Source organism: Perca fluviatilis, chromosome 11 (assembly GCF_010015445.1).
Source record: "Perca fluviatilis chromosome 11, GENO_Pfluv_1.0, whole genome shotgun sequence".
Classification (NCBI taxonomy): Eukaryota; Metazoa; Chordata; class Actinopteri; order Perciformes; family Percidae; genus Perca; species Perca fluviatilis.
The window spans coordinates 35,374,066-35,518,244 of NC_053122.1; the positions used below are offsets into that span (position 1 = coordinate 35,374,066).

The following is a 144,179-nucleotide window of genomic DNA, read 5'->3' on the forward strand; positions in this document are numbered from 1 at the left end:
TAAAGGTTGGCATAAAAATACCACTTATATATGTCAATTCGAGAGTAAGCTAATTCCAGGCACATGTGCTAAAATGTTGATATCTAAATCAATTTATGGGATAACCTGTGGAGATGTAAATTGATGATTCTTTTGAGTAAAATGACGTAGAAGGTAAGGTACATTATTTAATTTTGAAAGCTGACTGTCACATCATTGGAGTTGATTATCAATAATAAGCACTTCCACAGTTCTGGAATTTCATGAAAGTCAACGTTTATCTGTTTATGTTTTTATCTTTTATTCTGGTCAACAATGAAACATGTTAAGAAAATAATTGCCAACTGACAAAAAGAAAAGGGGAATATAAAATGTGAATGCAACCAAATTATTTGCTAGTTCACCTAATTGAAAAAGTTATGTGCACCAGTGTAACAATGTAAACATTGGCCTGGAGCACTGTACTTCCTTTCAAGATCTTGTGCCCGTACATGACAGCGATGTGTAATAAAAGTTGTCTCTTTAAAAATCTAAAAACACTATAAAAACTGTTGTACTGTTAATTCTACAATCTTAATAAGTAATCATGACTGATTAATATTATTTTTGTGCAAGTTGTAGAATCTAGATTTCTGTCTCACTGGTTCTGTAATTGCTCAATGACTGCTTATTATTTAAAGTTTATTTATTTGTGAAGACATTCAGAGTGGATACGGAGAAATGGAAGGAACGGCAACAGAAAAAGAGGGGGAGATATGTAACTCCAATCCGCAAGCCATTCACCTTCCAAAAATCAAAGGAGAAGGTATAGTAAATGTACCATTGTAACTAAATTATGGCTTATGGATAAACAAAGAATTACATATCGGTGTATATTAAAAATTCTCAAAAAGGTAGAATGCAAGACTTCTAGAAGACAAATTATTTATATAACCTGATACATAACATGTTTACAGATTGATAGAGAGGTAACTGCCGTCGCAGACAGTGACATTATGGTGGAAGATGCATCAACACCACCAACACCCCTGCAGTCTCCAAGACAAAAACCAGCTCCGGTTCTGAAGATGTCAGAATTGGAAGAAAAGCAGGTAGGAGTCATCTTCATGACTGATAGCAGTATTCTTAAACTGTATTTCAATATTCAACAGAAATTACTTTCATTGCCCTATGAGCATATTATTCTTGCATATATTTTGAATATATATTTAATGATAGGTTCATTACCTGAGGATGTACCATTTTACAGTTATTTTGTATTGCTGCTTTTTCGACTGGTTTTACTTTGACATGGCTCATTTATTTACAGAAGTTAATGGAATTTAACTTACAGTATTTAAGATTGATTATATATTTTTGTTTAATTTATCATTAATATGATGGATATTATTGGGACTTTATAAGTATTAAAAATTTATGAATTTTATTTTGAAGCTAAAGTCACTGTGGAAGAGGAAGAGCACAGAAGCAGTAGTTGCTGTGATCCCGGCACTCACACAGCCAGGTCACAGTTTTGTGATCCACCACAGCGAACTGTGCTCGCTGAGACCTCACCAGTGGCTGACAGGCGAGGTATTTGGTTGTTCTGACATTACCCACAATACAATAAAATAACCAAAATACATTTGTTATGTTGACTTTATTGAAAAATTATTCCAAATTGTGAAATAAAAGAATAACTTTCCATACCAATAGGATTGTATTTTTAAATTTTTTATTTAAACCTGTCATTATTGTGTAATCCTCTCTATTTCTTTTGTCTTCTTCTGTCTTTATCTGTGTTTTTTAATTTAGTTATGGAGGGCCTCTTCCATCTCTATGCCAACCAGTGTAAAAATGGAAGGAGTATTTACAATCTGAACCATTACACAGCAGGTGTAATACTCTTTGGCAAACGAGACAGAATGCGAGAACGCAGCTTGCCAAGGGTAATGCTTGTTTTCAGTCCCCTGTCCGGATCTAAAAAAAAACAATTTTTATAAAGAACAGATCGATTTGCATTTCAAAATTTTGATTATTTAATATGACAGCATGAAGGTTTTCTTTTATCGAATTTAAGGATTTGAATACATGACATTCATTCATTGCTTTTTTTTAAAGAAGGAATTTTATTAATGATAAGAGAAAACATAAACTTCAACTGAAAATGATATACATATTTTTCATTACAGACTGACTTCAGCCCGTACAAAGCAATAATATCCTTTGTGAATGTTGGCGGAGTACATTGGAAATTACTGGTCAGTGAAATCCATTTTTGTTACTGTATGTGATGTTTTAAATAACAATTCTTTTTTTAGTACATAGTTCCCGCCACATGTACAGTCTTTTTGGTGGATCCTATGGCAAATAAATCTGAGCAAGCGGATTACACAAATGCAGCAAAAAGAATACGGTAGGTCATAAACTAGTTCAAAAGGTTTTATTTTACATTTTTTTTAGATTTAAAATGTTTCATTTAACAGAGTAAGACAGAGGTCCTAAAAAGCTGTCAATTAAAGCAGCTATTTGGCTTTGTGGTCATAGAGCTTTACCCGACATTGACATTGTTATTGCATGTGGTTTAATACCATGTACCATGTGTTTTTACCAAGGGAATACCTCAAGATGAGAATGATCTGCCATTCAAAGAATGACTGGGGGACTATAAAGTGGAGAGGAGCAATCATGCCCCATCCTGTTCTACAGGACAGCAATAGTTGTGGGGTCATCGTCACCATGGTAATGAACATGTGTGATCTCAATTATAATCCCTATATATGTCTATCAAAGTCAGTAGGAAAAACATAGTTTATCTGAAAAGGGCTAAATAACAATTATCACCAGGAATGAAACACAGATGGAAATGTTAAAGGGGTGATAGAATGCAAAACCGATTTTACCCAGTCATAGTTGAATAACAACAGTTCGGTGGGTAAATAGGACATACATAGAAGCTCAAAGTCCCACTGACACCCCTTTACTATGAAAATCTCATATTTTGAAACTGGAAACGGGCGAATCCCAACAAAGCTGAGTTGCTTACGCAAGCGTCTCAAAATCCGGAACCTTAAGAGAACAGTCACGCCCCAATATTTACATAGGCTTACATATTTACATACACAACTGACCTGAGATCAGGTAGTCTTCTGAATCTAGCTAGGTCACGAAGATCTCTGCTATTCCATTACAAAATTCACTTCTGAAACTTTTTTATGCGAGAAATCAACCATATAAAGCTCAAATATGGGCCGCTTTTACGAAAAGGATGGCTAATTGCAAATTTTCTCCGACTGTGTGTCGGAGTTTCGGTGTCGGTGGTGCTGCCTGGGTTGCTACATCGCCACCCTGACCGCAGTGTCAGCGAGCTTGTTACGCCCGCAATCTTTTACCGCAGCCCGCAGGTTCCAGTTAATCTTATAATGGGTATGTGTGTTGAGTTATTTAAACAAACAATCGGGGAAATAAAGCCTCTTGTCCGCGAGTCTCATTGATAGAGCCGCGGTGAGATGGAGTCCATCAATGAGAGCTAGCTAGCCTCCTCCTAACTCTGACATTCACAAAAATACATTCAATTGATATCCGAAATCGGACAAGTGTTAGCTAAGCTTTGTAAGACCTTGAGGAACCTGTAATATTCATGCCGTGATGAAATTCAAACTGTAAATATACTTTAGTTATGCGAAAGTGAGCAAGCTGCGATATTTCCCCATTGTAATGAATGGGACATATAGCAAGCAGCTGCTGGTCCTACAAAGACTTACGCGGTTCATAAAAATGCCTTAAAATCAAATCGGACACAACGGTTAGCTTTATAAGACATTGGGGAATGATGTTGTATATAAGTGGCGTGACGAATTCAAACTGTAAATATAATTTAGTTATGGCGACAGTGTGCTAGCTAGCTCGCGGTATTTCCCCATTGTAATGAATGGGACATATAGCAAGCAGCTGCTCGTCCTACAAAGACGCCTCGCATTCATAAAAATGCCTTAAAATCAAAGTGGCGTGACGAAATTCAAACCGTAAATATATTATAGTTATGCCGGCAGCTGGCCGCGGAGCCCCGTAGTGCAGGGTGACTTTGCCCTGGGTATGGAGCCCAGCAGGCTGCCACTTTCTCGTCAGACTGTGTGGAGCTCCTAAAGTCCGACACGTCTTACCAAATTTGCAATTAGCCATCAAATTTTGTAAAACGGCTCATATTTCAGCTTTATATAGTTGATTTCTCGCTTAAAAAAGTCTCAGAAGTGAATTTGGTAATGAAACATTGCAGTGTCTGGAATATGAGATTCTGTCGCTTCTCTAATGTATGTGTATTGGGGATTCGCTCAACCAATCAGCGTGCGTCTCTAATATGTGCGTATGGCAAGTCGCTCAACCAATCAGCGCGCAGCTCATCTAAATATTCATGACCATACCATATTTGGAAGAAAAGCTCTTGTTTCAAATAGGGCCAAAACACAGGGATGCATAAGGGCCAATAAAATATCAACCAGGCCATTTTCAGCCCAACCAATGTTACATACCCCATTAGGAGACCATAAGGAACAGTGTGAAATACCCTATATAATCATTCTATCACCCCTTTAAGTCTTTCGAAGTATTGGCTAAAATGGTAAAGCAATTTCAATATTTTTTATATATTCAATGGATAAAGTCACTAGGGCATGTCCTAATGGATGAATGATACATAATACCAGTTTATCTAAAAAAGACGATTGTTGCTCTACTGAGATGGTGATTGACAGGACGTCCATCATTTTAACATGGTTTCCATGGGGGATATGAACAATGCTGCATTGTTCTTTCACTGCATGTCCAAAATTACGTTGTGTTTAATACCTTTCATATCAGATATTCAGTGGGGCAGGCAGTGTCTTCATTCAATTTAAAAAAAAAATATGACTGAATAACTATGCAGCAAACATTTAAAGGTACAATATGTAACATTTCTGCTTTAAAATGTCTAAAAACGACCATACCTATGTTATATATTTTTATGAGTTGTGTTCTTACACTATCCCAAATGTTTCCACCAAATGTCAAACCCAGAGAAATCAGTTATTTTATTTTCAGACACGGCAAGTTTCCTTTAGTCGCCCGTCAGTGGCGTCATATAACCTTTCACTGTGTAGTTACTCTAACTTCCGTCAGAACACTGGCACCAAGATGATACGTTCAGGAGTAATTGTAAATCATACAATGTCACAGAAAAAAAATACTTGTAAGCGTAATACTGCTTTTTATAGCACACCCCGGTCTGTCTGCCTCACTCCCCCGGCGCAGAGAGACTCAGTCGGGATGACAGCTGACAACAGCCCCGGGACATATAGCTAGCTAGCTAGTTACCGTTAGCCCCCAGTCAGCTATCAGCCAGCTACTTTCATTACAGCAACCCCCGGCCAGAACTTATCTCCAGTGCCTGGTGCTTACGACGCTAACGGCAGTTTAATTAAATGTCGGGAAACGGACCATATCAGACCCAGCACCGAGTCACAACAGCAGCCATCCATAGCGTTAGCTACATCTCCGTAGCGCTACCGGTGTATGTGCCAAAAATCTCCTCCCTGCCGAATTTCTCCCCCCCTCGCGTTTAGCGGTCTTTGCGGTTAGCTAAATTAACCCGACAAAAGGTGGGTTAAGCACCAAAACGAAAAGTTAAGATTACTGAAAAGTGAAGGGGAGATAATTCCGGGCAGCTGGGAGATGTTCTGCTGCTGCACAACAGGCATCGAACGTCCTCGCCATCGCAAAGATTTCCCCGACAATCCCCACCCACACCCGTCTCTCAGCCTCGTTTAGTAGCTAGCTAGCGTTACAACACACCCCGTCCGCCCCGGTGTTGAAACCATCCAAAAGGTGACACTGATATGTGAAATATTTTGTGTTTTAGCTGCTGACTACGGTTAGCTTGCTGGCTCACTAACTAGCTAACTGGTCAGCTACAAACAAAAATCTAATCGAGAAAACGTAATTATGTTGGGGAAACAGGTATTTTATTACAATAACATGAATAGACATTACTAAACGTAACCTGAATAAACTTTAATGGGTAAACTCGTCCATGAACTGTCTATGATTATAACCGGCAGCGAAGGTGTTTAACACTAAAAACTCCCATAATTCCACGCAACTTCCCAACGTCATCAAAAGTCCAGTTTTACCGTCCATTGTTTTGGTTGAGAGACCCCTAGCAGCAGAAAGTTACATATTGTACGTTTAAATATATACAGTACATAATTTAAATTCAACTAAGATGATGAATATATCATAAATTACATGACAGACAACAATTGTGGTGCACGATAAAAAATATAAGAACTCATCAATGTCCAAATAGTGAATTCACACTAAAAGTTATTTTTTTATGACTGATGTTAATGTGATTGAAGTGAGGGAAGATTTTTGACAAAACCCATGTATTATATAAGGCTATTAGTATTCATTGCATTTTTGTTCAAAAACAATGTTTCAAAGATTACAAGCTTCATTCTGTATGTTGGTGTAGATGGTGAAGGCAGTGATGGAAGCATTTCCTGCATTGCTACTCATGTCCTTTGGGACATCCAAGAAAGAAATGGCTAATGAAAGGACTAAGTTTGCACTTGCACTACTCAATGGTTCAGGTTTGTTAGTCATTTTTCTCTTTTCTTTATATGAGGTTGTTAATTTTGTTATGTAGTTAAATGCAATCAAACCCATTCAAGTAAACTAGAGCCTCTAAAAGTGAATTTTGTAGTACAAAGCATCAATCATTTTATGAACAAATTCACCATCAAATATCACACACATATCTCATATTAACTCATAATCCAATCACATAAACACAGGACTCATTATCAATTAACAGAACAATGAATAGAACTAAGAAAACCTCAATACAGTCAGCTGTTACTAAAACACAAACCAGACTCCAAACACTAAAGTTATACCAAAGAAAAGAAACTATTCAGAACTACGCAAAACTAATCAACAAAAGACACATTCCAAACACATAAAAGTTACAATGATGCATCAAAAGTGTCATTCTACATGACGGATTCGTCCCTTGAAACTAATTCAATATCTGTTAAGTTGATGACAATTCATAATCGAGTTGAGAAGCTTCATATAAATTGATCCCAGCTGCCAACAAACTGGAATGTGTTAATATTAAGTGTGTGTAATACAAGAAATTTGTTTTCTTTCAGTGTTTGACATAGACAACCACTGTGCGATGTGCTCTGCCTCAAAGCCCCCAGGATCAGGGGCATCCAATTACTGATTTTCATTTTTTTCTTGAACAATTGTGATTTGGGGTTTATTGTATAAAATGATAAAATATATTGTTTGAGAAGTTTTTCAGACAAAGGAAAACCGTAAAAAAACTTTGCGGACCACCTAGATTCCCTACATTCCTTAAAACAATTGTCCTAAATGGCCTCTTATTCCTGACAAGATGAAAAAGATATTGTCTTTGCTTATTTCATTTTACAGATAATGTGTGACACATGCCAAAGGTGGTACCATGAGCTGTGTCTGGGGATGGGTAAAGACCAACTCCTACAAGCAAGGGCAAGTAAGTGGGATTGCGTCCTTTGCAATTAGGACCAAATTTTATTTGCTGGAGATGGAGTACCACACTTCAACAAGTAAAAGTATTTACAGAAAAAAATGTGTGTATGTTGAAAAAGCTAACGCTAAACTGGATAATTGAAAATGTATCTTTATTGTATTTATTTTTTAAGTATTTATTATTTTCACTTTTTCATATTCTCAAATTTTAAATACGTAGTTATGCCAATATGCTTACAGCTGTTTTTATTTTATTTTATTTCAAAATGTAAAGCTTATAGTTATAAAGTTAAATGTTTGTTGTGAATGTACAAAACAAAAACACTAAAAAATGTTTAAAAAAAATATGTTGAGTATTTAACAGACACATGTATGTATGACAGTATGTGTGACAGTATGTATAAGAGTATGAAAAAATAAAAATGTACAAAGTTAATTGAATAAAAAAGTATTGCAGTATCCATCGAAGTAGAACAATCAAGTAGTAAACCAAAGTTAATGGATGAAGACCCTATACCACTGCCTAGAGGTTCAATGTTGGAACTCCTGGTGGGGTGAAATGGTTTCTGCAAAGATGGGGCTGGACTGTAGAGTAATGGAGCTAGGGCGACCCAGAACTTTGTGTTAGTCATGAAAATTAGGATTCCTATACTTCCAAGACCGTATTATTCTCCTCCACTGTGATCATACAAAGAGAAAAGAATAACTTTCAATGTAAAGAAAAAATGTTGATGGTTAGAATATTTAAACCAGGAGACATGTGAATAGCAATGACACCCACTTGCTAGAGTAATAGGGCCAAAAGGAAAAATGTGTAATCAAACAGGAGTAACTACTTGTAATGATTTTAACCCAGTGATAGAATTTTAAAATAACTTTTAAAGGCATGCAAAAGATAACTTATAATTCATGTCACAACTAGAACTCTTAATAATATATATAACGCATTGTACATAAAAAATCTTTACATGGATAGAATATGATATATACAGCTACATCTATATACATCTATCAGAATGTCTTGATACTTAATGGGTCACACCATGGGGTCGTCTACTATAACCCTGAAGTGGAATTATCATTTGATAACAGGGTGTTTCCTTTTAAATTAAATTCAAAATCATATGTAACATGCTTCATATTTGACACTTTGTTGGGCTTTTATTTTTAAACTACACGTCAGAATGTCTTGATACTTAATGGGTCACACCATGGGGTCGTCTACTATAACCCTGAAGTGGAATTATCATTTGATAACAGGGCGTTTCCTTTTAAATTAAATTCAAAATCATATGTAATTAGTCTCATATTTTACACTTTGACGAGCTTTTATTTTGAAACTACACACCAGAATGACTTGAAACTTCCTGGGTGGCAATATGAGGCGGTGTACATCTACTATTACCCTCAAGTGAAATTAGTGTGGGGAAATTCCAATAAAAAACTATTGGCTTAAGCATACATTTTTGGCAATTATTTGAGCTTTTATTTTGAAAGTAGATATCACAGTCAGTACATTTCCTTTGACGTATTTGCTTTCGTTGACTGTCTTTGGCTATGTACCCGACGAATGCTTTTATTTTGAAACCAGTTCTAAGACGCTATTACCGTAAAGCTACTATAATCACGTACAGCAAAAAACTGGGTCGGCTGGCTTGACCGTCGTTCACGATGCGTTGGCTGGCTTGACCGCAGTGTTAGAATCAGTGTGCAAAATAGAGGTGTTTGTGGGGCTCTGGAATCCCTTAAATAACAGCTTTGACTCCATTAAAAATGTCAAAAAAGAAAGGAGGATCTACGAAAGGTTTAATTTTACATAACTACCACTCACTCTTAATAACACAATTAACACATATTGCATCTTAAGCTTTTGTTGCATTTGAATGCAATTTGCTCTGCTTCTGCCTATTTAAACGTCTAAAAATATGTGAACTGTGAAGATGAGCTAATTGATACAAACAAAAGTCCTTTATCTCCAAGAGCAAAAAGTCTTTAAACAGCCCTTAAATCACAGAGCAAATAAATAAGTTACAGCTTGTTTTTGTGTGTCACACTATATTTCACACACTGTTTGGCCAAAAATATAACATTAGCTCTATTGAACACACACATCTGCAAACAAACACCCTCAGTCTTCAGTCCAGAAAACAGCGTTTCATATTTCATGGCGGTATTAGTTAAAAATATAAAACTGGCCCTAAATCAGTTGATCAGGTGTCATCATTGATTGATAGCATTTCTCTTGTTTCTTGTGTTGACGAACTTGACCAACTACCTATCAGATCTGGGGTGGCCGGGGCCCCAGGCTACCCCCCAGAATCGCCATTGTATCTAACCAAACAAACTGGGTCAACTTTTAAGTTCTTTTCAAGTAGTTAACACAATATTGTCCACAAACATTCACAGACATGTTACCTTGTTGTAAATCCTCCGTTGCTGTGAAGAATTTCCCATAATGCTGCGCTACAACTACTCGAAGCAGGTACGGCTTTTAACAGTAGATGGTGTAGTTGTGCCAATTTAGTAGAATTTAACCTATACCCATTCAACTATGTTACAGAGGCAACAACATTTGAGTTGAGGACAAAGGAAAGCCATGACCATTTGTGTACTGACATTGAAACTGGCGTGTGTGATGGAGGATTATGGTGTAAAGGCCAATAATTGTTTTGCACAGCATCTAGAGTACTTTCATGCCACAAGTGGATTTCCTCCAGACATCCTCCATGACTTTTTAGAAGGTGTGGTACCAATGGAGCAATGGAGTTAGCTCTGTGTTTATAAGAGCTAATAAGAAAAAAAATATTTCTCCCAGGAACAGTTGAATTAAGCCATCTTGCAGTTTCCTTTTAAGAATGCAGCCTATTCCCAAAAACTTCCCCAGAAGGAAAACCATTGGGGGTAATGATCATGAAAATTTGGCACTGATACGGCTTCTTCCCACCATTATTGACACTGTGGTTCCTGCAGAGGACAAAGTTTGGCAGATCTTGATGGATTTAAAGGACTTGGTGGAATTTGTTTTATTTCCAGTTTTTACAGAGGATGTGTTACAGTACTTGTTGATGAAGACTTTTGACCATCGACAGTTATTCCAGAAGGTGTTTCCAAATGTCAGATTACGCCCAAAACACCATAACATTGAGCACTATCCACAGATGATTCGCTGTTTTGGCCCTCTTGTGCATTTTTGGACCATTAGATTTGAGGGGAAACACAAAGTGTTTAAGAAAATAGTACATGATGCTCAGAACTTCAAAAACATCCCTAAAACACTTGCTTAGAAGCATCAGCAGCTGATGGCCTATTATTTGTCATTACCCAATTTCTTCAAGCCTTCAGTGGAAACCTTTATTGTGAAAAATGTGTTGAAGAAAAAATTATGTTAACACACTAACTGCCAACATGAAAAATAGACAATTCCTTATCACCATCATGCGCTTCATTCTTCTGGACTAAATGCAGGTGGCACTAGGTGAACATGAAGTTACAAAATGTAATTTAGCCATTAGAATTATGTTTTAATTTAACTAGGTGGTTTTCAAAGTCATAACAGAACGCTATATGGGTGAAATTAGAAAATAACCTCATTACCAAAGTCTAAATGCGCAACCCACACAGACAAAGAAACAATTACAACCCTATACTCTTTTCACCAGTTGTAGGACCATGGCAGAACCAGAGACATTTTGTCTACGTGTCATCCTACCAGAGGGTGGAATTGAAAGAGTCACATTTGAACGTCGTCCGGATTCTGTCCCTAAGCTGACATGTTTGCTGCGCCACAAACTGGACATCCCATTCAATTTTATGGTCCAATTTGAAGATCCTGACTTTAATAACCAGCTGGTAAATCTAAGCAGGATTGAGGAAATTCCAAACATGGGTACAGCCAAATTGGTGTAGACATTAGAGCATGACATTAGCTCAACATCAAGCTGGGCTAGTGATAGTGGGGAAAGTTCAAGCAGCCAAAGAACCTCTGCATGGCCACAAGTATTTTCTGTTCCGACGTTCTCACACGATATTGAGTTTCTATTAAAGGTGCCCAAAGTGATGGGATGCATTTTCTAGGCTACAACATTTTTCGTCACATATAGCAAACATCTCCCCACTATCCGCTAGCTGCCTGTCCCCTGAACATACTGTAAAAAAAGCGGTCTCTGAAGACAGCCTAGGCTCCACAAACGGCAACAAACAAACCGCGCCAACCTGCCCCATGAACCATAACAAACGGTGTTCCAGCCAATAACCAACAAGAAGGAGCTGGTTGAGTCATCACTGCAGCAGCGTTAGCACGTAGTGTACTTCCTCAATGCATATTCAGTGTGTTCAGGGGACAGGCAGCTAGCGGATAGTGAGGAGATGTTTGCTGTATGTGACAAAAAATGTTGTAGTCTAAAAAACACATCCCATCACTTAGAGCAGTGATTCTCAAATGGGGGTATGCGTACCCCTAGGGGTACGTTGCGGTACTGTAGGGGGTACGTGAGATTTATAAAAAAAAAAAAAAGATTAATTCATTTAAATTATTAGTTAATTTAATTTAAAAGATATACAAAATCATCCATGATTACTAAAAATATCATACAAAAATAGGTTTAATAAAATGTTTATGTAAACCACATTCTTATATAAAATGTTTCTATTTTAAATTTGATTGAAAACTACCTAAATCAGAGAAGAAGAATTTGAATCACGCCGCGTGGGAAGCCAGTTGCTTTACTGGAAACAAACAGACATTTAAATGAAATCCTGGTTAAAACGTAGCAATACTATAGCGGAGAACGGGGAGGATGAAGAAAAAAAGAAAGCCAAAGTGGAGCCAACAAAATACCGTCAATATCAGGAGGGGTATGTTTTGATGGGATTCACGGCACCAAACGGCAACCCTCCTCAGGCGTTGTGTTTTTTCTGTGGGGAGAAACTAGCTAACAGCTCGATGAAACCGGTGCACCTCCAGAGACATCTCAGCACCAAACATCAGTGTCATGTTGGAAAACCACCAGACTTTTTCAAGAGAAAACTTGCTGAGTTTAGATCATCGCAGGAAACAATGCGAAAAAGTCCCCACAACATCAACCAAAGCACTACAGGAGTCATATGCGGTGTCCCTGCTCGTGGCTAAAGCAAAAAAGTCGTTCACGATCGCTGAGGACCTGTTACTCCCAGCCGCTGTTGTATTAGCTGAGACAATGCTGGACAAAAATGCTGCGGATAAATTAAAAACGGTGCCTTTGTCTAATGACACTTTCCCGCAGAATAGAAAGAACGGGAGCGGATATTGTTGAACAAGTTGTGGGAAAACTTGGCGAAGCATTTTCACTCCAGCTTGATGAGTCGGCCGATGTCAGTGGCAAGGCACAGCTCATTGCTTTTGTGAGGTATGTGGATATCGACGACATTTATGAAAATGTATTGAGGGGAAAACAACAGGAGAGGACTTTTTTAATGTTGTGGATAATTTCTTCATTGAAAAGGAGCTGGACTGGAGAAACTGCAAGAGTGTCTGCACTGACGGAGCTGCGTCAATCACAGGCCGTGTTAAAGGGCTCATGGCGCGTATTAGAAATAAACATCCAGAAGTGCAGTGGAATCACTGTGTCATACACAGGGAAGCACTGGCATCCAAAAATATAAGTCCCGTGTTGCATGACGTGTTGAATGACAGCATTAAAGTGATTAACTTCATTAAGTCAAGGCCACTCAATGCACGACTGTTTCACCGCCTTTGTGAGGACATGGGAGCTGAACACACACAACTGCTGCTACACACAGAAGTGCGCTGGCTATCTCGAGGGAGGATACTGAACAGGCTGTTGGAACTACGGGTGGAGGTGCACATCTTTTTGTCAGAGCAAAGATCTCCATATGCCACCCTGTTTGAAGATAAAGATTGGCTTGCAAAGCTGTGCTATCTGGCAGATATTTTCAGTAAATTGAATGAGCTGAATGTGTGTCTGCAGGGCAAGGACACCCACGTTCTGAACCTGAACGGAAAAACTCTTGGATGTGTCATCTGACTATGGCCTACGGATGAAATATGAAAACTCCACTCTAACGCAGTTTTGGGTGTGTGTAAAAAAGGAGTACCCTGAGCTGGGAAAAAAAGCTTTGCAGCAGCTACTGCCCTTTGGATCCACATATTTGTGTGAGGCCTCATTCTCTGCAATGACTGTGATCAAGACAAAGCAGAGAAACAGATTGGGCCTGGAAAAAATTCTGATCATTGCTGTGTCCTCCCTGCCACCGAGGATGACCAAGATCCTCAGTGAAGCACATGTTTCACACTAAATTATAAGTGAAACTAGAGCTGGGCAATATATCAATATTATATCGATATCGTGATATGAGACTAGATATTGTCTTAGATTTTGGACATCGTAATATCGTAATATGGCATGTAGTGTTGTCTTTTCCTGGTTTTAAAGGCTGCGTTACAGTAAAGTGATGTCATTTTATTAACTCACCATACTGTTGTAACTGTTCTATTATTTGCCTTTTCCCCATTTAGTCATTATATCCACATTACTAGTGATTATTGATCAAAAATCTCATTGTGTAAATATTTTGTGAAATAACCAACAGTCAACACTACAATATCGTTGTGCTATCGATATCGAGGTATTTGGTCCAAAATATTGTGATATTTGATTTTCTCCATATTGCCCATTATTACAAGTGTTTTTGAGCTAAAATGTTATACACATCATATATGTTTCATTTATGTGTCAATCTTGTTGACACACCTGAGAAAAAATTTGATAGGGGGTACGTTATTGAAAAAAGATTGAGAAGCACTGACTTAGAGCACCTTTAAGTAAAGTAAATACTGAAAAACAACAGCATGGAAGGCACCTAACTTTAACAAAAGAGCAAGATCCTTGATGGAATGGCTTATGCAATCTACGAGTACAAAGATTAGCAAAGTGGCAGCAAAATCTTTAAAGGGAAACTTCACTGATTTAGCATTAAGCTTTGTATCAGTAGAAACCCGGTAGTATTTTTGAATGACCGTGCTTCCCTCCCTCATGTCCCCCTGAGAGGGGAGATATCTGTATTGTGGGTCTGGAAAAAAGCCTCAGATGACGCAAAATGAGGATTTTTGCATCATCTGAGGCTTTTTTGCCCAGAGGCAAAAGACTACAGCCTGTATTAGGAGCAACTTCCGCATAGCCCATAGGGGGTTGGACTGTCTGCCTTTTCCGGAGATTGCCGAGGAAAAAACGAGTGTCAGCCATCTTGAATCCTCGCTTAGCTCCTCAGCAGGAGAAGAAACTGTTCATCCCGACAGAAATTTTAGAACAACAATTATGTGCATTCAAACTTGGGCACACGTGTACCACCAGGATACATTAGTACAGATCGGAGAATATGCAGGACACTTTATTACAGACGCAATACTCCACACACTACGCAAGCTTCGCCTGCATGGAGACCAGCGGTGGTTCTTGATGCCTCTGGCCGGTAAAGAGACCTCATCAGCAGGGAGCGTTGAACGAGTGTGCCGGTGGAAAGCTAACGCTAGCCGGCCACCTGTTCCACCAATACTGCTTGCAACTGTGGACAATCCAGCCTGCTGCTCTGTCACCGGGTAAGACTACTAGTGGAGGTGGGCTGTGTCAACACGCACTGCCTGTTGCAGAAATGGGGTGATTTGTATCCAACTAACTGCTAATTGCTGGTGGAGTTTGTGACTGTAAAATGCCGACCATTCTAGCTACATCCCACGCATATTTACGGCTGTGTTTATACTCGGTTTATACCACAGCCCACCAAGAGCTAATGCTAGTAGCTATGTGTTAGCCTTCTTTCATGGCTTGGTTGAATTCTAATGTAGAATGTGGTCGGTTATGTAAGGGTTAATGCCCGACGAGGTGTCCATTGTCAGGTATTAATGGACGACGGCGAGGCGTGAACCGTCATGACGTCCGTGCCTCCGCCGAAGTCATTTAAAACATTAGTTCATATTTTAATTAGTTTTACAATCGAAATCTAAAGTTTATCCAAATAATAACTCCGTTTCCCTGGTTACGCCTGACGGTTTGACTAATACCTGGAACAATCATTCCCATCCATCAGGTTCTTATGCAATGCAAACGTTGTTCTCTCCACCAGGAATTAGGAAGAACCTTAGATACGACTTGCCTCCCTTAGCAACCGGAGATATTTATATAGTCCGCTCAGCTGATACAACCCTTCAGTTTAGCTACGAGCCAGAAAGCTAACGCTATGCTAGCAAGATCCAAAGTCAATAACATTGTGTACAGTTGGCAATCAGTAAAGATTATTTGACAGTATGTTGAACAACAAGACAAGCTAGCTATCCAGCACTGTCATTGTCCCCAAAACAAATATTTTCAGGAACAATCTTCGGCTACCGACGGTCGAAGCCTTAGCTAAATAGCAAGCGAAACTGCAAACTGGAGGAGACATGATCGCTGATAGAAAGTAAATAAACCCTTGTGTTAGATTTGCCATAAAGCTGATGCCAATGACAATAACATTAAGTCTAACCTATTGCTCCATTTGATCATACCATTGTTCAAACCGTACGCTGAATGTGAATGTAAGCTATGTAGGTTATCTTATTTTTTTCCATGTAGGCTAGGCTAGCCATGGGCATCATACATGCAGGCAGAGGCATAGTTATTTTTTTTTTTATTACATAGAAAACAATTAATCAAACCACAACAACAACAAATTAATTCTGCTCCAGCGATTCGCGCTTATAGATATGGGGAAATAAATTAATCAGGTCGAACAGAGGGGCATTTGCCTACATGCTAGCTTTTTTTATTTACAATTAAATACGTTTCCATTTATAGTGCAATTTGACATTATTTGACGGCTCTCCAGGCCGGCATCGGAGAGTCGACCTACAGCGGTGCTTCGGAGGCTGTGGTTGGTGTATACCTTCGAAAGACCCACCTGAAAGGTATCCCCGGCGGATCCCCGGGCCTGGCAAACATAAAACCTCTAAGGTTTTCCTTGTCTGGGTCATTCGAGTCTTTGTGGTTTTTGGTGTCCGGATTGTAAGCCAGGCCGACAAACTCAACCCCATCCTCGTCTCTCCGGAGGATGAAAGATTGCATGCAGAGCTCCCGGTTGCCCTCCCTGCCACGCCGAGCCAAACACAGCTGGATGTCAAACCAGACTTTTCTGACCAGGCCGAGGGGCGTATCGGGAGACAGTACAGCTGAATTTCTCATCATTTCAAGATCAGACTCAGAAATACGGGGATGGTGAACGCTGGTATCTTTGCCGCTTTTTCGGTAACGCTTAATTATTGCTTTAAAAACCGCATTACTGGTCATGAATCTGGTGTCAGTTAAAATATTGAATTCCGTTAAATGACGGTTGATACCGGCTCTCAGACTCCTTAGGCTTGAAACGCTGTACTCTCCCCCTGCCTTGGTTGACTGGACAGCGGCATAAAACTCCCGCAGGGTCTCATTCAGAGCATCGGCGCTGTACTTCTCAAAGCTGGAGTCCATTTCTTTTTGAACAATAAAGTCTCTGCGTGTAGTTACTGCCCATTTTGTATTTTTTTTTGTATTGATCTCATCTTTTTCGTCTTCTATAGGATTCAATTCTCCCGGTGTTATCTCCTTGTGCCGTTTCTCTGTTTTATTTACAATTTCTTTCTTCAGCAGCATCCCAGTCATCAAAGTTGTCAAATTCTCCAAAAAAGGTTAAAAGAAATAATGAAGTCGCTCATTGTTGTAGCTATTAGCCTAGTATACGCTAAGATGTAAGTTTGTTACAATAAATTGTAAACGGATACTTTGGCTGCCTGTTGCTATGATTACTCACAGCTGATGCAGCCAGCGCATTTATTTATTAATTTCGAACAGTCAGTTTCACCGGAACTCCTTTAGTAGGTGTCCTACATCACTTTTTAATGGACACCCTGCAGCCAATCAGAATCGAGTATTCACCCAGACCATGGTATAATTCTTGATAACAGACTGCTGCTAAGGATAACACGCCGTTGCCATGCATAGCAGAGCGTTGCCATGGACACAGTTCTGTTCCCTCTGGAGCTATCAATCCGCTGAAAGAAGTCCGGATAATGTATCAGCTGTGGCAAAAAAGTATATATTTTAAATGTGTAACACCACTTGAGCCACGGTGAAATGTTTTCTCGTGTATATGGTTGAAATGACAATAAAACACACTTGTTGAGTTGATCGTCTCACTGTCTGTCTGTGAAGGGTAGGCGTGGTTGGAAGTAGACGCTGAAGCAGTGAAGCAAGTGCATTCTGGGATTTGGTGTCTTTCATCCACATGAGCCAAAAACACATTTTCTGGCTTTTCTCGGCCTAGAAGCAACCGATTTCTAAAAAAGTTTCACATTTCTACTACATAAGTGACCCAATTTAAATATATATTCATCTTTCCAATGGTGAAATATTCCTTTAAGGCTGAAGAGGCTTTGGTGCTCCATTAGACGAAAAAATGGTTGGGATGGCTGGAAGTACAGCTGGTCAAACAAAATGAACAATTACTGACACAAGTTGTGCAAATCTGGATGCCCAGAGGTCAAAGTTAACCAGGAGTCAGCCGGACCATCAACAAAACACAGGGGGGCAGGAATCGGCCGGACCAGCTCTGGCTCGCCTTACCGCACGGGCTCGGGGCCGCTGGACAGCACGGGCTCTGGTCTGCTGGTCAGCATAGGCTCTGGGTTGAAGAGAGGTTGACGCAGGGTATGTCGTTGTGAGCCATGTTGTCTTTTTTTCCTCGTCTACAGCCTCAACGGGTCCCAGGGAATATGGCAAAGGAGTGCTTGTAGTCGGGGGTGCCTGCAGAACAGGTAGCCGTTGAGCTAACAGACAGGAGGGGAACTGCTAGTTGATGTACTGGACCTTTTCCTTCCAGTTTGAAGGCTGGCTACTTCGGCCTCCTCTTTTTAGTCTTTCTAGCAGACATGGCAAAATACTGGAACAATATCATGTGAGTCTCTGGCTCTCCTGCAGGTAGAGAAACATGACAAGGCGAAGCAGGCCGGGTCTAAAACAAAGAACCTGTAGCCAAAATGCTAGCAGGCAGAGCAACAGGCAGGCTGGTGGGTGCTAGCTGGCACTGAGGTAGGCTGGGAATCTGAAGAGGAGCATAGGTGGAGCCAACAGACTTGGAAGAACATAACCCCTTAGCAGATGAATTTCCTGGAGTGGAAATTAAGTGTTTAGCCCAGTCAGGATTAGAGTCCTTAAACCAGGGCTTTTCTGACACCTTGTCACGAGCAAACGACAAAATTTCCTCCTTCTGGCAATCACTGTCAGTCTCCTTCCACATGGTCTTCAGCTCTATCAGGTCACACATAACTCCAAAACAGAAATAATGACCTGACAACAGACAAGGGAAACACAGAGACTAAATACAAGAGGTAACGAGCAAACAAGGGACAGGTGATACAATATGTGAGACACATCAGGGCGGGGCAGAACAATCAAACAGGCGGGAAAACACAAGAAAGGAAGTAAGACAAGACTAGGGAGGAAAACGGAGACTTCAAAATAAAACAGGAAACCCTAACAACAGCAACTCACAATCGTGACACTACCGCAGCTTCCTTAGGGGAAAACACTGGAGACTTTGGAAATGCTCAGAGTTGTCATGTTGATCGAAATGGAGAACGCTGATAAAGAAAGCATAGATTGTATACAAAAGTACTACGCAACATAAAGCTGGACTGATTATATAAATAGCTGAACTCAAATTGTGTAGTCATGGTCAAACTATACCACTATAAACTCGCCCTCTTAATCAAGGTTAAATACTTTTATTCTTGAAAAGTTGGGATTTCCAAATATTTTTTTCCACTAAAATATAATAAGACTTAATACCGTTCACATCAATGTGGATTTCATCCAGACTCTTCCCTTTTGTATTCTGCTAGCCGTCCCTGTTCCAATGCAATGAGAACCTTGCTTATCTTAGCCAGCTGGAGGGTGCCCTCTGGAAGGCGGTAGGGCTTTCTGTGGACTTCTATGTTATGCCCAAGGAAATCTGCCAACTGGTCAAGTTCTGTAGTCTTAAGATTCAGAACAGTTGAGAGGGTAGCAATGTGTTTCCTGAGTTTCGTTGAGGTTAGCGCTTTGGGATTTTTGACAACACCACATTCATGCACAAACTGACTTATGCAGTCTGAACCCCTGAGGTAATGGACAGAATGCGGCAACGCAAACAAGAATCCATTGTCATTCAGCACCCCACATTCTCCTCGCTTCTCAATCAGTGTATCGAGCAATTCCCTCATGAGTTAGGAGAACAGGAACTTTCCTTCCTCTCTTCCCTACTATGGTAATCCGTGCGAAATGTTCGTAAAGCTCCTGCTCTAGTGCTGTAAGGGCCAAGTTAACATCTTCATGTGTTTCAGATGTGTCCCTTGATAAGTACGCAGACAAGGGCATTCTGGAAACCTCTCCTTCTCTCCGGCGGTTGAGGAGGATAACTTGTGTCAAGGTCACTTTAGCAAGATCTTTCCAGTTTGAGGGCGAAATCTCCTCTTTGAGGGCATTCAAGTGTTGCTGCTGTTTCTCAGAAGCAATAGATTTCGGACATCCTGGGCGAATGGTAGGAGTTGAGGAGAATTCCACTTGGACTGTTTAAGTTGAGTCAGCGCTTGGCTTGCTGTGTCAAATTTCCAACTTTCTTGGTATAGCTGTGCGAATTCCTCAGCATCTCGGGCAGTTTGTTTATCTTTTATCTTCAATTCTTCAGACTTAATAAACATGGCCAAAGAATGCAAGCTATGTCCAACTTTGCAAGCGAGAGATGGACGTTGATATTTGCCAGTTTCATCACTGAATTGATCTAGGCATCTTGCAGCAGTGACAACATGACCATACATTTCAGGTTTTATGAGTTCTTTGATGGTCTTCACAGGTGTACATTTTTTTTTCTGTCCGTATCAGTCCGCCAAGCTCTCTTAGTTTTTGTCGAATATATTGGTGTTGGCTGATTACCCTCTGATTCTTTTTGAACAGTCTGTTAACATATGCAGCGGTCTTGCTTAACAGCAATTGCAATTTTGTCTTGAATCATATCACTTAAGAACTTCCAGTATTCATCACTAAATCCAGCTGGAGGATGTTAAGCAAAAGGAAACAATGCTTGGACTCTTGTTTTACCTGGTTTAGATGTCTTACCCTGAGGCTTGAATTTGCAGACCTGAAAATGTCGCCACATCACCCTTCTTGTGAACAGTCCATAGCAATACACACAATGCATACATTTGTGTCCTTCTGTTTTTGTCTTTGATTGCTTGCATGGGATGAGTTTTCCTTTCTGGTTTTCCAAAATATCAATGTTATGTTCAAAGTTCCCCTTGTTTCGGATATACCCTAATTGCAGATGCCTTTCTTTTGAGTTCTTTGGGAAACTAAAAGCTTTTGCAACATCAACCTTATCGTTGTGTTTACAAAACTACCTGTCCACAATACAAGCAATGACGCTTGTTATATCTTCTTGAACCATCCTTCATCTTCAAAACTAGATTGACATAGACAGATGCCTCTTCAAGGAGCACTGGAACACTTGCCTCCCGGTTAGTATGCATTTGCGCCATTTTCTCTTCATTCACCTCAGCTCTGTCATTAGGAAACCTTTTGTGTGGAGGCATTACTTGTTTCAAAGCTTCTGCTCTGACTGGACTCGCATTGACTCTGACTGGAAGGCTTGAAGCTGGTCTGACTTGAAGGCTTGAAGTTGGTCTGACTGGAAGACTTTCATCTGCTCTGCTCTGACTGGAAGACTTGCATCTGCTCTGACTAGTTGATAGAATTTTGTTCTTTTTATTTTCTGGGGTCACTGTCAAGCCGCAGTAACTGTGCTTTCCTCCTTGGGATTTGGAATATACTCCTAAACTATCTACACTTGAGTCATCTGATCCTACAAGACTCATTTTAATCTTTAGAAGGAAAAAAAGATGTTAACTCAACCTCCAAATTATTGTGGTAAGTATCAGCAAAACTGACTATACTCTCAACCGTCAACTGCAAGTTGAGATGATGTACATTTTATAGGGGGTGAAATTCAGAGTACTTTCAGTCCAAGTCAATTTACAAATTGGAAAGATGCAAGATTAGAGGGAGTAAACACATTGAAAACAAGTGGAATGTATCAAATGTAGAGTAAAGCATAAAAGGCACACCCAAATCTACTAATATATTTGGAACATTACTGAAAACAAAAAAGATACTTGGTACTTAAAAGTCTAACACCCTTTTAAGTAAGCAAGTAAGTTAAGTAAGTGAGTTAAAAAAAAAAGCTTACAGAATGGAAACAGTCTCTCCTTAGCCTTTGGGAAGCCATTTCAGACTTAGAAGTGGAAGGGCCCTCTGTATTGTCATCACTTGAATCGTAGATCTCGGTCTGATCTAGATTTCGAAAAATCTGGAAATCTGTTAATCTACAAAAAGGGAGTTGTCAAGGTATGGTTATCCGTTTTGTTGCTATTCTATTAAAATCAATAACAAGGGAAATATTTTGGGGGAAAGGCCATTCAACTAGATATTGGTATTTAAAGTGTCAGAGGCATACCAGAATGCTTTTCGTCCTTCTCTTGTTTCTGATTTGACCACTGACTCATTCCTGCTTGCCTTTAAAAGGTTTATTGCTAGATGCAGTATCTGCAGTCATTTATTCTGATAATGCAAAGATCTTTAAGAAAGCTGAAAAGGATTTGAAATTCCTGTGGGCATTGATAAACAAGAAAGAAATACAGGAATTGTTTGCAAACAAGAGGATTACATGGAAGTATATCATGGAGCACGCCGCCTGGTGGGGTGGCACGTGGGAGCGTTTGGTGAGATCAGTTAAGACGTGCTTACGTAAAGTACTGGGGAGGTCTTATCTCAAGTTTGAGGAACTCCAAACCCTGATCTGTGAAGTGGAGGCTGTGATAAATTCCCACCCTCTTTCCTACCTGCACACGGACAGCAGTGAACCTTGGCCCCTCACACCTGCTCATTTCCTGACTGGACAAAGGATTACTACCCTTCCTTCTTATCCGTTACATGATTCCAGTTTAGGGAAAAAGACTACTACCCAGCTCAACAAGAGACTACAGCATCGGCAGAGGCTGAGTACTCATTTCTGGAACCGATGGAAGAAAGAGTACTTGATGGAACTGCGTTCTGCACACCATGTGGGTAACCCTTTTAATCAATCTATACCATTCAAAGTTGGAGATGTTGTATTTATCCATGATTATGAACAACCCAAGCATATGTGGAAGATGGGACGGATTGATGAGACATTCATGGGAAGAGACGGTAAAATTAGATCATGTGCTGTCCGATTGCCGTCTAGATTTGTGTTTAGGAGACCTGTACAATTACTCTACCCGCTGGAAGTGGATGAACATTGACCAACGACAAGTTAATCGGGCCGGAGTATGTTGTGGCTATATTGCATGTCCCTAATGATTGTCGTTGCAGCTTATTTAGCTCTACAAATGGAGACGTCCCCCCTGCAGTAAGGAGTTAATTCTAAAGTGTGACGCATGTTTCCATATATGGACATACCCTATCGAAGTGGTTGTGGTCCATTGGGGTTCCCCAGGATAAAGGAACCGTGGGAGCGCACAAAGAGACTCCATATTGCCTTTGTTCTCATTCCCCGTGCTTATTAGAATTGTAAATAGAGAATAACGCGGAAAGGAACTCCGGGTGAAAGTCCTGTGTTGTTTGACCCATCCATCCCTGACCAACCTTCCTGCGTGGACTTTCGCCATTTCAATACTACTCGCTACCGTAATCGTTCTGTGATCACGAAATATGCTTCCCATTGAAATACATTACTTTAAAATTCGTAATCACCACACGAAAAAAACGTCATTATCGTGTCCTGTCCATGAATCAATAGATTTAATAACGTGACCATATCACGAACTGCCATGAGACTGGGCTGAAACGTGTGTGTGTGTGTGTGTGTGTAAGAGCACAACTGGATCCTATGTGCCTTATCTTGCACCCAGCGCAATTGACTTAGTAGACCTACGCATGTATCATTCCTATTTTGCACCCAACACACAACGGAATTTTCCCTCCACAGACGCACTGTGGTAAATTAGGGAATGAACTTGCGCTCTCAGGGGCGGTTCAGCGAAAAGAGGAGGCGTGTTCAGGTGCAAACGTTCCCTGGTGCTATTTTGCCATTTCAGAAAACAATTACACAATCACCGCCTACTGCCCAATCAATACTCGATTGATAACGGCGTCACCATTCTTAGAAGATCAGGTGGAGAGAGAGAGAGAGAGAGAGAGAGAGAGAGATACGCTCATAAAAGTTCAAACATTTAGAGACCGACAACCCAGTTTGACATTCCCTGATGGGTATTTTTATGAAAGATATAGATTTTCATTGGAGTGAATTATGTATAGGCTATTTGTCGGCTTGTTGAGCCGTGTGTTGCCAATGCGCACATCGGTTTGAATTATGTTTTTATATTTTTTATTTGCTCTCATGTTCGCTTACCACTGCCAGGGTTGCAACTGATTATATAATAGGCTAAAGCAACAACAGTTTATGGAAAGCACAAATGTAATTATGGTCAGATCTTGTGCCTGACTGATGGGGAAGTGATATTGATAAGCATTGTGATTTACGTATCTACAGCGTCGGCTATTTTTCTGCCAGCTTCCCTTCATGTTTTAGGAAGCAGCGACTGTATTAATAATGTAGCGTGTGCACAACCCGCATACACTTTGCTTCTCTCATCTACATGGACCATTTTTGCAAACCATACATAATTACAAGGAAAAATATTACTGAAAATGCATTTCAGGTGTTTGGATAGGCCAGGAGGCACTTTACAGTACAGTCCTCAAAAATTCGCAGCATTAATACTAAAATATGAAGAAAAACTACCCATTAACCTTATTACTAATAAATATCAAATTTTATTTTTTTTCTATTTCAAGTGTATACATCTTCACATCCTTTTTAAAATACAAAAACGTCAGCTGTAACTGTATGATCTGTGATGGGAGAAATGCCTGATCCAGATAAAGCTCTTTTCATTATCTTAAACTGTCAAGACTTGTGATAATTAAAAGTTACGAACCAAAAATGATTCACTGGAATTCACTGTTGCAATCCACCTTCCATGTGTAATTAAAATATTTGTCCTGCTTTCATTCATCCATAAACTATTCAAGCCTTTGTTTCAGGTCTTCAATTAGAATTTCCCTGATCTCTACAAAACATGCGTTTTTACATGCTTACCACCAGTGACGTTTCTGCCATTGAAACTCCTACAGGAATGTACTCTATTGTCTTGACTGGCAATCTTCCTTTGATAGCAGCTCAGCCCTGTACTCCAAGACAAAAGCCCACTGTTCAATGGGCTGACTCTCAAACACTCTTCCTGTGAGGACACATAATTAAATATAAATTTGATTAGAAGAAACATTGAGGAATTTCAACCATTCTGTATGTGTATGTAAATGAATAGTAGTGAGAAATGCACTTGTGTAATAGGCTGCCCCTGAAAGGACATCCTCGTACCTTCGTTACTATCAATAAATTGTTTCTTTGAACAAAGGCTTGTCCCTTGAAGACAAAATATATGACACTGCGTCATCAGCATGCCGTATCCTCTTCCTCCTTTTTAACATTATGGCTCTGTGAAAATAATTTTAAAATAATTAACATTTTACAATCACAGGCTATTAAACGTGTTTTCTTAATAGAGATAGTGGCATTTGGATGTAGGTTGCGGCCGACCAGCAGCAATTTGAGATGGAATGGAGCACATCCATGGCAGACAACCTATTCTAACCATGATTTGATCAAAACTGACATAATAAAATGTACTTCTCAAAATTGAAGGATAATAATTAAAACGGATATCCTTAACATAAACCCGTCATCATGGACACTTTCATATTTTCTCTAAAACGTTAGAAACAAAAGCTTAACAAGTGACAGTAAAGAATACTTCTGGGTGGAAGTACGTCATGCAAGCTAGGTGGTTTCAGCTAAAGCAGCGTCCATAGAAACCACTTGAAAAAAACAATTGTCTTCAATAAATTTTTTCAAGTGTGCTAGCTGTTATGTACTCGCGTTTCTGTATTTCTTTTTTTATCTTATGTTTTTTTCTTTCTTTGCTTGTAGCTTAACTTCTTTCTAACTTGTTGATGTATCAATGTTTGTACTTTTGATATATTCTTTTGATACTGAATGTCATGCTGCAAATTTGAAAAATTATTTATAAATTATAAATAAATAAATTGTAGTCTTTCAACTGTATGCCCATGTTTTCACAAGTTTACTATTCCTCTGACAAACCCTCTTTTCAATATCGATTTTGCAAAATACCTACTAGTGACAATACTACAAGAAAATTCTAACAGTCTGAGCAGTAGGACTGTGGAATTATGTTATGTAAGACATCAAATCATACTGTGACCCTGGATATTGAATAGGTGAGCCAATAATGAAACTGAGAAATAGTCTACTTTTTATTTACAACATGTGTACTCAATTCAGTAAAATAGAACTTTAATGTTGGTCAACTTTTGACCTGCACCAGAGTTCGGATGAGCTTTCACATGAACCGGAATTTCTGACCAAATGCTCCAGGGTTCGTTTTAAACGGAGTGTGTGTGTTTGTAGGGATGCGGTGGGGGCCATCAACACAGCAGAAAAACCATCAAACTTGTTTGAAAGTAGTTTTATTCATGCAGAAAACTCAGATTGGAGAGATAATCTAGCTAGCTGTCGGGATTTACCCTGCAGAGATCTGAGGAGCAGTTAACCATAGTCCTCATAAATCCACCAGAGTTTAAAATTCCAACACAAAGAAAGTGGAAGGGGACAGACATCAGCCGAGGGACATCCGGTGGAATTATTGGTGGCAACGGACCTAGATATAGACTAGTAGAAATCAGGGTGTTTGCATGGTGTGTTGACCCTGGCAATGAAGGCACATGGTTCTTGTAAAACCACAGGCAGTGCTCAGTGATTGGCACACTGAGCACTGAGACCATGAATCCCACTTTGTAGCGTTCTTCTTCTTGTCATCAAAATGGATGCAGCAGACACAGCCCAAACTGCCTCCATCTAGCAAAAGAAAAAGAAAAATATTTTGGAAGTGAAGCCAGTTAGTTGAAATCATCAAAACACACACACACACACACACACACACACACACACACACACACACACACACACACACACACACACATATATATATATATAACAATGTCTCTAAGGCAGCCATTTCATTTATACTTTTTGCCAAATGAAAATCTCCGTGATTTTTAATGGTTAAACACCAAGCAAAGTTAAATAACTATAAAATAAGTCAGAAAAGACTGTGGAGCCCAGTTGAAATTTAAATTGAGCTGGTTTGGCAAACAGAGGGGGCTGAGGGGATGGGAAATAAAAAAATTATTTCTGAAAATTAGTGAGTTAATTTAAGTAATTATTTAGTGACACATTTTTATCAGGTCACCTGCCCCTCAGTTTATTACAGCACAACAGTTACCATGGTCAAAAAACACAAAACTGCCATTTTTTTCCCCCACAGATAACAGGCCTGGCCTTTTTAGTATATTAAGTGTTGTACTGGAAATATCCCTAGTTTTCATTTCAGAACCTTTATTTTCAGTTGTTTCAACTTCCGTTTTTTCGATTAAATGAAATAATCACATTTTCACCACCACTTTTCACCTGTAATAGCATAATTGTGATTACATATTGCAGTATTGTAATCTGTTGAAACTACTTGTTTTTTATCTTTGCTGCTTGAAAAAGGCGTTATTAGAATCAATGGGACTTCCTGGTTAAATATAAATAACCACAGTTTGGACAGATACCTTCATCTGCAGTCATCACGATGGCTACATTAGTGGCTGTTTCTAAGGACTCTCCTTCCATCTGCTGTGCACTTAAAGAACATAAAAGAAAACACAATAACATCTTAATAAATACAAATTTGGAATCTTAATTAAAATTTGTAATGCAATTTGGCAGCATTTATACTGTCAATGGTTATAGTAAACCTCTAAATCTCAACAGCCAATTCAAAGTGTAAAATGATCAGGATACCAAACTTATAGAAGCTGTTTATTGTCACTTGGATAAATATTATATCTATATATTGTAATTTTCAAACAAGTGAGCTTTTCTCTGTCAAATGTCAATGGCAGACCTCTCAGAACAGAAGTTTTATTTAAGCTTGAATTTAAGTAATACCAAAAACAGTTTTGTAGCAATTGGCTTTCAAAATGTATTAAGATTGCAAGAAATACCATTTCCACACATGTGCTCAGAGATCTGTTCCACTGACTTCTTCTGGATACAAACTGATGTGTCTGTTGATTTAAAGCTTTTTTTATTGATCTCTAGCAGTTGGGGGAGTTCGGTGCCTTGCTAAAGATCACCTTGGCAGTGCCCAGGAGGTGAACTGCCACCTCTCCAGATTCCAGTTGTATGATATATTTTGTCAATAATATGTGTAGAGTCTTTAAAATCATAACTGGCTATTGTTGTTTGCTCTTTCTGACTGTTTGTGAGAAAAGCCATCTGACCTGATCAATTTGAAAAGGGAGTTGCTCTTCCTGAGTATCAATGAGAGGACAATCTGACCTATATGAAAGGGACCACCGGGCTGGGAAAATAATTGAGCTGATTAAAAAGACTCTCAGATCGGGAGGAGCAGAGAATAAAGCCACTGTGTGAGATGTATTTTGCAATAACTAAAAGGTAAGATTCAGGTAGGATAGGATGATTTTGGCTCTCATTGCTCCTAGTTCAGGAGAAAAGGTAAGACACACAGATGTTTAATCATAAAAACATTTTAAAGATCCAATTTGTAGATCCCAGACAGTAACAAACTGTTTGGCCTTGGAATGGGGAGAGTCAGTGTGTTTCATGCATGGCGTGACATCGCGGAAGAGGCTGAAGGACCGGATAGCAGAGCCAAGATGACCTGGGGCAGAAAAAATTTATAAAAGTATGAGGGTCTGAGTAGCGGGCACGAGTTCCTGTCTGTTGGTAGGGCGAGGGAGATGGTCTTGAAGGAGAACTGCGTCCATATGCATATGTATTTACTTTGCAATATCATTTCACTAAAGCTTGTTATATTTTAACTAAGCGAATTTATTTCTGATCTACCAGTAAACAAGCACTTATAGCAGGGTGTAGTGACTTTAGAATTGGAGTCAGATCAGGTCTGGCGATGGCCCAGCACTATACAAAGACTCACATGAAGGCCTGTATTATTCTTTAGTTAACTTATTTTCCCCACTTTGCATAGAGCCAAATGGTCTGCAGGAACACAAGTGAAGAAAGACATCAGCCACTGTTAATATCGCTTACTTATTTCACATCAGATTTGCTCAGCAGCTGCCAAAATGGCCTCTAAATGGTTTCTTCCATAAAAGGAGGGCTTCTTGATGTCAAGTCCAATGGGCAGCCCATCGTTGCACTGTTATTCACAAGGGACTGGTAGGGGAGCCTTCCATTACCTCCGGCCTCCTCTGAAAGATACGCATGCACATATTACACAATGTTACATAGTTGGACAATTCTGATTTCCCTCCTGTTGGAAGCTAGTTTTGTTAAAGTGTCATAATCTTATGTTTGATGGTTAGGTACATTAGGTACATTATTTATTAATTTGATAATGCCATTGATTCTTGAAGGTATATTAGGTTATCAAGATATAACTTTAAGGCATTTCATTACATAGGTCTAAAAAAGTGTTTGAACGTATGCTTACTATATCTTTGGTTGAAAAGATCTTTTTTTCTTTTTCAAAAGCACAATGATGGGATCTTTAGTAGGGGGTGTTGTGGCTGAGGAGCTGGCTGCAGATGTGAAAACAGGCAACAATTAATTCCATAAAAATGTTTAATGTATATTTGCACTATTATGGGGCTGAGTCCATTTCTGTGGACTTTCATAAAACCAATATTACCTTTGAAATGCAGTGCAAAATTATTCACTGTGTCTGTTGAATCAAGGAACACAGTGGCTTCCTTGCTACTCATTTCAAAGACCTCTAAGTTGGCCTTTTGACTTTCAAAGGACAAAATGGCCATCTCCACACCCAAAGCCTCAAGCTTGGACACCTTTACAATTTTTAGGGAAACAAGCAAACCACAAAAATAGTAAATAATTGATTAAAAAAACAAAATGGACAAAATAAAAAAAATTTAAATCCAACATACACTTTCAAGGAACAACTCTAAACAGGGCGAGGCAATCTCCATGAAAAGTGTTGTCATAGGTGAGAAATAAACTATGACAAAAAATAAACTATACATTAGCTCTATATACATGGAGTCTAATGGACTCATAGCCATATGTGACTACTAATGTTTCAATTGACCACCTTGATCTGAATAGACTAGCCCAACCAGTAGGAATTTAGTTTGAGAGGGGTGGTATAAGCCTTCGGACAATCCTTTTAATGTAAGACTATTTGATGCCGATAGCCTTGTAAACACTTGACCCAACTACTTTGTTGTACAGATTAATTGTGGTCTTACAGTGCTTATTCTTTTATGTAGGGCATGGCTTAATTTGAGCCGGAACACGCCGGAACATGTCCGGAACCTTTTTTATTGGCTCCAGCACCTCCTGTGTCACCATAAAAAATTAATTGCCTAAATCATGTGTCAAACTCAAGGCCCGCGGGCCAAATCCGGCCCCTTGCAGATTTAGATCCGTCCCGTATATCAATTTGGGTTCACAGTAAATTTTGGCCCGCCTAGTTTGGCGCCAAAGCAAAAACACAGGAACGTGTTTTTTAAACTTAAATTACCTGACAGTCAAAGCATAATTTGACTAAAAAAAAAAAGCAGAGAGAGTTTTCATATTTAGGCTGTCAAACAAAAATGTAATCTGTTGTGGTGTTGAGTGTTTCTGTTTCCATGTTTTTGATGATTATTATGGTTGTTTATATTTCTGTTTCCTGTATTTCCCTGTTGATTGCGTATGTTTCTGTGAGGATTGTTTGTGTTTCGGTTTATCCTGTTTTGACTGTGTATTATTCTGAGTAGTGTATGTTTCTGTTTCCCGTGTTATTTTTTGTAGTCTGGTTTTCTGTCTTGTCTTGTCTAGTTTTACTTCCTGTGTTTTCCCGCCTGTCTGATTGTCCTGCCCCGCCCTGATGTGTTTCACCTGCTGTGTCACATGTCCCTTGTTTGCTCATTACTTTGTGTATTTAACCTCTGTGCTTCCTTTGTCTCATGTCAGATTGTTTTGTTTGTGTGTTGGCCTGTGCCTTTCGTTTCTCCCAGTGTCAGATATAGATAGATAGATAGATAGATAGATAGATTATCTATCTATAATATATCCTAGGCTATTTATTTTAGATAACTTTCATTTACATGTGTTGCAGCTGTATATTTTTAAACTGGTAAAGGAAACCCTATCTTTGCATTTTATTTTAATCACAATCTGTTTTAATAAAAGAGCTTGTGAAAAGTGGCTTTGACTTAAAACTGAACATTTAGCCCACTTTGTAAAAAAATATAGAGCTATATATCGTGTATCGCGATTCAGCGTTAACGGCGATGCGAGGAAAAATTTGGGTGCACCTAAATTTTGTGCTGGTGCACCTAAATTTTGTGCTGGTGCACCTAAATAAAAAAGTTACCGGGGATTTCCACTGGATGCGTAACAGCTGCGGACCGGCTCCGCTGCGTGTCTGCTGCGTGCTCCGCCGTCCGTCAATACCCACCGGGTCCGGATTTGTTGCGGAACGGCTGCGGCCGTAACTGACAGCTGTACTCACGAGGACCCACAAGTTCTCGCGAATTCAGGTAGAATAGAACCACAAAACCAACAACAGTTTGTTTTTTGTTTCAGAGGACTAGAGGGGAAACGACTCTGAGCTGTGTTTTCAAGGTGTAGTTCAGGGAAATATGATCTGCCGTGAGCACGGTGTATTTTATTTTGAAAATTAACCGGATATTTATTTTGTTTCTGTGCTCGACTTCCTGTCCCGCACTATCTGCCGTGTGCTGAATTGCTGCGGAGCTCTCCGTCGTCCGTCAAAAATAGAAGCTCTGCGTATCTGCTGCGGAGGGCTGCGGACTGACGGAACTGGGACGGAGTCGGGACGCAGACGTTCCGCAGTCTGTGGAAATACACAGATTGACTTTAATGGAAACCTAATGACTCCATCGACGTTCCGGAGACGTTCCGCAGACGTTCCGCATCCAGTGGAAATTGCCGGTTAGGCGCACCAGTGCAACCAAGGCAAAAAGTTAGTCTGGAGCCCTGTAGCTAGCCCTGATGTTAGCAACTAGCTAGCTAGCCGATAGCCCCGCCAGTTTGGGAAACGCTAATGACGTTACATCCACATAACAGGCTTTACAACATACATACATCCCTCGGATGTATCATAACTTCATAAGATAATACCATGGACGTATTAATAGAACACGTGAATTACAACCATTAGCTATATCCATTATTACAGCTAGCTACATGAGCTCAGTAGAACAGTCATGTGAGCGTGCGTGCGCAGTCCCGTGGGTCTGCTCACGCATTATGCGGGTTCATCATTCCAAATTTAATAATTCATTATTCGCTAAGCCCATGGTGGCTTTTAGAAATGGTGCAGTTCCTGGGGGCTTGGTCCCTTGGTGTGATTCTCTCTTTTCAGTGTGGCCCTCTGGGGAAAATGAGTTTGACGCCCCTGGCCTAAATGAAAAAAATAAATTACTGTTTGTGTAGTGTTCAATATTGTTATCTGTCTTGTTAGTCTATATACCCGATTGAATTTCCACAAGAATCTTGTGTTTTTTGTCTTGCATTTTCGATGTGTTTTGAGGTGAATTTTTAGGGTAAGACAGAGGGGGGGGAGGTACTTCAACAGTGCGGCGCTGCACTTAAAGTGACACAAGCGCTTGTGCTGGTTAAGATTGCTGTTATTGCCTCATTTCAGTCAGGGGAAAAATGTCAAAAAGACACAAAAAGTCGTTTACCCGAGCAAAGAATTCTGCCAACTCCGCTAACATGGCGTCGGCTAGCGAGGTTTCGGATGCTAACCGTGGATTTCCCCCAGATGCGTAAAGGCTGCGGTTCTATTCTACCTGAATAACTGATAACTACCTGAGAACTTGTGGGTCCTCATACACGGGTAGGAAATGTAGCTACTAGGATCCCAAATGACAAAAAAGCTGATCCTAGAGAACATCAAACCCCATTCCCTACACAGTAGACTATGTCAGATAATCTTCTTCAGCCTTGATTGTCTCACCCCCATGTTTTTAATATTTATTTATTATAGCTATAGCATATTTATTATAGCTATAGCATATACACGCCCATGTTATTTATATCCATATGACATACACAAATCACCCACACCAGTATCTTATCTTTATAGTGTATGACAGAGCAAGCAGCAGACAGGATCAGCAAGTCCATTGGCGTTCTAAAGGACTTGATGGACACCACCGACAAAGAGCTGGAGGTATCAAAGTCCAGTGGCATCCACCATGCTGCTCGCCAGAGTCAGGACATCCTGATCCTGGTTGAGGTGATCAGAGAGGCTGAGCTGTTCAAAGACCAATCGGGCAGCAAGTTCACAGCCTTCCCAAAGTTCAACAGAGACCTTCTCTCAAAACTGAATTCAGGGATGCAAACGCATGTATGGTCAAAAAAGAGAGGTCATCAAAGCCCTCGTCCCGCGGCAAATATCCAGACACTTACATTGCCACCAACCTCTGCCATCCCCGGCCCACCCCTATAGGCGCATAGAGTAAAATGAAATTCTGAAAATCAAAATACACCGACACTAATTTGGAAATAGAGAAAGAAAATACACGAATTACTCATTTAGTGATTAATTTTAACCCTTGTGTTGTCCTTCGGGTCACGGGGACCGGTTCGCGATGTATTTCGAGTGGAGTGGAGTGGAGTACCTACCTACCCACCCGCCTACTTCCAACTACTCTCTCGTCGTCCTTTCCAACGCGTGGGGTCGCGTAGGCCCCCCCAGCCGCCCGCGCCTACGTTCGAGTCACTAGTCCGTCTCGTGGAGTGGAGTACCTACCCACCTACCCACCTACCTACATACCTACCTACCTACTTCCAACTACTCTCGCCTGGCGCTTTCCAAAAAGCTCCGTGGGGTCGCGGAGACCCCCACCGCCGCAGCCGCCCGCCCGAGCATACGTTCGAGGCAGCCGGTCCGTCTCCGAACCGCTTGTCTCTCTCGCCTGGCGCTTTCCAAAAAGCTCTGTGGGGTCGCGGAGACCCCCACCGCCGCAGCCGCCTGCGCGTACGTTCGAGGCAGCCGGTCCGCCGCTGCTCCGACGGGGCCCGGCAAGTGGAAGAGGTGTCAGCGCTGTCCCAGGAGCAAGGACCGCAAAACCAGCACTGTGTGCTGCGGCTGCGAGAGATACATCTGCGGGAGCTGCGTGAGGGCCTACTGCCCGGAATGCGTGGACCCGTAGCTAACCTTGCTTGCCTGCCTGCCTCACCTCACCTCGTCTTGTCCTTTCGTTTTCCTTCCATTACACGGTCAAAAGCCCTAGCCCTCGTCCTTTCGGCGGTGTCCCCCGGACCCCTTCCGCCATTCGATCGTATTCTTTCTCTCTCTCTCTCTCTCTCTCTTTCTCTCTCTCCGCTACCCTCGCTCTCGTCCTTTCGGCAGGGGTCCCCCGGACCCCGCCTCGGTTACGATCGTATTTTCGCCGCTGCCCGAGCCCTCCTCCCGTGGAGCCCCTCGGCCGTGTGATTGTGTTACACCCACACGCACCTCACTATCGCAAGGGGTAAAGGACAACACAAGGGTTAAACTGTGTTCACCTCCATTTGCTTTGTCCTCATTATGTACTCATTTCCACAAAAATGATTTTTGTTTAACCAGTCTTCAAAACACACACACACACACACCTCCGTTAGCAATGCAATTACACAGACACTGGAAGCTTAACACTTTCCCTGATCTTTTCTGCTGCTGAGGCCTGGTTCTGAGTAGCTGGTAAAGAGTTGTGTGGATGTCTGACAGTGTGCAAATGGGGCATGCACCCCTCTGCTACTGTAGTTAATTTCCTTCATGCAGAGAGTGCATTTAGCACAACCCTTTTTTTTATTTTCTTAAGACAGTATTAATGTGTGTTTGACTGTATGGACCTTGATTGTAGTTTCAAGTTTCAGAAGAAAATTTTAAATATTCCATATTTTAAAGCATCAATCTGATGCATTTTGAGATGCATTTTTTGCCAACCAACAGTGTAATATTTCAATATGCACTCATTACAGTTAAAGTCCTTCTGACATTAACACAATAATAAAAGTCATAATTTTTAAAGACTAAAAAGTTTTGGATAAATTCTTTATTTAATATAATCCTACAATGAATCGTGAAAACTAAAATTTACTACTTTGGCCAGGTCATCATCAAATAAGAGAATTAGTACATTCATGATTTTGTCCATGTTAATATTAGCTGCTTTATTTACATTTATTAAAAACGTTGCATGGTTTATCTTTTCATATAGCTAGACGTCTAAACTCTGGGACAAGGCCGTTATGTTTAAATACCTGCCATGCTGAGTCCAAACAGACAGCTTTGTCAAGGTTGTTTGGGCTTCAGATAGCTTTTACAAATCATGTTCCGCTATGAATGTGCACACACGTATTGTCTGTATCACGGTCGGTCAGTAAAGGAACAGTCGCAGTCTTAACGGTAGCGGTCGCTGCCGGTAACGGGCTTGTATGACAGAGTGCACGGACCGAAGCTTTGTGACTAGCATCTAATGACTAGCAAGCCCTGTCTTACCGCCGCTGCCGTCCAAAACATGCGCTGCAGAAGCAAGCACCCGGCTCCCTCAATTTGAGGCACCAAGTGCTAAACGGCTTCCCGTCTCCACCCTTTTCCTCTTGTCCTCTATTCATGGCCAGCACCATTTGTTTTAACTCCTTTTGTCAACTAAAGCTGCCTGTATCTACATGCTCCAAGTTTGATAAACTTTGCCTCCATTTTTTTTTAGCCACGTTACCACGGAGACCACACCGGCACCGCACTGACATTTCGACAATCCCATTTGGACTTTTTAATTTATTTACTTTTCTAAAATAGTCATACGCCAGAAATCGGGCACCAAGCCCGAGTACTTACACACCCCCCTCTCCCCCCTTAAACATTTTCTCATCGAATCTACACGATTCACGTAGGTCACCTATTTTGGTTTCAAAACGGCGAATTTCGCCGAAAGGTGAGTGATTTTCATGTCTGAATATTGTAGCGAAACTGTATCACAACGGAGTGCAAATAGTTCACTCTGCCCCTTTCCACAATGTCTTGTTTATATGCTGTAATATTTCTCGCCCACTCTAGGGATGCCATAAAATGTTTATGGGTCCGTCAGTGCCCTGCGCTACTTAAAAATCATCTTCAGCAGTCTATTTGCGTCGATTTACATGATAAAAGAGGACGTCCTTAAAAATAGCAAAACGGCTGTTGATCAGCTAAGCCCACTCACCAGTTTCTCGCCTTTCATAGCTTAAAATATGGTTACGTGGGATTGCGTTAACAAAACGTTACTATGAGAAAATCGAGGATATGGAGAAAAAAGTTATGAGAAGTTATGCTTGACGCAATGCTAGCTAACCAACAGCAAGTAAAGTCAAGGGCAATATTTCTAGACGTTAACCATAGTAATGGGCATGCACCATTTGAAAATAACAGTTTGTCACTCACTTTCGTTTAAATGCTTCGTTGGTGTTTCTGGTCGCTGCCATCTCGCCAGTCAAAGAGTGTCGACAACAGTGTCAAGACAGTAAAAGATACGCAGCAAGAAGAAACACTAGTGGTTCACACTTGCGCGCATACTGCTGTTTTGCCGCGCAGTGTTCTGGTTGCATTTCCTATTTACTTGTTTGGTGGAGGCAATCCAGAATAACTGTTGGAAAATTATAAGCAGAAACCCTCCCCCTTAAAAAAAAAAACTCTTTATCTGCACGATTCACACAAGTCACCCAAACTGACGTGAAAAAAGCGGGAGGCGCCGAAAAGTGCGCCGTTTGCATCCCTGTGAATTACAGTGAGTTGCGGGGATGGATGAGGTCCAAATTGAAAGAGTGGAGGAACCTACCCATTTGAAAACATTACTTTTTAAATAAGACTGTAAATATTTGTGTTTAATTGCACTTGACTACCTCTGTCACTTCTGAAACTTAGATTAAAAGAGAAATAAAGGTACCATGTGTCATTGTTTTATCACATAGTAACAAATTGCAAACTTTGTTTCACAATGATTCAAGTATCATTAATCAATCTACAGGTGAAAATAAACAGTTTTGAGCAACAGTGACACTCAGCTTTAATCAAATGCATTGGTTCAAGAAACTGTACATGCCAAAGTAATTTAAAATCTTAACAAAATACAAGAACACAGCTTAGGTTGAGTTCAGGTTGAGTAATATTCTGAGTTGTTGTTGTAAGATACACTAATGGCCCGCACCTGAATGGTGGGGATAGTCTGAGTCTGTGCTGCTGTGTTGGGTTCCCATCTCATCATCATGAGTCCTCATCATCAAAATAACCTGTGTAATTAATGTCTGGCTCTGTGAAGCTGTCCTTGTGGGAAGTATGATCTATATCCAACTCAATATCACCAAAAACCTCACTTATTACTAGTAGAATTTCTCTTGCATGTCGTGCTCTGAATACTGGAAGGTTGCTAATAATGTAAGCCAAGTCAAATATGTGTTCGCTGTATCAGAGTTTACTCCCCGGAGTCCTTATGCTTTTTTCCCCCAGCGTATTTCCTTGGAGAACGTTGGCACCAAGATCCTGGTCGCAGCTGTCGCCGTGGTCCTGCTGCACTCCCTGCTGAACTCAGCGATGCCCTGCAATGTCATGCTGCGTCCTGCTGAACCCTGCAGCTTCCCGCTACATCCAGTCACTGTTCCATTATTAATGTGACTACTATCTCCACTGTTCATCACACCCCCAACCAGCTCGTCAGACACCGCCTACCAAGAGCCTGGGTCTGTCCGAGGTTTCTTCCCAAGAGGGAGTTTTTCCTCGCCACTGTCGCACTGCTTGCTCTTGAGGGAATTACTGGAACTGTTGGAATTGTTGGGGCTTTGTAAATTATAGAGTGTGGTCTAGACCTACTCTATCTGTGTAAACTCTGATACTTTGATACTATAAATAAAATTGAATTGAAATTGAAAATTGAAATTCTACCACTGCCTCAATAAGTTCAGTGCTAAATCCTGTACAAGCTGTTCTATCATCATCTGTTACCGCTCTACATTTCAGATCAATGCAAACATCTGGTTCTAACGACTCGTGTTTAGGAATAGGCTCTCCACAAACATCAGATGCACATGAACGTACGGAGTGGCAATAGGTTCAGCACAGATGTCCTGGCTCAACACTTGTAGTGTGCTCCTCAAAATGGCTGAATAAAGCTTTTCTAAAGCAGCTGTGTGTGCCTGTGCCAATCACTCCTTTAACTACTTTATCAACCTTGACAGACTGTTTGATAACATACAAAATTGCATATGATTGCAACCCATTTCTGCCAGCCCGTCTAACCTGTTGAACAATATCCTTTACATCGTCTGGTTACCCATACATGACATATTCAAGCCGTCCACTGCAGAGTTGCTACAACAACTCTGCAGCTCCCCTCTCCATTAAACAATGCCAGCACTCGGTGTTTATGCTGTGTGAGTGTCTTACTACGAAACATTCCTATCAGAAGGTTTTCAGCCTTATGATCCTGGTCCCTGTCAATCCAAGCATCTTCACCAAGTTCTGCTTTAAGATAGCTGAACACCTTCCCTACTGACTTCAGTGATTTGCAATAAATAATGATGGGGGACATTGACAGTGCTTTATCTTTGACCTCCTTCACTACCCAGTCCATGCAGCTGAAGTCATTGGAAGGAACCTGTGTCAGTCCAAGCCTGATGTTTGTCCTGTTGGGGCTCACAGTCACTTCAGTTGCATTCTCCATATGCAGCAGCTTGGTCACCCGGCGTCTGTTCTTGGTATCAGCAGATGCTGTCAGCACTAACACAGGTGTACCTGAAAGACAAAAAGGCAAACATATAATAAGAAAAGGTAGAAACACGATGGACGACTACAGAGCTTCACTGCTTTGGCCCCCAATAACCATTTTAACTAGCTCACGTTCTTTGGCAATGGAACACAGTTCTCCCAGCCTGGCAAAGCTCTCCCTGAAGGCAGCCTCCCCTTTTGCACCCTCTCCCCTGGTTGACAGAAAACGAGATCCAACAATGAGTCTTATTGAGTAAAGACAACATGCATAGGAGCATTTACAGCAAGGGCAATGTTAAGTTAGCTAACGCTAGCTACCTTATCACTCTGGATAGGTTGTTTGGCGTTGACATACAACATAAATATAGACGTTAATGTAACATACAAAAACATTTAAAGCTTTTGTGACTGTAAGCCAACATTGCTCATGAACAAATTGCTAGTGCTTGTTGTTAGCTAGCTAAGTTAGTTTAGCTAGCTAAGTTAGTGTAGCTAGCGTTAGTTTGGCTTCAAGGGCCTTGCGGTTCTTCTAATGCCATCGTTTAACATACAATTAAGTTAGGTAACGTAGCTAACGTTAACGTTTTTAAACTTACCATTTGTATGTGACATAAACCTCATCAACGACAATCCCCACCAAGTTTTCACAGTACACTTCTGAAGAAAGCATATTCCTCCATTTCTCGTTCAGTAAGACCAAGATTCAGGGCTACCAAACACCAACTGGAATCGGCCGTGGAGGATGTGTCTGTGTTATTCATTCCTCCCAGCTGCATGGCAGAGACTCCTAGCTTCCCAGCCTCTTTGATTTGATCTTCCATCAGGGCAACCAACGGAGACACCAGGGATGGAAATTAAATTTTTTGTCCACCGGCCACTGTGGCTGGTGGATTTCAAAATCTACCAGCCACTCAATGTTTTTACCAGCCACTTTCTTGTTTTTAACTGACAATGTGTAACTGCATGTGAAAATTAATACTACAAGATCTACAATACTTAAGCAGTTTATTTAATCTCAAGTCTCAATGAAACACTGGCACTTTCTCTTTCTCTCTTATACATACACAAACCATGAACTGATTAGGGCTGTCCTCGACTAAAGAAATTCTTAGTCGACTAACACTTATACGATTTTGTCGACTAATCGATTAGTTGATTTAATTGACAGAGCTGTGCGCTTTGAGACTAGCACATGAATTTAATTACCAGAATCTATACTGACTAATTAATACTCTGTTTACACGATGACGTCTCGGGTGAAAACGAAAAAATATTTTATCGGATGTGCCGTTCGTTTATATCGTGCGACGGCGTTTTTGGGGCTTAAAAACGCAAAAGGGAAACCACCCTCCAGAGTGGAAATCTTAAAAACGCTCCACCGCTCGCTTACCGTCTTAAAGGGGGAAACGCAAAAGTTTGAAGACAGAGTGGGTAGAGAGAGCGAGAAAAAGGCGTCTGTTGTTACGGAGTAGGCTACAGAAATTATAGGCTCCTGTTAGAATTTCAATGTAATGGCTCAATATTTAAATAATTTCAACAATGTGGATAAGGTTGTTATAGTTCGATGACGATATGTAGGCTATTCATTTGAGCCAGAGCAGGCGACAACGTTACGGATGAAGAGAGAGAGAGAGAGCGAGCGAGTGGCAGCGGTCAGCGGGCAGAGGTCAGCCGTCAGCGGGCAGAGGAGGGTCTGCTTTAGCCTCCTCTGCCCGCTGCCTCTCGCTCTCAAGCAGCGGCTGAAGGGCCGCGAGGCTCAGGGTATTGGTAGTGCTCCCGTGGGTGCTGTGTTGTGGCTTATCATGTTCAACTGTGCCGGTCATCATCAGACAAACATGCAACTCCACCTCCTCGTCTCTCCAGACGAGCTTTTGTTGTTCGCTTCGGCATGTTTTGGTTTCGCGCTCCTAAGGAGAGAAGTAGAATGAATGTTCTACGCAGGTGGGTGCCTTGGTGATGTTGTGTGGCAGTGCCACCTAGTCACCTGGAGTGCATACTACATCGAATTTCACACACTTTTGCGTCACCATATGCACGCAGATTTCCCCTCCATAACGCTCGTCTAAACGCAGAATAAAAAGTGATAACGCAACGCCACTTTTGCATTTTCTCTTCAGATTGTTTCCGTGTAAACATAGCCATTAAATGAGTAGGGCAGATTAAACAAAAAACTAACATTCCTCCACCCATCCTCCCCACTCCCAGTACAATTTACTCCTGCTCATCAGAATCAGATTCTGAACTTTCAGAGGCGCTTTCCTGAGCGTTCTTCTTCCCCTCCATGAACTCTAGCATTCTAGCCTGATGCCAGAGCTGGATAGCAGGGGTGGGGTCATAATTCTCAATAGACTGGATAGCTGGACAGTCAGTAGGTCACAGAGGCTTCTTGATGTAAGACGGGACCTCCAGTCATTTTTCACTAACTTCATTTGATTGAAGCCTCTTTCACAGTCTGCAGTAGAGGCTGGTACGGTGAGAATGAGGTCAACCAGGCTGAGGATGTCGGGGCACTGCGGTTGCAAAGACCTGTTGATTTCTGGCCAGGTCTTCATGTGGAGACTCTCTCCCGTCTCATGCAGTCTGGTCTTGAGTATGGTCCACTGATCTGGGATGAGCTCAACAGCGACCCCCGAGGATGTCAGGATGCTCTGGAAGTGTGTAGTTAATTCCTCCACTTCTGATTCACCAAATTCTGAAAAAGAGACGGACATAATGAAACAACATTGAGTTATATGCTTTCATGACTTTCTGGATGAAATGTTATGTATGAACCTAAACCACATACATACCTTTTAGAGCGATCTGCGTCAGGCCAACTGTTCAGATTCACTAACTTTGTAGCTTGGAGAATCCCTATGGTCATGTCGGTGAAGCGACTTTGCATACTCTGGCAGAGTTTGTCGAGCAGCTCAAACTTGGCCTTCATGACACGGTTTAGGATGCTGTCGTCATTCTCGTGCTCCTTCATAAAGGCTTTCAGCTTGGGCCCAGGTCTGTGGTACATTTATATTAGTAAGTTTATTTAAGATATTCAGCTAAGCAGCAAACACATTAACACAACTTTTCAATTCTCTGACACTCACCTGGTTTTGTATTTTGTGAGCACTGTTTGGGTGGCTGTCAGGCAGCTGTGTACTTCAGCCACTGTGATAGCTGAGGTTTGAAGAGTCAGAGAGAGGCTGCTGAGGTGAGTCAGGCAATCATGCATGAAGTTGCAAAACATGAAAAATGCTGGATCCCGGCAGGTTTGGAAGTAGTGGCGTGCTTTGCTCTTCTGCACTGCATTCACCCCTTCAGCATCTGGTGACTGAATCTTTATACAAAAATCAGTCAAATCAATAAAGAAAAGTCATTAGTCAATTTAAAATTTTTATATAAGTGTTTTATAAGTGTAAGTTAGTTAGATTTATTAAATTACACTGAACAAATTCCTGACAGTAAACAGACCTAACCTTTTAACTTAACATTCGAGTTCTCTACACTTTTATTTAGCCTACCTGGTCTAGGTGCTGGGTAAGTCCCTGGTAACCCCTCAAAAAATGGTCAATGGCCCTGAAGAGGTGAGAAACCCACCTGGTGCCTCCAACCCCAGTTGGTGCAAGGGGATTCTGGCCCAGAATCTTGAAGCTGTGCTTTAGGTTTGCCCTGTTGAGCGCACTTTTACAATAGAATGTATGCAGCCCTGACAGCACATCTTCAATCTGTTTTGCCATAGAGCAGCTCTTAATGGCATCCTTGAAAGCTAGTTCCAGGCGGTGTGCCATACAGTGAATACCCAGGACGTGCAGGTTACTTCCTCTCAGCCTGCTCACTACTCCTTTACGTGTCCCTGTCATCACCGACGCACCGTCGTAATCTATAAAATGAAAATGAAAAAATAAACAATGAAAAGTACAGTTAGAAGTAAATATCGTACCATAGCACTAACGCATATGCATATAAACTAGCCTAGCTACTGACATTAGTTACATGGGCACTATATTCTTCTGACCGTATTCAGCAATTAATCTACAATTCAACATTTCATAGACAAAAAAAAAAAAAAAAAACACTAACTTGCATTGCCATTCGTAATCTTGAAATTGCCTTCCTTTTTTCGCGATTGCGTGGGCGTTCCTAAACAGTATTTTCATCTTATCCAACTGGGCCGTCTTCAGGCTGGTAAGTGCCTTCATGGCAGCCGTATTCTCGGGGCTGCTTTTCCCTGTGCTCTCTTTTTTACCTGGATGTGGCATTTGGACGATTCGTGGTCTTTTATGGCTTCCAGTTTTAGGTTTTAATCCCAACAATGAAACTATTAGTTTTGGCATCTTCTGAAGTGTGTGTTGACTAAAACAGAGCAGTACATTATCAGATTATCGTCATCTAAACAATAAGTATGCTATTTTTATTTACCCGCCACGGTGGCCGGTAGGTGAAGCGAGTTTACCCGCCACAACACAAAATCACCCGCATCCCTGGGAGACACTACCACTATTATGGGATTCTTCACCTTTCCCATTTTCTTCACGACTAGCGGAGCCAGTTGATATATCAAACTCTTGCCGAAACCAGTCGGGAGAAGGGCAAAAAAATCTTTTCCTTCGAGAAAAGCCTCCAGTGCCGTTTTTTGCTCTTCTTTCAATGAAGGAATACTTTCTAATTCGGATAAAACTTGCGCGATAGCTACGCTCATCTCATCCGTGGAAGCCGCCACGTTGTTTAGACTAACAGTCGCTTCTCGTTGCGTCACACCTAAACCCGCCTCAAAACCAACGCTGATTGGTCGGTCGCTTGGCGAACGGCTCCAAATTTTCTCTATCTCAAGATGCCAGACTGATCTGAGAGTGGAAAACTGGAGCTCAGGACGGTCTCACGAGGCTAGTTCTTTTGGGCAGGTTTGAATGCAACAATCCCACTCAGACGCCCAGGAGTATGAACGCTAATAAAACACCTAGTTTTGTTTTTGTTCTGGAGTTTTCAACATGTCATTATTGTCTCTTATACTGTCCTTGTAATGAGTTACTTCTTCAAAACTCGACAAGTTAGCTAACAGTGTAAAGTTCTCCAAAAAAACACAAGGCATAACTTTTCTTGGGTTTCAATGAAGAAACTTTACTTTCCTTACTGTACTGTAAAACTGTAACAAAGAGCAAAAGACAAACAGAAATGAGATGAAACTAATGGATACCCAAATATAGTGCAAACCGACAACTTATAGCAACAGAAAATGCTGAGTCACAACTAATAGCCATGCTAACTATCAATTTAGTGTTTTGACATTATAAAACTCCAATAAACCAAAGATATGCCAAGTACAGTTACTTTTAACATTTTTTAGTAACATATACAGTACTTACGGACAAATAGTATCCAAGGCAACAATGTAAGAACAAAAAATGCAGCAGGAGAAAACAGCACTGGCACCCTGCTCTGCAGCACACTCAATTAACATCTGATGGAAATTTACAACTGAAGTGAAACTTAAACTAAAGCTACTACTGCTGGTTAGCCACAAGGGGGCGCTGCTGTACACACAATTATGTTAAAAAACAAACTCTTTCTTAATTTACTTTAGAGAGGTCAGAACATCTCTTGTCATTTCACATCAGTGTGAAAAATCGATAAAAAGACACAATATTACATTGTGAATGTTTATTATGTCACTTCACAACAAATCACTATGCTGTGTAAAATGAAATGACAATTCTGATCTCTTTGTAATAAAACTGATTTAAAATTGCAACCCATGACACTTTACATAATTTGTGTAACTTTAACTTTCTCTGTCCTATGATTACATATTTCTCTGGAAATGTGACTGCAATGATCTGATGAAATGTAGATAACCCTGTCTTTTCAAATCTATTTTTTTACTTCTCGCAACGGGACTTCATAGTGCTTTAAATAATTCTGTCATAAAGACAAGAAATGTTATACAGGGATCACATATGAATGACACTAAACTGAAATGATTAGAACAACTTTGTAAAGGGGCAAAGATACAGTGCCTTGCGAAAGTATTCGGCGCCCTTGAACGTTTCGACCTTTTGCCACATTTCAGGCCTCAAACATAAAGATATAAAACTGTAATTTTTTGTGAAGAATCAACAACAAGTTGGTCCCAATTATGAAGTGGAACGAAATTCATTGGCTATTTCAAACTTTTTTAACAAATAAAAAACTGAAAAAGTGGGCGTGCAAAATTATTCAGCCCCTTTACTTTCAGTGCAGCAAACTCTCTCCAGAAGTTCAGTGAGGATCTCTGAATGATCCAATGTTGACCTAAATGACTAATGATGATAAATAGAATCCAGCTGTGTGTAATCAAGTCTCCGTATAAATGCACATGCTCTGTGATAGTCTCAGAGGTCCGTGTAAAGCGCAGAGAGCATCATGAAGAACAAGGAACACACCAGGCAGGTCCGAGATACTGTTGTGGAGAAGTTTAAAGCCGGATTTGGATACAAAAAGATTTCCCAAGCTTTAAACATCCCAAGGAGCACTGTGCAAGCGATAATATTGAAATGGAAGGAGTATCAGACCACTACAAATCTACGAAGACCCGGCCGTCCCTCTAAACGTTCAGCTCATACAATGAGAAGACTGATCAGAGATGCAGCCAAGAGGCCCATGATCACTCTGGATGAACTGCAGAGATCTACAGCTGAGGGTGGGAGACTCTGTCCATAGGACAACAATCAGTCGTATACTGCACAAATCTGGCCTTTATGGAAGAGTGGCAAGAAGAAAGCCATTTCTTAAAGATATCCATAAAAAGTGTTGTTTAAAGTTTGCCAAAAGCCACCTGGGAGACACACCAAACATGTGGAAGAAGGTGCTGTGGTCAGATGAAACCAAAATCGAACTTTTTGGCAACAATGCAAAACGTTATGTTTGGCGTAAAAGCAACACAGCTCATCACCCTGAACACACCATCCCCACTGTCAAACATGGTGGTGGCAGCATCATGGTTTGGGCCTGCTTTTCCTTCAGCAGGGACAGGGAAGATGGTTAAAATTGATGGGAAGATGGATGGAGCCAAATACAGGACCATTCTGGAAGAAAACCTGATGGAGTCTGCAAAAGACCTGAGACTGGGACGGAGATTTGTCTTCCAACAAGACAATGATCCAAAACATAAAGCAAAATCTACAATGGAATGGTTCACAAATAAACATATCCAGGTGTTAGAATGGCCAAGTAAAATTCCAGACCTGAATCCATCCGAGAATCTGTGGAAAGAACTGAAAACTGCTGTTCACAAACGCTCTCCATCCAACCTCACTGAGCTTGAGCTGTTTTGCAAGGAGGAATGGGCAAAATGTCAGTCTCTCGATGTGCAAAACTGATAGAGACATACCCACGCGACTTACAGCTGTAACCGCAGCAAAAGGTGGCGCTACAAAGTATTAACTTAAGGGGGCTGAATAATTTTGCACGCCCAATATTTCAGTTTTTTATTTGTTTAAAAGGTTTGAAATATCCAATAAATTTCATTCCACATCATGATTGTGTCCCACTTGTTGTTGATTCTTCACAAAAAATTACAGTTTTATATCTTTATGTTTGAGGCCTGAAATGTGGCAAAAGGTCGAAAAGTTCAAGGGGGCCGAATACTTTCGCAAGGCACTGTAATTTTGTAGTGATAGTGTTATGTGAAACACAACTACAGTTCACAGGTGATGTTTTTCTCTCCTTGATGGGAAAGTGTGACTGTTCAGGGGCATCTTTTTGTCTCAGTGAAACAGGAGCACTGCAGGCCTGTGATTTCTGTTTGCTACTTAATGGACACAAATTACTCGGATGATGCTTTCACCAAACATTAGTAACATTAATATAAAGCTTTAGTAGCTATTTTGTTGTGTTGGGTTGAAATGTTTCCTATCACAAAAGAAAAAAAGGTTTATACGTGTCGTACATGTGTAATTATGTGATTACTTAAAAACAGTATAGGTGCTTATGACTCATTCTTTAAATGCAGCAGCATCAGTGAGGACAAATACACAACAAGATAAAGCTGAAGCACAGACCTTTCAATTGTTGCTCATGAACAGTTTAGACTTTTAGACAGGAAAGCATCTTCACGTTCTGAATATGATAATAATCATTGAACAAAAGGAAAACATTCATTCCTTTTAATCCGTAGACTGAGTCTGATCTCAGTCCCTCCGCAGCCTCTCTACAGCATGTTGGTCTCAGAGGAGCCAGGCTGCAGTATCTGAAGAGTTACAATGAGTTTAACTGCTTTTCTAAACCAGGGGTAAAACAAGGCATAGATCACAGGGTTTAGACAAGAGTTTAAATAGAACAGATAGATTATAAAGGATGCAGATAAGTCACTGAGCAAGTTGTCTCCTGCAATAAAGAAACAGTAATATGGGCAGAAACATATTAGAAACACAAGTACAAGAACACCAAGAGTCCTGGCTGCTTTCAGCTCTGATTTCTTTGCCTTTGGAGTCACTGAAAGCTGGAGTGTGACAGCTGTAATGTGAGAGCGCATGGCACGAGCCTGAGACACAGCCACGGCAAATACTCTCAGATACAGAGCTATGATGACAGTAACTGGAAGAAAAAAGGTCAAAACAAGATCAAAAGTAACTGAGATATTGTCAATGAAAAACACACATGCTCCGTAGCAAGATTTATACCTCCCTGGTTGAGTCGGGAGATCTTTTAAATAGAGAAAGCTGTAGGAAACAGAATAGAGCCAACACAAATAAACACAGAGTTTAACTCTTGTCCCGGTGACTTTAATGGTGTAATGCAGAGGGTCACAAATAGCCACATAACGGTCAAATGATATGAGCACTATGTCACCTATTGAGGCAGAGGTAATGATGACTGAAAGAAGAGTATAGGTAGCACACACAAAGTCACCAAGAAACCAGCAGGATGTTTTTCGGAGAACTTCTACAGGCATCAGCACGAGGCCCACTAGAAGGTCTGAGACAGCCAGAGAGAGGAGGAGGATGTTGGTGGGTGTGTGGAGCTGCCTGGAGGGAAAGAGAAAAGCACGATTTAACCAACAAGAGTGACAAAACAACCAAAACCAGTATTCAAAATGAAAATGAAAATCCATATGAGTTTGTATATTTTCCATTCCACCACATCAGTAGTTACCATATGTTTAAGTGTAGACAGTTAAAATGTCTTTGTTGAGGTCACAGTGGACAGAAAGTTATGCTTAGTATTGGTTAGAGAGTGGACATGAACAACAGTCTCTGGCATCAAAGTCAGACATTTGGAGCAACATTATTCAGTACTAGCTCAAAGACAATTCTTCTAAATATACAGCAGCTGTTCACATTTTTAAGTTACAAATCCTGTAGAGAGAAGCTGAGAAGTTAATATCTGCCTGAAGTGGGAGATTGAGATGATGATGAGCAGGTTGAGAGTCACAGTGATCAGAGAGATGGAGTAGAACACAATGGTAAGTGATTCGGGCCAAGGAGACAAGGGCTTTATGCAGGAGGTGTTTGGGAACTGTGGAAAGCAGAGCTCGGCTCCGTCCTCAACCTCCATCTGCAGAGATCTGCAGATAGCTGCAGCTCTGGCAGCTTTCTGAACTAACCTGAGTCATGTAACTGATTTATCTCGCTCACATTCTCTTCATCCACTCCTCTCTCTCAGCACCTGTTTGATGCCCCTCCTTCCTCACTCTGCTCATCCCATGCATCATAGATTGTTCATAATATTTTGTATAATTAAAGGGATACTCCACCGATTTAGCATTAAGCTTTGTATCAGTAGAAACACGGTAGTATTTTTGAATGACCGTGCTTCCCTCCCTCATGTCCCCCTGAGATGAGAGATCTCTGTAATTGTGGGTCTGGAAAATATCTTCCGATGACGGAAAACAACGATTTTTACGTCATCGTAAGATTTTTTTGCCCAGAGGCAATGGACTACAGCCAGTAGTAGGAGCTTCTTCCGCATGTTTTCAACCCGCCCATAGGGGGCTAGACTGTCGTCTTTACCTGAAGCTTGCCGAAGCTAAACGAGTGTCAGCCAGCTTGAAGCTTTGCTAAACGGGCTCAGTCTTTTCAGCAGAAAGCTTTTACAACAATTATGTGCATTCAAACTACCGCACATGTGTACCACCGGGATACATTGGTACAGATCGGAGAATATGCAGGAATTACAGACGGAATACTCGACATGCTACGCAGGCTTCGCCTGCTACGGAGACCAGCACCTCAGCCTGTGGTCTCGCTCTATGCCGCAGCCGGTAAGGGGACATCCTCAGCGGTGAAATGCGGAACGAGGGCTAGCTAGGTGGAAAGCTAACGCTAGCCGGCCACCTGTTCCATCAATCCTGCTTGCAAGTGTCCGCTCATTAGACAACAAACTGGACTACATCCAACTTCAACAAAACTCCCAACGCAAGTTCAGAGACTGCTCTGTTTTTGTTGTTGTGGAAACACGGCTGAACAGCAGTTTACCGGACTATCCAGCCACCAGGCCTGCCGGGTAAGACTAGTGGAGGTGGGCTGTGTTAACACGGACTGGTGCAGAGATGGGGGGCTTGTAACCAACTAACTGCTAACTGCTGGTGGAGTTTGTGACTGTTAAATGCCGACCATTCTACATTCTACATCAAATTTACGGCTGTGTTTATACTCTGTGTTTACAGCCCACAAAGCACTAATGCTAGTATGTGTTAGCTGAACTTTAGGAGCCTATAATGTGTGTGCACTAAATGTAGCCTGTTTCGTATGTTGTTTATTTATAAATATATATTTTAAATGTGTAACACCACTTGAGCCACAGTGAAACGTTGTTTTGTGTATATGGTTGAAACAATCTTCCATTAAAATGAGCTGTTGCAGGTTAACATCCTCCTGTGAGATTAAAAGCAATCACTGCCTTAAAAAAATGGTTTAAAATCCACATTTAAAAGATGCCATAAAAAGTTTGTAAAAAAACTAAAAAGTAGTGCTCTCTACATTTCACCATGTAATGGCTTCAAGTTCATTGGAATTGTGTGTGTGTGTGTGTGTGTGTGTGTGTGTGTGTGTGTGTGTGTGTGTGTGTGTGTGTGTGTGTGTGTGTGTGTGTGTGAGAAATATGAGACTTGCTGTATCATCTCCAATGTATTGTGTATGTGGTTCCTCAGAGGGCAGCTCATCTAAATATTCATGAGCATACCATATTTGGAAGAAAAGCTGTTGTTCCAAATAGAGCCATTACACAGGGATGCATAAGGGCAAAAACAAAATAGCACATGGGACATTTTCAGCCAATGTTACATACCCGATTAGGAGACCTTAAGGAACAGTGTGAAATACCCCATATAATCATTCTATCACCCCTTTAAATCAATGTCTCTTTTCAGTGCCATTTTAGCTGCTTTATCTGCAATCTCATCCCCATCTACCCAAAAAATTCCTTCTCGATCTTATACACCAGATCACTTCCATAACAAGGTCTGGCCTGGAGAGAATAAATGCCACCATCACACCCCCAACCGGCACCGGACTAAGATGCGAGGAATGGATGCAATTTAACGACCTGAGATGTTACCATAGTGTGCTAGTTAGTGAAAACAGGTGTGCATCATTAGCACTTTGAGCAGCGAGTGTGTGGACTCTGACAAGAGGAGGGAGGAATCTATAAACTGCTCTGCAGTAGATTCCAAACTAAATATCTGATATTCATGGAAAAAAAATCACAACATTCAAAGATCACTGTAGATTTGGTTTGCAAAATTTCAGAATTGTATCTAAAAAAAAGTGAATTTAAATTTTTTTTTTGAAGTGTGTCCTCATCTGCGCATTGCAGTCAACGCAAAATAAAGCATCTTTAAACATCAGTTTGGCATTTATTGATCTATTTGTAAATACATTTCAGGCATCTCTATGTTGTCTTAACCAAGTACACACATCAGAATTTTCTAATATGAAATAATTTTTTTTACAGCAGCTTAAAATTCTGCATTTTGAAGCAAGCCTGCTCCTTGTATATTAGGTGTTGTGATGCCCCTTGTGACATCACCCAGATAATAGCTCCCTGAGATCAGAACCAGCCTACAGCCTCAATGGTTCCTAGTTTGAGCACCTGGTGTTGCAAGATGATCGTACAGGTATCTAATAAGGCATTGTGCTGTGGACAACCGCCCTGCATATTTTAAAGGTCCCATGGCATGAACATTTCACTTTGAGTTTTTTTAACATTAATATGCGTTCCTCCCCCATTTGTATGCCTGTTTGTTTATCTCATCTTTTAATCTCTATACTTGAATAAGTAAAAGAATAAGTGTATGGTTTGTCATAGAATCTGAAAAATTGAAATGGGTGTGTATGTGAGATTCTGAACACTGATAAAATACAAAAGAAAAAAAATTAATAATATGCGTTCTCCCAGCCTGCCTATGGTCCCCCAATGGCTAGAAATGGCGATGGGTGTAAACCGAGCCCTGGGTATCCCGTTCGCCTTTGAGAAAATGAAAGCTCAGATGGGCCGATCTGGAGGTCATAAGGGGAAAGGTTACCTCCCCTTTCTCTGCTTTGCCCGACCAGAGAATTTGGCCCACCCATGAGAGAGAGAGATCATGGCTTGAAAACAAGCAAAGTGGCAGTTGGTCAAGGCCACACCCCCACTCTCCACCTTGCCCCCCCTCCTCAATACGCACAACTGGCGCAACGTCATAGAATGTCTCTGAACAGATTCACGCCCACTTTTAGGGGAAACAATCCTGCGTTCCCCATAGACAACAACAGCGTAAAACGACAGACGAAATGTAAATCGCTTCAAATTTTTATTTTAAACAAACCGTTTGGATTTAATAACTATGCCAAAACGTTGCTGAGTAGTTTGTTGCACCAACAATACATCCAAAAACCCTGGTCTTTGATTTGTCCTCTTGCCATGTCCTGAAATAGATCCTGATAGATGGGCTTTGGCTCCAGACTATAGACCAGACCAGCATCACCGAGGCTCCCTATGAGAGGGAAGAATCGTGCTGTTACATCAGGAGAGAAACAGCTGTTGTGTAGCAGGTTAATCGAGACTTTCACATGATATATGATATGATATATGAAGCTCATAAGAAACGTGAATATTGTCAGTCAGTGTGGTAAATGATGCTGGTGACAGTTACTACTGATAGCTAACGTTAGCTTAAGTGGGAAGCTGCTAACAGTTTAGCAGCATCAGACTCGTCGTCTCCAACTAAATCTCAGCTCATAGATCGATATAATAACAGGTTGATTAATTACAGACGACACTCAGCCTAACAATAGTGATTTCATCAGATATGTAGCAGTATGCGGCCACCGTGTTGGGTCATTGATCTACTGATACGGGGGAAGACTAACTCCGGATTTCCACTGAATGCAGAACGTCTGCGGACCGGCTCCGCTGTGTGCTCCACCATCCGTCAATACCCACCAGGTCCGGATTTGTTGCGCGGCACGGCTGCGGCCATGACTGACAGCTGTAGTCACGAGGATCCACAAGTTCTCGCGAATTCACGTAGAATAGAACCACAAAACCAACAACCGTTAGTTTCCATCCAGAGGAGTAGAGGGGAAACAACTCTGTGCTGTGTTTTCAAGGTGTAGTGCAGGGAAATATGATCCGCCGTGAGCACGGTGTATTTTATGATCCAAACACACGTCAAATTGCATTGACTTCTATGGGACGGTCTGTTTTCTGTCCCCCCAAAAGGGGACTTCGCGGCCTTGAGTTTTAGCGAAGTACCCGTATGCGCCGGTTGTGCGTATAGCATTTAAAGCTACAGACACAGAAATGGCACATCCTAAGTAAAGCTCATTGTGGGACTGGCTCTAGTGGCTGTAATTCTGCACCAAGGCTGAATTTCGTGAAAGAGACTTCAGATACAGTATTAGGGGACCACTAAGGCCTATATAAAAGAGACTTCAGATACAGTATTAGGGGACCACTAAGGTCTATATAAAAGAGACTTCAGATACAGTATTAGGGGACCACTAAGGTCTATATAAAAGCATCCAAAGGACCTTTAGATGTGTGTCTGCATTAACTCTCCTGATTAACAATCAGTCCAGTTCCAGTTAAGGAAAGTCATGTTATTGAGTCAACTCAGGCTGACTCAATAAAATATAGCCAAATAGCTAGAGGAGTCAGCAACTGGACAATAGCTCACTGAGATCAAACGGTCACAATGTCACATCTTATACATGATCAGCCATTGTTCTTTGGAAACCTTCCCTGCATGTTTGAGATGTTTCAGAGCATCAACACACCTGTCTGAAATGATCAGCTCATTAGTTTGTGTCCTAGGTTAATATGCCTATGTGTGCTTTGGCATTTCAATCAGGACAGACTTCGTTTGCAGATATGCAAAGATATTTATTGTACAACTGTATGATATTGAATGTACAAAGTCTTTTGGAGATTGGACTCCATCGACGAAATCTTCTTAAAGGGGTAGGGAATAGGAACATAACCCCCCAATGGAGTCCAGACACTGGTGGCGGCGGTGAAAAGACCAGAAGCCGGACCGGAGAGGAACGGAGCAGCCAGCCGGGAGAAACATGACGACTGGAGGCGGCAGGGGAGGAGGAGGGTCGAGCGCTTTGCCTGAAACGACAGCTGACAGCACAAGGAGAGAACAGATTTAAAGCAGAGTTGTAAGGCTGTGATTGGCCCTTGAATCTCGTGGCCGAGTCTGATTGGTTTAACTGACAGCGTCACTTCTTGAACAGCTGATTTGATTTAAGAATGAGTAGTGATTGGGTTAATGACGTCTTCCTGAAAGAATTTGCGCTGAGCTTCATTATGCTTATGTGGGGATTGGAGACACAAAATCAAAGATATTTTAATTTAGAAGATTTAAATAATTAACAGTTTGTATGGTTATGATTATAGACCATGTATTTATAATTTTACACCTCTTCCTGCTTAAAAACCCTTTCTGCACACAAGTCCATTGCTTCATTTGGCTTAGCATAGTTTGACCTACTTTACTTAACTATCTTATAAGTGTTTGCTGTTTACTTCACCTCTTTTAGCTTGTGAGTGAGCTACAAAACAGGCCAGCCTGTTCAATATTGATGTTACTCTTTCATCTTGGTCTTTAGTTTTCATAGTGGATTTTGGAGTGTCAGTTTGATCCATTCACACCTATTAAAGATTATGTCATCCTAATGTCTGATGCTACTATTGTGCTCTCATCCTTGTGGTGTATGTTACCCACATACATATTATCAAAATTTTGCTAAATAGACTACATTTTTGGTCCTTCGATGAAGTGCAAAAAAACATTGTTTCCATGGTAGCTGTTTTTTCAGTGAATAACCCCATTGGAGTGTCTTGCACTTTCACTTACTTTTGGGTGTACTATATTTCTCAGCTCTGGGATGAGTGCGGTTGGCCACATTTCATATACCTTACATACCCGAGGACATCTCCAATGAATCCCTTGATGATAATTAGGGGCCGAGCAATGAAGCTGCGTGGACCCTATTGTTTTTGCCTGTATTATTAGGGGCCACAGACACAATGTCACTGAGCACTTTGTACTGTGGATTCTTCAAGACAAGTGATACAATTCAAAAATGGGAAGGTTGGTATTTTTTAGGGACACCTGTGTTTTTAGTGACACCTGTGACACCTGTCTATAGCCTCATTTGATCCTACAGTGTTGTTACACTGTACTTGCTTTTGGATCATTACAAAAAATAATGCAAATTGATTATCTTAAAATAAAAGATATAGTGTCTCCTGCATCACATACATTATGAACAAGTATCTAAGTGGTCTTGAAGAGGATTCTATTTTTCTGTCTCTCATTTGGACTTTGGTCTGGACTAGTGCTGGTCTTGGACTTGACAAAGGTTGACTTGACTACAACACTATTTACCTTGTCATCTCAACTACTTTAGTTCATTTCTATCCTGCAAAATACAAGTCAACAGCTCCATCTTCTGGCATGTCAGCAGAGCATTTCATGAATAACTGTGGCAGTAATGTAGCTCTACACTGAACAATAATTGTTGCATGGCACAGGCTGCTATACTAAGGGTGTTTTTGCAGGCATCTGTCATCCAAGTGGAGCCAAAAGTGGACCACCAAAAACGGACTCAGGCTTTAACACCTGCCTCATTTAGTTTGGTTGAATCACACTAGGGTTGGTTTCCCCCCTTTGTGCGGTTCTTTTGGGCAGGTTTGAATGCAACAATCCCACTCAGATGCCCAGGACTATGAAGGCTAATAAAACTCCTAGTTTTGTTTTTTGTTCTGGAGTTTTCAACATGTCATTATTGTCTCTTGTCATTTCACATCAGTGTCAAAAATCAATAAAAAGACACAATATTACATTATGAATATGTCTGTTTATTATCATATGTCACTTCACAACAAATCACTATGTTATGTAAAATTAAATAAATGACAATAATTAGGATCATTTTCTAATAAAACTGATTTAAAATTGCAGCCTATTACACTTTACATCATTTGTGAAACTTTAACTTTCTCTGTCCTATGATTACATGTTTCTCTGGAAATGTGACTGCAATGATCTGATGAACTGTAGATAATCCTGTCTTTTTAAATAATCTATTTTTTAACTTCTCACAACATGACTTCATAGTGCTTTAAATAATTCTGTCATAAAGACAAGAAATGTTATACAGGGATCACATATGAATGACACTAAACTGAAATGATTAAAACAACTTTGTAAAGGGGCAAAGATCTTTTTGTAGTGACAGTGTTATGTGAAACACAACTACAGTTCACAGCTGATGTTGACTGTTCAGGGGCATCTTTTTTCTGTGAAACAGAAGCCCAGCAGGCCTGTCATTTCTGTTTGCAAAAATGGAATGGACACAAATCACAGAGATGATGCTTTTACCAAACATAGATACATAAATACAAAGCTTTAGTAGCTCTTTAGTTGTGTTGGGTTGAAATGTTTCCTATCACAAAGAAACAAAGGTTCCCTAGGAAAAAAAAGACATGTGTCATACATGTGTGAATTTAAAGCTTGCATTAAACTGGGTGATTATCTAGAAATAGTATATGGTGCTTATGACTCGTTCTTTAAATGCAGCAGCATCAGAGAGACAAAATACACAACAAGATAAAGTTAAAACACAGGCCTTTCAATTGTTGTTCATACACAATTTGGACGTTAAGACAGGAAAGCAGATTTTCACCTTCTGTATTTGATCATTCACTCACTGAACAGCAGGAACATTTTCATTAATTTGTCCTTAGACTGAGTCTGATCTCAGTCCCTCCACAGCTTCTCTACAGCATGTTGGTCTCAGAGGAGCCAGGCTGCAGTATCTGAAGAGTTAAAATGAGTTTAACTGATTTTCTAAACCAGGGGTAAAAAAAGGCATAAATCACAGGGTTTAGACAAGAGTTACAATACAACATAAAGAGAACATAGGATGCAGATGAAGCATTGACCAAGCTGTCACCTGCAAGAGAGACAGAGTAATATGGGCAGAAACACATTAGAAACACAACTACAAGAACACCAAGAGTCCTGGCTGCTTTCAGCTCTGATTTCATTGCCTTTGGAGTCACTGAAAGCTGGAGTGTGACAGCTGTAACGTGAGAGCGCATGGCATGAGCCTGAGACACAGCCACGGCAAATACTCTCAGATAAAGAGCTATGATGACAGTAACTGGAACAATAAAGCTCAAAACAACATCTACAGCTCCTAAGACATTGTCAACGACAAACACACATTCTCCGTAGCAGGAATTATACCTCCCTGGTTGAGTCAGGTCATCCTTTACAAAGAGAAAGCTGTAGGAAACAGAACAGAGCCAACATAGACAAACACAGAGTTTAACTCTGTTGACAGTGATTCTGTTGTTGTAATGCAGAGGGTCACAAATAGCAACGTAACGGTCAACTGATATGAGCACGATGTCACCTATTGAGGATACGGAAATGATGCTTGAAACATAATTATACAGAGTACACACAAAGTCACCAAGAAACCAGCAAGATGTTTTTCTGAGTATTTCTCCCGGCATCACCACGAGGCCCAGTAGAAAGTCTGAGACAGCCAGAGAGAGGAGGAGGATGTTGGTGGGTGTGTGGAGCTGCCTGGAGGGAAAGACAAAAGTATTATTAAATCAAGTCCTCATATCGTAATGACAAACAAACATTTTATATTAGTTCTTTCATAGAAACAGGCTTTATTCTGAGCAGACAGTTTGATTATCATAGTATGAAAAGAACAGGTGTTACATTACTAATAACATCATCAATAGCTCCTTCAAATATCCCACTAAGCCATGACATTGAGACATCAAGCCAGCATACACAATACCAGGACCCTGAAACTGATACACAGTGTTCATATATCTAAAACTTCAATTGTTGAGACAATAATCTTAACCTGAAGTGGGAGACTGAGAGGATGACGAGCAGGTTGAGAGCTACAGTGAGCAGAGAGATGGAGTAGAGCAAACTGTGAATGAGCATCACTTCAAACCAAGGAGATGTCAGCTTCCTGCAGGAGGTGTTGAAGAGTTGTGGAAAGCAGAGCTCTGCTCCGTCCTGTGTCTCCATCATCAGTGGGAGGATGAGAGAGGCCTCAGCTCTCTGCTCTCCTACACTTTCTCTGTTAGTCCACAATCCTTTCAATAATCATTTTTCTTTTCAATCCTCCAGTGTTCTGCCTTTCTGTCAATCTTCTGTCACGCCCAGATTCCAGATTTCCAGATCTCGACCCAGCTGAACACGTGCAACAGCATGGCCTGGAGCAGGTATAAGCACTTTTATCTTTAGACAATTGGGCAGCAGGTCAGTGATTCAGTTTGTTTCAAGCTTACCAAACCCTTAAGTCTTCAACAGCTTCCTAGTAAAAGCTCCATGCATTTTCTTTTATGGCGTCAGGTTTATGTCATATCTCCCGATAAAACATGCTCATGAAGAAATTATATAATTTCAACAAGCGAGAGTTGTAAAGGCAGCTGCGAGCGTGAAACAAAACACAGGGAGAGGGAAAGAATGGCATCTTTGCGTGTAAAACCAAGCATCACGCACACAGAGCAGCCACCATGTGCCCGTGACTGTCTGATTTGCGTGATCTTGAGGGCAGAAACTCTCTCGCAGGTAAACTCTCCTCTCAAAGTTGATTTCTGCTCGCTCAAATGAAACAGACTTTTGACATTGTGGAGGAGGATACCGAGGGAGACACTGGCCCTGACGGTAATAAATACCTGGTATACATACGAATTACAGTAGGTTACTTTTCGTAGCTATATGTACGTATGGTTTATGAGAACAGCCAGTCTGGTTTAATCTTGTTAGGCCATCTCAGTGTCTCGTCGGCTGCCTCAGCAGTTTATTCTGCTCAGTCAGGCCCTCTGTTCCTGCCACTACCCCCAGGCCCATGCACTTCTAAGGAACTCTCCAGAGTTGCCACCAGATGCCCTGACACTTTCCCATCGGTCTCCTATCCACCTGTGCACTACTTCCTGAAGCTCCCCACTGCCATCTGTGAGCGGGTGCCAGAGTTTGGCCAACAAGTGGCATTCTTCAGGTGAAGGTTCTGCTCCAGAACCTGGCTCTCTTTAGCCTGTTCCAGTCCCCTCTTAATCTTCCAAATTCTGCTCCCAGACCTCCAGTGCCTTCATGGGCCCTCTAGCACCTCTCTGGAGTCAAGCAGGTTGACCGCTAGCCCCCTGCTTGATTTCTTGCCGACTTATAACTTTATAGATTCTCGGCCTGCGAGCATATCCTAACAGTCAGCAAGCCTCGGGCCTTCCCACCTCCCATCTATCCTCTCCATTGCAGTCTGATTGAATTTGGCTGGCGCTGTCTTGTTGTTAAGCACTAAATAAATAACACCATTGCATGTTTGTATTGGATGAAGTAGAACCAGTAGGATAATAAAGGGTCCAACAAGTCTTCCAAACCATATGACAATACAGTTTTCTTATTCCTACCCTCTAATACGACCCATAGGAGCAATATATGAATTAACGTCCTATTGTTGGCAAGAAAATACGCCCCACTACTTTTATTTTCAAACAGGACACGGTCCCCGATCTCCTGGCTGAAAGTCCAGTGTTTGTTTGACCCATCCACCACCCTAACCTGCTTTCTTACACAGAATTTGGCACTCTTATACTTCTACTTACTTCCTTATTTAATGCTTTGCTCAATTGGCCCCTTCCGTACATTTTGGTGTACTCCGGCAGCACTACAACCCTCTTTACCTGCTAAATCCGCCACTTTATTCACCAGCTGGTCTCTAACTGTCTATTTGCTGCTGAGCTACACCAAACTCTTTGGTACAGTGGGTTTTAGAGTCCTGAAATGGACTCTGATGAGAGGTGAGCGTCTGGCATCGTAAGGCATATTGGTGGTGGTAGAGTGCGGTCCCCCCGAAGCGCTTTGAGTGTCTATGATAGAGCGCTATATAAATGTATGGAATTATTATTATTGTAAGAGCTGTGAGAGTGAACAAAAACAGTAAAGATTTGGGCCTGAAAACATGAAAACAGTGAGTTAAAAACAGTCTGTAGAGGTGAGAGGAGCTGCACAGTTGGGAGATAATTCTCTGTGGATTTGTGACTGGCAGCAACCCCTCTCACATTACACATGTTAATTGAATCCCTTTTTATGTTAAAAAAAATCAAAACAATTCCACTTGATTAAATTATTGCATTGTCAGACACAATATCAACTGAAAAAACATCACTGTTCAGTAATGATTACATCATATGTTGATGGGTTCATGCTGATGCTTGTTTGTCTTCACACCTCTGCTGGCAGTGACACCTCATTGGTCGAGATGTCATCATCTGACTAACCCATGCAGGTGTGAACAAACTTCCTGTCCAGAGGGGTTCAGCACACCGCCTTTAGGAGCCACTAATGGGCTGCAAAACATTGTTCACAGAGAGGCAAATTAAATCTCACAGGACCTGACTGTTTGTGTGTCTGATGATGCCCACTATACACAACAAAGTAAATGGTCATTTAGCCCATCAAACACTGATCTATTGGGAGATGAGTTTGGCACTTCAGTTTTAGCTCTGCTAATTAAGACACCATACTGTAGCATTCACATGAACTTTGTCTCTTTAAACTTGCTGAAGACTACATTGTTTGAATGAACCATATGGTTGTAAGCAGGGCCTGAAGTTAACTTTTTTGGACACACAGGCTTTTTACCAGCCAAGGTTTGCCTCAAAGGAAGCACCAGCATTGTTCTTGAACTACACATTTAAGAGTTGTCAAGTTATTACGATTAACTGCTGCTGTTAATCAGCCACGAACCTCGCCATTGTCGCCAACTGTCCACTTGGTAATGAAAACGTCTTCTTTTACTTTTCTTTGAATAATCCTCATCTTTTTGTTGGTTGATTGTTTTAGACAGCCTCTTAACCCCAATGATGTGCTGCCACATTTTTTAGCTCAATGCAAGGAAATCACAGACTTTGGTTGAAATGTGAAAAGAAGTGGCAAAAAAGAACTGAGTCACACAATTTTTACCCACCAATTGCAAAATTCCCCTCCATTTTGCCACCCTTTTGCCTCTATCAGTCCTATATTTTGCATAGCTCCTTCAGTGTATTGCAAGCCTGGTAACCGACCAGGCCTAAGTCACTGGGAATTGTTTATGTATTTTTAAGACATTTTTAAACTACTTTGACGTTGGGTTGGGTTGGAAACTTAGACGTAGTCATACTTTCAAATCTCTAGTTAGATTCTGACCCTAATCATAAACCCTGATCTCCAGTTAGATTGTAACCCTAACCCCTAACCCTAAATCCCCAGTTAGACTCCAACCGGGGATTTCCACTGGATGCGTAACAGCTGCGGACCGGCTCCGCTGCGTGTCTGCTGCGTGCTCCGCCGTCCGTCAATACCCACCGGGTCCGGATTTCTTGCGGAACGGCTGCGGCCGTAACTGACAGCTGTAGTCACGAGGACCCACAAGTTTTCGCGAATTCAGGTAGAATAGAACCACAAAACCAACAACCGTTTGTTTCCATCCAGAGGAGTAGAGGGGAAACAACTGTGTTTTCAAGGTGTAGTTCAGGGAAATATGATCCGCCGTGAGCACGGTGTATTCTATTTTGAAAATTAACCGGATATTTATTTTGTTTCTGTGCTCGACTTCCTGTCCCGCACTATCTGCCGTGTGCTGAATTGCTGCGGAGCTCTCCGTCGTCCGTCAAAAATAGAAGCTCTGCGTATCTGCTGCGGAGGGCTGCGGACTGACGGAACTGGGATGGAGTCGGGACGCAGACGTTCCGCAGTCTGTGGAAATACACAGATTGACTTTAATGGAAACCTAATGACTCCGTCGACGTTCCGGAGACGTTCCGCAGACGTTCCGCATCCAGTGGAAATTGCCGGTAGTCCAGAGGCAATGGACTACAGCCAGTAGTAGGAGCTACTTCCGCATGTTTTCAACCAGCCCATAGCGGGTTGGACTGTCGTCTTTCTCTGAAGATTCCCGAACTAAAACAAGCGTCAGCCATCTTGAATCTTCGCTAGTGGCTTCTCGGCAGAAAACTTTTAGATAGATAGATAGATAGATAGATAGATAGATAGATAGATTTATTCATCCCGAAGGAAATTTTAGAACAACAATTATGTGCATTCAAACTACCGCAAACGTGGTACAGATCGGAGAATATGCAGGACACTTTATTACAGACGGAATACTCAACACAGCTTCTCCCGCCTGCTATGGAGACCAGCGGTGTTGCTCAATGCCTCTGGCCGGTAAAGGGACATCATCAGCGGGGAACGTTGAACGAGTGTGCCGGTGGAAAGCTAACGCTAGCTGGCCACCTGTTCCATCAATCCTGCTTGCAAGTGTCCGCTCATTAAACAACAAACTGGACTACATCTAACTTCAACGAAACTCCCAACACGAGTTCAGAGACGGCTGTGTTTTTGTTGTTGTGGAGACATTGCTGAATAGGGTTGTGCCGATGGACGATATCATCGTCCATCGTGATGGCTGGCCGACATCACGATGGAAAGCCACCATCGTGATGCCCCCCCCACCCTGTCAAACACACTAATCCTAGTCGCGGGCGCTGGATGGGAAATTGACAAGTGCGTCGGTCTTAAACTAGCAAAGACACAAAGACAAGATAGGGCTCCTTAAGTGGAAGCTACTTTTTCCCCCTTTACGTGCAGCCTATTTGTGAAAAAGACCATCGCTTTGAGCAGACTGGATTGGCTGTAGTGATACATTCTCTCTCTCCCTGTCAGTTGTAGCTCACTCTACCCTCTAGTAACGTTGGACACAGCGGTCTCGAGTGAGAGAGAAAAAAGCGTTAAAAGTGGAACGCTATCACACTTTCCTTAAGTTTGTGGACACTACTCTGTGCGTGTAAGGTTAATTGGAAATTACAAAATAAACATTTTCAAATTTTACCTCATGCATGGACTAAAGCTGCATTGCTTTTATTTTGAAGTTGTTGTTTTTATTCACGTACATAATGACGCAATACGTATATCAAGACGTGCGCATTATTGGATCGTTGTCACGAGCAAGTCACAAGAGGACTTTAGCGCTCAAAAATGTCCGCTAATGCTAAAAAAAGAAAGGTAGATGCCGAATGCAGGATTTTCAACAAAAATTGGACTGCTAAGTATTTATTTACTGAAGTCAGAGGTAAAGCAGTGTGTTTAGTTTGCAGGGAGCGGATTGCCGTGTTTAAGTACTACAATTTGAGTCGGCATTACGAGACAACACACGCGGAGAAATACAAAAACTTGTCTGATGCTGAAAGGGCACGAACATCGGAAGCTTTGCTAGCTAAGCTGCAAAAGCAGCAAGGCTTCTTTACCAAGCTTCACACATCCAGGGATGCAGCAACTAAGACCAGCTTTGTGATATCCCACAAAATCGCTAAAAACAGTAAGCCATTCTCGGGGGGGGAGTTTGTCAAAGAGTGCTTGGTGGACTCTGCAGCACTAATATGCCCTGAAAAAAAAGGAGCATTTGAGCAAGTCCCGCTGTCCAGGCGAACCGTGACGAGAAGGATCGAGGAAATTGCGGGAAATCTGGAGCTTCAACTGCAACGTGAAGTGGCAAGTTTTGACTTTTTATCCTTGGCTTTGGACGAGAGCTGTGATGTCCGCGACACAGCCCAGCTACTCGTATTTGTCCGTGGGATTACGGACTTCAAGATTACGGAGGAGCTGGCAGCAATGCGGTCGATGAAAGGGACAACGACAGGGAGCAATCTGTTTACGGAGGTAAATGCGTGCATGGACACCCTGGGATTGAAATGGGACAGACTGGCAGGTGTCACAACGGACGGCTGTCCCAATCTTACAGGGAAAAATGTCGGACTTTTGAAACGTATGCAAGATAAAGTGACTGAAATCAATGCAGATCAGAAATTGGTGTTTTTGCATTGTATTATACACCAACATGTGTTGTGCAAGTCAGTGCTAAAAATTAACCATGTTGTTGATGTTGTTACTAAAACCGTAAACTTCATCAGGGCACGGGCATTGAATCACAGACAGTTTGTCGCACTTTTGGAGGAGCATGAGACTGAGCAGAGTGACATCGGCTACCACACAGCTGTCAGATGGCTCAGCCTGGGCAAAGTGCTAAAAAGAGTTTGGGACCTGAAAGCAGAGATCCGAGAGTTTTGTGAGAAGAAAGGCAAAGACATCCCAGAGCTCTCAGATGAGGACTGGATGGCAGATTTTGCATTTGCTGTTGATGTGACTGCAATAATGAATGAACTGAACACCAAACTGCAAGGCAAGGGCCTTTTTGTTCATGAAATGCACAGCCTGGTGAAGGCTTTCATGAGAAAGATGCAGTTTCTTTCAAGCCAACTGGAGAGCAACACTCTCACTCACATGCAAACCCTGAAAGAAGTCCCACCATCAGCTGATCACCTCCGCAGGTACTCATCCATGTTAGGAGCATTGCATGATGAGTTTTCAAGGCGGTTTGAAGATCTCAGAACAATCGAGGATGAAATGCACATGATTTCCTCTCCCTTTACCTGCAGTGTGGATAATGCACCCAGTGATGTTCAGCTGGAACTCATTGACCTGCAGTCTGATGCAGTACTGGCAGAGCACTTTAAGTCAGGATCTCTGCTGGATTTCTACTCTTCTCTTAAAGGGATACTTCACCGATTTAGCATTCAGCTTTGTATCAGTAGAAACCCAATAGTATTTCTGAATGACCGTGCCTCCCTCCCTCATGTCCCCCTGAGACGAGAGATTTCTGCATTTGGGGCCTGGAAAAAATCTTCCGATGACGTAAATGACGATTTTTGCGTCATTGGAAGATTTTTGGGCCAGAGGCAAAGGACTACAGCCAGTAGTAGGATCTACTTCCTTATGTTTTCAACACGCCCACGGGGGTTGGACTGCCGAGTCTGGCCGAGGTATTCCGAATGAAAACGACTGTCAGCCATCTTGAATCTTCGCTAAACAGGCTTTCGGTTTTCAGCAGAAAACATTTACAACAATTATCTGCATTCAAACTACCGGACGTGTGTACCACCGGGATACATCGGTACAGATCGGAGAATATGGAGGAAACGTTATTACAGACGCAATACTCGGCACACTACGTGAGCTTCGCCTGCACGGAGACCAGCGGTGTCGCTCAATGCCGCTAGCCGGCTAGGGGACATCCTCATCGGCTAGGTGGAAAGCTAACGCTAGCTGTCCACCTGTCCCAGCCATCCTGCTTGCAAGTGTCTGCTCATTAAACAACAAGCTGGACTACATCCTCCTTCAACAAAACTCCTGCTGTGTTTTTGTTGTTGTGGAAACATGCCTGAACAACAGTGACCGGAACCGGGACTATCCAGCTACCAGGCTGCTCGCCGCCCGTGGAGGTGGACTGTGTTAAACGGACTGGTGTAGAAATAAAATCCAACTAGCTACTGCTAACTGCTGGTGGAGCTTGTGACTGTTAAATGCCGACCATTCGACATTCCACGCTAATTCACGGCTGTGTTTATACTCTGTGTTTAGCTACACCAATGCTAGTATGCGTTAGCTGAACTTTACGGATCCTGCTTGCAAGTGTCCGCTCATTTAGACCACAAACTGGACTACATCCAACTTCAACGACACTCCAAACGTGAGTTCAGAGACTGCCGTGTTTTTGTTGTTGTGGAAACCTGCCTGAATAGTGTACCGGACTGTCCAGCTACCAGGCCTGCTAGCCCTCCGAGCTAGAGATGCTCTGTCGCCAGGTAAAAGAGGTGGGCTGTGTTAACACCGAGTGGCGCAGAAATGTGGTGATTTGTATCCATTTAACTGCTAACTGCTGGTGGAGTTTGTGACTAGGAACAGTATTTGAAACTCAAAATGTGTTTTGGAGTGAATGTGACAGAAAATGTTCACTAATATAAGTCAAAATGGTAAAAAAAGTGTTCACATTTTGTTTACCATTGCTTTGGGAAATTTAATTGAATAAATTAAATTTTTTGTAAGGCGACCTCACTTTTTCATTGCTTAATTATAAACATATAGCCTACTCTCACCAGCTTGTCAAAACAATGTTATTTACTGCTTTTTATAAAGAAATACAATTAATATTATGCAGAATTGAGTTCAGCCTTTTGGCCCGGCCCTCCACAATATTTTCTGTTTCTCATGTGGCCCCGTGGCACCTATAGGTACGGGACGATGTTATGCAGGATTTATGAATGTACGTTAGCAACAGTAGGCTAATTCACGAGGGTGCTATTTTATGTGCGAGCTAATATTGCGTTTCTGTTTATTGAATGCGTTATTCAGTGCAAACATAACCGAGAATGTAGTTTAAACTCAGTAATGATGGTATATTAGGTTATTACTGTCGCTCTGTTGAAGGCAGACGCCCCACTGTACTGTCGTTACGCAGATCACGGACATCTGATTGATTTTACTGCACCGTACTTAAGTGAAAGTAGGTCAAGTTGTAAAACCTACTAGCAGGGCACCATACACAGGGCATTTAAATGTATATCTAATAATTTCTATGTTAACTGTTTGCCGATAGTAGTAGAACAAAATATTTATGTAAAGCTACAAATCCCCGGCCCGGACGACGATATCATCGTCCATCACGATGTTTTACTTTAAACATCGTCAACTGCCAATTTAGGGGACATCGCCCAACCCTATTGCTGAACAACAGTGTACCGGACTATCCAGCTACCAGGCCGGCTGCTCTGTCGCCGGGTAAGACTAGTGGAGGTGGGCTGTGTTAACACGGACTGGTGCAGAAATGGGGTGCTTGTATCCAACTATCTGCTAACTGCTGGTGGAGTTTGTGACTGTTAAATGCCGACCATTCTACATTCCTTATTTACGGCTGTGTTTATACTCAGTGTTTACAGCCCACCAATCACAAATGCTAGTAGCTATGTGTTAGCTGAACTTTACGGAGCATATAATGTGCGTGCACTAAATGTAGCCTGTTTCGTATGTCGTTTTTATGTAATGTCGTTTTTATATATTTTAATTGTGTAATCACTTGAGCCACGGTGAAACGTTTCGTGTATATGGTTGAAATGACAATAAAACACACTTGAGTTGAGTTGACTGTCTCACTGTCTGTCTGTAAACGGTAGCCGTGGATTTGACGTCTTTCATCCACATGAGCCAAAAACATATTTTCTGGCTTTTCTCGGCCTAGAAGCCACCAATTTCTAAAAAAGGTTCACATTTCTACTACATAATTGACCCAATTTAAACATATATTCATCTTTCCAACGGTGAAATATCCCTTTAAATTGCGTGGGGATTGCGTCCCACGCCACACAATCCCGGCTCTCCTGGGTGAAAGTCCTCTGTTTTACCCATCTGTGGACTTCCGTCCTTTCATACTACTCGCTACGCCGATAATTCACACGTAATGTAAGTCAATGGAGGCCAAACGGCGTCTTGATAACGCGCCAAAATGGCATACGGATTGGCGTGTCATACATATGCCACTTAATGAGATCAGTCTGTTGCGCTGAAATCTGGCGCTCTTATACTTCGTCACCTTACTTCCTGCTTTGCTCCCATCATTATGGTTCCATACAACGTACATTCATGCATCCGTGTTCATTTTTGGGCAATTTTGTTGAAAGAAATGTTCTGCCATTCTGCTGATGTCTTTGGTGTCATCATAGCCCTTACATATGGTTACTGTTACATAAAAGATTGATACACTTAATGTCCATGAATTCTCTGTCGTTTATCACGGCCGATTGTGGCAAGCTCTAATGCAACCATCAATTTTTTTCCCATCATGCTCTGGCAGCCACTTCTTTATGTCTTTTTAACCAATGGAAGGCTGGTCCGTCATACATTAGGCCAGCAATACGTCATTCGAGGGACGAAACAAAGATTCCGAGGGCAGAATAGTTAGATATGACCAAAGATCGTCTATACATAACCGTTCTAAACCGTTCTATAGAGAAGAATGGCATTACTGTTTTGAGTTTTGGCATAAGTTTGGGCCTTTCTGTGAAGAAATGTAAATAGTTTGTCCATTATATAAGTTTTCTGATGTTCATTAGGGGCCGAGAAGCAGCAATATTTTATTTGCCTGTATTACATTCTTCTTCTTCTTCTTCTTCCAAAGAAATCCATGTTCCCATGCATGAAAACTCACCAAACTTTGCACATAAGTCCAGTCCTATGCCAAATGCAATCAGTGCGATTTGTATGCTAATAGTCCTGATGGTGGCGCTACAACAGCCATTTAAAATTCTAAACTTTAAAAATTCATAACAAATCAGCCGTACGTGCTACATGAAATCTTCGTTTGCACATTTGCATGTAAACTGAGACAAACGGAGGTTTAGGCAGCCGAGGAAGTGAGAAAGAGAAGAGAGAGGAAGTGATTTGTTGCTGTTGTTGCTATTTTCGGGATTCTGATTTGCTAAGAGCTTGGATTGGCTTGAGCTTCTCGTTACTCTGCCACCTACAGGTTTGGCATGCTCTTGACAGCATTGGCAGCATATATACACGGGTACATGTAAACAAACACTTTTCTGAAAACACAACAGCGTTGTTATTTTTTTTATTTTTTATTTTTTTTTGTTTATGAAAATAGCCGGCTACGTGTAAACGTAGCATGAGATCAGAACCTTCGTTCGGCCTCAAAGGTTCTGAGTTCGAGGCCATGGTGTTGCAAGAAAATTATACATGTATCTAATAAGGCTTTGTGCTGTGGACAACTGCCCTGCATATTTTAAATGTGTGTCTGCATTAACACACCTGATTCTGATTAACAATCAGTCCAGTTCCAGTTAAAGAAAGTCATGTTATTGAGTCAACTCAGGCTGACTCAATAAAATATAGCCAAATATCTAGTGGAGTCATCACCTGGACAATAGCTCACTGAGATCAGTGTTTGCCTTTGGACCTGAAGATTGAAAGTTCAAACGGTCACAATGTCACATCTTCTACATGATCAGCCATTGTTCTTTGGAAAACTTCCCTGCATGTTTGAGATGTTTCAGAGCATCAACACACCTGTCTGAAATGATCAGCTCATTAGTTTGTGTCCTAGGTTAACATGCCACTGTGTACTCTGGCATTATGCTTATGTGGGGATTGGAGACACAAAATCAAAGATATTTTAATTTAGAAGATTTAAATAATTAACAGTTTGTATGGTTATGATTATAGACCATGTAATTATAATTTTACACCTCTTCCTGCTTAAAACCCCTTTCTGCACACGAGTCCACAGCTTCATTTGGCTTAGCATAGTTTGACTTATTTTACTTTAACTATTACTTACTACAAAGTATTTGCTGTTTTCTTCACCTCTTTTAGCTTGATTTGTTCAAGTGAGCTACAAAACAGGCCAGCCTGTTCAATATTGATGTTACTCTTTCATCTTGGTCTTTAGTTTTCATAGTGGATTTTGGATTGTCAGTTTGATCCATTCACACTTCTTAAAGATTATGCCATCATTATGTCTGATGCTACTATTGTGCTCTCATCCTTGTGGTGTATGTTACGTGTACCCACATTCATCTTATCACAGTTTTGCTAAATAGACTACATTTTTGGTGCTTTGATGAAGTGCAAAAAAACATTTTCAACGTTTCCATGGTAGCTGTTTTTTCAGTGAATAACTCCATTGGAGTGTCTTGCTCTTTCACTTACTTTTGGGTGTACTATATTTCTCAGCTCTGGGATGAGTGCGGTTGGCCACATTTCATATACCTTACATACCCGAGGACATTTCCAATAAATCCCTTGATGATAATTAGGGGCCGAGCAGTGAAGCCGCGTGGACCCTATTGTTTTTGCCTTTATTATTAGGGGCCACAGACACAATGTCACTGAGCACTTTGTACCGTTGATTCTTCAAGACAAGTGATAAGTTTAAAAAATGGGAACATTTGTGTTTTTAGTGACACCTGTGACACCTGTCTATAGCCTCATTTGATTTGTTACACTGTACTTGCTTTTGGATCATTACAAAAAATAATGCAAAATTATTATCTTAAAATAAAAGATATAGTGTCTCTTGCATCACATACATTATGAACAAGTATCTAAGTGGTCTTGAAGAGGATTCTCTTTTTCTGTCTCTCATTTGGACTCGGCCTTGACTAGTGCTGGTCTTGGACTTGACAAAGGTTGACTTGACTACACCACTATTCACCTTGTCATCTCAACTACTTTACTTCACTTCTATCCTGCAAAATACAAGTCAACAGCTCCATCTTCTGGCAAGTCAGCAGAGCATTTCATGAATAAGTGTGGCAGTTTAAGTGTTCAGATAATGTAGCTCTACACTGAACAATAATTGTTGCATGGCACAGGCTGCTATACTAAGGGTGTTTGTTGCAGGCATCTGTCATCCAAATGGACCGAAAAGTGGACCAACAAAAAAAGGACTCAGGCTTTAACAACTGTCTCATTTAGTTTGGTTGAATCACACTAGAGTTGGTTTTCCCCCTTGGTGCGGTTCGTTTGGACCATGGAGCCATAGTTTCTCTCTGACTTTAATTAATCCCTCCTTTCCTGACCCTATTTACAGACACAACACCTTATTAGATGACGTCCCATTACCTGCCAGCAAAAGTTGTACCACTGCTCTTTTTTTATTTAACAAAGCCCTACTGCCTCAGCAGAGTGGCCCTATTTACATGAATAAAAGGCCTGTGTTTCTTCACACAATGTTGTCTAAATGCAGCTTTATACGTCTGAAATGCCTATCACTTAGTGAGAATTAGGAACGATTGGAAAACGGCCAGTAAGAGTATCTGGTTCTCTCTGTTTAACTGATTAATGCCCTGCAGGCTTGCAACCCCTGGTGACCCGTGTTCTTAGAGACACGGTAAACAGATTCTCAGTCGTTTTTCTTGACCAGTCAAGGACATGGAGTTACATTATGAATATGTCTTGTTTATTATATTTCATGCAACTTGAGAAAAAAAATCACAATGCTATGTACAATTGAATAGTAAAAATGATTTTAAATGGCAACCCATCGCATTCACATAATTTGTCTAAAATAAGTTAAATGTAACTGAAATTTAAATTTATAGTGCTTTACATAGAAACAACAAATGTGATACAGGTGTCACAACCTGGCTCAAGGGCCATGACAAAAGAGGATCAAACATGAATGGCCCTAAACTGAAAAAACTACTTTTCTCATTTGTTAACTCACTCACTGAACAGCAGTAACATATTCACTCATTCATCCTTATCTGATCTCAGACCCTCCACAGTCTCTCTACAGCATGTTGGTCTCAGAGGAGCCAGGCTGCAGTATCTGAAGAGTTACAATGAGTTTAACTGCTTTTCTAAACCAGGGGTACAAGAAGGCATATATCACAGGGTTTAGACAAGAGTTAAAAAAATACAGAATGAGTATAAACTGTCCAATTAAAGTTCTAACCCAGTTTTCATCTACCCATGCTACAACAAAATATGGGCAGAAACAAATTAGGAACACCAGTACAAGAACACCAAGATTCCTGGCTGCTTTCAGCTCTGATTTCTTTGCCTTTGGAGTCACTGAATGCTGGAGTGTGACAGCTGTAATGTGAGAGCGCATGGCACGAGCCTGAGACACAGCCACGGCAAATATTCTCAGATACAGAGCTATGATGACAGTAACTGGAACAATAAAGGTAACACAAAGATCAAAAAGCATTGAGATGTCATCAGTGTTCAACAAACATTCTCCGTAGCAGGATTTATAACTCCCTGGTTGACTCGGAAGATCCTTTACAAAGTGAAGGCTGTAGGAAACAGAACAGAGCCAACACAGACAAACACTGAGTTTAACTATTCTCCCGGTGACTTTAGTAGTGTAATGCAGTGGGTCACAAATAGCCACATAACGGTCAACTGATATGAGCACTATGTCACCTATTGAGGCTGAGGGAATGTTGACTGAAAGAAGAGTAAACGTAGAACACACAAATTCACCAAGAAACCAGCAGGATGTTTTTCGGAGAACTTCTACAGGCATCAGCACGAGGCCCACTAGAAGGTCTGAGACAGCCAGAGAGAGGAGGAGGATGTTGGTGGGTGTGTGGAGCTGCCTGGAGGGAAAGAGAAAAGCACCATTTAACCAACAAGAGTGACAAAACAACCAAAACCAGTATTCAAAATGAATATAAAAATCCATATCAGTTTGAACATTTTCCATTCCACCACATCAGTAGTTACCATATGTTTAAGTGTAGACAGTTAATATGACTTGGTTGAGGTCACAGTGGACAGAAACAATGCTTAGTATTGGTTAGAGAGTGGACATGAACAACAGTCTCTGGCATCAAAGTCAGACATTTGGAGCAACATTATTCAGTACTAGCTCAAAGACAATTCTTCTAAATGTACAGCAGCTGTTCACATTATTAAGTTACAGTTCCTGTAGAGAGAAGCTGAGAAGTTAATATCTGCCTGAAGTGGGAGATTGAGATGATGATGAGCAGGTTGAGAGTCACAGTGATCGGAGAGATGGAGTAGAACACAATGGTAACTGTTTGGGGCCAAGGAGACAAGGGCTTTATGCAGGAGGTGTTTGGGAACTGTGGAAAGCAGAGCTCGGCTCGGTCCTCAACCTCCATCTGCAGAGATCTGCAGATAGCTGCAGCTCTGGCAGCTTTCTGAACTAACCTGAGTCATGTAACTGATTTATCTCTCTCACATTCTCTTCATCCACTCCTCTCTCTCAGTCCCTGTTTGACTCTGATAACCCTCCTCCCTCACTCTGCACATCCCACCATCATCTTCATCGCTTTCTCTGCAACCCTGCCTTTCTCACTGTCTCTCTATCCAATCTCTCTTTTGTCATTTTCTACCCTTGTTTCCTTTCCTTTCTCCTATTATTGTCCTACGGATAACTTTTCAAATTTCAATAATAGAAGTCTTGCATTGCCTGCTCTATCTCTACAGCCCTGTGGAGTAAGGTCTGGTGCTAAATCCACTATATTTACAATCTATGGTTTGCTGTCCAAGCCACCAAGGCCCAGCCAATCAGCCTCATGTGCAGAGATACTGGCAGCTAAGGCATAGTTTTGGTATGTGTGCTGGGCCACTGTTCGTTTAAAACAACAACGGGCGATCCTAAAAAGGTTAGCTTAGCTACATCATAGATGCATCAGTCAGTGTTTGCTCAGCTCCCAAGTTAGTCTCAAGTCCAAAAGACGTTAGCTTAGAGGAACTATTGCTGTACTATTGCAGCACCTGTCATTCAGTATTCCGACATTTATGCCGGAAACAGTGAATGGAGTCATTTAACCAGGGGGATGAGTTGACAGAGGGAACAACTCTCATTTTACTTGGAACCACTTCACCCAAACGGAGGAGTATATGTGTTGAAGGAGTGGACTAGACAGTTATTGTCAGAGTGAGAAAACAACACTGCGCTTTGGTCAAAAACTGTAAAAACTTTTCGGCTGAAAAGCGATTAAAAATTCAAGAGCAGCTTACACGTTTACTGGGCAGGAAATCTTAATTAAAAGGCAGGTTAAACATAATGTAATGAGCTGTGTTCACTAATTCTCTATATAGTGTTCAAATAGTGAACTACATAGGAATAGACTAAACGAGATTTTGGACACTCTGAACACATTGTTGGGTCAGTAGATGCGCAGGGTATTCGCGTGATGAAGGCGGGCGCGCTCTGCATCATGTAAACAAACAGAAAGAAAAGAACTTCTAATACGTCCCTGAAACAAACTCAGCAGGATAGTAAAAGGTAGATTTTTCCTTTTCAGTTTTGGCGGGTGCTTCTGCTTCTTCTTCTCTGCCAGGAAAACATGACCGTGTTGCATTGTGGTATACAGGAGTAAAATGTAGGGTACATACTGTAGTATGTCCATTAAAATTAGTAGTGCATTGCAGGTATTTTATAGTGGACTAAATAGCGAATGAAATTAACCGAGGACAATTCAAACACCTCTAGATCCTTTTATTAATCCTTTGCAGGAATTTATAGAGTCGTATAGCAGCTGGTATGAAGGACTTCCTATACCGCTCCGACTTGCACATTGGTGCCATCAGTCTTTGACTAAAGGTGCTGCTGTTTATCACCTTCAGGAAGTGGAGTGGGTGTGCAGGGTTGGTCAGTATTGATCCTAGTTCATTTAGTGTTCTGGCCCCTGCCACCTGCTGAACAGAGTGACATTAAGAAAATCAGCAGCAAAGTTGCAAGAAAGTCATTGACCATAACTACTTTGTCCAACCCAATAATAAAGGATAAAAAATCACTGAAGTCATGCATAAAAGAACTGTTAGAACTTGGAAGTTGGGTAAATTAAAATACATTAAAATGGATTTGAACTAACAACTTTAGTCACTTGGAGTTCAAACGATGAAAAACCCAGATGGACACCTTCCAATTTAAAAAACAGTTCCTATACAACACAGGGAGCCCTCCAGCCCAACCTGAGGTCCTAGGTGGACTGATAAAAGTTCAAAGAGGGCCGTTTTCCATGCTCCTCTGCCAATAATCAGTCAGCATATAAACCTATGATGTGGAGCCTGCTGGCGCACTAAAGCCAGTCTGAAAGTTGATGAGTCTGCTAAAACGACTAGCTCTACAACCAAGAGACGGAAGTGGGCCAGAAATAAAACCAGCTTTCCAGTACTCTTCAAAACGTCATACGGAAGGTTAAAATCCTGCTTCTGTATGTTCACTTAAATGATGAAAAGTATCATTAGTTCCACGATTAACCAAAATACGTGGCCACACAACCCACGGCACAGGAGGATAAAGCTGCAGCAACCTTACACGTCGGCGATAAGCCTTCATGGTCTTCAATTCCTCGGAAAGCCAGCAAACCTAAATTCAGCAATCTCTTTGATGGCATTTCTGAACAATGACTTGATCTTTCTGGGTCGAGGGAAATCTTCAGGAGGTGAGAAGCAGCGTTGGTTGCAGCAGGGCTAACCCAGTCCCTCCTTTATAACTTAAAATAACTTAAAATCCAGGCGATCAATGACTAAAATCTCTAATCCGGGTAAAATATTCGGCTAAAAACAACCAAGATCTAAATTCTGTAACGTTAAAATTTAGCTTAAAACTGGGCAAAAGGTTTATTTGGGACAGTGTTTCTTAGAGCGTTTTTCTGCCCTGCAATTAAAGACACATCGGCACATAACACACCTGGCTAACACTAATCATGGTTTATACCAATTTCAAAGACTAAGACTGTAGTGCTTCAAGCTGTTGTGTATTCCATACCTCTTTCCCTGCAGCCCTTTTTGGGGGCATATAAAGCCCAAAAAGGGAATAACCAAAGACAAGGGTGACATGGACAATGGAGATCAGCAGGGCAGGGAGACCTGGGGGCTGGATAAGGGCGATGCAGTAGACCTCAGTTTTAACCAACGCCGTGAGCGTAATCAATGATGGGTGACTGTGGCACTGAGCAGCTGAGAGGTCAACGTACTGAGCAGCCTCGGTAGCCATGGGAACCAGGCCTTCTTCTGGGGACTCCAACACAGGGATACCATCTGAAAAAGCCAAGGCGATACCCAATGAAAGATGGACGACAACAGGGTGGCACCTCAACTGGTTCATTGAAGGCTCATTGGAATCAGGATATACTCGATCAAAGAAGGGAAGGACTAACCGGGTCAAGGCAGACAGGCCGGAGGCTAATGATTCCGAGGCAAGCGGACTGGGGGGCGGGCTGGAATACAGACTGGATTCTTGAAGGCCCTAGGCTAGCAGACTGAGATGCAGAGGAGGCTGAAGTGATGGGTTCAGGAGACACAGGAGTTGGAGCTGGGCTTGCATAAAACTTCCACCTGAAGAATGCTACTTCATCGACAAATTTACCATCAGACCTATACTCTGGACAATCCGTCCCCATTGGAGCCACTTCCACCACATCCACACTATGACATCTTTAAAAAGACGCTTCATATTAATAATTCAGAAATAAATAAGTCTCGGCAAACCTTTTCTTAGAACACCATCAGCAGGAATATCGGCAATTCTAGTGCCTTATTTACTTCTGTTGAAAATTGAACTGACATAGTTACCCCTTGACCAGTTCATTCACGGAATTGGTTTGTGCAAGTATCTGTTCTTGTCATACACACATACATACAAACACCACACACACATATTAAGGTATTATGTGGTAATGTGCCAGTAAAAGTTGTACCAGGTTACCGGATAACCCAGACCTTTTATTTTACTAAAGCCCTGTTGCATCAACAGAGAGGTCTCATGTAAATGAATAGGAGTGCTATGGTTTTTTTTTACACATTGTTGTTGTCCATCTAAATGCAGCTTCAGGCCTCAGAAACGGTGGGACAGACTAAGGGCGCATTCCAGGCAACCCGTAACTTGTGTTTTCACAACCTTCTACCTGTGAAAGTGCCCTGGAACGTCAGTCAAACCCCTAATTTACTACCCGTGAACTTGTACCAGATTGTTGAACTCCCAGTTACAGTTTTTGACGTCTCACACATACATAAACAACAATGGCAACCCCTGTTGATGCTGTACAGACGCCAGAGATTAACAGTGAGAAATAGAAATAAATAGACATTAATAAACAAGGTAAAGTAATTCCCCACATTGTAATCAAAACAATACACATACGTTTGTGTGCTACTACAGGTTATGTTTATTAAATGAAGCCCAAAATATGTCACCGACTAGAAATCGCTAGTATCAGCTAGCGTTAACTAACGTCAACGTTAGGTAGCCGCTAGCTAGAAGGGTTTGTCGTGACTTTGCCTGGAACACTACCAAGTCATTAGTCGTGATTTGAAGTTGTAACTCACAGGCAAAAAATTGTGTATGAAACGCAGCATAAAACACGAAGAAGGGAAGCTAGTGAAGGAAACGTGGATGCAATTTAACGACCTGAGATGTACCAATAGTGTGCTCATTAGTGAAAACAGGTTAGCATCATTAGCACTTTCAGCAGCGAGTGTGTGGACTCTGACAAGAGGAGGGAGGAATCTTTAAAGCCCATGTTGCAAGTTTAATTTTCCAAGAATTTGTGGTAATTGCTTGTTGGTAATAACATTTAAACTGGTGTTCATGTATTTGATGTTGTTAGGTATCACAAAACAGAATATAACACGAAAAAGTAGGTACTATTTTACAGCGGTTTGTCTTTCCCCCACAATGCATTGCATGACGTCACGTTGGGGAGACGACAGGCGAAAGCCCCGTCTCGGTTCACTGTCCCGCTCACGGTTTCTGCCACTGATCTGGCAAAATATGGCTTTTGGTCTCGACCGAGTCAATGTGTCTTTATTATGTGTATAATAATATTGGGGGAAGTGAAAAGCCCGACGGGATGCTATTCGGCTTTTCACAAGTTTAAACAGCTAGCTAACGATACACCGACGTTTGCGCTAACGCGTAACAGCCGTTAGCTTAGACTGCTAGTTAAATACCGGTATTACAACTGCCTGGAGAGTGTCGCGTTGTCAACACAAGATATATGCGTTAGTGCTCCTTTTATATCATACTTTTATTGAATGAAATATTAAGCTTCGCTCCTACGAAATAGGTGTTTTTTTGTAACGTTACACACAAAGCTAACTGGCTATAGTTAGCCTGTACGTATGCTAGCGGGATTAGCTAACGTTGCGTAGCCAGCCAGCAACTTCGGCAATCGGCAGTAGTTTCGGCGAGCTAACCGCGACAGTATGTTGCCCACAATCAACCTCTGCTGTTAAAAGCAGTCAATCTGCAGTGATGTTATGTTAGCATACATACAGGCTAACTATAGCCAGTTAGCTTTGTTTGTAACTAACTAACAAAAACCATCTCGTAGGAGCGAAGTTTAACGTTTCATTCAATAAAGTTATGGTACAAAAGGAGCACTAACGCCACAAGTCTTATGTTGACAACGTGGTCGCAGATATAGGAAACTCCGAAGGCAGTTGTAATATTTACCTAGCCGGCCAGCGAAGCGTCGGCGTAGCGTTAGCTAGCTGTCTAAACTTGTGAAAAGCTGAACAGCATCCCCGTCCAAGTAATAAATAAACACCAGGCAAATATGTTGTTACTGGAGCTAGTAGGCTACCATCAAAACGTGAGATATCTAATCATGATATCAATCATATCTATGTGTTTACAACCATCGGGGGATTTCACAGGTGGGACTGGCAAGTTAGCACATAGCTAGCATGATGCCTTGTATTTTCTAGATCTAGATAAGTTTACCGGTACTTATCTGAACTAACGACATGATCACTGTCACTAGATATAAATAAAACATTGACTTTCACTTGGTGCTATTCACGGACAGTAAAAACACCTCTTCCTCATCCCAGTCAGTCACCATAGTTCTAGTACTAGGCCCAACGTGACGTCATCACCGAATTGCGGAAAAAAACCCCACTAATACCAAAAACAACAAAAACCTGACAAAAACTGGCCTTTAACACTATTTGGAGACATTTTTAACAATGATATACATATATTGAGTGCTATATGTACCTATTAATCAACAGTGGTGGTTAACTTGCAACATGGGCTTTAAACTACTCTGCAGTAGATGAATCTTTTTTAAAGCCTGTCTGCTATTACGTATGTTTGAGTCTGGACTCAAGTCAACTTTTTCTATTGTCTCAGACTTTGTTCTCGTTGATAATTTCACTCGGACTTGTCTCGAACTTAACCATTGGTCTCGCCAAATTTTGTAGTTGGTCTTGTTTTTTTCTGAAGTAATTTTCTCCTTCAAAACAAAACCATTGAAGCGTGCTTGTTCAGAAAACAGGTATTAGTCTAATTCCAAATCCATCTAGAACGGACACTGATATTGGTCAACTACACTCCTGGACCCTATTTTCATGCATTATTTCTTCTTCCTAAGAAATCCATGTTCCCATGCACAAAAACTCACCAAACTTTGCACATAAATCCAGTCCTATGCTAAACTTAATCAGTGCAATTTGTGTGCTGAGTGTCCTGATGGTGGCGCTACAACAGGCATCTAAAATGCCAAACTTTAAAAATTCATAACAAATCAACTGTACATGCTACAACGTCGCAACTTATGCCAAACTGTAGCCCCAATAGAGCGGAAACTATGCTCTGCAAAAAAAGTCCATCACTCTCATCTTAAACCTATCTCCTCCCACATGTGTTTTTCAATTGACACCAAATTTAGGCAACTCCATCTCCAAACTGTCCTCCACAAATGTAACTTTAGCCCATAGTGCATTAAAACATTTTACTGCATACAGTAGTATAAACAAATCCTGCAATTTCTTCCAAACTAAATATTTGATGTTCATGGAAAAAAATCACAACATTCGAAGATCATTGTACATTTGGTTTGCTAAATTTCATAATTTTATCTAAATTTGATCTTTTTTTAATTGTGTCCTCATCTACGTATTGCAGTCAATGCAAAATAGAGCATCTTGAAACATCAGTTTGGCATTTATTGATCTTTTTGAAAATAAAGTACACAAATTCTATATGAAATATGAAATAAAAAATGTACAGCAGCTTTAAATTCTGTATTTTCCCGCAAGCCTGCTGCTTGTCTACTAGGCGTTGCGATGCCACTTGTGACATCACCCAGATAATAGCTCCCTGAGATCAGAACCTGCCCACGGCCTCAATGGTTCTGAGTTTGAGCACCTGTTGCAAGATGATCATACATAATATGTAATAAGGCATTGTGCTGTGGACAACTACCCTGCATATTTTAAATGTGTGTCTGCATTAACAATCAGTCCAGTTCCAGTTAAGGGAAGTCATGTTATTGAGTCAACCCAGGCTGACTATAAAATATAGCCAAATATCTAGAGGAGTCATCACCTGGGGCCTCATGTATAAACGTTGTGTACGCACGAAAACCTTGCGTACGCTGGTTTTCACGGACACTTTGTGATGTATAAAAAATTAACTTGACGTGAGAATGTGCGGGCCGTCACGCAAACTGTTGAGCAGTCGTGAGAATGTGCGGGCCATCCGCAAAGTCTTTTCTGGCTCTGTAACGTGGCGAATTCTAACTGAAAAGTGCAGAAAATCACTGAACATTACAAAATAAAGTTTCCACTACAGTTACTGGCATACGTCTGTGACGTTGTCTATGAAAAAACATAATTATATCCGCTGATACTCCATAAAAGTTTGATCATATTATGTGGAAAATGTTTCACATCTTTCACACTATCAACTGTTTAATTCGCAGGCTACTTAATCTCTGTTAAACATGAGGACGGGAAATGAATGATAAATCCACTTAGAAAATACTTTCAGTCATCCTCTGTATTTCCCATAGATGAAATAAATTACTGGCAACAAAAAGATCGGCACGGAAAATGCAATAGTGTCTGTGAGTCTTTAGTTGCTGAGGTTCAGACATCCATGGCGCACGGATCCATCTCCCCAGGAACAAACGCTGTGTGTGGTGGTGGGGGGGGGCTAACTCATGTGATGCGTAGTTGATCCTGTGGATGATTTGTAGGCTATTAAGTGAACAAGATGTACACTGTCCACCAAACACTAGGCCGTCTTGACTGTCTTGATTCTGCACATATTTCTGTTAATGTAGTCCTATTTACTACTTCATTATTTCATCCATGCGTGGCGCAGCGGATCCGTGCGCACTGTCACCTGCCCTCACTAACCTCTCCTCCTCTGAGTTGGGTCTCCCTCGCGCTGGACTCAGTTTCACTGAGCGTACTAACACTTAATAAATAAAATAAATCGCGTTACTTCAGTGAGTTCAAACTGCTTATTATGCGTAACACTGAGATGCATGTTGTTCTGTAACTGGTGTGGCGCTGCCGCTATTCTCTTCATTTCCACTTCGACATTAAACATTTTTTTTTATTATTTCTACCATGGTTCGGTGCATTCACCGCCTAGTCAATATTTGCCATTCTGGGCATTTTCTTTTATTGCTTATCCAAGATGACAAACCTCCAAACAGAAAAAAATGTTCTTGCCTCCACCTCAACACCTGTTGTGAATGGACAAAGAATGACGTCGGGGGCGCATTAATAGTAATTTCCATATTCATTTATGGGAGGAGGCAAGGCGGGGTCGGTCACTCATTCATGTGCGCTCAATCTCACGTTGATTGTGATGTATAAAGGAAAGGTGCGCAGGACCTGGCGTATGACCGGTTTTATACATGTGAATATTTCTGTGCGTAGATACTTTTCAAGTTTTGGCTGTACGCCATCTTCTGGTATGAAAGCTGCGCAATCTTTTATACATGAGGCCCCTGGACAATAGCTCACTGAGATCAGCGTTTTCCTTTGGACCTGGACATTGAGAGTTCGAGCAGTCACAATGTCACATCTTCTACATGATCAGCCATGTTCTTTAGAAACCTTCCCTGCATGTTTGAGATGTTTCAGAGCATCAACACACCTGTCTGAAATGATCAGCTCATTAGTTTGTGTCCTAGGTTAACATGCCACTGTGTACTCTGGCATTATGCTTATGTGGGGATTGGAGACATAAAATCAAAGATATTTGAATTTAGAAGATTTAAATAATTAACAGTTTGTATTTTTATGATTATAGACCATGTATTTATAATTTTACACCTCTTCCTGCTTAAAAAAACTTTTCTGCATACGAGTCCATAGCTTCATTTGGCTTAGCATAGTTTGACCTATTTTACTTAACTATCTTATAAGTGTTTGCTGTTTTCTTCACCTCTTTTAGCTTGTGAGTGAGCTACAAAAACAGGCCAGCCTGTTCAATATTGATATTACTCTTTCATCTTGATCTTTAGTTGTCATAGTGGATTTTGGAGTGTCAGTTTGATCCATTCACACTTCTTAAAGATTATATCATCATTATGTCTGATGCTACTATTGTGCTCTCATCCTTGTGGTGTATGTTATGTGTACCCACATACATCTTATCACAATTTTGCTAAATAGACTACATTTTTGGTCCTTTGATGAAGTGCAAAAAAACATTGTTTCCATGGTTGCTGTTTTTTCAGTGAATAACTCCATTGGAGTGTCTTGCTCTTTCACTTACTTTTGGGTGTACTATGAGCTCTGGGATGAGTGTGCTTGGCCACATTTGATATACCTTACATACCCGAGGACATTTCCAATAAATCCCTTGATGATATTTAGGGGCCGAGCAGCGAAGTTGCGTGGACCCTATTGTTTTTGCCTTTATTATTAGGGGCCACAGACACAATGTCACTGAGCACTTTGTACTGTGGATTCTTCAAGACAAGTGATACAATTCAAAAATGGGAACATTTGTATTTTTTAGGGACACCTGTGTTGTTAGTGACACCTGTCTATAGCCTCATTTGATCCTACAGTGTTGTTAACCTGTACTTGCTTTTGGATCATTACAAAAAATAATGCAAAATGATTATCTTAAAATAAAAGATATAGTGTCTCTTGCATCACATACATGATGAACAAGTATCTAAGTGGTCTTGAAGTGGAATCTATTTTTCTGTCTCTCATTTGGACTCGGTCTTGACTAGTGCTGGTCTTGGACTTGACAAAGGTTGACTTGACTACACCACTATTGACCTTGTCACCTTAACAGCTTACTTCACTTATATCCTGCAAAATAAGTCAACAGCTCTATCTTCTGGCAAGTCAGCAGAGCATTTCATGAATAACTGTGGCAGTTTAAGTAATGTTTAAATGTAATTCTTGCATGGCACAGGCTGCTATACTAATGGTGTTTTTGCAGGCATCTGTCATCCAAGTGGACCACCAAAAAACAGACTCAGCCTTTAACACCTGGCTCATTTAGTTTGGTTGAATCACACTAGGGTTGGTTTCCCCCCTTGGTGCGGTTCTTTTGGGCAGGTTTGAATGCAGCAATCCCACTCAGATGCCCAGGAGTATGAAGGCTGATAAAACACCTAGTTTTGTTTTTGTTCTGGAGTTTTCAACATGTCATTATTGTCTCTTGTCATTTCACATCAGTGTGAAAAATCGATAAAAAGACACAATATTACATTGTGAATATGTCTGCTTATTATATGTCACTTCACAACAAATCACTATGTTATGTACAATTAAATGAATGACAATAATTAGGATCATTTTCTAATAAAACTGATTTAAAATTGCAACCCATTACACTTTACATAATTTGTGAAACTTTAACTTTCTCTGTCCTATGATTACATGTTTCTCTGGAAATGTGACTGCAATGATCTGATGAACTGTAGATAATCCTGTCTTTTCATATAATCTGTTTTTTAACTTCTCGCAACATGACTTCATAGTGCTTTAAATAATTCTGTCATAAAGACAAGAAATGTTATACAGGGATCAAATAGGAATTACAGTAAACTGAAATGATTAAAGAACTTTGTAAAGGGGCAAATATCTTTTTGTAGTGATAGTGTTATGTGAAACACAACTACAGTTCACAGCTGATGTTTTTCTATACTTGACAGGAAAGTGTGAATGTTCAGGGGAATCTTTTTGTCTCAGTGAAACAGGAGCCCTGCAGGCCTGTCATTTCTGTTTACAACAAAATGGACATAAATCACAGAGATGATGCTTTTACCAAACATAAATACAAAGCTTTAGTAGCTCTTTAGTTGTGTTGGGTTGAAATGTTTCCTATCACAAAGAAAAAAAGGTTCCCTAGGAAAAAAAAGACATAAGTGTCATACATGTGTGACTTTAAAGCTTGCATTAAACTGGGTGATTATCTAGAAACAGTATATGGTGCTTATGACTCGTTCTTTAAATTTAGCAGCATCAGAGAGACAAAATACACAACAAGATAAAGTTAAAGCACAGGCCTTTCAATTGCTGATCATACACAATTTGGACATTAAGACAGGAAAGCAGATTTTCACCTTCTGTATTGGGTCATTCACTTACTGAGCATCAGGAACATTTTCATTCATTTATCCTTAGACCAAGTCTGATCTCAGTCCCTCCACAGTCTCTCTACAGCATGTTGGTCTCACAGGAGCCAGGCTGCAGTATCTGAAGAGTTATAATGAGTTTAACTGATTTTCTAAACCAGGGGTAAAACAAGGCATAGATCACAGGGTTTAGACAAGAGTTACAATACAACACAAAGAGAACATAGGATGCAGATGATGCATTGACCCAGTTGTCACCTGCAAGAGAGACGGTGTAATATGGGCAGAAACATATTAGGAACACAACTACAAGAACACCAAGAGTCCTGGCTGCTTTCAGCTCTGATTTCTTTGCCTTTGGAGTCACTGAATGCTGGAGTGTGACAGCTGTAATGTGAGAGCGCATGGCACGAGCCTGAGACACAGCCACGGCAAATACTCTCAGATACAGAGCTAAGATGACAGTAACTGGAACAATAAAGCTCAAAACAACATCTACAGCTCCTAAGACATAGTCAACGACCAACACACATTCTCCGTAGCAGGATTTATACCTCCCTGGTTGAGTCAGGGTATCCTTCACAAAGAGAAAGCTGTAGGAAACAGAATAGAGCCAACACAGACAAACACAGAGTTTAACTGTGTTCACAGTGATTCTGGTGGTGTAGTGCAGAGGGTCACAAATAGCAACATAACGGTCAACTGATATGAGCACCATGTCACCTATTGACGATACGGGAATGATGTTTGAAAGATAATTATAAAGAAAACACACAAAGTCACCAAGAAACCAGCAGGATGTTCTTCGGAGGATTTCTCCCGGCATCACCACGAGGCCCACTAGAAGGTCTGAGACAGCCAGAGAGAGGAGGAGGATGTTGGTGGGTGTGTGGAGCTGCCTGGAGGGAAAGAGAAAAGCACCATTTAACCAACAAGTCCTCATAACTAAATGACAAACACATATTTTATGTTACTTCTTTCTGAAACCATGGAAACAATCATTCCAAAAACAATCTGATTTTTTTCTGACCTGTCATAGAAACAGGCCTTATTCTGAGCAGTCAGTTTGATTATCACAGTATGAAAAAAACAGGTGTAACATTACAATAACATCATCAATAGCTCCTTCAAATATCCCACTAAGCCATGGCATTGAGACATCAAGCCAGCATGCACAATACCAGGACCCTGAAACTGACACACAGTGTTCATATATCTAAAACTTCAATTGTTGAGACAATAATCTTAACCTGAAGTGGGAGACTGAGATGATGACGAGCAGGTTGAGAGCTAAAGTGAGCAGAGAGATGGAGTAGAGAAAAATGTGAATGAGCATCACTTCAAACCAAGGAGGTGTCAGCTTCCTGCAGGAGGTGTTGAAGAGTTGTGGAAAGCAGAGCTCTGCTCCGTCCTGTCTCTCCATCATCAGTGGGAGGATGAGAGAGGCCTCAGCTCTCTGCTTCAAACTCTGTCGTACAAATGATTTCTCTCTTTCTACTGCTGTCCCCACCCTTCATTTTCTCCCTCTCAGTCTCTGTTGGACAATGATGTCCTTTTTTTGCTCTACACATCACAACGTCATCTCCTACACTTTCTCTGTTAGTCCACAAGCCTTTCAATAATCATTTTTCTTTTCAATCCTCCGGTGTTCTGCCTTTCTGTCAATCTTCTGTCACCCCCAGATTCCAGATTTCCAGATCTCGACCCAGCTGAACACGTGCAACAGCATGGCCTGGAGCAGGTATAAGCACTTTTATCCAGTGTTGGGAAGGATACTTTCAAAACGTATTTCGTTACAGAATACAGAATACATGCCCACAAAAGTAATTTGTAACGTATTCCGTTACGTTACTCAATCTGAGTAACGTATTCTGAATACTTGGATTACTTCAGGATTACTTCCACATTGAATTGCGTTTTATAAGTGTAGGAATGCAGCTATCACATCCAGCTTACTAAACAGGCCTATAATGGGGTGTTCTTTTTATTCCAACTAGCTGAATGTGTACCTGAACAAGCAGATAGATTATTGTATTGGTAGTCCCGAACTGCATACTACAAAAATCTAACCGCAGTCTTGCTACCACGAGCTAATTTTAGCTAACGTTAGCTAGCATGTCAAACGGGGCTAGTCAGTCTTTAAAGCGCCCATATTATGCTCATTTTCAGGTTCATAACTGTATTTTAAGATTGTACCAGAATAGGTTTACATGGTTTAATTTTCAAAAAGCACCATATTTTTGTTGTACTGCACAGCTCTCTCTCACTGCTGCAGATCCTCTTTTCACCTGGTTTCTGTTTTAGCTACAGAGTGAGACCTCTTTTCATCTTCTTCTTCTGTACTATCTTTGATTGCACTCTCGTATGCTCAGTAGCTTAGATGTAGAGCATGTCAGCTAGCTAACTCTAGAGACAGTAAAAGAAAGGCTGTTTCTCCAACTTTGGTCAGTTACAAGGCAGGATTAGCTGGGAGACTTCTAAATGAGGGCACACATGTAAGTAGTTCTTTTGTAGATTATGGTGAACTTGTGTGTGTTGTAGCAGTGCTTTGCTATTGAGAACGACGTAGCATGCTAGCGTTAGCATTAGCGTTAGCATGCTAATGCTAACGGTTAGCATGCTAACGAGCTAACGGTTGTGGTTAGCCAGCTCATTTCGGACTGTGACGTCACAGTCCGAGGCCGATTTTGAACAGCTCACTAGGAGACTGAAAGCAGGACACATTCAGAAACTGTATCTCACTCAAAACAGCATGGATGGATTTTTTTCAAAGTTTGTATGTGTGTGGAAGCACCAGAGACACAAAAGAACACCCCAAATCCCAGAAAAAGTGTTTTTTTCATAATATGGGCACTTTAAACGGCTCTGGAGCTAGTAAATCAGCACGTAGGAGAATGTAAAGTCACACGTCAATGTTAAAATAGCAAGGTGACCAGTAAAACTACAGCAGACGACTACCCTTGGCTAATTAAAAAAATAGCTTACTTTAAGATGCTTCTTCAGGTTGGAGGTGGAGTAATTTGGACGCTGAAAGGAGGTTGGTTGCTGGCAAGCACCGGTTGCACTGCACAGTTATATTTCATTCTCCCTGTTCGTTCTTTAATGTGAAATGCTGTTTGAATTTCCAAGATAGAAACTTATTCCTGCCCTGGCTCTGTCGTGCCGGTTCCGACTCCATTGTGACTGATCACGCAAATAGCTATTTTTTTCGATTTCATATCGGGGCTTCTGGAAAATGCATAGAGTTGCTTTAATTTAGTCAGAGTGAATAAACTCGTGAAACAGAGAAGTATCGTCATGTAATCCATTGATTTCAACAATGTAACTGTATTCTAAATACCAACGATTTAAATTGTAACTGTAACGGAATACAGTTACTCATAATTTGTATTCTGAATACGTAACGCCGTTACATGTATTCCGTTACTCCCCAACACTGCTTTTATCCTTAGACAATTGGGCGACAGGTCAGTGATTCAGTTGGTTTCAAGCTTACTGAACCCTTAAGTCTTCAACAACTTCCTAGTAATAGCCCCATGTCTTTTATGGCCTAAATTCATGTCATATCTCCCGAGCGCGATAAAACATGCTCATGCTCAAATTATATAATTTCAACAATCGAGAGTTGTACAGGCAGCTTCGAGCGTGAAACAAAACATAGAGGGGAAAGAATGGCACCTTTGCGTGTAAAACTAAGCATCACGCACACAGAGCAGCCACCATGTGCCCGTGACTGTCTGCGTTGCGTGATCTTGAGGGCAGACACGCTCTCGCAGGTAAACTCTCCTCTCAAAGTTGATTTCTCCTCGCTCAAATGAAACTGACTTTTGACATTGTGGAGGCAGATACCAACAGAGGCACTGGCCCTGACAGTAACAAATACCTGGAATACATACGAATCACAGTAATTTACTTTTCATAGCTATACAGTGCCTTGCGAAAGTATTCGGCCCCCTTGAACGTTTCGACCTTTTGCCACATTTCAGGCCTCAAACATAAAGATATAAAACTGTAATTTTTTGTGAAGAATCAACAACAAGTGGGTCCCAATTATGAAGTGGAACGAAATTCATTGGCTATTTCAAACTTTTTTAACAAATAAAAAACTGAAAAAGTGGGCGTGCAAAATTATTCAGCCCCTTTACTTTCAGTGCAGCAAACTCTCTCCAGAAGTTCAGTGAGGATCTCTGAATGATCCAATGTTGACCTAAATGACTAATGATGATAAATAGAATCCAGCTGTGTGTAATCAAGTCTCTGTATAAATGCACCTGCTCTGTGATAGTCTCAGAGGTCCGTGTAAAGCGCAGAGAGCATCATGAAGAACAAGGACCACACCAGGCAGGTCCGAGATACTGTTGTGGAGAAGTTTAAAGCCGGATTTGGATACAAAAAGATTTCGCAAGCTTTAAACATCCCAAGGAGCACTGTGCAAGCGATAATATTGAAATGGAAGGAGTATCAGACCACTACAAATCTACGAAGACCCGGCCGTCCCTCTAAACTTTCAGCTCATACAATGAGAAGACTGATCAGAGATGCAGCCAAGAGGCCCATGATCACTCTGGATGAACTGCAGAGATCTACAGCTGAGGTGGGAGACTCTGTCCATAGGACAACAATCAGTCGTATACTGCACAAATCTGGCCTTTATGGAAGAGTGGCAAGAAGAAAGCCATTTCTTAAAGATATCCATAAAAAGTGTCGTTTAAAGTTTGCCAAAAGCCACCTGGGAGACACACCAAACATGTGGAAGAAGGTGCTGTGGTCAGATGAAACCAAAATCGAACTTTTTGGCAACAATGCAAAACGTTATGTTTGGCGTAAAAGCAACACAGCTCATCACCCTGAACACACCATCCCCACTGTCAAACATGGTGGTGGCAGCATCATGGTTTTGGCCTGCTTTTCTTCAGCAGGGACAGGGAAGATGGTTAAAATTGATGGGAAGATGGATGGAGCCAAATACAGGACCATTCTGGAAGAAAACCTGATGGAGTCTGCAAAAGACCTGAGACTGGGACGGAGATTTGTCTTCCAACAAGACAATGATCCAAAACATAAAGCAAAATCTACAATGGAATGGTTCACAAATAAACATATCCAGGTGTTAGAATGGCCAAGTCAAAGTCCAGACCTGAATCCAATCGAGAATCTGTGGAAAGAACTGAAAACTGCTGTTCAGAAACGCTCTCCATACAACCTCACTGAGCTCGAGCTGTTTTGCAAGGAGGAATGGGCAAAAATGTCAGTCTCTCGATGTGCAAAACTGATAGAGACATACCCAACACTTACAGCTGTAATCGCAGCAAAAGGTGGCGCTACAAAGTATTAACTTAAGGGGGCTGAATAATTTTGCACGCCCAATATTTCAGTTTTTTTTATTTGTTTAAAAGGTTTGAAATATCCAATAAATTTCGTTCCACTTCATGATTGTGTCCCACTTGTTGATTCTTCACAAAAAATTACAGTTTTATATCTTTATGTTTGAGGCCTGAAATGTGGCAAAAGGTCAAAAAGTTCAAGGGGGCCGAATACTTTCGCAAGGCACTGTATGTATGTATGGTTTATGAGAACAGCCGGTCTGATTTGATAGCGGTAGATCATGTCAGTGTCTCGATGGCTGCCTCAGTAGTTTTTATTCTGCTCAGTCAGGCCCTCTGTTCCTGCCACTACCCCCAGGCCCATGCACTTCTAAGGAACTTTCCAGACTTGCCACCAAACACCCTGCTTCCTGAAGCTCCCCACTGCCATCTGTGAGCGGGTGCCAGAGTTTGCCCAAGAAGTGGCATTCTTCAGGTGAAAGCTCTGCTCCAGAACCTGGCTCTCTTTAGCCTGTTCCAGTCTCCTCTGAATATTCTAAACTTTGCTCCCAGACCTCCAGTGCCTTCACGGGCCCTCAAGCAGGTTGACTGCTAGCCCCCTGCTTGATTTCCTCCCGACTTATAACTATTCTGATTGTCGGCCTGCAAGCATAGCCCGGCAATCAGCAAGCCTCGGGCCTTCCCACCTCCCATATATCCTCTCCATTGCAGTCTGATTGAATTTAGCTGGCGCTGTCTTGTTGTTAAGCACTAAATAATAACACCATTGGATGTTCACCACCCACCCCGCAGGACCAAGTAGAACCAGTAGGATAATAAATGGTCCAAGAAGTCTTCCAAACCATATGACAATATAGTTTTTTTTTTATTCCTACCCTCTAATACGACCCATAGGAGCATTATATGAATTAACGCCCTATAGTTGGCAAGAAATACGTCCCACTACTTTTATTTTCAAACAGGACACGGTCCCCGGTCTCCTGGATGAAAGTCCTGTTTGGTTGACAAATCCACCACCCCAACCTGCTTTCTTACACGGAATTTGGCGCTCTTACAGGCCAAAAGTTTGGACACACCTTCTCATTCAATGTGTTTGTTTATTTTCATGACTATTTACTTTGTAGATTCTCACTGAAGGCATCAAAACTATGAATGAACACATATGGAATTATGTACTTAACAAAAAAGTGTGAAATAACTGAAAACATGTCTTATATTTTAGATTCCTCAAAGTAGCCACCCTTTGCTTTTTTGATAGCACTGCAAACCCTTGGTGTTCTCTCAATGAGCTTCATGAGGTAGTCACCTGAAATGGTTTTCACTTCACAGGTGTGCTTTGTCAGGGTTATATAGTGGAATTTTTTCCCTTATTAATAAAAAAGCAAAGGGTGGCTACTTTGAAGATTCTAAAATATAAGACATGTTTTCAGTTATTTCACACTTTTTTGTTACAGTACATAATTCCATATGTGTTCATTCATAGTTTTGATGCTCTCAGTGAGAATCTACAATGTAAATAGTCATGAAAATAAAAAGGAAACGCATTGAATGAGAAGGTGTGTCCAAACTTTTGGCCTGTACTGTATATTTTGTGTACTTAATTAATGCTTTGCTCTATTGGCCCCTTCCGTACATTTTGGTGTACTCCGGCAGCACTACAATCCTCTTTACCTGCTAAATCCTCCACTTTATTCACCAGCTGGTCTCTAACTGTCTATTTGCTGCTGAGCTACACCAAACTCTTTAGTACAGTGGGTTTTAGAGTCCTGAAATGGACTCTGATGAGAGGTGAGTGTCTGGCATGGTAAGGCATATTGGTGGTGGTAGAGTGTGGTCCCCCCCGAATCGCTTTGAGTGTCTATGATAAAGCACTATATAAATGTGTAATGGTTCACTGTGAAGGTGAACCATAACAGTAAAGGTTTGGGCCTTAAAACCAAAATACCAGTGAGTTAAAAACAGTCTGTAGAGCTGAGAGGAGCTGCACAGTTGGGAGATAATTCTCTGTGGATTTGTGACTGACAGCAACCCCTCTCACATTACACATGCTAATTGAATCCCTTTTTTTATCTAAAAAATTCCACTTGATTAAATTATTGCATTCTCAGACACAATATCAACTGAAAAAACATCACTGTTCAGTAATGATTACATCATATGTTGATGGGTTCATGCTGATGCTTGTTTGCCTTCACACCTCTGCTGGCAGTGACACCTCAATGGTCGAGATGTCATCTTCTGACTAACCCATGCAGGTGTGAACAAACTTCCTGTCCAGAGGGGTTCAGCACACCCTTCTCTAATGGGCTGCAAAACATTGTTCACAGAGAGGCAAATTAAATCTCTCGGGACCTGACTGTTTGTGTGTCTGACGATGCCCACTATACACAACAAAGTAAATGGTCATTTAGCCCATCAAACACTGATCTATTGGGAGATGAGTTTTGGCACTTCAGTTTTAGCTCTGCTAATAATCATATGCTGAAGACTGTTTTCATGCAGGTTTTATTTTTAATACCATATGATTGTTAACTTTTTTGGCCACCAGCCACTCAGGCTTTTTACCAGCCAATGTTTTGCCTGATGAATGTGAAATACAGGAAATGCACCAGCATTGTTCTACCCGCCGACGTGGAAGGCAGACTCACAGTTTTACCCACCAATGGCAAAATTCATCTGTATTTGGCGCTTGGTAGGGTGTTGATTTCAGGCAATTGTTGTATGTATGAGGTGTATCACTGTGGTTGTTCGCTTATCCCTTATAGTTAGGATACACTTTCACCTTTAGGAGGTGTTAGCACTTTGTATGTTTATCTGTGATTTGGACATATATAAACATTAGAGGAAAAAGTCAAAGTAATATCTTTAATGACTTGTTATCCAGCAGGCGGTTGTATTTTCTGTGATTGTTTTGTCAAACAATCACAGGACTGTCACCCAGAAGACTGGGATTAGAGTCCCATTTGAAAATAATAGTGATTTATTTTTTTTTTTTACTTTACAGAACTACGTCCCCTTCTCCATCATGCGTGAACAGAATGTACAAATGTACTAATATTACACAAACAAGATCTTTTTCTAAACATAACTAAGTAGTTTTGGTTTTCTGACTCAATTTAAAAACCACCATGAACAGTTTCTAATGTTCAATCAGACTATAACTACTCCAGAGTCTGCTCTTGAGACTTTGTTCTAATTTTCGTGACAATGAGGGCAGGATTCAGGATTCGGGACACCTGCTTGGATTTCCGGACTGTCCCGAATTTTTCGCTGGTCACCCTATTTGGGACAGTGATGGTGCTTATGGACAATAACAGTGCTCGTGGACAGGTTAGGGGGATATTATTGTGCTTGGTGACAAATGGTTGTGGGAATAGACATCAAATGTCATTTTTATTCAGAAACATAATTTTTCCACTGTTCCAGGGCTGAGCCTATTTCTTTTCTTACCTGCAATAAACTGTCTACTCGCTATAAACTTTCTATGAACTCTCTACTCGCTATAATACTCGCTATAATAATCTCTCTATATTCACTAACTCTCCTGACTCTCCTACTGCAGCAACCCACAAATACCAGACAAATACACGCCCTGAGTCGCACTATTTTTAAAGCTTTGAATTCAACTTCGAAGCAGTCACATGGGTGTGTGTGAAACCAAGCTTCGGAAGTCACTGGTCACATGATTATCTCAAAACGAATCAAGCTCCGATACAAAGCTTCATTCCAAATTGGTTAATTTCTTCGATACATGCCTCGAAGCAGAGGGTTCACGGGTAACATCACTACTTCCTATGTGTCCTGTCTTGTTTGATGTTGTTTGACTTCCTTCCTTGTGTTTTTTTTCCTGCCTTTGTGATTATCTGTTCACTCTGATGTGTTTCACCTGTTCATCAGCCCTCAGGTCACCGGTCTCTTTTTACAGCCATATTGCCTCGTGGATTTAGTCTGTGTGCTGCAACCTGGTCTCACGCCAGTTTGGGAAATGGTCACGTTATTTGGATTCATTGATTTGTGTACAGGTCACTATTTTCTCGTTTATTTCATGTACAGGTCACGATTTTTGAACGTTACCATTTCACGAACTGCCATGACACCGGGTTGCTCTGGGGGGACGCAACAACGGGGACATGAAACGCCACACGCCGGCCACAACAACAGGACGGACCGCCACAACAGGGAAATTAAACACGCGGGACGCGATCTCCGGGAGCAGGGACTCGATCCACGGTCTCTGTGGCACGCAACAACGGGGACATGAAACGCCACACGCCACCGACAACAACAGGACAGACCGCCACACGCGGGCCCCAACGGGTAAATTAAACGCCACACGCCGGCGACAATGGAACGGACCAGCACACGTGGGACGCGGTCCCCGGGCGCAGGGACACGATCCGCGGCCACAACAACGGGACGGTTGAGTCCTACCTCAATCATCCTACCTTGTGTTAAGAAGTTCTGCCTATGTGCTGACAGATTTATGTTTATTTACTGGAAAATAATAAGAAAAAACACAATTACCAATCTTATTATCAATATTCTAGTTGGTCTCGACCGAGTCCTGCATAACATAATTTTTTTCTAAAATAACTTAAAAACAAAACCATTGAAGAGTGCTTTGATGGGCACTGACATTGGTCTCCTGGTATACGCCTGACTGCGTCATATGAAGAGGCATCGTTCATTTTCATTTTGGCCACAGACACACATGTTGTCGAGCACTTTGTAGTATGTATTCTTCAGGATAATTAATAAGTTCAAGAATGAGAACATATCAATTATTTCAGTGACACCTGTGTTGCTTGTTAATACAGTTAATAATATGGCCTAATTTGATTCTACAGTGCTTTTTCAAAATAATAACACTAAATGATCCGTCTGCATTGAGGCCACTTCCACCACATCCACACTATGACATCTTTAAGAAGATGCTTCATATTATCAATTTAGAAAAAAATTATTCTTGACAAGCCTTTAACCCGAACATCATCAGCAGGAATATCAACAATTCTAGTGCCTTATTTACTTCTGTTGAAAGGTGAACCTACATAGTTACCCCTTGACCAGTTTATTAACTGACTCAGTTTTAGGGGTGGGAATCACCAGAGGCCTCACGATACGATATCATCACGATACCTATGTCACGATATGATATTATTGCGATTTTAAACATATTGCAATATTCTGCGATATATTGCAATGTATTATCTTTTTTCCAACTTCAAATTTTTCCCTATTTCAAATGATGTCCCCAAAGGAACATTTTGTCAACATCTGTTTTATCTAAATGTCTGTTCATCTCACTTCAATCGTATTGCTGCAAAATGGGATTGTCAAGCAGACAGACTGACCAACACATATATCATAAAAGATCGATACTTGGCATCTGTGTATCGATACAGTATTGCCACGAAAAATATCGCGATACTATGCTGTATCGATTTTTTTCCCCCACCCCTACTCAGTTTGTGCAAGTATCTGTCCTTGTCACACATATAATCTAATTTGTTATTATATTATTTGTTTGGTTTAGTGTCCAGGCAAGGAATACTCGATTATATCATCTGAATTTTTTGCTGCTGGTCAACAAATGCCTAAAAGTTATATTAACAGTCATCTCGTAGGTATAAGAGGATCCTATGTTCAACTCTGCCAATCAAAATACGTTTTCATCATCTCTTCGTGCTTAACCCTAACCTTAGTTTCTCCCTCTGACCCTAATTAATCCCTCCATTCCTGACCTTAACCCCAGACACGACCTTTCTGGATGACGTCACATTACATGCCAGCAAAGCTTGTACCACTGTTTTTTAGTTGTTGTTTTTTTAAAGAAGCCCTGCTGCTTTAACAGAGTGGCCCCATTTAAATGAATGAGAGGGCTGTGTATTTTCACAGACTGGAAAAGTACTGGAAAGTAGCCTTAAACACCCCCAGTGGTCATTAAGAGTATCTGGTTCTGTCTCTTACACTGATCAATGCCCTGCAGGTTTGCGCGCACACACACACACACACACACACACACACACACACACACACACACACACACACACACACACACACACACCCTGTTGTTAGCTTTGACTGTTACTGTAGTTTTGTTTGTTGTTCTGCGGTTTTCACCAGGTCATTATTGTCTTTTGTCGTTTTTGTTGACCAGATCAAATTCATTTTTGTGATTAATCAATAAAAAGACATGACGTTACATTATGAATGTCTTGTGTTTATTATCATATTTCATATTCTACAACAAATTGCTATGATATGTAAAATAGAATGAATGACATTAAATCTGATCCTTTTTTTTATTATAGAAATTATTTTAAATAGCAACCCATCACATTTTACTTGATTGGTGAACATTTTGTTTTCTCTGTCATATGATTTGACTGTAGATGTTTCTCAGGAAAAGTAACTGCAACTTAAAAACAGTAGATAATCTTGTCTTTTTAAATATGTTTATATATATATATATATAATATAACTTTCCAAAAGAACATCATAGTGCTTTATATACTTGTGTCACAGAAAAAAGAAAAATTATACACGGATCAAATATAAATGCCACTTTACTGAAATGATTAAAACAACTTTTGTCCCCAAGCTGAAAGGTAACATGAGCTTTTTGTAATGACAGTTGAAAGAACAGTTGATATTTTCCTCTACTTGACGGTAAAGTGTCACTGTTTATGGCAATCTTTTTTCTCTGGGAAACAGGAGCCCAGCAGGCCTGTAATTTCTGTTTGCACCAAAAAGGACACACATCACTAAGAAAAAAGGTTCCCTGGAAAAAAAGACTGCATAAGTGTCATACATGTGTGACTTTAAAGCTTGCATTAAACTGGGTGATTATCTAGAAATAGTATATGGTGCTTATGACTCGTTCTTTAAATGCAGCAGCATCAGAGAGACAAAATACACAACAAGATAAAAGATTTTTTATTTTAATCTTTAAAAGATTAAAGCACAGGCCTGTCGATATTTGTTCACACACAGTTCAGTATTAAAGACAGGGAAGTATATGTTCACTCACTCAATGAACAGCGGGAACATTTTCATTCCTTTATCTTTAAACAAAGTCTGATCTCAGTCCCTCCACAGCCTCTCTACAACATGTTGGTCTCAGAGGAGCCAGGCTGCAGTATCTGAAGAGTTACAATGAGTTTAACTGCTTTTCTAAACCAGGGGTAAAATAAGGCATACATAACAGGGTTTAGACAAGAGTTAAAATAATACAGAAAGACTGCAAAGGAAGCAGAAAAAGCAATTATCAAGTTGTCACCTGCAATAATGAAACCGTAGCATGGGCCTAAACACATGAGGAACACAACTACAAGAACACCAAGATTCCTGGCTGCTTTCAGCTCTGATTTCTTTGCCTTTGGAGTCACTGAAAGCTGGAGTGTGACAGCTGTAATGTGAGAGCGCATGGCACGAGCCTGAGACACAGCCACGGCAAATACTCTCAGATACAGAGCTATGATGACAATAACTGGAAGAAAAAAGATCAAAACAAGCTCAACAGTCACTGAGTTATTGTCAACGAAAAACACACATGCTCCGTAGCAAGATTTATACCTCCCTGGTTGAGTCGGGAGATCCTTTACAAAGAGAAAGCTGTATGAAACAGAATAGAGCCAACACAAATAAACACAGAGTTTAACTCTTCTCGCAGTGACTTTAGTGGTGTAATGCAGAGGGTCACAAATAGCCACATAACGGTCAACTGATATGAGCACTATGTCACCTATTGAGGATACGGTAATGATCGTTGAAACACTAATATACATAGCACACACAAAGTCACCAAGAAACCAGCAGGATGTTTTTCGGAGAACTTCTACAGGCATCAGCACGAGGCCCACTAGAAGGTCTGAGACAGCCAGAGAGAGGAGGAGGATGTTGGTGGGTGTGTGGAGCTGCCTGGAGGGAAAGAGAAAAGCATCATTAAACCAAACGACAGAACAACCCAAACTAGCATTCAAAATAATAAGTTAAAAATCCATATGAGCTTGAATATTTTCCGATCCACCACATCTGTAGTTACCATATATTTAAGTGTAGACAGTTAAAATGTCTTGGTTGAGGTCACGGTGGACAGAAAGCAATGCTTAATATTGGTAAGAGAGTGGACATGAACAACAGTCTCTGGCATCAGAGTCAGACATTTGGAGCAACATTATTCAGTACTAGCTCAAAGACTATTCTTCTAAATATACAGCAGCTGTTCACATTATTAAGTTACAGTTCCTGTAGAGAGAAGCTAAGAAGTTAATACCTGCCTGAAGTGGGAGATAGAGATGATGATGAGCAGGTTGAGAGCCACAGTGATCAGAGAGATGGAGTACAGCATAATGGTAACTGTTTGGGGCCAAGGAGGCAAGGGCTTTATGCAGGAGGTGTTTGGGAACTGTGGAAAGCAGAGCTCGGCTCCGTCCTCAACCTCCATCTGCAGAGATCTGCAGATAGCTGCAGCTCTGGCAGCTTTCTGAACTAACCTGAGTCATGTAACTGATTTAGCTCTCTCACATTCTCTTCATCCCCTCCTCTCTCAGTCCCTGTTTGACTCTGATGCCCCTCCTCCATCACTCTGCACATCCCACCCTCATCTTCATCACTTCCTCTGTAACTCTGCTTCTCACACTGTCTCTCTATCCAATCTCTCCTTTTCAACTCTCTACCCTTGTTTCCTTTCCTTTGTCCTTTTAAATTTAAAAAATTAGCTGGACACATGGTTGATCGTTATTTGCTCTTATCAGAGTATCGCCCTGCATACTTTTTTCATAGCTATCCCACCAATCGGCCCAGAGGTCTATGTTTACCCGCTGGCAAAAGTCTACTTGATGACTCGAATCAACTAGTTAAAAATCACCGATGTTCCCTCTCTAGCGTTTATCCTTAGTGCAGCCCCATGGAAGCCATACATGATGGTGGCTAAGCTGCGTCATTCTCCCCAGTCTCCGCCTTCTTCTGCAAACATGGTCACTTCTGGCTACAAAATATCTTATGTTGTAGATATCTTATATTATCTTATATGTTTTTCTGCCAAAATGCAAACTCCAAGCTTCATTACGGCAGTCCACAAACCAACAGGTGATGTCACTGATGCTACCTCCATTATATTTACATTCTATGGTTGGTGTCCGAGCCACCGAGGCCCAGCCAATCAGCGTCCTGTGCAGAGCTACTTGCAGCTCCGGGTACGGTTAAAGCAACACTATGTAACTATGTTGTCTCATTGGAACTACAGCTTGCGCGGCTGTAGTTCCGATGAGAAACCACCAAACAAAAAAAAAAAAAATGTTGCTTTAAAAACTGAACCCAAAGCTGCAAGTAGCTCTAGTGAAAGGGAAAAGTTACAGTGTTGCTTTAAGGTGTGTGTGCCAGGCCACTGTTTAAAACAACAATGGAGACTCCTAAAGAGGTTAGCCAGTCAGTGTTGAGACCAAGTCATCTTTGCTCAAGTCCTTAGTAAGTCTCTAGTCATTTGGTCTAAGTCTCAAGCAAGTCTCGAGTTATGTTTTGTTGGTTACAAGTCAGCTCAAGTCACAAGTTATGTCACGTTAAATCGAGTCCTTAGTTAAAGGAAAATTCCAGCCATTTTTTCAATAATCTTGATCGCTATAGATATGCGTGTACTTTCGATTGAAACAAATACGACCCGAATTGGTGCAGGCAACGCGGAGTAGCTGCAGCTACGTGTACAAGCTTCCACTGAGCTAAAACAGCAGTTGTCGGGGCAAGTTTTAGAGTGCCTTTGTGCCTCTTAACAGACACAAAATGCAATTAATATGTCTGTGCAACATGAACAGGGCCCTAACGTGACAACAAGATGTGTTTTCAACTCAGACATTGTTTAAATTCACCTACCCTGTCTCGATCCTGCCGGTGGGTAGCTTGCCCTGTTAGCTGCTAGCTGCCATCCGTGATAAGTGTGTTCAACCCATAGACAGTATATAAGAATGGACCAACAGATCCCGTTGCTCTGGACGGAGACCAGTGAAGGATATTAGAAGCACTTTTCCGGTGAGCACTGACGGTTACTGCGCAGCCTCCACCTCAGAGAGTCGACCTAAATGTGACGTGAGCAACCTGTCTGAAAGTTCTTCTGGTAGCTGTGCCAAGAGAAATCTCAATAATTCCCAATCTGGCAGAGACGGAGAGCGTAGGTATATGTAAGGAGATAACATGGGCACAGGCTAATTATTGCTAACTAAAATGCTAGTTAACATTAGTAATTAAACCTAAACAGCTCATGTAAGTCGAAACTGCCTGCGAGCTTCTCCTGTACTATACGGTTATTCCTCTACTATGCGACACAATTGTTAGCCTATTTTTACAAAAACGTCTGCTACGGAGCCATAACGTGAGGTACAAGGTAATGGAGCCTTTTATACATTGTCGTGTTTCTTTAGAAATAAACAATGGCCAAATAGAGTCTTTAAACACTTCAGATGTAAAGTTATTCGCTCTCAAAGTGGTGCCAAAATGAATGGGAGTCAATGGAATGCAACAGGAGGTGATGGCTTGTTAGCATCAAAGTGGTGCCATAGGAGGTACGCTTTGCGGAGGCTCGCTTACCCACTTAAGTCAAACAGGCATAGCGATAAAGCTGTTATAAAAAAGCTGTAAAATGCACATTTCTCTGCTTTTACCAGCTGGTAGCATTTTAATGTTTGCACTTGTTGCATTTACAGTTAAAGCAAAAACACTGATGAAAGTCCATGTGAACGTCAGCAAAGTTTTATCGGCTAGAGTTTCTATCCATTAATGTTCTCACTTCCACGGGGCTGAATCGCTGAGGCTAGTGCTTTGTCTCTGTGTGCTGTTTCCAATTGTGTGCTTGTTTCTTGTCTGTTGCCTTCCCTCCGGTTTTCTCGAACGTGCCACTAAGTACTGCTGTATCATTGTTTGGGAGAGAATGGACTTACCGGGGATTTCCACTAGATGCGTAACGGCTGCGGACCGGCTCGCATCTAGGGTGTCTGCTGCGTGCTCCGCCGTCCGTCAATACCCACCAGGTCCGGATTTGTTGCGGAACGGCTGCGGCCATGACTGACAGCTGTAGTCACGAGGACCCACGAGATCTCGCGAATTCACGTAGAATAGAACCACAAAACCAAAACAACAGTTTGTTTTCATTCAGAGGAGTAGAGGGGAAACGACTCTGTGCTGTGTTTTCAAGGTGTAGTGCAGGGAAATGTGATCCGCCGTGGGCACGGTGTATTTTATTTGAAAATTAACGGGATATTTATTTTGTTTCTGTGCTCGACTTCCTGTCCCGCACTATCTGCCGTGTGCTGAATTGCTGCGGAGCTCTCCGGCGTCCGGCATAAATAGAAGCTCTGCGTATCTGCTCCAGAGGGCTGCGGACTGACGGAACTGGGACGGAGTAGGGACGCAGAAGTTCCGCAGTCTGTGGAAATACACACACTGACTTTAATGGAAACCTAATGACTCCATCGACGTTTCGGAGACGTTCCGCAGACGTTCCACATCTAGTGGAAATTGCCGGTTAGATCAGTGGTTGGTGAATTAGGTGATTTTGTCTCAAGTCATTAGTTCTCTTGTAATGGGCTAAGTTACTTGCACGAGAGAAAATTAGACTAACATTCTAAAAAAATTGGCTTCCTTTACATCTTTTCCAGAAACATATGTGATTTTAGCTGTGGTGATATCAGTAGTTCTTGTTGTAATAGCAGTGCCGTGCTAGTGCAAAGCATTAGGCCTTAACAGAGACTAATGCTATCTTTCAAATAGTTTACTGATCACATTGAAGGCTACTAGAAGAACAGTTGGTAAAATCAGCCACAATAATACCAGCTTCAACAAAATATATTTATTGCAATTGTACTCTAGAGTTTGTCATTCCCATTCCCCTGTAATCATAGCTAAAAACTAAAATGCTTTTTTTCAGAAAGAACTAAAAGGAGGAAAATATCAGTGGAGGAACATTTGCGTCTCCTTGAAAAGGAGTCTATGATTGATGATTTGTTGGCACATTATTCTGAAAAGGAATCCCCACTGGATGATTTTGTAGAGCGTACTGAAAGCTAAGATTCCACGGACACTTTCTACGATGCTTGTGATCAGAATTTTTTTGAGAATTCATCAAATGATTTAGCAGATGAAAATTCCTCAGTTTTTTTTAATGATTTCAACATTTTCCCCACTTAATGATTGGGGGGGGGGTTTGATGGATTGCCCTTATTCCGTAGCTCTAGTATGAGTCTGTGGCCTATTCTGGGTGGGATTAAGGAAATTCCAGGGTGTAGTGTGTTTGTAATTGGAGTGTACTCAGGTGCGTCCAAACCCACAAACGTGCAAGAATATGAAAGCCGTTTCTCAGAGTGGTATTGTGAACAATGGTGTACATTTCAGGGTAGCATTTCCCGATGCTTTTGTTTGTGATGCACCTGCTCGTGCCTTTCTTAAATGCTCCAAAGGCCATATGGGCTATTATGAGAGGTGCACTCAAAAAGGCCAGTATATGAATGGGAAGGTGGTTTATCCTGAAATATCAGCAGAGCTCCAGACAGATGAGCAATTTGGTAGGCAAGGCTATCAACTGCACAAACTGTCAGCCTCCCCCCTAAATGATCTGGGTATAGGTATAGTTACCAGTTAGATTATATGCACCTTGTGTGCTCGGGGGCAATGCATGAGTTAATATTTCTTTCAGTGGCTTGCTCACATGGGGCCACCATGGAACCCCCGGACAAAATTAATGGGGCTGCCCAGATGGGGCCCACTCACCCGCATGTGTGTGTTGATAGGGAACTGACAGAGAAAACAGGCCTTCACCTAAAACAATTAGTGGCAAACGGAGACCTCTAGTGGCAGCAAGGGTTGTTGAGAACTAACTCAACTAACTCATCCATCACACACCTTGCAATTCCGTAGCCCGAGGCTGAACTAGAGTCTGGACTCCAGACATTCCTATTGCCTCAGATTTCTCTTGGACTCGTTGGTAATTGCACTCAGACTCGTCTCAGACTTGGCCATTGGTCTTGCCAAATATTCTAGTTGGTCTCAACCGAGTCCTGTATTACATAGTTTTTTTCTAAAGTAACAAAACCATTGAAACATACTATCAGAAAACAGGTATTTTTTCAATTCAAAATTCATCTAGAACGGGCATTGACATTGATCACCTGGTATACGCCTGGCTGCATCATATGAGGAGGCATCGTTCATTTTCATTTAGGCCACAGACACATGTTGTCGAGCACTTGTAGTATAGATTCTTCAGGACAAGTAATATGTTCAGTGGCGTAACGAGGTGGGTCCCCCTACTACAGAATGTGATGACGCAATGTCCACGAGTAGGCTACCATGAATAGGCCAGGATAGGATCATAGAGACACAGCATATAAGATGAGGAGATGAGATGAGGGCGGTGTCGGCCCGTCAGACACCGCCTACCAAGAGCCTGGGTCGGTCCGAGGTTTCTTCCCAAGAGGGAGTTTTTCCTCGCCACTGTCGCACTGCTTGCTCTTGAGGGAATTACTGTAATTGCTGTAATTGTTGGGGCTTTGTAAATTATAGAGTGTGGTCTAGACCTACTCTATCTGTAAAGTGTCTCGAGATAACTCTTGTTATGATTTGATACTATAAATAAAATTGAATTGAATTGAATTGAGTAGCCTGTGCGCCCCACGACAACAAAGTGGTGCCCTCTAAAGCCCGGGACCTACAGGGCCGAAAATCGCCCGTTGGACAGTCTGGCGAGGTCAGTGACTCAAATCTGTTTGGTGTGTCCCATGCCGTCGTCCGTCTGAGGGGCTGTCAGCCTTCATTTTGGCCGACCTGACATGTTCAGTCGGAGGCAGGGCAGTCGGGACTCACCTGGAAATGGGGAGCGGAATGAACATGACTAGAGTCTCTCAAAAACTGAAGAAAATCTTTTAAACTGACATGAAGACAGATTCAGCAACTGCACGGCCTATTTCTTTTTGAAGCTTCATCAAACCCATAGAGAGGATAGTGTCTATAGGCCCTATCTTCCACCTGGCGCAGTGCAGCGCAAAGCCCGAAGCCACTGTTTTTGAAATTTTAAGACCGTCCAGCGCCCACGTCGTTTAAATAGCAAATGCACCTGCAACCATCTGTGCGCCCATGCACCTGCTGGTCTCACAGGGAGGTGTGTTCAGGTGAATTCTTGGCGTGTTGCTATCTTGAGGCAGCGGAAAGTGAAAGCGCCATTGACCAACAAAAACCTGGTCTAAAGTGGAAGGTACTATTTCTTAGTACCTCCCACCGAGGAGGCACAGGAGAGATGCCAGAAAATCATGGGAGGAGAGAGGAACCGAGGAAATGTGTTTTTAGAGGGATGAGCTGTCCTTTCTGAAGCATTACATGAATACATTGGCTGTAATGGCGGAGTAAGCAACTTCTTTCAGCGGCTTCCAGGAAGGCTGCTCTTGTGTATCCTCGCCCAATAACTCCTTGATGCTCGATCCTCAGTCCTCTGGGCAGAAATAAGAGCTTTGAGACGGCCTTCACTGAGGAGGGACAGAACAACTTCAACCGAGGACAGAGGAGTCGGGAAGGGAAGCAAGTGAAGGAAACATGGATGCAATTTAACGACCTGAGATGTACCATAGTGTGCTCATTAGCACTTTCAGCAGCGAGTGTGTGGACTCTGACAAGAGGAGGGAGGAATCTTTAAACTGTTCTGCAGTAGATGAATCTTTTTTAAAGTCTGTCTGCTATTACGTATGTTTGAGTCTGGACTCGAGACATTTTTTTCTATTGTCTCAGACTTGTCTTGGACTCGTTGGTAATTGCACTCAGACTATTTTCTAGTTGGTCTTGACTGAGTCCAGCACATTTGTTTTTCTGAAGTAACTTTCTCTTTCAAAACAAAATCATTGAAGCGTGCTTGTTCAGAAAACATGTATTAGTTTAATTCAAAATCCATCTAGATCCCACAGCCATAGTCTCAACCAATGGCCTGCATTCACAGCCATTCCCCATTGCGCGGGGCTCGAGACAGGGATGCCCGCTATCTCCCATGCTATATGCAATCTCTCTTGAACCGTTAGCCCAGGCCATAAGGCAAAATAAAATATGTAATGTCCAGATTAAATCCAATAACAACTCAATATCGTTATTTGCAGATGATATTTTACTGTACATATCTGACCTTGAGGACTCTGTTCCAAAAATCCTTAAGATCTTTAACGAATTTGGCTCAATCTCCGGCTATAAACTCAATTGGAATAAATCTAATCTGCTCCTGTTGAACAACAAACAGGTGACATCAGCTATTATACCAACCCAAAGCAAAATGTTTGGGCATCACGCATCGCTACAGGGAGTTGTCCAGGACAACTATGAAACTATACTAAGTAGTGTTCAAAGGTATCTGACTAATTGGTCTGCGCTGCCGGCATCGCTACGGTCCAGGATGCTGTTGTTAAAATGAACATAGTTCCTTGTGTGAATTTCTTAAGTACAATGATCCCCTTACCCCCACCGATAAATTTCTAGAAGAAACTCGATGCCGTAATCCGGCAGTATATTTGGAATAGTAAACAACCCAGGCTAAAATACTCTACCTTGCAACGTACCACGAACACGGGAGGCCTGGCCATCCCCAACCTTAAAGTGTAGAGCATTTCAGCTACGGGCCCTCAGAGTGTGGATGGACCCCTCATCTACAGTTCCATGGAGAGAAATAGAGCAAAACCTCACTGGAAGTGTAAGACTGCAAGACCTTGCCTTTGCAGGTGTGTGTCCAAAAAAGTGTATGCTAGCCTATGGCCCTATTATCACCAACACATTGACCAACTTTAAACAGGTTGAGGAGCAACTTCGCTAAACCAATAAGTGGCATTTCAGCACCCCAGTTTGGCACAACATGCACTTAATGTCTGGTAACAAACCTTTTGTTTATAACCAGTGGAGTGACAGAGTACCACCGGAAAACAGAACAACAGTCTCAAGACTAGGGCTGTCAACGAATATTCTAAATTCGAATATATATTCGAATAGTTTTAAAAAAACGAATTTCGAAGGTGAAAATTAATGTTCAAATAAAAAAATAAAAAAACGCTAATAAAAAAACGCTCGCTGTAGCAGAGGTTGTCTGGCTGTCTGCTTTGCTAGCACGCCTGAAAGCCGTTACATACTGGATGCGGCCCAGCTGGCGCATACAAATGTGACATCATGAGATCGCCGTGACTATTTATACCTGCGCTGGTGGTCGCGACACTAGCTGCAGTCTTCTCCTGAACAGCGGTGGTGCTAATGAGCAAAGGCTACCGACGCTGCCCTTTCTACGGACTAGAAGAATTTGATTCACTGACCTACTTTGTCGGATCAAGCCTTTCATTCACCATAAAAGAGGTCCATTAGCCCCTGCGCTAAGCTATTCAGCTGATAACGCTACTCTAGCTAACTCTCCCAATGTTAGACACTGGTGAAAAAAGCTTCTGGGGGTGTTTGGCTCAAGGTCATGGTGCAAAGGACCCTAGGGTGTATTACTCCGAACCATCACTTTAACCCAGCAAGTTTACCAGAGAGACCCGCAGTCACTCTGAGAGTCCTGACATCCAGTTGTCGGCGAACTCATTCAGGCTCCTTTTTCCACTTTGTCGCGCGCCGCTGAAAAAAAAGAGCCGTGCACGACCTCTGCTCGGCCGGATATTGCATCATTTTGACGTCATGATGTCGCGCGCCACCTTGGATGCATGCGCAACCAGATGTTTGAACAGTTCGAATATTCTGTGTTATTTTAGAGGGAATATTCGAACGTCATTTTTAAGCAATTTTGATAGCCCTACTTGAGACCCACCCAATCATTAAATGGCTTGTTGATTTTCCTGCAAGAGGATTAGTGTCCAGGAAGTATCCATAGGAGAACTCCCAATAGTAAAGAAATGGGAGCGAGAGCTGAGCCCGGAGGGGAATGTAATTAATTGGGAGTTTGGGACAACATTTCCCACTGTTCCAAGAACCCAAATCACCAGCAGATACACTTCAACATATGCCATAGGACATATTAGACACCTCAGAAGAGATACATCTCCAAAGGCATTCCCATTGTTTTGTTACTTATTGACGACTCTAAATTACACCTGCTTTGCACCAAAATTTGGCTAGCTGGCTCAACCGCGACCAAGAAAATGATAGCTCAGCGCTGGCTCCTCCCCCCACTCGCTTTGTATAAAACACCGGTTGGCATATTTTCTGGACATAGTTATGCTTGAGCTCTCTACAGCAACGATTAACAATGCCAGGTCATCGACTATAGACCTATGGAAAGGTGCAGAAGCACAGGTATCAGTCCTAATGACCTCAGCATCACAAGAAGTGTTGGGAGTAACGACGTTTAAGTATAACGGTGTTACTAACGGCGTTATTTTTTCATTAACGGAGTAATCTAATTAATTACTTTTCCCCTCGTTGCAACGCCGTTATCAGGCCAGCTGACAGTCTTGCCTGGGCCCGGGACGAGATCTTATATGGGCCCCCCCCCCTCGCGGTCAGATCTCTCCTTTTCCCTTGCTCTTCCTCTCCTCACATCTCTCACTGAAATTAAGTGTGTAATCAGTCTCTGATCCATCCTGCTCAGACTCTCCGACAGGGCAGCGAGCCCCCCCGCATCACTCTCTCTCTATCTCTCTCTCTTCTCTCTCACGGGTAGCCTGACTCTGTCCCTCCGTTGCGGGGCAGCGGGCCCCTCCCGCATCACTCTTTCTGTCACCTGACTGCATCTGGATCTCTCTCTGTCTCATCCTTACTGATGGAGCTACCAAACTCAACTGTTTCTGTCAAAGTTAACGTGTTGTCTCAGGCTTTTATACGAGCTAATGGACGTTAACATGAGAGCTGGCCTGTTACGTTACGTTACAAGGCTCGTAAACGTTGGCTGCGCTGTTTCTTACCTTGCTCTACGTTGACAGTTCCAGCTTCACCGTCACCACTTTTTTTTAAATATTTTGTTTTTAAAATCTCTAAGGCCTCTATTTTCTTCTTCTCTTTTCTTTCCTTTTCCGAGCTCCGGACTTGTGCTGACCGGACATTTTGAGCGTACTGAACTTCAAATCAAGTGACAATATCAAATTTTGATCAGTGGCCAAACCATTTTTATGTTGGGGGTGGGGGGGTTCTTGACCACCATTTCCAGGACAATAAGGAAGAAAACAAATAAAACGCTTTTATGTAATTCAAATATTATGCTACATATTTTTTTCCACAAATAGGCCTATTTAAAAAAAAGATTTTTAATTCTTCCATAATTTAATGAGGGCCCAGTTCTGGGCCCCCCCCCTACTGTGGGCCCGGGACAACAGACCCGTTTGTCCCCCCCTATCGGCGGGCGTGGCCGTTATCGTTACTGAGAATGTAAAGTGGCGTGTTACTACAATTTGGTTGAATGAAGCGCAAGGTGACATCAGCTGCCTGGAGAGAGCAGGGTGGGGATGATGACATCATTGCATATGACTGCACGCTCTGACTACTACTGAACACAAGACAGCGACGAGCTAGGGAAATTCAAAAGGTAGCGTTCTCGAACTGGAAGTACCGGCACTACTTCTCGCTCATTGAAATTAAAGGCAAGAATGTTTATGTAACATGCACCAGGAAATGCCCAGGAAAAAAAGACTTATCCACGTCTGCCTCAAGCAACTCAAATCTTATGAAGCCCCTCACATCAACACATGCTAACACGACACTTGTTGCTGCTGCTAACCCAACCCCAAGCCCAAATGCAGCTAGCGTGATCTCCAGCGAAGGAGACGGAGCCACTCTGTTAAAACAAGCCATGCTTGATTTTTCGGGTCAGCAACAGGTGATACTGTATATAGTGTTTTTATTCTTTAATCAGTTAATATAAACATCTTTGATGTTAAAGATGTTATAGAACGTAATAGCGTTATAGAAAATAAAAAATAACGTCACAGTTACTTTGCTGAGTAACTAATTACTTTTACAATGTGGTAACTGAGTTAATAACTCAATTACTTTTTGGGAGAAGTAATTTGTAACTGTAACTAATTACTTTTTTAAAGTAAGATGACCAACACTGATCACAAGAAGTAGAGGAGGGCGACTAGGCATGGTGGGATTTCTGTTTTTGTTTATTTGTTTGTTTTTTCTTTCTTTTCCTCAAGACCGCGGAGGGTGGGGGGTGGGAGAGGGGGGTTGTTCTTGTTCAAGTGTGTTTGTATGTTCTGTTATGGTTTAAAATGAAAAATTTAATAAAAAGTGATGTTAAAAAAAAAAAAAATCCATCTAAAACGGACACTGACATTGGTCACCTATACTCCTGGCTGCATCATATGAGCCTGTATTATTATTATTAGGGGCTGAGCAGCGAAGCTGCGTGGACCCTATTGTATTTGCCTGTATTATTTCTTCTTCTTCTTCTTCTTCTTCTTCTTCTTCTTCTTCTTCTTCTTCTTCTTCTTCCTATCCCCGGATTTCCACTAGTTACGGAACGGCTCCGGAACGGCTGCGGACTCATTAGGTTTCTATTAAAGTCAATGTGTGTATTTCCACCGACTGCGGAACAGCTGCGTTCCGACTACGGCACAGCTCCGGTGGTCCGCAGCCCTCCATGAGCAGATACGCAGAGCTTCTATTTTTGCCGTACGCCGGAGAGCTCCACAGCAATTCAGCACACGGCAGATAGTGCGGGACAGGAAGTCGAACACAGAAACAAAATAAAACATCCGGTTAATTTTCAAAATAAAATACACCGTGCTCACAGCGGATCATATTTCCCTGCACTACACCTTGAAAACACAGCACAGAGTTGTTTCCTCTCTACTCCTCTGGATATAAACTAACTGTTGTTGGTTTTGTGGTTCTATTCTACGTGAATTCGCGAGAGGGTATTGAAGGACGGCTGAGCACGCAGCGGGCACGCAGCGGAGCCGGTCCGCAGACGTTCTGCATCCAGTGGAAATCCGTAGTAAGAAATCCATGTTGCTATGCACGAAAACTCGCCAAACTTTGCACATAAGTCCAGTCCTATCCTAAACTTAATCAGTGCAATTTGTGTGCTAAGTGTCCTGATGATGGCGCTACAACAGCCATCTAAACTTAAAAAATGCAGAACAAATCAGCCGTACATGCTACAAAGTCGCAACTCATGCCAAACTGTAGCCCCAATAGAGCGGAAACTATGCTCTGCCGTTACCTCGTAGCAATTTTTTAAGTCCATCACTCTCTTCTTAAACCTCTCTCCTCCCACGTTTGTTTCAATTGACACCAAATTTAGGCAACTCCATCTCCAGACTGTCCTCCACAAATTTACCTTTAGCCCATAGTGCATTAAAACATTTTTTTTTTTTACATATTTTTATTGTTTTTTTGTTTTAGTACATCACCATCCAACACCATCCACACAACATCATGAACATATGACAGAAGTGAAAACAATAATTAAAACATTAATAATACTGAAAGGACCTAAATAAGTGAACAAATAAATAAATATAAATAGCAAAAAAATAAATAAAATAAAAAATAAAAAATAAAAAATAAAAAATAAAATAAATCTTGATGTAGATTACAGCGCACATTCCCAAACACAAATCAGACATTTTTCATTATCTTATTCTCCCACTGCCTCCTCCATATCTCCACTCCTTAACAGTTCCAGAAATATCTTCCAAATGTTATAAAATTCAGAAGCCCTCTTTCTAACAATATAGGTCAATTTCTCAAGAGCCAAACTCGATGTTAAGTTACTTAACCGGTGGTTAAAAGACAGGCACCCAACATTCTTTCAACATAAGGCTATACAGCGTTTGGCCTGTAGTAAACAAAGGCCAACCATTTTTCTTTCCTTACAAGATAAAGTACAGTCATCTGGATAAATGCCTAAAATACATAACTTAGGGCAAAAAGGTACAGGGGAAGTTGTGATCTAAGATATATACTTTAACACTGAGCTCCAAAATTTTTGAATCTCTTCACATGACCATAAGCAGTGATATAATGTACCCTGGTGAGTATTACACTTATAACATAGATCAGATATATTAGGATCAAATTTATTTAATTGTACAGGGGAGATGTATGTCCGCATTGTCCAATTAAATTGTATCATTCTCAATCGAGTGTTGATGGTTTTAGTGTGTGTTTTTAAACATATTTTAAGTGAAATATCTTCTTGTAAGTCACGTATCCACTCCTGTCTTTTACTATCAGAGTTTTCCTTATGGTTTTCAACCAACAAATTACAAAACTGGGAGACCAGTCTTTTACCAAAACCGTTTTTTTGTAACATGTGTTTCTAAGACAGAGAGTGGGGGTTGTTGCACGGAATTCTTTAAGTGTGCCAGAATAAAACTTCTAAGTTGTAAATACTTAAAGAAGTGTTTCTGCGGTATATCAAACTTTGCCTTTAACTCATTGAATGACATTACAGTACAATCCTCATATACATCCTGTAGTTTCACTATGCCCTTGTTCCACCATGCTTTAAAATCCATGTCGTTCTTAGCCGGGGCGAAGTGTTCATTACCCCAGATTGGGGAGAAACAGGACAACCCTGGAGAGTCATCCAGCATTTTTTGTACTTCATGCCAAACAACAATAGTGTTTTTTACAAAAGGATTAGTAGTACTTTTCTTTAATGTTTTAAAAGATGCTGAGTATAAATAGCTATTCAATGACAAGCCTTTTGAGGACAGTTTTTCAATTTCTAACCACGGACAGAAAACATCTTTCAAAAACACTGTGGTCCTCATCTGAGAAGCCCAGTAATACCATTCTAGATTTGGCAATTGTAGCCCTCCTCTGTCATAAGGTCAATATAAGAGGGAGAGTCTTAGTCTTGGCTTCCTATTTTTCCAGATGAAATTAGAAAGAAGCTTTCTGGTCTTAGGAAAAAAAGGAGGAGGGGCCAGCGGAATTGAGTGAAAAATATATAAAAATTTAGGTAATATAGTTCTCTTTATTATGTTTATTCAGCCCAGTAAAGAGAGCGGCAGTGTTGCCCACCTAGTGATCTCTTCATTGTAGATTTGGTTTGCTAAATTTCATAATTTTATCTAAAAAAGTGAATTAAATTAAAAATATTTGTTGAATTGTGTCCTCATCTACGTATTGCAGTCAATGCAAAATAGAGCATCTTGAAACATCAGTTTGTCATTTATTGATCTTTTTGTAAATAAAGTACACAAATTCTCAGAATTTTCTAATATGAAATAAAAAATTTACAGCAGCTTTAAATTCAGCATTTTCACGCAAGCCTGCTCCTTGTCTATTAGGCATTGCGATGCCACTTGTGACATCACCCAGATAATAGCTAGCCTCGTGAGACCGTCCTGATCTTGCGAGCTCCAGTTTTCCACTCGCAGATCAGTCTGGCATCTTGAGATGGAGAAAATTTGGAGCCGTTCGCCAAACGACCGGGCCAATCAGCGTTGGTTTTGAGGTGGGTTAGGTGGTGATAGACAGATGGTTTATACAATCAGCTAACCAGTATTTTCAGATAGCGGTAGCCCCAATTCTGTTAGCCACTCGCTAATGTTTTTTTTCTCTTGGATCCTTCTTTTGGAATATGGTCCAGGAACCTGAAATGGTGTCTTTTATTCCTAAATTCTCGTTACACAAACGGCAAATATCCTTTACCGACATGTTGCTTGCTTGCAGGAGCTAACGAGCTATGCTTTGCCTGCAGCAGCAGGGGCGGGCTTGTGGTTGTATTTTCATACGCTTCGTGGATCTGATTGGTTGATTTGGCCCATCCAATCAGCTAACCAGTATTTTCGCCCCTTCCCAAAAGTTCTCCAACGGAAAGTTCCCAGATGGATATGCCGAGCAAATGCGAAGCGATCCATCTGGCGGAGTCAGGTTAGAAAATAGCTCCCTGAGATCAGAACCTGCCTACGGCCTCAATGGTTCTGAGTTTGAGCACCTGTTGCAAGATGATCATACATAATATTTAATCAGGTATTGTGCTGTGGACAGCTGCCCTGCATGTTTTAAATGTGTTTCCATTAACACACTTGATTCTGTTTAACAATCAGTCCAGTTCCAGTTAAGGCATGTCATGTTATTGATGCTACGTTTACACGTGGCCAGCTATTTTCATAAACAGACATTTCAACCTATCCGTTTTCAAAAATAGCATCGTGCCGTCAAGAGCATGCTAAACCTGTAGGTGGCAATGCAATGAGAAGCTTAAGCCCACGTTAGCCAATCAGAATCCCGAAAATAGCAACAACAGAAATGAATCACTTCCTCTCTCTTCTCTTCCTCACTTCCTCGGCTGCCTAAACCTCCGTTTTTCTCAGTGTACATGTAAATGTGCGAACCACGTTTTACAAAATCTCCACTCCATTTGCGTGTAAACGAAGGGCACAAACAAAGGGAAATGTCTCAGTTTTTCAAAATAACCTTGTACGTGTAAACGGGGTATGAGTCAACCCAGTCAGCGTTGGTCTTTGGACCTGAAGATTGAGAGTTCAAACGGTCACAATGTCACATCTTCTACATAATCAGCCATTGTTATTTGGAAACCTTCCCTGCATGTTTGAGATGTTTCAGAGCATCAACACACCTGTCTGAAATGATCAGCTCATTAGTTTGTGTCCTAGGTTAACATGCCACTGTGTACTCTGGCATTATGCTTATTTGGGGATTGGAGACACAAAATCAAAGATATTTTAATTTAGAAGATTTAAATAATTAACAGTTCGTATGGTTATGATTATAGACCATGTATTTATAATTTTACACCTCTTCCTGCACACGAGTCCATAGCTTAATTTGGCTTAGCATAGTTTGACCTATTTTACTTAACTATCTTATAAGTCTTTACTGTATTCTTCACCTCTTTCAGCTTGATTTGTTCAAGTGAGCTACAAAACAGGCCAGCCTGTTCAATATTGATGTTACTCTTTCATCTTGGTCTTTAGTTTTCATGGTGGATTTTGGATTGTCAGTTTGATCCATTCACACTTCTTAAAGATCATGCCATCATTATGTCTGATGCTACTATTGTGCTCTCATCCTTGTGGTGTATGTTATGTGTACCAACATACATCTTATCACAATTTTGCTAAATAGACTACATTTTGGTGCTTTGATGAAGTGCAAAAAAACATTGTTTCCATGGTAGCTGTTTTTTCAGTGAATAACCCCATTGGAGTGTCTTGCTCTTTCACTTACTTTTGGGTGTACTAGATTTCTCAGCTCTGGGATGAGTGCATCTTACATACCCGAGGACATTTCCAATAAATCCCTTGATGATATTTAGGGGCCGAGCAGTGAAGCTGCGTGGACCCTATTGTTTTTGCCTGTATTATTAGGGGCCGAGCAGCGAAGCTTTTTTTGATTTCGGCCACAGAGACAATGTCACTGAGCACTTTGTACTGTGGATTCTTCAAGACAAGTGATAAAATTCAAAAATGGGAACATTTGTATTTTTTAGGGAGACCTGTGTTGTTAGTGACACCTGTGACACCTGTCTATAGCCTCATTTGATCCTACAGTGTTGTTACACTGTACTTTCTTTTGGATCATTACAAAAAAAAAATCAAAAGAGATAACAATTATCTTAAAATAAAAGATATAGTGTCTCTTGCATCACATACATTATGAACAAGTATCTAAGTGGTCTTGAAGAGGATTCTATTTTTCTGTCTCTCATTTGGACTCGGCCTTGACTAGTGCTGGTCTTGGACTTGACAAAGGTTGATTTGACTACACCACTATTCACCTCGTCATCTAAACTGATTTAGTTAATTTCTATCCTGCTAAATACAAGTCAACAGCTCCATCTTCTGGCAAGTCAGCAGAGCATTTCATGAATAACTGTGGCAGTTTAAGTGTTCAGATAATGTAGCTCTACACTGTACAATAATTGTTTTGCATGGCACAGGCTGCTATACTAAGGGTGTTTTTGCAGGCATCTGTCATCCAAGTGGACTGAAAAGTGGACCACCAAAAAACGGACTCAGGCTTTAACACCTGCCTCATTTAGTTTGGTTGAATCACACTAGGGTTGGTTTTCCCCCTTGGTGCGGTTCTTTTGGGCAGGTTTGAATGCAGCAATCCCACTCAGATGCCCAGGAGTATGAAGGCTAATAAAACTCCTAGTTTTGTTTTTGTTCTGGAGTTTTCAACATGTCATTATTGTCTCTTGTCATTTCACATCAGTGTGAAAAATCAATAAAAATGTTTATTATCATTATGTCACTTCATAACAAATCACTATGTTATGTGACAAATGAATGACAATAATTCTGATCATTTTCTAATGAAACTGATTTAAAATTGCAACCCATTACACTGTACATAATTTGTGAAACTTTAACTTTCTCTGTCCTATGATTACATGTTTCTCTGGAAATGTGACTGCAATGATCTGATGAACTGTAGATAATCCTGTCTTTTTAAATAATCTATTTTTTTTCTCCTTCTCGCAACAGGACTTCATAGTGCTTTAAATAATTCTGTCATAAAGACAAGAAATGTTATACAGGGATCACATATGAATGACACTAAACTGAAATGATTAAAACAACTTTGTAAAGGGGCAAAGATCTTTTTGTACTGATAGTGTTATGTGAAACACAACTACAGTTCACAGCTGATGTTTTTCTATACTTGACGGGAAAGTTTGACTGTTCAGGGGCGTCTTTTCTCTGTGAAACAGGAGCCCAGCAGGCCTGTCATTTCTGTTTGCAACAAAATGGGCACAAATTACAGAGATGATGCTTTCACCAAACATAGATACATAAATACAAAGCTTTAGGAACATATTAATTAATTTGTCCTTAGACCAAGTCTGATCTCAGGCCCTCCACAGTCTCTCTACAGCATGTTGGTCTCAGAGGAGCCAGGCTGCAGTATCTGAAGAGTTACAATGAGTTTAACTGATTTTCTAAACCAGGGGTAAACAAAGGCATATATCACAGGGTTTAGACAAGAGTTACAATAGAACACAAAGAGAACATAGGATGCAGATGAAGCATTGACCAAGCTGTCACATGCAAGAGAGACAGAGTAATATGGGCAGAAACATAGTAGGTACACAACTACAAGACTACCAAGAGTCCTGGCTGCTTTCAGCTCTGATTTCTTTGCCTTTGGAGTCACTGAAAGCTGGAGTGTGACAGCTGTAACGTGAGAGCGCATGGCACGAGCCTGAGACACAGCCACGGCAAATATTCTCAGATACAGAGCTATGATGACAATAACTGGAACAATAAAGCACAAAACAACATCTAGAACTCCCAAGAAATATTCAACGACAATCACACATGCTCCGTGGCAGGATTTATAACTCCCTGGTTGAGTCAGGTCATCCTTCACAAAGAGAAAGCTGAAGGAAACAGAATAGAGCCAACATAGACAAACACAGAGTTTAACTCTTGTCCTGGTGACTTTATTGGTGTAATGCAGAGGGTCACAAATAGCCACATAACGATCAACTGATATGAGCACCATGTCACCTATTGATGATACGGTAATGATGCCTGAAAAAAGAGTATAGGTAGCACACACAAGGTCACCAAGAAACCAGCAGGATGTTTTTCGGAGAACTTCTAAAAAGAGTCCAACCCCTATCCACGAGTATGGTTCCAGAACCGAGACTGTGCGTAGAGGTAAGCCCCACCAGATCTAACCGGTAGCGCTTCACCTCCCGCACAAGCTCCGGCTCCTTCCCCCACAGAGAGGTGACGTTCCACGTCCCCAGAGCCAGCGTCTGCTGCCCGGGTCTGGTCCGTGGGGCCCCTGTCCTTCACTGCCACCCGTGTGGCCGCGCGCCCGAGCCGCGGTTCCTCCCACAGGTGGTGGGCCCATGGGATGGAGAGGGAGTTGCCACGTTGTTTCTTCCGGGCTGTGCCCGACCGGGCTCCGTGGCAAACCCGGCCACCAGGCCGCTCGCCGGCGCCCACCATCTGGGCCTGGCTCCAGACGGGGGCCCCGGGCTTCCTCCGGGCAGGGTAACTTCACCTCTTCCTCGTTTGCTCATAGGGTTTTTGAACCATTCTTTGTCTGGCCCCTCACCTGAGACCACTTTGCCTTGGGAGACCCTACCAGGAGCACACAGCTCCAGACAACACAGCCCTCAGGTTCATAGGGACACACAAACCTCTCCACCACGATAAGGTGATGGTTCCCGGAGAGGATACTGTAAATTAAGCAGACAAATTCCGCTTTAAGTTTCTCAGATTCTAGAGATGGAACACAGCAGAAGATACAGATGGGTGTTACAAACCTTTCAATAATAATTTATTTCTCAATCCTCTGGTGTTGTGCCTTTCTGTCATTCTTCTGTTACACCCCCCTTCCAGATGTCGACCCAGCTGAACACATGCAACAGTTGGGCGAGAAGTCAGATTCAGTTTGTTTCAGGCTTACCGAACCCTTAAGTCTTCAAACCCTTCCTAGTAATAGTCCCATGCATTGTCTTTTAGACCTCCTGTTTGGCAACCAGAGGTACTTGTCTGCCATCTCTGCTGCTTGTATTCTTATGCCATACAGTAATATACAAAGACACTAACAATAAAACATTTCCCCAATTGAAAATTCCAGCACCCTGGAGATCCCAGATCGTAGTTTTGGTTGACAAAGCAAGAAATTGAAGAGGCGGGGTTAATTTGCAACTAGAAACGAGTGAGCTTCTCTTACATTTGAGGACACGTTAGATTACACTCTCCCTTCCACATTAAGAGGAACTGGGTGTGTTATCTGATGCAAAGCATTCCCATGAATGCAATTGGTATGCTCTCTGGCTAGAAAGCCCTGTGTTTTGGGACTCAAACATCGACACTGACCTACTCCCTATGTGGACGTTCCGGTCTTATACTGCATCAGTCTATGTAGTGCTGACAGGAATATAACATGTGATATACGTATGAATTACCGTGCTTTGATTTTCAAAGCTATATGTACGAATGGTTGATGAGAACGTGTCTAGTTTGTCTAGTTTGAACTTGCCGGGCCAGCTCAGTGTCTCGACGGCTGCCTCAGTAGTTTTTATTCTGTTCCATCAGCCCTTCACTTCTCCAAGGCCCGTTCAGTTCTAAGGAACTTTCCAGACATGCCACCACATACCCTCCCACTTTTCCCAACAGTAGTACATCCACCTGCATGGTGCTTCCTGAACGCGGTGCCAGAGTTTGCCCAAGAAGTGTCATTCTTTAAGTGGAAGTTGTATGAAAGCTCTGCTCCAGAACCTGGCTCTCCTGAGCCTGTTCCAACCTCTGCTCCCAGACCTCCAGTGCCTTCATGGGCCCTCTAGCACCTCTCTGGAGTCAAGCAGGTTGCCCGCTAGCCCCTTGCTTGATTTCCTGCCAACTTATAACTATTCTGATTCTCAGCCTGCGAGCATAGCCTAACAGTCAGCAAGCCTCGGTCCTTCCCACCTCCCATCTATCCTTTCCATTGCAGTCTGATTGAATTTGGCTGCCGCTGTCTTGTTGTTAAGCACTAAAAAATAACACCATTGGATGTTAACCACCCACCCTGCAGGACTGAAAGATGCAGAGGTAGAACCAGTACGATAATAAATGGTCCAACAAATCTTCCAAACCATATGACAATATAGTTTTTTTATTCCTAACCTCTAATACGACCCATAGGAGCATTATATGAATTAACGCCCTATCGTTGGCAAGAAAATACGCCACTACCTTCATTTTCAAACAGGACACGGTCCCCGGTCTCCTGGCTGAAAGTCCTGTGTTTGTTTGACCCATCCACCACCCCAACCTGCTTTCTTACACGGAATTTGGCATTCTCATACTTTGTGTCCTTATTTAATTCTTTGTTCAATTACTATGGCCCCTTCCGTATATTTTGGTGTACTCCGGCAGCACTACAACCCTCTTTACCTGCTAAATCCTCCACTTTATTCACCAGCTGGTCTCTAACTGTCTATTTGCTGCTGAGCTACACCAAACTCTTTGGTACAGTGGGTTTTAGAGTCCTGAAATGGACTCTGATGAGAGGTGAGTGTCTGGCATCGTAAGGCATATTGGAGATGGTATGTATGGAATTATTATTATTATTGTAAGAGCTGTGAGAGTGAACAAAAACAGTAAAGGTTTGGGCCTGGAAACATGAAAACAGTGAGTTTGCTCTGTAGAGCTGAGAGGAGCTGCACAGTCAGGAGATAATTCTCTGTGGATTTGTGACTGGCAGCAACCCCTCTCACATTACACATGGTAAATGAATCCCTTTTTATGTTAAAAAAAATCAAAAGAATTCCACTTGATTAAATTATTGTATTGTCAGCCACAATATCAACTGAAAAAACATCACTGTTCAGTAATGATTACATCATATGTTGATGGATTCATGCTGATGCTTGTTTGTCTTCACACCTCTGCTGGCAGTGACGCCTCATTGGTCGAGATGTCATCATCTGACTAACCCATGCAGGTGTGAACAAACTTCCTGTCCAGAGTGGTTCAGCACACCGCCTTTAGGAGCCACTAATGGGCTGCAAAACATTGTTCATAGAGAGGCAAATTAAATCTCACGGGACCTGACTGTTTGTGTGTCTGACGATGCCCACTATACACAACAAAGGAAATGGTCATTTAGCCCATCAAACACTGATCTATTGGGAGATGAGTTTGGCACTTCAGTTTTAGCTCTGCTAATTAAGACACCATACTGTAGCATTCACATGAACTTTGTCTCTTTAAACTTGCTGAAGACTACATTGTTTGAATGCAGTTTTTCATTTTAGTACCATATGGTTGTAAGCAGGGCCTGAAGTTAACTTTTTAAAAGACAATGTTTTGCCTCAAAGGAAGCACCAACATTGGGCCTCATTCACCAACTGTTCTTACGAATAAATGTGTTCTTAAACCCCAAAAACGCACTTTTTACAAAGATTCTGGCATTCACTAATGTTTTCTTAACTTGGATTTGTTCTTAGCTAAGAACAAAATCTACAAACACTGAAAAGCACTCTTACGCACATTTGAGTGATGACACTTTGCTCCAAATAATTGGTTACTGCATTTTATTTAATTCTACAGTCCCAATGATAGTATTTTACTGTAATGTATTTCTGATCATTTGTTGAAAAAAAAAATCATAATATGCAAAAAAACACTAACACTGCAATTTACATCAGCAGTTAAACTGATTAAATCCTGCGTTATTTGGTGATTGATCGCGCTATTTATGGGGCCAAAATGCAGTGGTGGAATGTAACAAAGTACAAATTCTTCGTTACTGTACTTAAGTACATTTTTCACGTATCTGTACTTTACTTAAGTAGACTCAGTAGTGCATAGCCTACTTTTGACTTTTACTTTGTTATATTTTGCAGCAATTATCAATACTTTCTACTCCACTACATTTCTACAACGTTGCGTTACATTTTCTGATCAGTTTTTCCCCTTGCCAAACCATCTTCCTGACCGTCACACGTTTGTCTCACCAGTGAAGTCTGGTTACCATAGACACTGTATATATGGGGCACCGCCGATCCAAGCTGGCTCCGGTGCTCCAGAGCCTGTGCGCAGCGCCGCTGACCCTCGGTAATACAGCCTCCAGTAAAAGTGAAAATGAAAATGTTTTTTATTTCTCTCCACAGCGTCGTTTACTCCTCCGCCAGAATGCGTAAGACGCTTATTTGGCTGGAGCTCTTCACATCTCCCCATGTCCGCTGCTTCACACTTTATTTGCTTACTTGCCTGGTTAAAGAAAATAAAACCGTCTTAAAATACATCCATGAATAAAATCAACCGCATTCCGATTCTAACAACACATTTCCGCTTTATGCTGGTTAGGATAGGAACTTCTTTTAAAAGCCAGGCCTTGTTTGTGGTAGTGGACATCTTCTACTTTTAATAAAGTAAATATGTCTCTTATTATTTGTACTTTTACTTGAGATTCAGTACTTTCTCCACCGCGACTCCGACAACCATCTCTAACGCAGTCTCCTGCTTCCAAGGAGGTGCACAGGAAGCGTCATGTCCTTATATGGGAATTTGTTTTCTTATGCTAATTAGGAACAACTGGCATGCTCTTTCAATTACGAAGACGTGGGATTCATCAATCCTAAGAACACAGGTGTGAACAATTCTGCTGTTAAAGAACACGTCATGAATCCGACGTAGACCTTTTTTAGAAACTTTCTTAAGAACATATTTAAGAGAAAACTTAGGAAGATATTGGTGAATGAGGCCCATTGTTCTTGAACTTGTTAAGAATACACATTTAAGTGTTGTCAAGTTATTAGGATTAAGTCCTATCGTAAATCAGCCACGAACCTCGCCATTGTCGCCAACTGTCCACTTTGTATTGAAAACGTATTCTTTTACTTTTCTTTGAATGATCCTCATCTTTTTGTCGGTTGATTGTTTTAGTCGACCTCTTCACCCCAGTTATGTGCTGCCACATTTTTTAGCTCAATTCAAGGAAATGACAGACTTGGTTGCAACAGTAAGTGGCAAAAAAACAATTGAGTCACTCAATTCTCATTGGCTACCAGCCAACGTGGCAGATTGAGAGTTTTAGCCGCCAATGGCAAAATTCATCTCCATATGGTACCTGGTTACCCTCTCCCAGTTTCCTTCCAGGTTCACAACTCCCCTGTATTTCTCCCAAGTTATGACACATTTTCACATTTTCTTTCCTTTTTTTCATCTCAACCTGTTTCTGTCACTCTACAGCGAGTTTAAGCCCTACAACTCTAAACGACTACTTTTTTCCATCCAGACAACAATAGAGCTACACCAAATGTTTTTGAGCCTAGTCCCCCTCAGACAGAGAGAAATATGGAGAGTAATAAGAGAGAGAAATCCTCAAGCCAGACGGGCAAATTATTCTACAATTTAACCTCAAATGTTGCAGTGTACTTATTCATTTGTATTTTCATTCTTTAAAAGTCACCAGAAGTGCAGGAAATGGTTGCAGTCCATCAGTGTGACTCTAAGAAACAAGGAAAAAACAAAAGACAATTTGAAAGGGTTTTGCACATAAGTCTGTTGTAGCTTGAAGAAAACAATCACTCTTTAATTTCCACAGGAAACATGAAATATTTTTTTTATAGAAATGCAACAGTGCTTTATGTGAAATGGTGATAAAAGTAATGCAGATGAATCATATGCAGCCGTTCAGATGTCACTTCACAGATCCATCTTGACATTTTTTCAGCGTTTGTGAAAGCAGGACCTGCACACAGGCCTAGATTATCCATAAGGGCACTTGGGCCAGTGCCCAGGGGCACCAACCATTCACAACCAGTGGGGGGGCACCACATGACACAAGTAATAACAATATTGTCCCTAAATTGTTATATTCACCTGAAATTGTTTATGAACACTAATTTCACAATAATAATAATAATAATAATAATAATAATAATAATAAAATAAATAAAGCTGCAAGCAGCGATGGACGGGCCCTCGCGCCTCTGCACGCGTCGTGGTTACTGGCGGACGCTGCTCCTTGCGACCATGCATTTGTGTGGCAGTCAGACACCGCAAATCGTCACCAATGAAAAGGGAACTCCCTGCTGAGTTCAATGATACCTCACAAAAGACTCTACCTTAAATGTCAAATGTTATGAAAGGGGGCGTAACCTGTGTATGTGGGCGTGGTTAACGTATAGGGGGCGGCTCAGTATCACATGAAGACCACACATTCTAAGTTTCATGTAAATCGGATGATGTTTGTCATATAAGACAGACTTCCTGTTGCCAGCGGGGTGCTATGACCAAAAGTCAATATTGGCCTGTATATGTCCTCAGGCCTGGACCCTTGTTGATTCTGGGAATTTTCAAGCAGATATGACAATGTACACTGTAGTTACAGCCACTTTCTCGTTAATCGCTAAACACTCAAAATAGCCGCCACGTCACGCCCACACCATTTGACAAAAAGTTTTTCTTTTAATAACTTTTCATCTTTAAGGTGTTGAGATGATACAGACCAAGTTTGATGTCCGCAGGATGAAATCTCTAGGAGGAGTTCGTTAAAGTATAGCATCTTAACTTTGAGGCCTACTTCCTGTTGCCACTAGGGCGCGCTATGACTGAGTCAATTTTGTCCAGTAAATGTTCTCAGAGTTAGAGTCTTATGAATTATGAAAAGTTTCGAGCCAATTGGTCAGTTCGAGTTTCACCCACTTCCTGTTTCGATGGCGAAACGTACAAAATGGCCGCCCCGCCACGGCCATGCCCTATGATGAACAGTTTTTCTTTTTAATTAGGGTTAGGGGTTAGAGTCTAACTGGGGATTTAGGGTTAGGGGTTAGGGTTACAATCTAACTGGAGATCAGGGTTTATGATTAGGGTCAGAATCTAACTAGAGATTCGAAAGTATGACTACGTCTAAGTTTCCAACCAAGCCAACCCAATGTAAAAGTAGTTTAAAAACGTCTTAAAAATACATAAACTATTCCCAGTGACTTAGGCCTGGTGGGTTACCAGGCTTGCAATACCCTTAAGGAGCTATGCAAAATATAGGACTGATAGATGCAAAAGGGCGGCAAAATGGAGGTGAATTTTGCAATAGGTGGGTAAAACGTTGGCTGGTAGCCAATGAGAATTGAGTGACTCAGTTCTTTTTTGCCACTTACTGTTGTTCTTTTCACATTTCAACCAAGTTTGTGATTTCCTTGCATTGAGCTAAAAAATGTGGCGGCACATCACTGGAGTGAAGAGGCTGTCTAAAACAATCAACCGACGAAAAGATGAGCATTATTCAAAGAAAAGTAAAAGAAGACGTTTTCAATACAAAGTGGACAGTTGGCGACAATGGCGAGGTTCGTGGCTGATTAACGGCAGCAGTTAATTGTAATAACTTGACAACTCTTAAATGTGTATTCTTAACAAGTTCAAGAACAATTATGGTGCTTCCTTTGAGGCAAACATTGGCTGGTAAAAAGCCTGTGAGGCCCAAAAAGTTAACTTCAGGCCCTGCTTACAACCATATGGTACTAAAAAGAAAAACTTCATTCAAACAATGTAGTCTTCAGCAAGTTTAAAGAGACAAAGTTCATGTGAATGCTACAGTATGGTGTCTTAATTAGCAGAGCTAAAACTGAAGTGCCAAACTCATCTCCCAATAGATCAGTGTTTGATGGGCTAAATGACCATTTACTTTTTGCGTATGTACAGTATAGTGGGCATCGTCAGACACACAAACAGTCAGGTCCCGTGAGATTTAGTTTGCCTCTCTATGAACAATGTTTTGCAGCCCATTAGTGGCTCCTAAAGGCGGTGTGCTGAACCCCCCTGGACAGGAAGTTTGTTCACACCTGCATGGGTTAGTCAGATGATGACATCTCGACCAATGAGGTGTCACTGCCAGCAGAGGTGTGAAGACAAACAAGCATCAGCATGAACCCATCAACATATGATGTAATCATTACTGAACAGTGATGTTTTTTCAGTTAATATTGTGTCTGACAATGCAATAATTTAATCAAGTGGATTTTTTTAGATTTTTTTAACATAAAAAGGATTCAATTAGCATGTGTAATGTGAGAGGGGTTGCTGCCAGTCACAAATCCACAGAGAATTATCTCCTGACTGTGCAGCTCCTCTCAGCTCTACAGAGCAAACTCACTGTTTTCATGTTTTCAGGCCCAAACCTTTACTGTTTTTGTTCACTCTCACAGCTCTTACAATAATAATAATTCCATACATTCACATTCAAATCCACACTCAAAGCGCTTACAGGGGGGGACCACACTCTACCACCACCAATATGCCTTACGATGCCAGACGCTCACCTCCCATCAGAGTCCATTTCAGGACTCTAAAACCCACTGTACCAAAGAGTTTGGTGTAGCTCAGCAGCAAATAGACAGTTAGAGACCAGCTGGTGAATAAAGTGGAGGATTTAGCAGGTAAAGAGGGTTGTAGTGCTGCCGGAGTACACCAAAATGTACAGAAGGGGCCAATTGAGCAAAGCATTAAATGAGGAAGTAAGTATAAGTATAAGAGCGCCAAATTCTGTGTAAGAAAGCAGGTTGGGGTGGTGGATGGGTCAAACAAACACAGGACTTCCAGCCAGGATATTGGGGACCATGTCCTGTTTGAAAATAAAAGTAGTGGGGCGTATTTTCTTGCCAACAAAAGGGCGTTAATTCATATAATGCTCCTATGGAAAACTATATTGTCATATAGTTTGGAAGACATCTTGGACCCTTTATTATCCTACTGGTTCTACTTCTGCATCTTTTGGTCCTGCAGGGTGGGTGGTGAACATCCAATGGTGTTATTTTTTAGTGCTTAACAACAAGACAGCGCCAGCCAAATTCAATCAGACTGCAATGGAAAGGATAGATGGGAGGTGGGAAGGCCGAGGCTTGCTGACTGTAAGGATATGCTCGCAGGCCGAGAATCAGAATAGTTATAAGTCGGCAGGAAATCAAGCAGGGGGCTAGCGGTCAACCTGCTTGACTCCAGAGAGGTGCTAGAGGGCCCATGAAGGCACTGGAGGTCTGGGAGCAGAGTTTAGAAGATTTAGAGAACACTGGAACAGGCTAAAGAGAGCAGAACTTTCCCCTGTAGAATGCCACTTGTTGGCCAAACTCTGGAACCCACTCACAGATGGCAGTGAAGAGCGTAGAGAAGTAGTGCACAGGTGGATGGGAGACCGATGGGAAAGTGTGAGGGCATCTGGTGGCAACTCTGGAAAGTTCCTTAGAAGTGCATGGGCCTGGTAGAAGTGGCAGGAAAAGAGGGCCTGACTGAGCAGAATAAACTGCTGAGGCAGCCGTTGAGACGCTGAGATGGCCTAGCAAGATCAAACCAGACTGGTTGTTTTCATAAACCATACCTACATATAGCTACGAATAGTAAACTACTGTAATTCGTACATATTCCAGGTATTTATTACCGTCAGGGCCAGTGTCTCCCTTGGTATCCCCCTCCACTATGTCAAAAGTCAGTTTCATTTGAGCGAACAGAAATAACTTGTAACTTAACTAAATGAGGAGAGTTTACCTGCGAGAGAGTTTCTGCCCTCAAGATCACGTAAATCAGACAGTCACGGACACATGGTGGCTGCTCTGTGTGCGTGATGCTTGGTTTTACACGCGAAGGTGCCATTCTTTCCCTCTCCCTTTGTTTTGTTTCACTCTCGCAGCTGCCTTTACAACTCTCGATTGTTGAAATTATATAAATTCTTCATGAGCATGTTTTATCGGGAGATATGACATAAACCTGACGCCATAAAAGAAAATGCATGGGGCTATTACTAGGAAGCTGTTGAAGACTTAAGGGTTCAGTAAGCTTGAAACAAACTGAATCACTGACCTGCCGCCCAATTGTCTAAGGATTAAAGTGCTTATACCTGCTCCAGGCCATGCTGTTGCACGTGTTCAGATGGGTCAAGATCTGGAAGTCTGGAATCTGGGGGATGACAGAAGATTGACAGAAAGGCAGAACACCGGAGGATTGAAAAGAAAAGTGATCATTGAAAGGCTTGTGGACTAACAGAGAAAGTGTAGGAGATGACGTTGTGATGTGTAGAGCAAAAAAAGGACATCAGTGTCCAACAGAGACTAAGAGGGAGAAAGGGAGGGGTGGAGACAAGGGTAAAAAGAGAGAAATCATTTGTACGACAGAGTCTGAAGCAGAGAGCTGAGGTCTCTCTCATCCTCCCACTGATGATGGAGACACAGGACGGAGCAGAGCTCTGCTTTCCACAACTCTTCAACACCTCCTGCAGGAAGCTGACACCTTGGTTTGAAGTGATGCTCATTCACACTTTGCTTTCCTCCATCTCTCTGCTCACTGTAGCTCTCAACCTGCTCGTCATCATCTCAGTCTCCCACTTCAGGTTAAGATTATTGTCTCAACAATGGAAGTTTTAGATATATGAACCCTTTGTGTCAGTTTCATGGTCCAGGTATTGTGCATGCTGGCTTGATGTCTCAATGTCATGTCTTAGTGGGATGCTTGAGGGAGCCATGTAAGATGTTATTGTAATGTTACACCTGTTTTTTTCATACTGTGATAATAAAACTGACTGCTCAGAATAAGGCCTGTTTCTATGACAAGTCAGAAAAAATCTGATTGTTTTTGGAATGATTGTTTCAGAAAGAAATAACATAACATGTTTGTTTGTCATTTAGATTTGAGGACTTGTTGGTTTAATGGTGCTTTTTCTTTCCCTCCAGGCAGCTCCACACACCCACCAACATCCTCCTCTCTCTGGCTGTCTCAGACCTTATAGTGGGCCTCGTTGTGATGCCGGGAGAAATCTTCAGAAAATCATCCTGCTGGTTTCTTGGTGACTTTGTGTGTTTTCTTTATAATATTCTATCAGCCATCATTCCCGCATCCTCAATAGGTGACATGGTGCTCATATCAGTTGACCGTTATGTTGCTATTTGTGACCCTCTGCTTTACAACACCAGAATCACCGTCAACAGAGTTAAACTCTGTGTTTGTCTGTGTTGGCTCTGTTCTGTTTCCTACAGCTTTCTCTTTTATGATACCCTGACTCAACCAGGGAGGTATAATTCCTGCTACGGAGAATGTGTGTTTGTCATTGACAAAATCTCAGCGAATATTGATCTTGTTTTGAACTTTATTGTTCCAGTTACTGTCATCATAGCTCTGTATCTGAGAATATTTGCCGTGGCTGTGTCTCAGGCTCGTGCCATGCGCTTGTAGGATTCTCGTAGGGTACAGATTTGATCATTGGCAAATTATCAAAGATGTTTTATCAATATTAATAAAGTTATGAATATGGTTATTAATAACTTTATCAAATCGACAAACAATCAAAACGGGGCACCACCCTGCTAGTCAGGGACCAATAATCAAACTGTGGAACAGTCTCATTTCTGTGGTAATCCTTTAAAAAGGAAATAAAGGAAGGGGTGAATCCAAGCACGGACCTGATCGACCAGCGATTATTACAACAAGTACACAAATAATCACAAGCAACTGCTAATTAAGTATAATAAGATTTATTAACTTCACAATTATCAGTAGCTCAACAATAATCCTTCAATAATAAACTCATATACCTTTTTATAATATCACAACCAAAAACAAAGCAAAAACAAAGCAGCATGTGTCATGGACACGTCTGTGTCTGTGTGTGTGTGAGTGTGTGTGGGAGAGAGTGAGTGACAAAGGAGGGGGCGGTGTCGGAGTGTAGTTCTAAACACCAAAACAACTCCAAAGATGGCTACTCCTGTGAGCTGCACAAAACTATTTAGCCTCAAGAGGGAGGTAGTGGTGCTGCGTGCGCGGAGAGGGCTGAAGAAGCCGGGGGGGTTGCTAGGCAACGGGCACGCTTAGCCGATCTGGTAGCTAGTCCCTGTTTTAGCTCTGTACGAACGTAGGGAGATCCCACGTGTGAAGCTACAGCGTTAGCTTGGTAATTGCGCGGCTAGCCTGTGTCGTGTGTGCGCTGTGTGCGTGTGTGTATGTGTGTGCGTGTTAGTAAAGGACGAAAGAGAAGGAGAGTAAAGAAAAGAGGCACTTCTGATCTTAAGATATTGATAATGACCTAGTTCCCCTCAGCCACTGTCCTACAGACTGAGACTTTTGGTTTTGCTGAGGGAAACGTCACTATAACCACTCCAGTAGCTAGCAGCTGATTTTCGCGATTCTATTGCAGACAGTAACTAAATTCCATGAAAGGAATGAATTAGCAGGTAGCGATTACAGTTATACCCAGCTACTTAACACAACATAAATCAACGAGTATAATGATCAATTTATACATTCACAGAACAGATTAATAACCAGATATGGCCCATACATGATTACAATCAGATCACATTAATGGCAACAGCGGTAGCTAACCCTTTGCTCATTAGTAACAAAACAAAACGCACTAGTTCTAATATTCTGCCCAGAACTGTGTAAAAGCCTCCTTACTGTGCGTTGTCTGTCAGTTAAGTCTCTTGGCCAGAGCTTAACAATCCGTTTCGTCCGGAGCAAAAGAACGAAAAACGGATTCCAGGTCGACCAAACAAGAAAAAGAACAGTCCTTTTCTTAAATCCAGGCTGATTAAGCCCGCTGCAGATGAAGGAATACTTCGACAAAGTATTTCCTCGGATCCCCTTTGTATTTCAGGCCAATATACTTTGTACCAGCTCGAAACTCGGCCAGCGAGATGATGCTGGTTTTCTAGTTTACTAGTCCGGACTAGAGTGCTTCCTTTCGCGACGTGAGTCACGGTGGAAAAGCGAAGAAAACACACGCCCAACAGCTTTTATCCTCCCTCCGCCTCCTAGTGGCGGGTGGTGCATTCAAGGACCGACGACCAATGAGAAAACTGCAACCTGGTCATAGGTGTGAAGCAGTTCTTTGTCTCACCACCAGTCTGCCTTGTCCCACACGTGTTAAATGCACTTTCTCCATGTTGCGAAGTGGCGGCTTGTATGAGTTTCGTGAGACTGGTTTTGGAATTTACATGTAGGCCAAGATCCTTTGTCTTGCAGTCAACTCAAGTTGAGCCAAAACGCTGTTTAACCAACTCTTGGTCCCCAACACGTTGATGCAGCCACGTCAGCCATCAAGGAGAGATTTTCCACATTGGAAAATGTGGGAAATAAATTCAGGGTGTTGACACATTTCCCAAGTCTTGCAGATGAGGAGCTGGCAGAGCAATGTGAGGCACTAGGCACCACACTGCACTTTAAGGGGCACTCTGATTTGGAAAGTAGAGAGCTTGAGCAGGAAATTAAGAACTTCCCTGACCTGCCATCAAAGACCATGAGCCTCCTTGAGCTCATCACTTTTGTGCATGACAAGGATCTATCAGGGATCTACCCCAACTTTTGGACTGCTCTCAGGATTGCACTTACTCTGCCAGTGACTGTGGCTCGAGCAGAGAGGAGCTTTTCCAAACTAAAGTTGATCAAGTCATACCTGAGGTCAACCATGTCCTTATGTTAAGTCGGTTGTAACTAACCTAGGAGTTAAAATGGATTATGATTTTAAAATGGAGAAGCAGATAAATTCTGTGGTGAAAGCCAGTTTCTTTCAACTCAGGCTTCTTACAAAAATTAAGCCACTCTTATCCTTCGCAGACTTCGAAAGGGTCATACATGCGTTTATCACAACACGCCTTGACTATTGCAATGCTCTGTATGTAGGTGCCAGCCAGGCCTCCCTTTCTCGTATTCAATTAGTTCAAAATGCTGCCGCTCGCCTCCTCACTGGCTGCCTGTTAGTTTTAGAATCGATTTTAAGATTCTGTTGTTCGTTTTTAAAGCTCTTCGTGGACTAGCTCCTGTTTATATTACGGAGCTGTTAAAGCCACATGCTCCGTCTAGGTCCTTGAGGTCCGCAAACCAGTCTCTTCTTGTTGTTCCTAAAACACGGCTCAAGAGCAGAGGGGATCGAGCTTTCTCAGTTGCAGCACCTAAACTGTGGAATGCATTGCCTCTTCAAGTTAGACTGGCCCCCAGCCTTTTAGTTTTTAAAGCGCAACTTAAAACACATATTTATTCCTTAGCTTTTAATCCAGCATGATAGGTGTTGAAATTTGTCTGTTGCACTTTAACTATTTACTGTTTAAATGTCTATGTACAGCACTTTGGTCAACTTGCTTGTTTTTAAATGTGCTTTAGAAATAAAGTTTGATTGATTGATTGATTGATTGATGTCCCAGGAACGGCTCACTGGCCTTGCCGTCATCAGTATCAATCACTCAATAGGGGAGCAGATTTCATACAATGACATCATTGATGGTTTTGCATCAAGGAAGGCCAGAAAGGTCAGGTTTTAGATTTAGTTTGTGTTTTCTGTTCATAGTGCAATAGTGAAACAGTTAGATTCTCTTTAGTGTGTTTTCACATTTGTGTGATGAAGAATTTGTGCTATTAACAATATTTATTCTATATTTTATTTGTATATTTTTCTTATTCTCTCTGCTCTTGCTACATTTTTTTATATATCTAATTGTATATATTTTTGGCACACTTATGTATATAGTGTATATTTATTTTTTAGATTGTGCACCTTAAAAAGTGTGTTTGCTGTTGTAATTGCAATAGTTAAATAGTTGTGCTATTTAGAATATTTATTCTATATTCTATTTGTGTATTCTTAATATTTTTTAATATATATTATTGTTGCTATCTGCTCTTGTTACATTTTTTATATATCTGATTGTATATATTTTTAGCATATTTATGTATATAGTGTATATTTATTTAAGTTCTGATAACTTATACTGTCAATTTGTGTGCAGAATGGTGCACCTTAAAAAGTGTGTTTCCTATTGTAATTGCAATAGTTAAGAAACTGGATTCTCTTAAGTGTGTTTTTCTAATGTTCTAATGATAATAATAATAATAATAAAATATAACTGCAGAATTTTGTGTTTTTCTTCTTTTTTTTGGGGGGGGGGGGGGCATTCAAAGGGGGTCTCGCCCTGGGTGTAAATCAATGTAGAACCGCCCCTGCATACACCAGAAGGATGAGAGCACAATATTAGCATCAGACATAATGATGACATAATCTTTAATAAGTGTGAATGGATCAAACTGACACTCCAAAATCCACTATGAAAAGTAAAGACCAAGATGAAAGAGTAACATCAATATTGGACAGGCTGGCCTGTTTTGTAGCTCACTTGAACAAATCAAGCTGAAACAGGTGAAGAAAACAGCAAACACTTATGAGATAGTTAAGTAAAGTAGGTCAAACTATGCTAAGCCAAATGAAGCAATGGACTTGTTTGCAGGAAGGGTTTTTAAGCAGGAAGAGGTGTAAAATTATAAATACATGGTCTATAATCATAACCATACACACTGTTAATTATTTAAAACTTCTAAATTAAAATACCTTTGATTTTGTGTCTCCAATACCCACATAAGCATAATGCCAGAGTACACAGTGGCATGTTAACCTAGGACACAAACTAATGAGCTGATCATTTCAGACAGGTGTGTTGATGCTCTGAAACATCTCAAACATGCAGGGAAGGTTTCTAAAGAACAATGGCTGATCATGTATAAGATGGGACACTGTGACAGTTTGAACTTTCAATCTTCAGGTCCAAAGGCAAACACTGATCTCAGTGAGCTATTGTCCAGATGATGACTCCTCTAGCTATTTGGCTATATTTTATTGAGTCAGCCTGGGTTGACTCAATAACATGACTTTCTTTAGCTGGAACTGGACTGATTGTTAATCAGAATCAGGTGTGTTAATGCAGACACACATTTAAAATATGCAGGGCAGTTGTCCCCAGCACAAAGCCTTATTAGATACATGTATGATCATCTTGCAACACCATGGCCTCGAACTCAGAACCTTTAAGGCCGAACGAAGGTTCTGATCTCATGCTACGTTTACACGTAGCCGGCTATTTTCATAAACAGACATTTCAACCTATCCGTTTTCAGAAATAACATCGTGCACAGCTGTCAGTTTTCAGAAAAGTGTTTGTTTACATGTACCCGTGTATATATGCTGCCAATGCTGTCATGAGCATGCCAAACCTGTAGGTGGCAGTGTAACGAGAAGCTCAAGCCCACGTTAGCCAATCAGAATCCCGATAATAGCAACAATAGCAACAAATCACTTCCTCTCGCTTCTCTTTCTCACTTCCTCGGCTGCCTAAACCTCAGTTTGTCTCAATTTACATGCAAATGTGCAAACGAAGATTTCATGTAGCATGTACGGCTGATTTGTTATGAATTTTTAAAGTTTAGAATTTGAAATGGCTGTTGTAGTGCCACCATCAGGACTATTAGTACATAAATCGCACTGATTGCGTTTGGCATAGGACTGGACTTATGTACAAAGTGTGGTGAGTTTTCATGCATGGGAACATGGATTTCTTTGGAAGAAGAAGAATATAATACAGGCAAATACAATATTGCCGCTGCTCGGCCCCTAATGAACATCAGAAAACTTATATAATGGACAAGCTATTTACATTTCTTCGCAGAAAGGCCCAAACTTATGCCAAAATTCAAAACAGTAATGCCATTCTTCTCTGTAGAACGGTTATGTATAGATGATCTTTGGTCATATCTAACTATTCTGCCCTCGGGTGATCCCTCTTCACAATATAGAATCTTTGTTTCGTCCCTTGGATGATGTATTGCTGGCCTGATGTATAACGGACCAGCCTTCCATTGGTTAACAAGACATAAAGAAGTGGCTCCCAGAGCATGATGGGAAAAAAATGGATGGTTGCATTAGAGCTTGCCACGATCGGCCTTGATAAACGACAGAGAATTCATAAATTATGGACATTAAGTGTATCAATCTTGTATGTAACATTAACCATCTGTAAGGGCTATGATGACACCAAAGACATCAGCAGAATGGCAGAACATTTCTTTCAACAGAATTGCCCAAAAATTAACACAGATGCATGAAGGTACATTGTATCGAACCATAATGATGGGAGCAAAGCAGGAAGTAGGTGACAAAGTATAAGAGCGCCAGATTTCAGCGTGACAGACTGATCTCATTAAGTGGCATATGTATGACACGCCAATCTGTCAAGATGTTGGGTCTGGGAACTCACCATTGACGGAGCTCAATCCGAGGGGCGGGATAAACACATCTTCCTTTTTTAAGAATGATTTCTGTGCCGTTCTTTGTTCTTTTCTCAAAAAAAAGCTTAACTTCAAGTCTTCCAGAAGAGCGCTGTTCCCAGCAGCAGCAGCCATAAGCCCGCCCACCGACTCGATACACAATGTGATTGGCCTGACCAGATTTTGGTTTCCAGCTCGCAAGTCAACGGAGAGTGCCTAGACCCCCTGGCTGCAAATTAAATTTACTGCCACTAGGGTGCATCTAGATTTCTAGGCAAGAGGAAAGCCAGAGACCAACTAGAATATTGGGCAAGACTAATGGCCAAGTCTGAGTGCAATTACCAACGAGTCCAAGAGAAATCTGAGGCAATAGCAAAACGTCTGGAGTCCAAACTCGAGTCCAGCCTCAGACTACGGCACTGCAAGTTGTGTGACGAATGAGTTAGTGGCAAAGGTTTACCCATATCCCAAGAGATACTTCTTAAAGGGATATTTCACTGTTGGAAAGATGAATATATCTTTAAATTGGGTCAATTATGTAGTAGAAATGTGAACCTATTTTAGAAATTGGTGGCTTCTAGGCCGAGAAAAGCCATAAAATGTGTTTTTGGCTCATGTGGATGAAAGACATCAAATCACAGAATGCACTTGCTTCGCTGCTTTAGCGTCTACTCCTATGCCACGCCTACCGTTTACAGACAGACAGTGAGACAGTCAACTCAACTCAAGTGTGTTTTATTGTCATTTCAACCATATACACGAAACGTTTCACCGTGGCTCAAGTGATTACACAATTAAAATATATAAAAACAAAATTACATAAAAACGACATACGAAACAGGCTACATTTAGTGCACACACATTATATGTTCGGTAAAGTTCAGCTAACACATAGCTACTAGCATTAGCACTTGGTGGACTGTAAACACTGAGTATAAACACAGCCGTAAATTTGCGAGGAATGTAGAATGGCCGCATTTAACAGTCACAAACTCCACCAGCAGTTAGTTGGATACAAGCACCTCATTTCTGCACCAGTCCGTGTTAACACAGCCCACCTCCACTAGTCTTACCCGGCGACAGAGCAGCAGGCCTGGTAGCTGGATAGTCCGGTACACTGTTGTTCAGCAGTGTCTCCACAACAACAAAAACACAGCAGTCTCTGAACTCGCCTTGGAAGTTTCGTTGAAGTTGGATTGTAGTCCATTTTGTTGTCTAATGATCGGACACTTGCAAGCAGGATTGATGGAACAGGTGGCCGGCTAGCGTTAGCTTTCCACCGGCACACTTATTCAACGTTCTCCGCTGATGATGTCCCTTTACCGGCCAGAGGTATCGAGCAACACCGCTGGTCTCCATAGCAGGCGGGCGCACTGTCACGTATTCCATCTGTAATAAAGTGTCCTGCATATTCTCCGATCTGTACCACGTGTGCGGTAGTTTGAATACATCTATCTATCTATCTATCTATCTATCTATCTATCTATCTATCCAATAGACAATTAAATAACAACACATATTACAGACCACTCACTCACCCATTACAGTTAGAAACACAAACACTCATCAAGGACATTACAGACAACCTTTATCAAAACAAATACATTAACTTTAAACAGAAAAAATACCTGGCCTCGCCTCTTTTACCTCCTCCCTAAGATCCACAAGCCTCCTGTGACTTGGACGGTCCCCTTTGTTGTTCCGGTCGGCAGACCAATAGTAAGTGACTGCGGATCAGAATCATACAACATCACAGAATACATTGACCATTTCATTAACCCACTTTCTAAACTTCACCCTAGCTATATCCAAGATACATATGAATTTGTTAATAAAATAAAAAACCTCCAGGTAACCGGTCACACATTCCTTTTTTCAATAGACATAGACTCATTATACACAAACGTAGAAACACCACTTGGCCTCGCTGCAATAAAACACATTTTTGAAAAACACCCAGACCCATCCAGAACTTATAGCCAAATTTTACAGTTACTCCATATCACACTTACCAGAAATGACTTCACCTTTAACAATAAACACTATCTCCAGCTTTTTGGGTGTGCAATGGGCCGGAAGTATTCCCCATCATACGCGGACATCTACCTGGCCCATTGGGAGGAAACAGCTTTCCACAAACTCACCATCAAACCTCTGCTTTACTTCCGGTACTTGGACGACATCTTTGGCCTCTGGGATAACACCGAACAGACTTTTTAGACTTTTCTGGACATCCTCAACTCACATCACCCTAAAATAAAACTCAAACATAACCTACAACCCGTTACAGTGGAGTTCCTGGACACACGGGACTTCTTCCGCATCTCCGACGACCACACGAAAATACTAGCCACCAAAGTGTATTTCAAGGACACCGACCGCCATGCACTTCTCCATAGTGATGGTCAAATGAAGCTTCGCGAACCAGTGTCTTTACTTTCTGAGCTCACTAGATGGCGCTCTCTGTTCAAAGAAAAAAGTTAAATGAATGGCAATTCAATGGGTTTTCAAACCCTTTGTTGAACAGAGAGCGCCATCTAGTGAGCTCAGAAAGTAAAGACACTGGTTCGCAAAGCTTTATTTGACCATCACTACTTCTCCATAAGACCAGCTATCACCCCAAACACACGTACAGAGGCCTCATTAAGTCCCAGCTGATACGCTTCCACAGAATTTGCACCTTCCCGGAGCATGTGGAGGAGGCCACTAGTACACTATTTAGTGCGATGAGGTTGAGGGGTTACTCGAGGCGCTTCCTTAGAGGTATAAAGGCGGAGGTCATCGGCAAGTTTACAAACAAAACAGAAACCATCATCCAGGCGTCCGATTCCGCCCTCGTACCCCTGGTCATTACATACTCGGAAAATTTTAGGAATTTCTTACCTACTATCCGAGCTAATTTCCAGGGGGCGGGGGTTGGTTGTGACGCCCTGAGGAACTGCCGTATGATCTCCGCCTACAGGAGGAATAAAAATCTAAAAGATATTTTAATTCACACAAACCTAAATAAGAATACTGACCCTAGGGAAGCGCTTCGAGGCTCGGATGTTGGTTTTATGAGTCTCCCCCACATTTTTAACCCTTACAGCAGAGTTGGTTTTAACCCGGGGCAGGTCCTGCAGCACACAACCATTAATGTGGTTTATGCAATTAGGTGGGGGAGACAAGAAATGCACTATACTTAAGAATTAAACAACACCAGTATGTTTTAAATAAGGGCGATGGCACAACGGTTTAATATGCACATTTTAAACTCCATGGTTCTCAAAATATTCAGAGCATGGGCCTGGAGAGTAACAGAGCCTGGACCACGGCTCAGCGTCGGGCAGCGGAGAGGAAGTGGATCCATCTTTTAAAAACCATAGACCCTACGGGTCTAAATGAAAAATATTAAAATGGATCCACTTCTCTTTTTAACCTAAGTTTTACAGGGTATTTTTTAGAAATATTTCCTCCCACTGCTCTGGTCTCCTCTCTCCCCAGGTTTTATCTGGACCTCCTCTGTAGCGCATTATACCCGACCTTTCTTTTCTTTTCCTTGTTTTTTCCATCCTTTTCTATTTTAAATGACTTTTTTTTTTTACTATTTATTGCAAAATAATTTTTTTAGATATTTACTTCTTTTATGGCATGTTTTTCTCCATTTCTACTATTCTTTCCTTTTGGGGGTTAATCTATTCCTGCAGAGGAGGTCCTACCCAATACTTTAATTTTATTAATTTTAATAAATATTTTGAAGATGCCTTGTTTGTCCTTTTATAACTTTTATTCTGTCTTATCTACATTTTAAGAATTTGATTGGATTTACTGTCTGTCGCTAATATATAGTTTATATTTATTACTATTATTTTAATTTTATTATTATTACGAATTGAATTACTTGCCTCAAGATTTACCATAATTATACACATGCCATTGGTTTTATGCAATTTTTTAGTAACAGTTTGGTTTTATTCATATGATGTATTTTAAATTATTCATGTTATTTATTGTGTGGCACTTTTTACTTCTTAAAGCACTTTTAAACATAGCACTTATTATTAACTCTGAATGGTATGTGTATGGATATTTTTAACCTCAAGAGCAAGTAACGCAGACAGTATTTAATTTTTTAATTTAAATAACATGGTTTTAAGATTGTAATAGAGTTTATTTTATATTGGGACACCAGGCTTTTTATAATTTTATTTATTACACGACTGTATATATGTATGTAGGCATGTGGGTGTTTTTTTTTTTTTTTTTTTTTTTTTTTAAAACAGCCCCGTCTTTTTTAATTAACCGAACCTGGTTTTTTAAGGAGTTCTTTAAAGTGTTTTATTCACACCAGTGGTCCCCTTGTGCCCGTGCCCCTCGCAGGGTGCTGCGTTTTAACCCAAACCTAACCTACATTCCACAACCATCCTGGTATAGGTGATTTTAATATCCATGTGGACGTTGACAATGACAGCCTTAGTACTGCTTTCAACTCATTACTGGATTCAATCGGTTTCAGTCAGAGTGTGCACAAGGCGACGCACTGTTTTAACCACACCCTCGACCTTGTGCTGGCATATGGTATTGAAATTGAGGATTTAATAATATTTTCGCAGAATTCGGTATTATCAGATCATTCTTTAATCACTTTCGAATTCTTACTACCTGATTATATTAAATTAGATAAAAGCTCCTACACCAGATGCCTATCTGACAGTGCTATAGCTAAAGAAGATATTCCAACAGCATTCGACTCTATGTCATGCCTTAACATAACAGAGGACCTGTATGTTAACCTCAGTCCCTCTCAAATTGATGCATTTGTAGACGGTGCTACGACATGCCTACGGACGACCTTAGACTCCGTTGCTCCCCTGAAAAAGAAGATGATGAAGCAAAGGAAACTAGCACCTTGGTATAACTCCCAAACTCGCAAATTAAAACAAATCTCGCAAAACCTCGAATGTAAGTGGCGTTCCACAAAAGTGGAAGAATCTCGTTTGGATTGGCAAGAAAGTCTCAAAACCTATAGGAAGGCCCTAAGAAAGGCCAGATCAGACTATTACTCATCACTAATAGAAGAAAACAAGAACAACCCAAGGTTTCTTTTCAGCACTGTCGCCAGGCTGACAGATAGCCAGAGCTCTACTGAGCCATCTATTCCTCTAGCTCTGAGTAGTGATGACTTCATGAGCTTCTTTAATGATAAAATTACAACAATTAGAGATAAAATTCATCACCTTTTACACTCAACTTCTAACGGTTCACCTTTAAACACAGAGTCGCTAGAAATAACGACTAGTCTCGACATATACTTAGACTGCTTTTATCCTATAGACCTTCAACAATTAATGTTAAAGATATCCTCAGCTAAGCCATCTACCTGTCTCTTAGACCCCATCCCAACGAGACTCAAAGAAGCATTACCTTTGGTTAACACCTCATTACTAGATATGATCAATATGTCTCTATTAACAGGTTATGTACCACAGTCATTTAAAGTAGCTGTGATAAAACCTCTTCTGAAAAAACCCACCCTGGATCCTGAGGTCTTAGCAAACTATAGACCTATATCTAACCTTCCCTTTCTATCCAAGATCCTTGAGAAGGTGGTTGCTAATCAGTTATGTGATTTTCTACATAGCAATAGTTTATTTGATGACTTTCAATCAGGATTTAGAAAGAATCATAGCACAGAGACGGCACTGGTGAAAATTACTAACGACCTTTTAACTGCTGCAGACAAAGGACTTGTCTCCATTCTTGTTTTACTAGATCTTAGTGCTGCATTTGACACTATTGACCATTCAATCCTGTTACAGAGATTGGAACACTTGGTTGGCATTAAAGGAATTGCTCTGAGTTGGTTTAGGTCCCATTTCTCTGATCGATCTCAATTTGTGAATGTTAATGATAAATCCTCCAAGTACGCTAAAGTTAGCCATGGGGTTCCTCAAGGCTCAGTGCTTGGACCAATTCTATTCTCCTTATATATGCTTCCTCTAGGCAATATTATTAGAAAACACTCAATTAACTTTCACTGTTATGCGGATGACACCCAATTATACTTGTCAATCAAACCAGACGAAACCAGTCAGCTAGCTAAATTTCAAGCGTGCATTAAGGATATAAAATCCTGGATGACCTATAATTTTCTGATGTTAAACCCTAACAAAACTGAAGTTATTGTGCTGGGCCCTAAACACCTCCGAACTTCATTATCTAAAGATATAGCTACTCTGGATGGTATAGCCCTGGCCTCCATTACCACTGTTAGAAATTTAGGAGTTATCTTTGATCAGGATATATCCTTTAATGCCAATCTAAAACAAACCTCAAGAACAGCCTTTTTTCATCTTCGTAACATTGCCAAAATTAGGAATATCCTGTCTCAAAACGACGCTGAAAAACTAGTCCATGCATTTGCTACTTCCAGGCTGGACTATTGTAATTCCCTACTGTCAGGTTGCTCAAATAAGTCTCTTAAGACTCTCCAGCTGATCCAGAATGCTGCAGCGCGTGTTCTCACAAGAACTAAGAAAAGAGATCATATTTCTCCTGTATTAGCTTCTCTGCATTGGCTTCCTGTTGAATCCAGGATTGAGTTTAAAGTCCTTCTCTTGACCTACAAAGCTCTAAATGGTCTAGCACCATCATATCTAGAAGAGCTCCTAATACCCTATTGTCCCACTAGAGCACTGCGCTCCCAGAATGCAGAGTTACTGGTGGTACCTAGAGTCTCTAAAAGTAGAATGGGAGCTAGAGCCTTCAGTTATCAGGCTCCTCTCCTATGGAACCAGCTCCCGATCTGGGTTCGGGGGGCAGAAACTGTCACCTCATTCAAGAATGAACTTAAAACTCTCCTATTTGATAACGCTTATAGTTAGGGAGTGAGGAGTTACAGTGTTCACCTAACTGGCCCAACTGCGTCTCTTCATAATTGTTAGATTAATAATACATAACAAAGTAGAGGGAGGCAGGCCAGCCAAGCCCGATCCGGCAGGGGGAGAGTTCTAAGCCCGAAAAAGCTACCTCTCCTTATGACCTGTCTCTCTTAGTTACCTGTTATAGTTACGCTGTTATAGTTCTAGACTGCCGGGGGACTTCCTTCCTTTGACACACTGAGCTGCTCTCTCCTCTCCCTTTCTATTACTATTACTATTACTATTTGTGTGCAGCCCGTCCCAGAAATGCTTGTTACTAATCCTAGCTTCTGGGGTGTTTACTCCCCGGAGTCCTTATGCTTTTTTCCCCCAGCGTATTTCCTTGGAGAATGTTGGCACCAAGATCCTGGTTGCAGCTGTCGCCGTGGTCCTGCTGCACTCCCTGCTGAGCTCAGCGGTGCCCTGCAATGTCATGCTGCGTCCTGCTGAACCCTGCAGCTTCCCGCTACATCCAGTCACTGTTCCATTATTAATGTGACTACTATCGCACTGTTCATCACACCCCAACCGGCTCGGTCAGACACCGCCTACCAAGAGCCTGGGTCTGTCCGAGGTTTCTTCCCAAGAGGGAGTTTTTTCTCGCCACTGTCGCACTGCTTGCTCTTGAGGGAATTACTGGAATTGTGGGAATTGTTGGGGCTTTGTAAATTATAGAGTGTGGTCTAGACCTACTCTATCTGTAAAGTGTCTCGAGATAACTTATGTTATGATTTGATACTATAAATAAAATTGAATTGAATTGGTTTGACTGGGAGGAATTTCACAGGGACCTTCATAAATACCACAGACGTATCAAACTTATCATTAATTTTCACTCCCATCCCCAATCCCGCCCGTCTCATCCATTTACTCAGCCATCCAATTGGGAACCACTCTATCATCAACTTGACCCTGTAATTAATAAATTCATTAAAAACAATAAACAAACCCTCCGCTCATATCGACCACCGCCGAGACCCCGGACAACTTGTCTGGTGAGGAGCGCAGAGCCCTTTCACAACATCGTCATAACCCAAACATCATTATCAAACCAGCCGACAAAGGATAAAACATTTTCATCATGGACAGAAATCAATACTTAACGGAAGCCTATCCAACACCAAACACTATCAACCCATCCAATCAGGCATTCAATCACAAACCCAAGTTAAAGGAACACGCCGACTTATTGGGAATTTAGCTTATTCACCCTAAGCCCCAGAGTAAGACAAGTCAATACATACCCTTCTCATCTCCGTGCGTGCTGTAAAGCTGTCTGACGTCTCCAGCAGCATCAGCCCATCACAGAACAGGCAGGTGAATGGTTCCAGCAATCCTACTGCTCCGAATAAGTGACAAAATAACGCCAACATGTTCCTATTTACATGTTGTGATTTGTAGAGTCACAGCGTGTACAAAAAACAACGTAAGATGAGACACAGCCATCTACCAACCGTAAACAAACCGGGAACTATATTCTCAGGTGGAAGAATATAGTACTTGGGTGGAGTGATATGCTCGCAGCAAGCCTGTCTGAGAATATAGTTCCCGGTTTGTTTACGGATAGAAGATGGCTGTGTCTCATGTTACGTTGTTTTTTGTACACGCTGTGACTCTACAAATCACAACATGTAAATAGGAACATGTTGCCGTGTTTTTGTCACTTTTGTCACAATTCGGAGCAGTACCAGAACCAGTTACCTTCAGGATCTGTGCTGGGCTAAGCTAATGCTGGAGCCGTCAGACAGCGTTACAGCACACACGGAGATGAGAAGGGTATGTATCGACTTGTCTTACTCTGGGGGTTACGGTGAATAAGCTAAATTCCCAATAAGTCGGCGTGTTCCTTTAAACTCAAGGACATCATCCAATCACTTTATAACAAAAAAATTCTCACTGCCAAACAAAGAGACCATCTTTTCGGACCCGAACACCCACGCCCCAGATATTTCTACCTTCTGCCAAAAATCCATAAAGAACCCCACACTTGGACCATTCCCTGTGTGGTTCCTCCTGGTAGACCCATAGTGTCAGACTGCAGCAGCACATCCTACAATATCTCTACATACATTGAATATTTCCTTGGTCCCCTCTCCACTCAACACCCAAGTTACATAAAGGACACTTATCATTTTCTGGATATCATCCGACCGATGGTTGTCCCCCAGCACTCACATCTTTTCACCATTGACACAGACAGCCTGTATACAAACATTAACACTACAACAGGAATACAGACAGTCAAAACTGTTTTCAATAAATACCCCAATCCGGAAAGACCAAATCTTACAACTCTTGGAACTCTGCCTCAATAACAATGACTTTCTTTTCAATAACAAACATTATCTTCAGGTTCACGGGACAGCCATGGGTCAACGTTTTGCACCATCTTACGCCAACATTTACATGAGCGAGTGGGAGCGGGAGGCACTGGCCAAATGCCCACATCAACCCCTTCTTTACCTTTGCTTTTTGGACAACATTTTTGGTATTTGGACGCATGACATCTCCCTCTTCCCACAGTTTCTCAATATCCTCAACAATCATCATCCCTCCATTAAAGTTAAACACATAATAGACCAAGTACAGGTAAATGTTCTGGACACCACAGTTTTCTTTCAGCCAACCACCCCAACACACAATGGTCTTTTTTCCAAGGTTTACTTTAAACCGACTGATACACATGCACTCCTCCATAAAACCAGTTATCACCCCAAACACACCTTCAAGGGCATCATATCAGATCATCCGTTTTCACAGCCAGAAAATTATAACCCTTAATCACTAACTCTAACCCTACCCCAACCCTAACTTCAATTGGTTATGGGACACACTCCGGGGACTGATCAACCTCGGTGGGCCGCCTTTGGAGGACAGTGTCTAGAAGGTAATGGCCGAAACACCTGATGATTCCAAGGTTCTCTACTGATGATGTGTCCTACAATTTAGCATAAAATTATATTAATAACAAAACAGAATCTAGAAGAGAAACTAATAAAAAACAGTTAACATCAACTACAAAAATAGATCAAATATAACTGCAAAATGAGATGATAACTCCGTCGTGTCCGGTCTCCTTTTAGATGCAAAGGGAATGTTCAGGATGTAGTCAGCCCGGCTGCCGCGAAGAGTTTGTCTCTATTTCCCAGAACATTACCAACTAAACTCTAACAAAATAGAAAAGCAGACTTACAAGCACGACTGTGTAATTTAAAGACACGTTTTGACAAACTGACAGGGTTAAAACAGACTTCGAAGCCTACTATGCAACTGCAATGTGACATCAAAAGGAGGTGAGTATGAGGAAATGTAGGACTGAAGAACTTTGACTGACGTGCGCCAGCCAGTGCTCTTGCCTTTGATTCCCTATCGAACTGCCCAGTCGTCGGACGAAGCGGGGGGAATCATCGAGATAACTTTCTCATTCCTAACCCTCTTCCCCCTTTTTCTTCCTCCCTTCTTCCTTCTCTGGCCCATCCAGCCCACTCACCAGAGATTCCAGTTCTCTCCACATTAAAGGAACAGAGGCAGACACGCAGGCTCCCCAATTTTCGTCCAGCCTCCTATCCAGCCCTTCTTCCGAGGCCCAGAGCTACGACAGCTACCTTCAGTCTTGCTGACATGGCTGCTCCAGAATCTGTGAATCCAGATGGAACAATCTCAGGTAGAAAAATAACCACCCACAAACTATCCCATTTCAGACTGGGCCCCTACCCCAAACTTCAGATACAAAGCAGACTCTTTTTCACCCCCCCTCCACCACCGATCACAGAGTTCAGGCCCTTTAGACACTCCCCCACTAACAAGAAAATGACTGCCTGGTCCCTAGTTGCCAGTAAAAAATGGCTCATTATTGGAGACTCCAACATTTCCAGGCTCCCCCCCTTCACACAACCTCACCTGCAGATAAGATAGTTTTCCTGGGGCCACCTTCAAACATGCCGAGGCTTTCCTAGCCAAGACTCCAGTGTCTGCAGAGGTAGAGAAACTGGTCTTTTCTCTCGGCCTCAACAGCAGAGCACAGAAGCCAGACAAAGTGGCAATCCCCCAACTCTGTAAGGCCATCAGGATGGCAAAGCTGGCTTTCCCCAGGGCCCAGGTCCTCATCACCCTCATAAACCTTTGCAGAGCCCTACCACATCAAGAACAGGAAAACCTGAGGATCATCAACAACCACATAGTATCTAACTATGATCACATTCCCCAGCTTTCAAGAAATTCCTTTTCCACTGAAAAGGATCTCATCCACTGGTCCAGTCCAACAGCTGGCCACATGCTCACTCACTGGCTAGCCCATTTAAACTCCCAGGCCCCGTGAACACTCTACAGCCAGCAGGGTTGAAGAGTGTAGTCAACCTCTCACAGACCTTTCAACTTACCACAGCACAAACTATGCTTCTCAACAAAGGGCTCACTTTTATTCCTTCTACTTATAAGACTAACCACAAGACTTCCAAGGACCAGACCAAGCTCGACCTCCAGCACTACCATAGAAGGCTTAAATTAGCAGCCTATTATGAAGGTAAACCAGAAGCTGTACACTTACCCTTCCTCCCTAGATCCACCTGGGTTCCCTCTGCTGCACAATTGCCACCTGAAATCACACAATTGGTTCAATTAGACAATCAGACCTTCCAGAAACACCACAGAGTAGCTTGACCCAACCTGTCTAAATTTGAACTTGAAGCCCTTGGTCAACTCAAAATAAATGATAACATTGTAATTAAACCAGCAGATAAGGGCAGCTCAGTTGGGATCATGGACAGAAATGACTACATTAATGAGGGTTATAGACAATTATATAATAAGAAATATTATATTAAATTAGAAAAAAGGATTTATAAACATTTGATGATATATGCACAGTTTTAAAGACAGATATTTAGTTATTTACACTGTGTTGTGCAGTTATCTAATGCTAGGGTATTTGATGCTATCCTGTATTCCATGCAGTCGGGCCATCTCCTCCTCCTGCGCTCCGAAGCGGACAATGTGACGGCGAGACAGCACTGATTAAATATTAAGAATGAGTTTTTATTTAAGATTTGAGTTTGAGGTGTTTATGGAACAATTATCACTCAGTACAAGCGCAAATAACACTGCTGGATTTAATCTTCATATGGTGTGAAGAAATGTGCGTGAGGCATTATTTTTTAATACTTAAACATATTAAGAGTAGCCTAACCCTTATTCCCACATGTACTTTCTGCAGTCTGACTTCAGTTCACCACCTCACCATCTGCATCGCCAATTCCTATTTTGTCTCCAAAATGTGCGTACGCATGGGTCAGAGTTTGCGTGGAGGACCGCACATTCTCCCGTCAAGTTTGTTTTTTATAAATCACAACCTTTGCATGGGAAGTGGCGTACGCACATTTTCATGCCCGTTTTGTGCGTACGCCACGTTTATAAATGAGACCCCTGGGCCATGCACATCCCATGCCAGTTTGTGATGTTTCCAGTCAGGTGATCACCACATCATCAACACATTTGCTGATGTAAGATGTCACACTGATGATGTAAAATCCTCAAGGCTCTCCTGGGTGGTGACCTCATCTGTCCACACTTTGACTGTCCTTACTTATGATCAGACTTGCAGCACTGTCTTTACATTTCAATGAAATCTTGAATGTTAACATAAAAATGTTTTAGAATGGCATAAAATTAAGAAATGAGAATGTGTCTGTACACCTAGCCTATGTGTCTTAAGCAGCAACATTTGTTTGCTTTCACTCCCTCTGACTGCAGCTCAATGTCATTTGGACTGTACAATGACAGATATCGTAGCAATAGATGATGGATAAGT

At 41.4% G+C, this 144,179-nt stretch overlaps 5 protein-coding genes across 5 annotated transcripts; 1 reads left to right on the forward strand and 4 right to left on the reverse strand.

Moving 5' to 3' along the window:
* Nucleotides 1-46,682: 46,682 nt before the first annotated feature.
* Nucleotides 46,683-48,028, reverse strand: LOC120567706 (trace amine-associated receptor 13c-like). The gene is made up of 2 exons (XM_039814676.1): nt 47,862-48,028; nt 46,683-47,499 (listed from the first exon to the last, which is right to left on the reverse strand). The coding sequence occupies exons 1-2, from the start codon at nt 48,026-48,028 to the stop codon at nt 46,683-46,685; spliced, it is 984 nt and encodes a 327-aa protein (XP_039670610.1).
* A 7,716-nt stretch (nt 48,029-55,744) lies between these two features.
* Nucleotides 55,745-57,029, reverse strand: LOC120567766 (trace amine-associated receptor 13c-like). Its single transcript, XM_039814777.1, has 2 exons — nt 56,857-57,029; nt 55,745-56,561 (listed from the first exon to the last, which is right to left on the reverse strand). The coding sequence occupies exons 1-2, from the start codon at nt 57,027-57,029 to the stop codon at nt 55,745-55,747; spliced, it is 990 nt and encodes a 329-aa protein (XP_039670711.1).
* A 584-nt stretch (nt 57,030-57,613) lies between these two features.
* On the forward strand, nt 57,614-69,748 carry LOC120567707 (general transcription factor II-I repeat domain-containing protein 2B-like). The gene is made up of 4 exons (XM_039814677.1): nt 57,614-57,671; nt 57,852-58,005; nt 62,231-63,533; nt 69,731-69,748. The coding sequence occupies exons 1-4, from the start codon at nt 57,614-57,616 to the stop codon at nt 69,746-69,748; spliced, it is 1,533 nt and encodes a 510-aa protein (XP_039670611.1).
* A 422-nt stretch (nt 69,749-70,170) lies between these two features.
* Nucleotides 70,171-71,515, reverse strand: LOC120568905 (trace amine-associated receptor 7e-like). Its single transcript, XM_039816650.1, has 2 exons — nt 71,349-71,515; nt 70,171-70,987 (listed from the first exon to the last, which is right to left on the reverse strand). Exons 1-2 carry the CDS (start codon nt 71,513-71,515, stop codon nt 70,171-70,173), a joined length of 984 nt encoding a protein of 327 aa, XP_039672584.1.
* Nucleotides 71,516-82,799: 11,284 nt separating this feature from the next.
* Nucleotides 82,800-84,140, reverse strand: LOC120567708 (trace amine-associated receptor 13c-like). Its single transcript, XM_039814678.1, has 2 exons — nt 83,968-84,140; nt 82,800-83,616 (listed from the first exon to the last, which is right to left on the reverse strand). Exons 1-2 carry the CDS (start codon nt 84,138-84,140, stop codon nt 82,800-82,802), a joined length of 990 nt encoding a protein of 329 aa, XP_039670612.1.
* Nucleotides 84,141-144,179: the final 60,039 nt, after the last annotated feature.

Coding starts and splice junctions, on each gene's coding strand:
- LOC120567706 (XM_039814676.1), bottom strand. CDS start 48,028: ATGGAGGTTGAGGACGGAGCCGAGCTCTGCTTTCCACAGTTCCCAAAC. Junction 47,500..47,861: donor ATCTCAATCTCCCACTTCAG/GCAGATATTAAC, acceptor CTTTCCCTCCAG/GCAGCTCCACACACCCACCA.
- LOC120567708 (XM_039814678.1), bottom strand. CDS start 84,140: ATGGAGAGACAGGACGGAGCAGAGCTCTGCTTTCCACAACTCTTCAAC. Junction 83,617..83,967: donor ATCTCAGTCTCCCACTTCAG/GTTAAGATTATT, acceptor CTTTCCCTCCAG/GCAGCTCCACACACCCACCA.
- LOC120567707 (XM_039814677.1), top strand. CDS start 57,614: ATGAAACAGACTTTTGACATTGTGGAGGAGGATACCGAGGGAGACACT. Junction 57,672..57,851: donor GGGAGACACTGGCCCTGACG/GTAATAAATACC, acceptor CACTACCCCCAG/GCCCATGCACTTCTAAGGAA. Junction 58,006..62,230: donor CAACAAGTGGCATTCTTCAG/GTGAAGGTTCTG, acceptor TGATGCTGAAAG/GGCACGAACATCGGAAGCTT.
- LOC120567766 (XM_039814777.1), bottom strand. CDS start 57,029: ATGGAGACACAGGACGGAGCAGAGCTCTGCTTTCCACAACTCTTCAAC. Junction 56,562..56,856: donor CTCTCAGTCTCCCACTTCAG/GTTAAGATTATT, acceptor CTTTCCCTCCAG/GCAGCTCCACACACCCACCA.
- LOC120568905 (XM_039816650.1), bottom strand. CDS start 71,515: ATGGAGGTTGAGGACCGAGCCGAGCTCTGCTTTCCACAGTTCCCAAAC. Junction 70,988..71,348: donor ATCTCAATCTCCCACTTCAG/GCAGATATTAAC, acceptor CTTTCCCTCCAG/GCAGCTCCACACACCCACCA.